The sequence below is a fragment of the Diplotaxodon limnothrissa genome, linkage group LG15 (assembly GCF_057381915.1).
Source record: "Diplotaxodon limnothrissa isolate DT_005_m linkage group LG15, D_limnothrissa_male_GT1.1, whole genome shotgun sequence".
Taxonomy (NCBI): domain Eukaryota; kingdom Metazoa; phylum Chordata; class Actinopteri; order Cichliformes; family Cichlidae; genus Diplotaxodon; species Diplotaxodon limnothrissa.
This window is the reverse complement of record NC_140610.1, coordinates 41,784,905-41,929,083: the sequence shown is the minus strand read 5'-3', so window position 1 is coordinate 41,929,083 and position 144,179 is coordinate 41,784,905. Positions and strand designations below refer to the sequence as shown.

The window sequence follows — 144,179 nt, the reverse complement described above, 5'->3', positions numbered from 1 at the left end:
AACTTATAGTTATCATTTGCATACAAGTCTAAATGTGACCTGCATTGTATTTTTTAGTCTTTGTTAGTAACTCTGGCCTCCGCTTTTTATACTCCAGTCATTTTGGAGCTACAGCAACAAGTAATGGAGTTGTTCAGTGTCTGAGGTTTGTGTTTACTGGTCACTATCGCAGCTTCCTCTACTGCAGATTGTGTTGTTGCTAAAATGCAGATCACTATCTGGGTTTGGCTGAAGAAAAGCACTTCACTTTAGTGGAGTCATTTTCTAATAGAGATGGTTGGCAGCACATCAATCTTGTCATTACTTCTGTCCTACTAATAAAGGGAGGCCAAGTGCATGTTTCAATCTGGTCGTGCACAATGTTAAATGCTTATTTATTATATCTTGTGTGATTTATCCATATATTTGTATTTTTTGTTTTTGAGTTGTTGGTGACTGGTCAGGCTTAGGTTTCTATTCATTCTACAGAACTTCATATTACTGTTTATTTATTTATTGCCCTGAGTTGGATTGGTCTATGGCAGGGGTGGGCAACTCCAGGCCTCGGGGGCCACTGTCCCTGCAGGTTTTAGATGTGTCCTTGATCCAACACAGCTGATTTAAATGGCTAAATTAGCTCCTCAACATGTCCTGCAGTTCTCCAGAGGCCTGGTAATCATGTGATTCAGGTGTGTTGACCCAAGGTGAGATCTAAAACCTGCAGGACACCGGCCCTCGAGGCCTGGAATTGCCCACCCCTGGTCTATGGCATGATTATAAAGTTCAGAGATTTCCCTTTTTTATATATCCTGGATGAGCCCCGGCGTTATAAGCCCTGCTTATTTAGGACATAACGGGGTGATTTTTTTTAGTAAGGTAAAACGTATTAATGGCAACATGTCCCTGTGAGCCAAACATACAGCTAATTGGTGCTTTCCAGATGGAAAGGGAGACCTAAACATTAGGAGTAATTTAGCTTTTAAAGGTCCAAATTCCTTCCAGCAGCAGTGTTTGAGTTTATTAGTTATCCAAGAAAGTAGGATATATCTTTGGCATATATCATAGTGTTTTGGGTTTTTCTGAATGACACTTTTTCTTATGAAGTGTGGGGAATGTAAGCAAATTTTGAGAAACGTAGACTTATTGAAAAAGTGCGTAAAGGGCTCAAATTATCTGCCAGACAGCCCTCATGTACTTTGACGATGGGGGGTCCTAGGCCCTCACATGGACTCCCAAGCAGGGGGGATAAGTCAGGTGAGAGGACCAAGGACTGGACCATAAAAGGAAGGAAGCAGAAAGCAGCATCTGAAACTGACACAAGGCACGGGATCCAGTACCTTCATCTGAGACGTTTTTAAGTGAAATACTGTCAACCGGCTGTTTGTTAAATTTCCTTTTTCTTACAAAGTGAATGTTTGAAATGTCAGCACCCAAAAAAGGAAGAAGATGCATCCATGTGATTGAAGTGACTTTGCTGCAGACAACCGTCCCCAGTATGTCAGTGTCACCTTGAATATTGTTGCTTTGCGGGGACGTGTTGGTCTAAAATGACAAAAGCAGGTGGTTGAAAGACACGTCTGTCTCTGAACACAGAGAGCAGCTGAGTTTCAGTAATGAAGCCACGACCCTCGGTGCTTCCTGAATGTCACAGAGGGCCTTCAGACTTTATAAATTCAATCCTGCTAATTGTAAGGCGTTTGGCATCCTCCAACATGCACCTTTCACCAAGTGCACCACAAATTTATAAGATAGAAGTAACATTTTTACGTGGCTCAAAAACAAAATAAAATAAAATAAATTAAAAGGTTTATTGCTTCAATTTAGACTTAGAGAAATCTATTTTCTAGTATGTTTTTGCAAATTGCAGCTTTGATCAAACTGCTGAACAAAAGTGTAGTGCATCAGCAGCATGATGAAGCATCATTTCGAACATTTTGAACAATAACATTTCATAATAAAGTGGTTTAACTAACATCGGCACCCTGTTTGTTTGTCTTCTTACACATTGCTCATCTTTACTGGTTCTTTTGACTTTGTTGACCAGTCACACAGAGGTCTCAGCAACTTAGTTCATTCTAATCAATAAGACAGGTGATAAAAACTGCAGAGTGTAAAGAAAAGGATGGATATAACCCTCATGGCATCTCCCATTGGCTTTTTTTTTGCATTATTAATGAATGCTCCGGTGGCATTGTTGCTTTGTGGAGCCATTAGTTTCTTGCCTGGTTACATTGTTAGCATTGTTACAGTAAGACATGCAGACTTTAAGCCTTAATTAAGTGAAAACAGATCAACAGTTAAAGGTGGTTTGGATTAGAAATAAATAAGAGTAAAACAAGTGAATAAAATGGAAGAATCGTATAACTGTCACAGAGGGTCAGGAAAAGAGAGCCGTCATCTACAGAGATGAGGTTTGTTATGTCATCTTGTGTCACTATGCTCCAGTGTCATGTCAACTCATAATATTTTGTTCCTCTGGTAGCTTCTGGAGTCCGGTGCTGACAGCAGCCTGCAGAGAAGGAAAAGGCAGAGCAATGACTTCCTGCAGCCCTACATCGCTGCCAAGCTGGATACGCTCCCTGAGATCTTCACTCTGGGTGACGAAAAGAAATACAGCGGCTTCTACAACAAACCGCTCCCTGGACAGCAGCAGTACCGCTGCTTCGTTTTGGCTGACCTGACGGACCACGAGTCTGTGAGTGACCTCTCTGCATTTATGAACACGTTCAGCAGCAGTGATGCATTTGGAAGTGGTTCAGTGGTTGATCTCAGAGGCCAGGGCTTCAGTGCATACACTGATTTCTTAAAAAAGAGCACCACCCCACCTCAAAACACGGCACAGACTTACAGTACATTGTGAAGATGATGCTACATGTTTGTCCACAAGACTCTTTGGCTTTTTCTTTGCCATCGTAAGGCAATATAGCAAAACTGAGATTAGTGTTGGTAATAAACTGACAATTTGTTAATACATTTTCAACATATCAGCTGGTTCTGTCCATACAGTGTGTGTTCTATAACTCATCCATTTGTGTAGCCTACAGACAGTTTGAGTGCTGTCGTCAGTGGTTAGGGTTAATTAAGGGTAATTCAGGGTAAGGGTTAAGTTTACATTCAAACTTCCTCTTTATATGGAAGTTTCACCTGTGACATAACCAAATTTGACTAAAAATGTCTCCAAGAGTTGAGTTCAAAGATAAAATCCTTTTGTTTCCAAAGCTAGCTTGTTTTGCATGTGGCTAAAGTGCAACACAGTAGTTCTCTTTCACAGGAGGAGCATCCCTAAAGCAGGGATGTTACCCACATGACACAGCAGCAGTAGCTTAATTGTCATCCCTGTATCAGAGCCATGATAAATTGCAATTGGGGTTGCTGTAGCTCAGGCGGTAGATGGTAGAGCAGGTCACCTATCAAATATCCTGGGCAAGACCCCGAGTTGCTCTCCGGTGCATTCGTGGGATTATGAGTGTGTATGTGTGAGCGTTAGACAGAAGGTTCTTAGACAGAAACAACATAGAAAAACAGTGCATGTGTGAATGGGTGAATTCGGGGAGCTGTGTAAAGCGCTTTGAGTGCTCAGAGTAGAAAAACTCTATATAACCCAGTCTGTTTACCATTCCCATTTACCAAGAGATTTGAGGCCAGACTAACAATCTGCAGCAGTGCGAAACCCTCTTTTGGCATTAAAAAGTTACTGTAAGATTTTACTAAAGAGGTGCAGTGTCAGTTTTGTGACTAAAAGGTGTGGAAGTATTTTTGCCTTCGTGCATAAGTATTTGTAGAAGTTTCCCTTTTTTGGGAAAGAAATTTGGAGCGCATTTAAATGATTCCTACAAAACCTATTTAAGTTCATGCACTTTACAGCAAATAACAGAATTTAACCCTGAAAAAAGCAACTCTTATTTTGTTCCCTATGGCTGTGATAGTTGTCTCTAGAGCACTTAAACCCCCGCGAGCCATCATTTTAGGGATTCCTACCTATAAAACCCGGAGAGCAGTCAAATGGTGGAAGTGGAAGCTAAATTGGCTAGTCATTCATATGTATATTAGGCTGTTAAGTAGGAATTCTGGAGGGAGGGGAGTGGGGGTGGGGGAGTGGAGTGTTTCAGTTTGCCATCTTGGGGAGAAATCAACACACATGGGTGTATGTCCTTTGTTGCTGACATTTATTGATAAAAACAGTACAAAAAACCAACCATTTGTACACATATTTACAAATAATTCAACATTGTCAGCAATCACTCACAATCCTGGCACTGCCATGGTATCTGTAGTCTGCATTTACCACATGTGTGTCTGTAGCAGTGAACACATCGCACAGTGGCCTGATTTTTCTTGCATTTGTGTTTGACCTGACACGTGGCTCTTTTTCCAGGGCTCGGTGTGGAGGGTTCTGCCCGAAGCAACTGATCTTTTCTTGCCTTCTTCGCAGCTACATGAGAGTGAGCCAACTCTGTTGCAAGCGCCACCAGGAAGTCCACCCGTCTTTCCTTCGTCCCGGTGCATGCTTGATACAGCACATGTGCATTCAGTGCTGCCATGTCAATCATGTTATAAAACACGGCAACTGGCCAGCGCCGTGTTCCTTTGCGGACAGTGTACTCCCGAACCATCTGGTCCATCACATCCACGCCACACTTTGTTTTGTTGTAAAGGGTGACAGTGTTTGGCTTCCTTTTGGTAGTGTTATCAGTCTGAACCACGCTGTGCATGCTGCTAAGAATATAGACTGTCTTCTTCCGTTTGGCCGCATACGCCGTCAGCGTGGCAGCAGAGGTTGAAAACACCTAAGAAATAAGATAAAGTGTTATTTCCATAGCCCTTTTACACACAATGAAACACATAAACATAGAACCACAAAAGACCTGTAACATACCTGAGTGGTGAATTCATTGCGATCTGTCTGTCTAGTGGATTGAGGAATTTCCCTGCGAATCCTGTTGACTGTGCCGAGGATGGTGGTTTTCCGTCTAAGAAGTTTTTGTGCAAGTGAAAGCGATGTGAAAAAATTGTCCGTGGTAACATTTCTGCCCTTGTCTAGGAATGGTTCCATCAGCCTCATTACTACATTTTCAGAAAGTCTCTCCCCAGTGGGACGACTGGGGTCCTTGCCAAGATATGGGAAGACATTGCAAATGTACTTGGATTTTAGGTCGCAAGCCACCCAAAACTTGATCCCAAACTTGTCAGGTTTACTTGCAATATACTGCAGGAAACAGCACCGAGTCTTTGATGGGAAAAGCTGTTCATCAACGGTGATATGTAGACCAGGGTTGTAGCACGTGATGCAGTTGGTGACAAATGATCCCCACACACTGGAAATTGCAGCGAACTTATCAGTCTTTGCTCGATCACAGCGGGTGGACTTGTCATCAAAGCGTAGGTGTTGCATGATGTTTTGGAAGCGGTTTCGTGCCATAGTTCCAATTATCTGTGGGTTTCCCAGGTTTGCTGACCAGCAGTCATTTACAGATGGAACCCTGTAAACCCCCCGCAAGATCACAATTGCAATAAATGCCATTAGTTCAGGGAGGTCCATGAACCAATGAACATGCTCCGTTTGCTGTGCATGTTGAATAGTCCATTCTTGAATGCTACGAAGCATGTCAAGAGTGACGAAACACAGGAAGCTCTGAAGGCGACTCAAGATACTTCTCCTGGCCTTAGCCGTTGGCTCTCCATCTGCAGCGTACGCTTCTATTGGGGTGAAAGGGAGACAGGTCCCCACCTGTTCTTCACGCCACACTGTGCCATCTTTCGCTGTCTCAGTCCCCAAACAAGCTCTCTTTTTCGGTGGAGAAGCAGTCTCCTCATCTGCAGTGTGAACAAATTCAAATTGTGAGCAAAATGGGAAGGTCAAACAAAATCACAAATGCATGCATAGATACTAATTATAATTCCAGTATCTCCTCCTCTGTATCAGAATAATGTCTGAAATATCTTACTTCAGACTTCAGACAAGGAACACGGCGCTGGCCAGTTGCCGTGTTTTATAACATGATTGACATGGCAGCACTGAATGCACATGTGCTGTATCAAGCATGCACCGGGACGAAGGAAAGACGGGTGGACTTCCTGGTGGCGCTTGCAACAGAGTTGGCTCACTCTCATGTAGCTGCGAAGAAGGCAAGAAAAGATCAGTTGCTTCGGGCAGAACCCTCCACACCGAGCCCTGGAAAAAGAGCCACGTGTCAGGTCAAACACAAATGCAAGAACAATCATGCCACTGTGCGATGTGTTCACTGCAAAAGATACACATGTGGTAAATGCAGACTACAGGTACCATGGCAGTGCCAGGATTGTGAGTGATTGCTGACAATGTTGAATTATTTGTAAATATGTGTACAAATGGTTGGTTTTTTGTACTGTTTTTATCAATAAATGTCAGCAACAAAGGACCTACACCCATGTGTGTTGATTTCTCCCCAAGATGGCAAACTGAAACACTCCACTCCCCCACCCCCACTCCCCTCCCTCCAGAATTCCTACTTAACAGCCTAATATACATATGAATGACTAGCCAATTTAGCTTCCACTTCCACCATTTGACTGCTCTCCGGGTTTTATAGGTAGAAAGGTAGAAGCCTGGGGATGCTAGTGCTAGAAGTGTTCAATTATTAGGAATTAGAAGAGGAGGGGTTATCAAAATGAGTGCAGCGTTAGCACAGCTGGATGGCTCAAAGCTATGAAGGCACTCCCTAACCTTGGGCTGCCCTGTGCTAGTGGCTTTACAGTGCTGCTTGCAGTGTTTCCAGTTTTTAGTTACATTTCTACACAGATCAGTCTTGTGTCTCTTGCTTGTGTTTTCACAGCCTCGTGCACACAATGAGCAGATTTTGTTTAACTTCTCTCTGGTATCAGATCTGTTACAAGCTGAATGAAAATGCAGAAATGTGTCAAATTCAGACCTGACAGCTGTTAGATTCATATTTGAATCCTACAATCTGTAAATTTTGACTTTAAAAAATGCACGCAGTCTCACACTTGCATAGCCTGCAGAGATAAAGAGCATGCATTTAATGACAAAGTAATAGCAACATCAAAGCCTGGGTCACGATGTGACATCCTCTTCTACATATATAAAGTCAGTACTGACAAACAGATTCATAACATCGATTCATTTGTAATAAAGCTGCGATCCTGTGCTCTAACTGAGCTGTCAGAATTATCCAGAGAATGAACGTCTCGAGCTACAAGACTGTGCATCGTCCACGGCAAATTCTAACAGAAGAGTTTGTCTTCCAGGCAAAAACACATTGATCTGAATTTCCAAAGAGAAGCACAAACATGAAACTCACATCCTGATTGCTTCTGCCTGCATATGTACAGTGCTCTTGGTAGACTGCTGGTCATCATTAAAACAAATTATTTATCTTTATAAATTAGCAGATCGCCAACAGAACCTCCCACTTCCGTCGACTGTGACGCTAGTTTGCCCTGGTTAGTAAATCTGCCCATCGATGTCGAATTTTCAGATCTCCATAATGGAATAAACACTGTGGCTACCTGACCAGACCCGTCCTTCTTAGAACAGGGGGATTGTCTGGAAGGTGAATGCGCTCATGTGACCAGGCACAATTCACAAACTCAGCAACTAACACTTGCATCAAAAACAATACAAACATTGAAATACAAGAGAGAAACTATGACAAAGATGCACCAAAAGTCAGCAAATCATTCATCAGCAAAGTTATTTGTGCAGATTTTGTATTGTACATCTTTATGAAAGTTGTATATTCACAGACAAGAGTCAGGAAATAGAAACAGTAACAAGGACCAATGTTTGATATCATGCAATAGCCTTGCAATGAACGCAACCTGTGGGACACTTGTTACTGTGGACCTTGCAGCTGCTTCCTGTGGTGGTGTTGTACTGGATTGCAATACGCGCTTTCCCCCCACACTGCTGTGTTTGAGTGCACATGATCAATAGTCAGAATAAAATGTGGAAGAAAACAAATGGATTCCCCTGAGTTTGACCATCTTGCCAACAAAGTGCCCATTATGTTTTATGTTATGTAATCCTTCTGCACTAATGTACCATCTGAACACACAATACAGCTGCTGCTACCACGTGAGGGAGAAGCAAAGTCAACTATTAGAGTGGAATAAGCTGTAAGTTACAGCCTGCCTTGTATGCAGCAGTGCTGTGTCAAGAAAGGTTCACTGAGACCAAGGCTGTGCTTGACACCTCTTGCCCTTTAATAAATCATAAATCTGCAGCAGGGGCAAGGGAACAGCAGAGGCAACGTGGGTGGTTTTTTAATATGCTGCTCTATTGCTGTTTTGTCTGCATTTGTGGCCTTTAAAGTTGTCAGATGAATAGTTCTCATAAAACTGTGGAAAAACTTCATTTATGGGTCACATTGTGGTACATACAGCTGCAGTGCATGTTCCATACTTCTTTGTAATGCTGAATGAATAGAGCAGAGTTGGTTGTGAATGGCATTATTGCTTTCTATCTGTGGAATACAAGAGTAGCCCTTCAAGCAGCGCTGCACACATGCCAAGCACGTCACAGTGATGCTAATCATGTCCTTGACTCCTGCATGCATCTGCAGGTATATCTTCCAAGCAGTTAGGCCGTGATCCCCACCGTCACTCACATGCACCTTGCTTCCAAGAGCATTAAACCTTCAGACTGCTTCTCTAATTTCAACTGCTCTTGTTCTTGTTCGCCCTCGTGGCATCTTCATTTAAATGTGTTGCGATCTATGGAGAGGGAGGAGGTTGGTCCAGAATAGAACACTTCTAAAGGCTTCTGGCTTTAAACAGTCTTATGAACTATTCACACAAACACGGTGATGCACCAGATCAGTAAAGATTCACTTGGAGTAAGGTGTAGGGGGAGATTAAGGTTCAAATCTTTTTATGGAAAGGCTTGTGAAGAAGAACAAGAATGCATGTACGGGGTCCGATCAGAAGGGTCTGACAAATCAAAAGCTTCACCTGATTTAGATTTGGCTGGTCTCACATTCAACTTCATCTTGTTCCAGCTGACTTTTGCTTGCTGTGCAAGTTTGAGGTCCATGGTGGAGAACGCAGAGTGGACGTGGTTACAACAGCAACTTCCATGAGCTGAAAATAGCAGCTGAAGGATGAAGGATGACTGAATACATTAAAATAGATTCTCTCAAACAGGTTGTGATTTTTAGGTCCTGCTGTCTGAACTATTTTAATCATTCCTCATATGAGGCTTACATTGAAGTAAAGCATTTTCTGAAAATGTGCTTGTACTACGCTGAGCCCAAACCATGAGCGTGTTATGGAGAGCTGCTGGATGTTAACAGGATAAACCTGCATTCAGAGTCTCCTTGTATGGGTGAACCCAAGTCAGGCTTTCATCCCTAACCACTTTCACCTACTGCTGAGCAGACTGCAGATCCTTCACACGGTGTTAATATTTGCCTCAGCTCTTGTCTCGCCCCGCCCAGTGAAGACAGCAGGCCCACTGTGGGTCCTGCTCAGGGAGAGTTACTGGCTTTTTCTTAAATGATCCAAGGTCTTGGCCCCACTATGTAAAGTGCTCAATGTGACATATGTTATGATTTGGGGCTCTATGAATAAAACTGAAATGAATTGAGCATTTAAATGTCATTCAAATATCAGTGGCTGAAAGAAGTGTGAGATTAAAAAAGGGGGCAGATGGAGAAATGAAAGCAAGCTTGTTTCAGGTTATCAATGAAGGAAATTCAGCACATTGGTCGGATTTATCTGCACTGCAAAACAAAGTCAGTCAGTGAGTGAAGAGCGGCCTGAAAACCTTCCAGGTAGCAATCTGCAGATTTGGCCAACAGTTGTAGAAAATCGTCTTCTTTGAACATGTTTGATTTACAGTATTGACAAAAGGATCATTTTATATGGACAAAATTCTAGGTGTGATGGGACATTTCATGCCCTTTACAACAACCCTACCCCAGATGTGATTGGGTAAGAGGCACACCGTGGGCAGGTCACCAGTCTATCACAGGGCTAACTCACAGAGCCAAACAATCCTTTGCACTCACACTTATGAGTAATTTAGAATCACAAAGTAATCTAACTCTAATAACTGAATGACCTTTAACTGTGGGAGGAAACCAGAGTACCCACTGCAAACTAGCCAGACTGTGGGTTTGAACCTGGGCCCTTCATGCTGTGAGGTAACAGTGCGAACCACTGCACCACCACGCTGTCGGTACAGACTTCACAAAAGGAGGAAAGCTACGATTTCAAGGCTTGATGCAGAATTTTTCTGCACGTTTTTGTCCTTGACAGGTTAAACACAATAAATAGCGCTAGCATGCACGGGGTGTGTAGTGTCTGCCTCCAGTGATTTTCCTGTGGTGTAAAATCTCGTGTGGTCTTGTGAATTTCATGAGTCCAGCAACTAACCACTCCTACTAGATTGTATCAGGTCATCTCAACAAGAACAAATGAAGTTGTTAAATTTCATACAGATCCTACATGATTCAATTACGTTCACCACAGAAACAAAATACAAGTTAGACTTTTGTAAATGTAACAACCATCCAATTTCCTTTTTTGTAGTGTGCACGTTTGGGATCTCTGTCTCGCCTCAAGTTACATAAAATTCAGCTTTGTAGTTGTTGTACGATCCTGCTGGCAGAAAAAGACTGAAACTGCAGTTTCCCCACCTTTAGGCACAAAGATGAAACGCTGACCTTTCCATCTAAGTGGGTAAGACAGCAAATTAATACAGCAGAGCTTCGGTGGCCTCGGCGGATGTTTTTAGTGCTGTTTGTATGATCCTGACACTCGGTGGAGAGGTGGAGAACAGACGTTAGGTCGGAGGACTGCGGTTTTTTAAGAGGAGCATCCGTGTGGATTTAAAAAATGTTCAGAACTTTGAGATAAAAAGAAATAGTTTGATAAAAACTAAAATGTTGATACATATTTAAGCAAATCGCCACACATGCAGGGACTCTCTGTATGCATAATTGGGCATCTTATTCCTGTCATCCCTTAGTTCCTGGAACTTTATCAGAGAGACTTAGCAATTCATTGTTCTGTACATGCCATTGTCCTCCGACATTTAGATGCCATTCAGACATTTTAAATAAATGATTAAATGGAGCATTTCTCATCACTCCCACTTTGCTGCGCCTCCGCTCATTACAGCTTTTGTAATGAGGGAAGTGCGTCGTCTTGGACAATACTTTTCCACAGTGTTGAGAACAGAGCTGCAGGGTCCAGATTCAATAAATGACACGTTGCTGAATGTGATTCCAGCCTGTACAAAAATAGAAACCTAATCACATTCATTGAAAAAAAGGGGACATAAGCTTAGCTTTTATTTCTGCCGCAAAGCTGCTGGAGGGGTGGAGGCGACAAGAGAAGAGTGGGAAGGAAAAGAAAGGCGAGGGGGCTGGAGAGTGAAGGAAAAGGGCACTGTGGCTTTCTGTGGCCCCCACTGCTGGTAAACAAGCCGGGACGTGTGAAATTGGATAAAAGAAAAAGGCCATATAAACAGTGTGATCACTTAGAGTGGAGGGGTGGAGGGTGGGTGGAGGGTGGGTCGGCTAGGAGAGCACGGCGGCTTCCTGTGGATGCAGAGCCCTGTGGGAGCGACAGAGAGGTGAGCAGAGGAGTTAGAGGGAGCTTAATGGGAGGATAAGACCAAGAAAGGAAAGAAATGCTGCAGCCACTGGAGAGAGGGCCTTACAGATGCCGGGATGTGTTTCTAATGTGGGAGGAGGAGAGTTGCTGAACTTTGAGGGGAAAAGAGGAATAGGTACTGGATATCTTCCAGCTTGTACGCATAGATGAGCCGAGAGGAGACGACTCCGGCTGAGGGAGAAATATCCAGTGTTTCAGAAAATAACCGAGCTGTCAAAATACATTGCAGTCAGACATTGTTTCATACTTTGTAATCAGTCACTTCTTGCGGAAGGATTACGGACGGTGGAAACAATTTTGTTGAGCAAAATGTTCATCCCCCTGCACCTCTGCTATTATAGACACTTCTCTTCTTTGCGTCTCCTCGCTCCAGTTTGCAGATGTAGCAGCAGCATATTTTTCACCCCTGAAGGATTACTATCTACGAGGTCCCACCGCTGAGATTGATCACTTCAAAACTTCCCCCCTGAGATTATCTAAATATCCTTCAGAATATGCTTCTGCTGCATCTAAAAGCTGTGAAAACTGTCATTTTTCAAAAAGAAAAAAAGTTTTCTGAGCTGTAAGCAGTACTTTGCTAAAAGTGCCACAAAGTACTAAAGAGAGAAGCGAGCGGAAAGCGCTGAGGAGACAGATGAGCTGAGCACGTTATCAAGCGCCACACCTTTTAGCTGCTAATGCTTCAAGGTTTCTTCTATACGCTGCAGAGCTCGGAAAGGTGGCTGCCGTCTTTTTAAAGAAACGCTGAGGTTTGTCGTCAGTTATGAAAATGTGTAAACCAGGAATGGGACCAATATAATAAGACTTCTTCATTAGAATTATCATAAGAGAAAAGCAATGATGAGCTCATGAGTAAGTCAGTCTCTTCATAATCCCCCCTTTAGGCTACAATAATAACAGTGACAATGAAACAAGAGGGAAAACAACTGAACTTTTGTTGTTTTACTGTATTTCTTTATTTCTCATAGAGCAGGAGCAAAAATATGAACAGTGAAGCTTTAACAAATGCAGCTACTACAGTTTCCATCCGCACAGCACAAGCCCACAGTGTGCACTCTCCTAACATTAGTAACCTTCTCGGTCATTAGGGAGTCTTTGACAAGACTCACACCTGCAGCCGCTGCCTCCTCACACTTTTTAAGTGGCATTTCCTGTTGACTTGTTGTGACATTTTTGTCATTGCTTGGCTAAAATATCAACTGCTAAGACTTGTTTCTGAGACTGAAGTTGCAATAGAAAGATTCCCAGTCTCGTGCCACAGCTCTGTCCTGATACAGAGACGCAGACATTTGAAAACTGCAACACTGCAGTGCATTAATATAAACCCGCATGAACCGGGAGGATTGTGTGACAGCGATGGCAGAGCAAGGAGACGTTCTTTTATCACTGTGGTTAATTGAAGTAATAAAACAGTAATAATACTGTTAGAAATGCTATAAAGTCTGTTATAGTATTTCTAACAAACAGCTTATCCAGGTGGCGAGCTCTGAAAAATGACACCAGCGCAGAAGCGCTAAAAGCCGCAGTTCCTCTGGTGGCCACTTGACTGACTACCTCCCATATCAACCTTTACACCAGAAATAAACATGTACAATGCAAGCAAACAAATGGCAAAATAAACATGGATACTGGAGCTTGGGAACTGGTTAATGACAGAAGTGCCTTGAATTAAAGTCAGCTAATTAAAGTCACTGAATCAAATCTCTCTACAGTGTTTGTGCTGCTGTTTTAATGAACACAGACTACGGCCTGCTACAAAGTACAGCCTGCCCGAAAGGTTGTGCTTCAGTGTTTGGGAGTTAAATTTGACTATTTTACCAGTCTGCTATTTAGGACTAGTTAGCTCATATAAGTATCTGTGCAATGCAGCGGTACTGTTTATGAATGCAGCTTGCTAACCAAGGATTAGCTGACAGCTGTCCAAAACGAACATGTTTATGGTGGCTATGTCCATCTTTTATATACAGTTTCAGTTTAACAGAACATCCTTTTAAAGATTTTTATAATTAGCAACGCAGCTTGTGTTTAAATGCAGGATAAATAGTAGCAGTTAGGACATAGCTTCTGTAATGTGCATTATGTAATGAAAGCTGTTTAGCCATCTGCTTATGCTGCTTGTGCTGTTAGCCATGAGGAGCTGTTAATGGTTGGTTTAAGTTTGGTGAAAGCTGCGATTTGAAGATCGCTCAGGTAGAAAGTGAACTAGAAAACCATCAGAATAACTCAGGTTATGTTTCAAATCCATCCTCCTAAAATACACACAGAAGTGAATTATGACCTGGAAAATTAACACTCCCTTTATCATGTAAAAAGATTATTTATATATTTTTCTGCTTTAGAGAATCAAGCTGTGAGTTTGTGCTGCTGCCTTGGCCAAGAGATTTGATCGCAGTGGGACGGAAGCACAGAAAAACTGTTCCTCAAGGCAGAAAATATTAATTATGTATGAGTTTTCATTAAGGCTATATGCAATAACTAACAGGTGACCAGCCAACATAAACATCTTGCGTATGTATTTGATGGGTAAATAAATATATTCCTACCCACAGTTGTCAAGTATAATGGTGTGAAATGGGCATGACATCAGCCAGCGTGCATATATGCATACTAAATGTCTGACATTTGCAGCCTGTACTAGATGCAAAAACAGGGAGACGTTCACAGAACCGACTCCATGGCACCACATTTAAAAATTTGCTTACTGATAAACAGCCTCCTCTCGTAGATTAAAGAAACATTTAATCAGCTCCACTCCCTCCACTACTTAATCCATTTATAACTGTTCCAAGTCTTCATTTCTATCAACACTGCACCAGAAGCTGGAAGAAAGGAAGCGAGAAATGAAACTATCAGGTGCAATGCAAAACCAAAAAAGGAAAATTAAACTTCTTAACACCAGACATCTTTATAAATGACTGCGTGTCACATTCAGCATTGACACTTAGTGTTTGCAGTAAGTTTGCAGTGCATGAGAAACTTTCATTAAACAAGCGACAGCTGCACTGTTATAATAAAAAATCTAAATCCCAGTCGGAGACCCACCTGATTGGTAGATTACTTTTGCTTTGCTACAGTGCTTTAGTTGTTTGGGACGGACGAAACGGCAAAAAGTAGACTTGTCCCAAAAGACACTAACAACACCAAACTATAAACACTGAGGAGATAAGGCATTTGGTTGGCAGCATGTGCTTCTTGGAGAAGGGATATGAAAGCGGTGCATCAGACGAGGAGCAGAGACAGTTCGGCTGTGGGAGGATAAGCCTGGAGCGCGCCTGCTGCCAACTGGTGCACGCTTCTAATGTGGGTGACAATTACTCACACACAGCAACACACGCACAGTCGAAGTCATTACGAAAAACAGTGGGAAAAGGAAATAGAAGAAGTATCACTCACTAAGCTTTCTAACAGTGTGTGTGTGTGTGATTATTATTATTATGCAAATAACAAAGGCACTTATCCAAAGCAAAGCAGAGCAACTTGTACCTTGACTAAAGTCATGCCAATTCAGCCGTGACAAATGAAGGCCTGAGTAAGAGGTTATATTTTAAGGCCTTTTAATTCAAAGAGAGCTTTATTAACACGTCTGAGCAAAAATCAGGTATGTTAACACTTATGACAGGATTAAATTCAGTTTTTCTGCGTGCAGGAAGTTCTCACCAAAAACAAAGACAGAAATCGGATTGTCAAGACTTTTGTTTTCTCCTTAAAAAAGAGGTTTTAAAAAACTGAGAGACAAGTTCATGGTCGCTTCTGTAGAGTGAAAGTCATTACATGTGCATGCTGAAAATATGGGTAGGAAAAACATCTCTACTTTCCATATGACTGCCACTTATTTTTGGTTAGCTTGTTGTTGTGTAACTTCAGATCTTCAGGCCATCAGATTCCCGTGCGTTTCTACATTCATACAAGTTTGGATTAACAAGAATGATTATAATCAGGTTTCTTGCCTTGAAATGAAAGTTTACACTACAAAGAATAAACTTTAGAGTTTGATGTGTTTGCAAGGCCGATCTGTGTCAAAATGATTTATATTTTTTTGCATTTAGCAGCAGGACAAATACAAAAAAAGTCTGTTATAGACAAAGATCATGTATAATTCATGTGTAGCTGTCAGATTGGACACCGCAACCTCGACCATGAATGCTAAAGTGAAAATGAGTGTGGAAAAATGTGCTGAAATTAATGAATCATTAAGGAAACAAAGCTGGTCGAGGGTGGCTTTGTTTTTAACAAGCGGCACACTTCAGTGGGGTTTACGGCTTTTACCCAGCGGAGCTGCAGCCTTGTTGAGCCAGAGCCCGTCAGGCTTACAGGAATATTTATAGTCTCATTCACCAACACAGTGCAACTTACTACACTTGTCTCACAGAACATAAAGTGACAAGCAGAACAGTTACTTAAAGAGAATTACTCCCTGCAAATTGATCCATGTAACCCCTTTTAATGTTTATTCTGTTGCCAATATCGGACTGCCTCCAACTCTGCCGCTTAGAGAAGACCTAAAAGTGTTTTCTTTGATTTCGCTTCATCTGCAATATTTGATTATTTTGTAATGAAGCGATTTTTTTTTTTTTGCACTGCTTTACTCCAGAGGTCATTAGGATGACAAACATCTCTTGGTTTGGTGTTTTTTGGTATTAATTTCTCGAATTTTACATGTCAAAGTCAATTGGAGAAGTACTACTGCTGTGCTGGTGAAATACTTGTTTAATGTGTTTGGTGGCTCTGGAGGAGTTTTTGTTTACTCGAGTGACATTGCTTGAGAAATGATTGGTCTCCACAGAGACTGTAATTACAGAAACACTGCATGAAAACCTGGCCGTCTGGGGGTTTAATGATGTGGGCTTTTACAGAGAGGGGGCTCTAAAATACTGATGCAATCATGGGAAACATTGCTGTTTAACATGGGAGTCATACTGCCATAGACTAATGGCCCATTTCCATTGAAAAAACTGTATACAAAAGATGGATGTAGCTGACATGACATCACTGCCTGGTATTTCTGATTACCATATTTTTCAGACCATAAGGAGCATTAAGTGAAACAAAACAGTCAGATAAGTCAAACTTTACTCAGCTTCTTCTTCTTGCTTCCTTCTCTTCCGTACCATTGATTCATTAATGCTGAATCCTCTCTCAGCGGCTCTATTCCCATGTTGTTGCAGTATATTAATGACTAACCTCGTATTGTGGATGGATTATCTCAGTTGTTCTCCTGACTGAAGTTTGGTCCATTTACAGCATCCTGCCATGCGATTGCTTTTGTCTCTAACCATCAGGAACCTTTACGTTAACTTTTATCGAGTGGAAAAGAGTTAGTGTTCGTCCTCCAGCTTCACTGTGTTTATGCTAACATAGCTGTGTGGCTAGTGATCACGTAGCACATCATTATATATCAGCTAGCCCAACTTCAGTAACCCTACAAACGTCACTGCTGTTTAGTTTTCTGTCTTCATTTATGTTGGAAGTGATAGCAGAGCTGTACGTTTGAATTTATTCACAAATCTCTCAGTCAGAACATGCTATATCATGTTTAGGTGGAAGCTAGCAAGCTAACTTCCTGCTAACTTCTAACTCTGTTAAATGTAATCAGTTCTGTTTTCATGGATGCCTGGATGTTAAACTTCATAGTTACACCTGGTAAAGCAGCAATGCTGATCATTTTATTAAAGATGAAAGAATTTAGACAGTTTTTAACTCCCAGTGATGCTGCAGTGTTCGTTTGAGTTTGGGACCTGAATCGGACGGAGTTTAGGACCCAGGACTCCGCGACACTACGGCAGCCGTAATGCTCCGACAATCCATCAGGCCGTGCGGCTTCGTAGCTTAGCAAAGTTGTACTAAAACATTTTTTGACAGATTTTTGAGCGCCATGTACCACATAAAATTGGTTTGAGAATTCACACATAAGATGCACTGTCGATTTTTGAGAAAATTAAAGGCTTTTAAGTGCGCCTTATAGTGCGGAAAATACAGTAGCTAACACTTGCGATCGCTGTTACCAAGCTTCATCCATACTGTATGGGTCACAAACAAACGAACATGTAGAAGATTCAACTTAGTTATAAAAAAGAATTCATTATGGAGGTTTTGATTAACTGTGAAGACCACAATAATTTTTTGTACCTGACTGGAAAACTGTTTACCTCGACTGTAGGACTGTGCATTTCAACATTAAAGTCTATGTGGATCAGCTCACCGGAGTCAGCCTCAAGTGGCCTTTACAGGAGCTGTTATTTCTGCATTGGCTTTATTTGTCAACCACGAGGTGGACGCTTGTTTATGTAAACCACTGAATCAAATTTAAAGACAACTGCAGCCAATGACACTGTTCCTATGGATGCAAATAGCTTAAATTGAGAAAGCATTAGAACACACACTCTGTCATCTTTTGAAGTTAAAAGTCCTTGAACTCAATAAATTGGTGAAAGCCATTCAAACCTGGCTGCTTTGGAGCACTGGAATCTCAACAAGTGATAAAGTGGGATTTGTCACATTATGCTTGATGTGCTCAGCCAGAATAGGCCTGAACAGTGAGGATACTTTCAGTTTTTAGCCTTTTTTGTTGTATTTTTTTTTTTTAAGCTAAGGTAGGCAACATGTTTTTTGCACCATTAGACGAAAATCCATTAAAAGCTTTCAGCATATTGAAATGCAATTAGTCTGAGAGAGAAGCAGACCGTCGCACCTACTCTGGCCTGTTTTTAAGTAGGTGACAATGATATGAGACTATGGCCAGATGGCATAATCGATGCTTTGTTCAGCGCGAGTCCGGATGGTCGACATCAGTCCATTACACAAATCAAAGCCCTAGATGTAGCTATAAAGAAATATGTATGCTTCAACAGATTTATATGTTTTTCGTTTTTCTTTGTATATGTGCTGGTCTTTCCAAAGATGCGCGACTGCAGAGCTGTGACTTTCTGTCCATCAGCATTTACAAACATTAAAAATATGTGGCGAAAACAGATCTTTTAGATGAACAGACTCTGTCCTAGCAGCGAGACATGAGTTTATATTGTGCCAAAGTGAGAGTCTAGGTCCATGTCCTTTAGTGATGGCAGGGGAGAACTCAGGGCTGGCCTCAGGTCTCCATGCCCCATCTGAAGGTGTAGTGAAGCTGTTGGCATTGTTGGATGTGTCCTCAGAGGATGTTGCCGATGCGTATCCTTGCACTGAGCTTCTTGTGCCCCCCTGGCCTCAGGGTGGGTTTCATGACAACAAGCAGTACGGTCCCACATCAAGCACATCCAACACAGCAGCCTGTCTCTGCCTGTCTCACACCTCACTGTCTGTCCTCCTCTGTCCCCAACCCCATCCCCTCCACCTGCTGCCTTCCAGGAGCTGTTACAGATAACCAGTTGCCTTCACCTGCAGAGACCTGTTATCGTTTAAACCTCATTTACACTCCCACATGGAATCCTGCTTTACAATTGCTTAAAATCTTTAAATTGATGAATTGAATCAAAATGTTTTCACAGTTTAAAATATTTAAATTACATGAAGTTTTTTGGTAATGTGATGGATAGTCCTGTTACAGGTTTCACATTATTCCTCTGATCGATGGGGGACTGTACCACAAAATATTGTAAAGCTTCAACAAAAGCAATAAAAAGGCTTCATGCAGGTTACATGGATGCAATAAATGCAGGATTTTCTTTGGGTTTTTTCAGGAGCTTTTTCAGGAACTCTGTGCACCACGAAGATATTTTAGAGTTTTAACAAGAACCAGCAAGAATAAACAAAACTTATCCAAAAGAGTGCAAAACTGAGTTTCCATTAGCATATTGTTATGTTTGCCACACACTGGGAAACAGATCAGTTCGTATAGTGTTATTTTTTTCCTCAGTGAGACAACAAATGCCTCTTTGTGTTCTAATTATTGATGATTGTGTTTTCTGTTGTTGTTGTTGTTGTTGTTGTTGTTTTTTATTGTGATGGGGTAATCATATTAGTCATAGAAACTGAACTGGAATAGAAATAAACGTCACTGCACACATGGGGAACAAAGGTACCTTCATGCTATGAAGCACAAACCTCTATATCAGCCTACTGCCAATATACAAGACAGAGACATAAACTAGCCAGAATTTCTTTCCATTTAATTTCAACAAATAAGAAAACAGTAAAACGCTCACATCTAAGAATAAAATTAATTTTTATCTAAGTTGTTTTTGTGTTGACCCAGACTGTCTCCTGATATTGTATCGTAAAAACTAGATGAAACCTTTACCTCTAGGGAACTTTTTTTAAAACCACCCTGAGAGCCAGTAATTAGCTCTTAGAATATTCACAAGTTATTTCCATTCAATGGTTTTTACTGTCCCCTTATTTTCTTCCTAAAACATCGCACAACTACCAGCGGGACTGTTTGATAGATGTGTTGCATTGAAAAGGGACGCTGTGGTGTGAATACCTGAAATCCCCAAAAACTTGGCGAGCTGTGTGACAAGAACAAAATGCAATGATTTGCAAACCTCATAAATCCGGATTTTATTCATGGTGAAACACAGAAAACAGGAAGAGGAATGACGTCCCCTTCTTGTCTGATATAGGACTGTAGATGCTCCGGTCCATGATGCTCCAGAAAGGTCTGGACTGCACTTAAGCTAGTTCAACACTGGACTCCTCTAGTATGAAGTCATGCTGTTGTTTTAGGTGTTTGTTTTTTTAGGGATTTTTTCACCGTGTTTACTTCTTCGAAACTCTAAGATGCTCCTTTCATGCCCACTCATGTTACTCACTGTTTACCAGTTAACAAAATATTCCTCCAGCTGTTTCTTTTTAGTACCACTTACTTTTCCAGCCTTTTGTTGCCCGTCTCTCAACTTTTCTCAAAACATGTTTAAAATGAGCAAAAAGATTTCATGAAATAAAATGATGTTTAGACATCTTTGTGAGGACAGAACATTGGGATCAACAGTCACTTGTTGCAGCGGTCCCCAACCTTTTTGGCGCTACGGACCCGTTTATGTCCGACAATATTTTCACAGACAGGCCTTTAAGGTGTCACAGATAAATACAACGAAATAAAACCAGTACCGGTACCAAAAAAAAGAAGATTTATTCAAACGATATAAAACTAATGATAAAAACTGATTAAAACCCCTGAAAACTATAAATTTCACACCCGAGCCTCAACTCTCGCAGCCCGGTACCAAACGACTCACGGACCGGTACCAGTCTGTGGACCAGGGGTTGGGACCGCTGGCTTCAAAATCCCCGTCCTCATGAGTTTGAAGGCATTTTTGAGGCTCAAAATGTGGTTTTAGTGTCAGGATTAGGTTATGGTCAGGTTTTTCACTCGTTTTTGATGGTTAGGGTGAGCAGCTAGGGAAAGCGTTATGCCAATGAGATGTCCTCACTGAGATATGAAAACAAGTGTGTGTGTGAACTGACTGAATCCTTCTCGTTTGCAGCAGAGGACATTTGCAGCCAGCCCTTTCTCTGATCCCTTCACGGTGAAGATCAGTGGGGTTATTCGACAACCACAAGAAGACCCAGAGATGCTGTGGGTGATGGGTCCGGTGCTGGCAGTCATTCTGATTATCATTATAGTCATCGCTATTTTACTCTTCAAAAGGTGAGTATGACACACGCAACAGCGGACACTGCGAGGACACACACTGGTTATTTTTGGAGTGACGCCTCCAACAGATGCAGAAAACATTAATCGTTGATCACATCAGACTCATAAAAATACTGAAAACACTGTTTTTTACAAGCACATTTTAATTTCTGTTAACATTTTCCTTCACAGGGCCTTTACTGCTTTGACTTCAGTGAATATTCAAGTAAAGACAAAGGTTCCTGTTTTGTTAAAATGCTAAATTATTAAATTAATGTAGTGGATCTATCAGTGACTGAATATGATTTTAATCAGTTTTAGTACATACCCTAATTTGCAATAGTAGGAAGGAAGAATGTCTTTTTAAGAGGAAATGATCGCAGCAGAACCAGGCGTAGGAAACAGCAGCTTTATGGAACGTGTCAGGGTAAAACGAGCGCACAGAGATAGCAACAGAACCCAAACTATGGAAGACAAAGGACGAAATGTAATGATATGCAATACAGTAGAAAACTAATACTCAATACATGACCTGATTCAGCCCTAATTTTTCTTTATTATCAAAAAGGAAAATTTTAAGTATGATCTTAAAAGTGAAAAGGGTGTTTGTCTCCTGAACTCAAACTGGATCCACAGGAAGGATATCTGAAGCTCTGTCTCCCATCCTACTTTAAAGGATTCTATGAACCACAAAGAAGCCTGCAGGCTGAGAGGGAAGGGCTTCACTGGGATAATATGAATATGAGGTTTTTAAGATTATATAGCACCAAGTCACAACAACAGTCACCTCAAGGTGCTTAATATTGCAACGTAAAGACCCTATAGTAATACAGAGACTGGTTAGGGTTAGGGTAAGCAGCTAGGGGCCCTCCATGAACAGTGGGAAGGAAAAACTTCCTTTTAACAGGAAGAAACCCCTGATAGGACCAGGCTCAGTGAGGGGCGGGGCCATCTGCTGTGCTGGTTGAAGCTGAGGGGAGGGAGACAGGACAAAAGACACACTGTGGAAGAGAGACAGAGGTTAATAATAACTCATAATTAAATGGTTTATAAACAAATGGTGAGAGAAGGAGAAACGCTCAGTGCATCATGGGAAGCCTGTGGAGGGTGAATTCAGGGTCACTCGATCCAGCTTTAAGCTCTGTCAAAAAGCAAAGTAAATGAAGTAAATTAGTAAGACACCATTTCCTCTCCATCTTGTGAGTAATCTGCTTTAAAGTTGGTATTTGAGAGTGAGACCATGGTGTCACGTCACTGGGCGCTCTGATAGTTCAAGACTTTGAATGTGAGCAGAGGAGAAAAACTAGAAAGATCCATTTTTCTAGTTTTTCCTGAATTCTCTCACTGCAGCATTTTGGTGAAATAACAAAAAATGGAATACACTCACATCTAAATTACTTTTTCTAGTTACCGCTTTGTCATTTCAGTTAGCAGAGCAGTTTGTTCATATATATTTTTATAAACTTTATTTTTAAAAAAAACGTTTACATGTCAAACTATCAGATGTAAAAAAAAAAAAATTACACTTTTATTCCCTGAAACTAAGTAACAGAAGCATCAGGATACAGATGATCCTTTTTTGTCATCTGTTGTGAGAGAAGCAACACTTTTGGTAAACCTTGGAGGCAGTACATGCTCATTGTGTTCCTCCTCATATCATCGAGCTGAGTCCACAGAGAGACCTGAAGCATTTTCTTCAGCACAACAGATGACAAGAAGATTTTATTAGAACCGAGTGCCAGGAAACGGTCAGAGTGGAAGATTTTCTAGAATAGAGACAGACATTTGTCTTGTTTGAGCCGGCCTGAAGGCAAAGGTCCTCCATGGCATATGGGAGGGAGGTGCTGCGAGCTACCTCGCGGCCCTGCTCTTCAAGCCTGACAGTTGGCTCGTGCTTCCTGTTCTTGGGTCAAACATCTGGAGTTACTGACTGGGCTGACGAGGGCCTCTATATGGCTGCTGCGCTGCTCAGAGGCACAATTTGTTTTGTCTTTTTCCTCATTCTTCCTTTTGCTGTAGTCCAACGTCAAACAAAATCCTTTGTTTTTCCAAGATCAATTTTTTTTAGTTAGGTAAAAAATACATACAAATATAAATATTGCCTGAGATTGTGAAGACTTGGTGACATTTTTAACTAATATTGACATATTCAGATATCTTAGAGTTACTAAGACTTTAAGTGCGTCTAATTAAGGGGTATTTTAGATTGTTGGGTGTGTTTTTACTGTAAGCCTCACATGATTCCATTTATTTTGAAAATCATGAAACTTGAATTAGGTCATTAGTCACAAGAAAAGTTTTCAACACAGTTAGCTTATGTATACCAATATCGACTCATGCATGCTAAACTGAAATATAAAGAGGCTGCTTGGTAGTTTCACTTACAAATTTTTTTGAGGGGAAAACTGATGCAAAAGTTGGAATTAATACCAACCATAGAAATGGATAGCCATGGGTTTATGACCCAGAAGTGACCAGAAGGTGCAGTGTTGTTATTAGCTTAGCCAGGAGGCTAGGTTAGCATGCTGCATTCATAAACTATACAGGTCCAATTCACAGCCATCGGCTAATTCATTCCAAATAAAAAAGAAAAAGACAGGATTTGTCTCACCAGCAGCACAAATACTGCAGATAGATGGACTGAGACGAAGCCTAGCAGCTACACCCTGCTGCGTCACCTTCCACCTATCAATAAACGCAGCCAACCCCTCATGTAGACTTTATGCTTTAACAAAATAAAAAACACAAATTCATCCACCACACGGCTGCTATGAAGAGGGGAAGTTTTTTGTAAACATGTTTATTTCTGCTGTAAGCTTCGACACTTTCACTCGGGAGTCTGTGACTCTTGGCTGGCTTTTAGAGCCAGTCTCCAATGACCATTAGAAGAACTTTGGTTTTTGGCCCTTTCAGCACTGTGGGTTGATGTTTAGAGGAGACGGCTGCTTCATCACGTTCCACAGACTGTGAAACCAGCCTTCCATTCAGGTTACAGTAATTTGTTCCAGGTTGCTCTGTGGAGATCATTAGAAATATTAAAAACACTCTCTCTTTGTTCATGAACTACATCAGATTTTATTAGAAAATGAGATCAGGTCAAAGATGAGATGAAGGAGTAGTTTGTGAGGTGAAGCAATGAACTCTGTCAGGTCCTCTGACGACTTGTAAATGAATCCTCTCTGTTTCTTCCTCCTTGTTAACTGTCTGCCTACTTTCTGTGGATGCAGCAAACAAGAAAGGTTAGTGCTCCTGTCTGTTTCCACCCTCCCACCCTCCAACCTCTCCTGCCTGCCCTTGCACATCGTGCATGCTGTGTAAACATGCTTTGTGGGTCAGACGTGTCTACATTTGCTGACAGTGATGATTTGAAGTGACAGATACTTGTTTCTGTTACACGTTCAAATCACAGCCCCACGTCAGTGTCTGTGAGCTGTCTTCTTTTTGTTTGGTTTTCAGGCATATCGGCTTCAATTGACAGCCCCTCTAAGCATGTGTGTCTTCAGTGTCAGCGTGTGAGACTACATTTTAGCATGTTTGTCTCTTTGTGCGTCTGTTTTCTGCTCTTCAGCTCTGTGTCGAGTGTCGAGTTCACAAATCCGGCTGATCTTTCCCTCCAGAATAATTCTCCCTTCATGCTTTATTCACCTCTCAGCCCCTCACACACCTGCAGAAGCAGCCTTCAAAACAAATTGTAGACATGGAAAAATCGAATCCTGATATCACCAAGAGGCAATAACTGACCTCACAATGGCATTTCACTCTCCTGTTTGTGTTACCTGCAAAAATCATGCTGAATACACACCTGTGAATATATGTGTCACGTATGCGTGGGCTGATTGATGATGTATGGGCTCCATTTACTTTCCACAGTCCCTAATTCAAAATGTATAAAATATATATAATATCCGTTTATCAAGAGATGTTTTAAATATAAGGACGTTCTGTTTCAAGGTGAAACACTCAGGTTTGCCTGCACTTCAACCCTAATGTAGTTATTACATTTAAGGAATGCAAATTAACGGTTCATTTAAAGGGGCTATAGCTGTTTGAGCTGAGCAGATGAATTTTAGTGTCATATTTCTGTTTTAAAGGAGTCATTTGCATTTCTCATTGTCTGTGTAGCAGCCGTGCAATGCAGTCTCGTATCGCCACATTTCCAGAGAGGGGGTGTTGAGTTGCCCACTCTTTATTTGCATAAAGTTTGGGTCGAGGCTACTTTATGCAAATCAGGTGTGTCTGAAAATCTTTGAAACAGGCAGCTGATGATCTTAAATCAGTGTTTGAAAAGTAAATGGAGAAAGCTTCTACTGTGCAGTTCAGTAGCATACTGTAAATATTAGGTCATACTTACACGTTTAATATTCCCAAGTACAACAGATACTTCACTAATGATAAAGCCCTGTTAAATAAATACCAACATGAGCCACTAACATTTGAACTGATTTCACTCATTTTGTTTGGAAAACTGTGTCATCAGAGAAGGGTCTGGATGTGACTCATCTGGATGTCTAAGGAGTTTAGAAGTGCTGAGAAATAAAAGATGCCCTTTCAACCAAATTGAGCTATAACAGGATGTATTTTTCTGGCTCGCCACCTTTCGCTTTTTAATCAATTCTTAATGTTCTTTTGATGCTTGGTATGGCGCCTTCAGCGTCGTCTTTGAGCGTCGTCTTTGAGCGTCGTCTTTGAGCGTCGTCTTTGAGCGTCGTCTTTCAGTGGGTTTTAGCTGAAATTCTGTGCAACCCTGGAATCAGGAACCAAGACTGGACACATTGTTACCCATCGACAGATTTTATTCACGTATCCAGTCCAGGGTCAAGTGACTGAGTAAACTTTAGGTTGCTGGTCTGTTTCAGGAATTATATTGTTACTGATTTTAAGTCTGTGTTTATTGTTTAGTAGAAACTTTTCTTGGGCCATAAAATAAAATTTAAAACAAATACATTAAAATTCCTATAAAATTGAAAAGTCAGAGCAAACCAGCTCAATATTGCAAATAGGAGGACACTGCTTGCAGCCAAAGTTTTAGTCCTCAGACATTCTACAACGCTTTTCATCATCTATAAAGTATGCTCAAATTACGTGTAATCCTTATTGTTTTTTGCACAGTAGCTTGTTGCAGATTCTTTTTTCCCAGTATTTTCCAGAAAATAAAGTTTAGAAATTTGCTCATTCGGAGTCATTAATACCCATTTGGCCTGTTGGTACATTATGTAACGTTAAATTGGTTTTGCTTTTTCTCCAGGAAACGAACGTCTCCAGCCAAGGATGAGCACATGGCAGGAGTGAAGGACTCGCTGCTGGCCCACTCGTCAGATCCTGTGGAGATGAGGAGACTCAACTATCAGACACAAGGCATGGACACACAAACACATGCACATGCAAACATTCAGCCCCATAAACAGCCTTTTACTGAGGTCTAAATTTTTACCAGTTGCATCCAGTTTCTGTTTCTAAAGGTGCTGAGAAATTATCACTGAAGGATTGTGTTACTGAATCCATTGACACCCAGAAATATAATGAAGGATCCTGTTTTTGAGGTGACAGGTGACAACTAACTGTCAGATTCAGTTTCTCAAGTATCAGTGTCACCTCAGTCATTTTTGGATGAGACTTACACGGTTTTAAAACTTGTGTTTTAGTGTCTGTGCAAGAACATGAAACAACTGCTTTAGAAAATATCTTCATTCATATTTGGCACTTTGTCTCCATGTTGTTGTTCTTTTCACGTCAGAAGTGATATTTTCATGAGAGGGTGGAGTCCTAAGTTAGCAAGTTTAGCAACGTGATTTTAGAGATTTTTTTTTTTAGTTCAGTTTAATTTCATCAGTTAAGTTTTACTTACATAGAGCCAAATCACAACAACAGTTGTCTTAAGGCGCTTCATATTTTAGGTAAAGACACAATCCCAACAATCAGACGACCCCCTATGAACAAGCCCTTAGCGACTGTGGGAGGGAAAAGTCTCTTTTAACAGGAAGAAACCTCGGGCAGAACCAGGCTCAGGCTGGTTGGGGGTGAAATTTTAAGAATGCCTTGCTCAGACACAGACTGACTGACTTTGCATTCATTCCAGTAATGAATGCAACGTAACAAATAAATCACATTTCTTGGACAGTCAGTTAATCTAACCATTTTGTTTATCACATACTTTAATTAAAAATGTGCCATCACCACACACACTGTCAGGAGGGCCATATATTAGCATGAATTTAAACATCTAGTGCTAATTATTGATGCAAAACTGAAAAACTGACTCCCACTCATGTTTGTCACAGTGATTTCATTCACTGCCTCCTATTCCCTTACTCCGTTACTTTGAAAACGTGGCGTTAAAACAAAGTGTGTGTGAGACATCATACTTCTGCATTTTGTTAACTTCATTATCGTGCTGTTAAAGCCTGGGTGGCATATTGTTTCTGGGGCAGCCGTGTCTCCTAATGCATGTTTTTGGAGGCAGGAAGTCCGTCTATAACTAAACAGTTTTCAGCTGGCTTAGTCTGATGTTTATTTCTGAGAAAAATGTCTGATTTCCATCCATAATTTTCATGTGAAAAAGCATGTAAACACTCTAAGGTTGTGTGCATCGGGACATAATAAAACCAAATCACCTGGTCTGTACCAGGTTCTAAAATTAGATAAGTACTCTGCTGGTCAAAAGTTTCAGAAAACCCCACTTTTTCCTGTTTTTATTGAAAATTATGCCGTTTATTGTCTCATTGCACTTTGAAATGAAAGTATAGTACAAATAAACAATTGGAAGCAAGAAATCTTGGAATCAATTTATAGACTGTGGTGGGGCGTGGTCTGCGATGCCGTGCAGGGAGGGCGGACGCACCTGCTCAGCATCCGTAATCACACCCGCCGAGTTAAAACACAGGGACTCAGGTGTGTGTGGTGTTGTTTCGTGGTGAGAAGTGTAAATAAAATGGCTCTGAATGTTGATCTGTGGTCCCGCCGTGCCTTATTCTCACCACATAGACCAAAATGTATTCTCCGCTTTGACTCATCACAGTCGCCTCCTTTGGCTGATAACAGCTGAACACACTTGTGTCATTCTTTCTACAATAGAAATCAAAGTTGTTCCCATATCTGTTGCAGAGGTTCCCATAAATGTGTGGCACACTGCTTTTATTTTAATCCAGAACACCTGCAGAAATCAGTAACACCACCTTTCGAGGCTTGATCAGCCTCCTGCAGAACAGCTTTAAAGTGTTCACCCGTTTTGTGTTCCCTGAAAAAAGGACTTTTTGTATGATTGTGAAATACACACTATTTTTCATTTTGCTGTAACCTTTTAACCTCTGGCGGTTCATCTCTTACCTTTTGTACCGTTTCATTGGACTTGAACAACTTGAATTGCAGTAAAACTGGAAAAATGGAGGTGTTCAAGCTTTTCACTGGCAGTGTATAACATGTGATGTTTTAAACACATCATTACTAATTCGTCAGAGACAAATGCGGAAGCGCTGTATGAATAAAATACATATTTACAGTGTCCATGGAAAGAGGTGCAAGTGGCAGCCAGGTTCTACTAATTAACTGCACTTGATGAGCAAGTGTATAAAAGCAGAGGTTTTGACAGTTTTCTGGTCTGGAGCATTCAGGTGTGTTGACACAAAATGCAAAGATGACAGAATAAAGACATCAGCAGTGATTTCAGGGAAATCTTGTTGTTGCCCATCAATCTGGAAAGGGATATAAAACCATTTCCAAATGACTTAAAGTCATTCTGCAGTTACAAAGATTATTGTCAAATGGAGAAACATTCAAAATAGTCACCAGTCTTCCCAGTATGTGCAAGTCTCAATTTCACCACAAGGTCAAACTGTGCAATCTGCAAAAAATGCAAATGCTTCATCTTCTGGTCTACAGGACTCGGTAAGCACGTCAAATGTTAAAGTTCAGTTCATTTTTATTTCAAACATATACAGTCACCAACATTTCATAATATTATTCCACGCAGTTGATTGAAAAGGAGTAAGCAGAAGTATATACTTATTTAGCCCCACCCCCTATAGGTTTACATCTTAATCATTTCCTCATCATCTAAATTTGAACAACAAAACTTATACAATGGTTTCAACTTAGAACATAATGTCACAAAAAATTATTTATATGTTTAGATTTACTAATTTGGAAAGTAAACATCACTTTGACTGACAAGTGTGGCCCTTTTTACACCTCTTCTCTTTAAACATGGCAGCATGAGCTGGGACATGGACACCTTGAAGTCATTATGTCAGACATGATCTCTTCTATCTAATTTGAGAGCGTCTGTCCAACAGCTACAGGAAGCCTTGGATGAAAATGGCCCACAGAAGAAAGGGAATAATAACAAGAGCACCAGCAAATCTGTTAGGAGAAAAGAAAATAACCAAGATGTCAAAGCCCAGACCTCAACCTGAATGAAGTATAAAATCTTCAGAAAGCTTTGCCTTGGCTTAGTTTTTGTTGAATAAGAATGATGCTAAATTTGTAAGTTATGGCCTGATGCATGAAACCTTAGATTTTCTTTCCATATGATTGTGCAATCAAAGACTAAATTTACCATGAAAGCAATTAGAGTGAGATATTTCTATTCAGATGTTCAAAAGGGAAATCGAATGTCTTCACATCCAGTGATCGTTGAGCTGTCCATTCACCCTGACCTCCTAGCGAGGACTTTGTCCCAGTAACTTAGTAACCCTTTATTCCCATAAGAATTACTTATAAACAATTAGTTTTTATATTTTTAGTCTGCATGCATACTGTAGCTCTGTTTTTCTGTTTTATCGTCTCTTTGTGTCCTCATTCATTCTCCCATCTGACTGTTTAACTGATTTTTAGCTTTGTTTTTCATCTGTTCTACGCCTCCCAGCATCTTCTCTTATCCTTTTCTCCCACCTGTCTTTCAGTGGGAAGTTTTAAGCATAAAGTATGTCATTGTTTTTTTTGTCCACGTTCTTCTCTCTTGAGATGGGTGGCATTTACCTGTGGTGGCAGCAGCAGGAAGGATTTTGGCAGATGTTGTTTACTCGAGCATAAATTCATCAGCTCACTTGACAACCTCTTCACGCTGGGTGGCCTCGACGTTACTCATAACAAAACAATGGAAAAAATGACAGATGATATCATGATAATGAAGTCAAACTGTGATCTCTTTTTTTTTCAATAAAATGGAAACGCTCCACAACTTTTAGTTGTCAGTTCGGGTGACCGGGGCCATTTTACTTTTGTAGAATTTCCAGGTTCATATCAGGTAACAGAATTAAACTATGAAAATCTTCATTTCCCTCTTTAATATAATGTGTATACAACACATGATAATGTTAAAAAAACAAAAAACAAGTAATGATATAAATTTATTTAAACTTCACACAGCTTTTTCATTTTATTTTCTACTTCCATCATGGACTTCCTTATATCACTCTACAGACAAGGCCATCAGGTGAACTAAATCAATAAAATACAAATGCTGCCACAGAGATAATCTGCAGTTTTTGGGTTGGAGTCCAAACTACTGACTCGTGCTGTATAATCATTGTTTTTTCTCTAGAGGTTTCTCCAGTTTAAATATTTGTCATTTAGTTCCATTTATGTCTGTCTAGCAGGGCAGTAAGCCTCATGTGCACCTTCTAAATGAATTGCAGTGGAATTAATGGACGATTTGATCCAGTATGAGTCACTGGGTGTTGTCCCTCAGTAGTTTTCAATTAGTTAACCAATCAGAAGAACGTAGGGTTTCTGAAACGGGAACAGGGTTTGAAGAGACAGGAGCTAAAGCAGGTTAAAGAACCCAATGCAGACAATGTAGGCAGACTGATTTAACAGAAGGCCACTCAACGAAGCTGACGCAGAGTTTAAAGACAATATAATCCAAACAAGCTCACGAGATCACAGAAGGAAATGCATGAAAGACTGAGGCAAAGATAGAACTATATATACACATGGAGTGATTAAGGGATTGGAGACAGTTGGGACAGAGGTGCAGACGATCAAAACAGTGAGACGGGGAAAGTACAAATAAACACAAAGCAGTACAACAGGAGCTAACTCGGTGGATGACCGCGATACACAAGCTGTGCTGAACAAAGGCAACTGTGAGGAAACTAAACTCAAATAACAGAGAACAGTAACAAAACACTAGCTACAATTCAAACACAACAAGAGATACACAAGGGTGCAAAAAGTTCACAACTTTAAAGAAATAAACAAAAAGTTACAATGAAACCAAACAGGAAACACAGAAACAACTCAAAGCTTCAAAGAATACATAAACAAACATGATACACAAGGGATGATAACGTAGTAACTACTAAACATGAATGAATGCAAAACACAAGGAGACACAAAACTGACTCTGCAGAAGCCACAGATTTAAAAAGTGTTATAATAGTTTTATCAATGAAGGGAAATCATTCACACAGGAATACACTAACACAAAAGACCAACAACGCTTTGTGTGCTTAAAGACTATGTTCGTTAATAAATGCAAGTCTGGTCATGATCTCGAACTCTGAGCATGTTACTACTTCAGCTTGAGCTAATTATTTTTGCCCTGCTTGTGAAACAATCAGGGCTGAAGGCGCACTCAGACACGAGCTGGTACTCACTGCTTCTGCTGTTTTTTAATTTGCTCCCTTCTGAGATAATGGCGGCCAAACTCGTTGTAACTTCCCACCAAGGCTCATTCTGGGACATCTGTGGCAACCGAAGAAAGCGCAGAGCAAAATAAGGAAACACGAGTCTGTATCTGAAAAAGAAAATCTCTTCTTCAGCACCAAACACATCACCATAAAAGTCTTGTTGGAACAACATCAAGTTTTAGTGTTTCTATTAAGCATTCACATATACAGAATTCACATATAGTGACGAGTTAATAAAATTGTTACATGTTACTAATGATTGCCTCTATTTTATGCTACACGCTGCTATTTTGGTTACAGTATGGATGAGATTGGAGTAGATGAGGATGCAGAGGCGCTGGATCAAAGCTCCAAAAACGCTCCAAACTTTCAGTGTTTTTGCTTCTGTTGCAACCTGACGTCTTTGCAACACGTAGCTTAAATGGACACTCTTCAACTGTTAGGCCACGCCCAACGATGTTAGGCCACACCTAATCAATGTGCTCTCATGTAGTTACACATGTTTAGTCTTAATATTTGCACCATTTTGTAATATTTTGGAGTTATTTTATTCAAAACAAGCACTGTTGGAAATGAAAGTTCTCTCAGCAACATAATCTTAATCTTGGTTGGACTGTATAAAGTAGATCTGCTCTCCCATTTACTGCAATCATAAATCAATAACTAAAACAACACCTTTGATCTCATGTCGAGTGTATTTATTGCATATTTCTTGCTTTAGCACAAAATCAAACTTAGACTTTAGTCCAATCAGTCCACAGCACCAAGGTCAGCCTCAATTGTGACAGATTTTCTTATGATGCTGCTTTCAGACCCATACTTCTAAATATGAAGGTTTTTGTTTTGTTGTTCCAGGTATCATTCAGCACATATGACATATATTGTTTAAATTATCACAACGAGCAATTTCAGGTTCAATAAGCATTCATTTTACCCAAATGATTTTGTTCGTAATGTAGCAAAGACTGAAGTTGTGAATTAAGTTTGCAATAATTTTACAACACTGGCAAAAAACAAAAAGACGTTCACTATATTATTACTCGGGTGAGTTACTGAGGTCTTGTGATTGGTTATCGTGCCCAAATCCTTTTAGAAGCAGCCATCTTGGCCAGAGTCTGAGCAGCTGTTCTGAAGCTGCTGTTTAAATGAAAGTGAAAAGACAAAGTTCCTATTGGCACAGGGACAGTAAAACCACTTTAATACAATCATGACTTAAAGCAAATAAGAACAAACCAAAAAAAGCTAAAAGTTGGCTAAACGTTGGCTACTGCTGTGCATAGACAGGTTCCAGGACATAAACATCTCATTCCAGAGCATTAAACAGATACTGTGCTGGTTTATTATGGCTGCAAGTTTTTTTAAATGCATCTTACATATATTGGTACATATGCTTCTGGTTTCAGCTGTTTTTTCCTCTCTGGGACAGTAGTGAGAAAATCACCACTACAATAAATTTCAGGTTGGGTGTGATCAATGACTCTGTTACAGAGTCATTGATCACACCCAACCTAAACCAATGTGTCTGTGAGATGACGATGAACGTGTGTCTAAAAGAATGTCGTTTGCATTAAGATCTCCTTAGCAAATATGTAAAGTATACTTCACTGGGAATGAAGGACCTTCAAACACAGGGGTAAGGGCCTTTAAGTGTCAAGAGTAAGATGATGAGCTTCTTGAGGCTTTAATGCTCCTTGCCTAAAGAAATCCTCATTTTGAAAATGAAAAAAGGGAGACGTTTTATTCTTGGCAGCTGTGGTTAAACACAGATGTAAGAGTGCCAAGAACCAAACATCCAAAGGTGCTAATAACAGCAATGTTGGACCGAGACAGCCCAGTTTAACCCAAAATGGACAGCTGAGTCGGACCACTTCAAATGAAACCAAAGAACAAACAGATACGAAGCACAGTCAGTTTATTGATTACAGTGAAACTGATGTTAAATTCTTTTAAATGTTATTTAGCCATCTGGGAAAGTTGTGTTCAGCGTCTCTTAAGTCTTTGCTGAGTAGGGCAGCTCCTTCCTCACTGTTCCTTGTGTCCTCTTGTCCTAACTGACCCCTGTGCTTTGGTTTTGCCTCATCTTTCCCACACAGGTTCCAGTGTCCTCAGTTGCCCGAATACTCCAAGTTAGTTTTCAATCCTCCTGTGTTTTACTAATGTTTCCTTTCATTCCCGCCTGGTGCCCTTTTCTGTTTTACATAGAAGCCTTTAGAAGTAGAGACCTCCCATTTATCACCATCACCTTCTCTTCTCATGACCTGCCCATGTCAGCTATTTTACACCAAGTGGGTTTCATTAGCGCTAAATGTAGACTGTCTATCTAATTTAATAAAGCAATACATCTACCATTAAGTTAAAATATATACATATATATTTGACCACATCAGTTAAAAATGCTGTATTTTTTGCACCCCAGCCACCTTCCCACTCACCTACTGCTTTATGGGATTTCTTTAACCAATCAGCATGCTAGTTGGTGCTCATCTGCAGCGTGGTTACAGCATGCTGTTGAAGAGCTGCACAGCCAGACATCATCCCTCTGCTCAGCACACAGCACTCTCACTGTCACCTCATATCACTGCGACCAGTTAACACTGAGCCTTCAACATGCATCTGCACTCTGTGTGCGCACACATTTCTGTGCATGTGTGTCTGTGATGGACGGCACTCACCACTCTCGCTGTCTCTGCAGGGATGAGGGAACATCCTCCCATCGCTGTTTGTGACCTGGCCGACCACATTGAGAGACTCAAGGCCAACGATGGTCTGCACTTCTCTCAGGAGTACGAGGTAAATGTTCCTGCTCTTATACACGCCTTTCAAGTAAAGCAATGCACATTTCAGCCACTGTCAGTTATTTCAGATTTTATAAGCTAGTTTTCCGTAGAAAAAGACCTAGATGTGTAATAGGAAAGCCACAATTACTGTGGCGTACAAGAGTGTGAGAATTGATCCTTCGTGGTTCAAAATGGAGAATTAGGTCAGTTGTAAATTGCCAGGTGTATTGCTGCGGACCTGAGTGAATGCAGTGCTGAGTTTTCAGGTTGTTTGTTTTTCTGATGTTTTGGCTAAAAGTTGTTTTCTGTTACCAGAGTTTGCACTGCAGTCATTGCTGCATACTCTCGGCTGTGTGTAGAGGGGTTCACATGAACACAAAGACGTGCTCTTTTTGGCTTTGAACCTAATTTAGCTTAAAAAAATGTTCTAGCTTTTTGAGAAATATATTTTTTCTAACAAAAATAGCTGGATTCAGATGATTTATTTACCTTTTTTTGTTTGCATGTCTGCTTCTTCATACCAGTCTGCTCCTCTGAATAAGCACACTCTAAGCACACACATACTCAGTGAGCGTGTCCTTGCAGTTGTCCTCTTTTTAAAACAGAACAGTTCTTCTTCGCCTTAGTAATTGATTATAAAGTCACTTTAGAATAAGTGCTCACTTACGAATGTTAATCTCGAACTTTCTGGGTTCTAATTTTATGAGCAGCTTCTTCATCCTTCAGCCATCTTTAACTTGTTTTCTCTCGAGCACTTGAATAGTCTCAACCTCTCCTGTGGTGAAAGTCATCGTCTCTTTCCACCTTGATGACAGCCCTGTAGCTTCTCTCTCTTTTGTCTGGTTTGACGCCTCGTACTAACATGCTGCTCCAGCTACACCTGCATAGAACAATATTAGCTCAAAGGAAGCTTTGTGTGGGAGGTGCCAATTATGAGCTTAAAATAAGTCAGTGCTTTTTAAAGACAATAAATAAGTGAATTTCCTTATACTAGTCAACACTATAGATCAGTTGTTTGTTTTTTAAAAACTGAGCTGATATCAGCCTGAATAAAATACAGTGGCATAATATCTTTAGCCCCTCTTGAAGAAGTGAAGAGAAAATAATCTCCTTTGCTGACTCAAAACTTTCTTTTTCTTGATTTTTAGCCATCTTTAAACCTACTGTTTGTTTCACTCAGTCCACGTTTAAACATACATATTTACACAAACGCATCTGTAAAATCAGCATTTTATTTTGTAACTGAAATACCTCACACAGCACATTTTCCAAGAACCATTTTGCCCCCTGAGATGTTTTCATTTGTGTTGGCCGAGCATTACAGAGTTAAAGTTTAGATTAGCCAAAAAAAAGGATGCTGCTAAGTATGCATGACTTCTCTGCTTCCTTTCCAAGAATAATATTCGACTGCTTTTACCTACTGTAAGAGCCAGTGAGGGATTATGGCTTGTTGATGTCCTACAAAGGAAGGTAATTTGCATTTAAAGTGGTGAATTTCCAAGCGGATAAACCAGGACAGATGGGTGCACTGTTTATGCACAGCAGAAGGAAGGGGGCATATAAATTATGAAACAGCAACTGAATCAACTTTTCCACCTTTCCCATTTTTTCTTACCTCTGTGATGCAATGGAGGGAACTTTCTGCAGACAAGTTGTCCTGTTTGCAAAACAAGACGGTTCAGTTCAGATACGAACATTTTGGTTTGAATGATCTGTTAAATGTGATTGTTCAGATGGAGAAAAGGAAATGCACAAAACTGGGTTTAGATGTCTTTGAAAATGAAATTTGATTTCTGATCACAAAAGTGTAAACTGTTAAAAAACAATATCATTGTTATTGTTATGACAGCAAACTGCTATCTACATACTTTCTAGGGTATGTGACAGCTGTATCGCTTCAAGCATCCGAGAGAGACTTTTTTAGACATGTTCTTGTTTAGAAGATCATTAAAATGTCAGGTGGTCTTATCCATAAACCATACTGTGGATGAAACATGGATGCAGAGCACATTTATTAACTTTCTCCAAGACTTAGAATAAGAAATGCAATTATTCATTCAAATTCCATTTTTAAAAAATAAGTAATGAAGACAACAAGTTTAGTGTTTGTATCCACTCGTGATGACATCCTGAGTGTGTGATGTGTAAGATGCTTCTCAGGCATGTGCACTAAAGAGTTCATTAAACTTTGATCAGGACAGAAGTGACAGAAGCATAAGGTCTCACACACACACACTCACACACACTCTCACACACACACACACTCACACACACTCTCACACACTCACACACACACACACTGTCCCCTGTCCTGTTGCAAAGGAGGCCCCCGTCATTAGTCCACAGTGAGAGCAGCAAGGCTTGAAATGAAAAGCTGATAATGGCTGTGTTTAAAATGAGACCTGCCAGAGGATCCCACAGCTTGTTACGTCTGATAAATGGGCCAGTCTGTTTGGGGACTACTGGAGACCACTTCATATAACGCATATGGCCCTGAAACAGTGATTCCCTTCATTAATGATTACATCTGCTATTTTGGCTGTATCAAATGGTTTGCACAAGTAAAACTTATTTTGGGCTGATGCTCAGGACTCCTTACAGGATTTCTAATATGATCATTTCTAACTCAACCTCAACATTTTTATTCGTGGACTCTTCTAGAGTAGTATGAGTCACAGTCGTTGTTAGTTTGTTCACTGCCCAAAACAAGACAGCCCCCCTCCCTCTGAACGAAATGTCTTCTGATTGGTTGTCCCTTAAAAAAAAGAAGTTTTGAAAGGATTACAGGCGGGGCTTCTGTGCTGACAGCTAGAACTGTGTGCCTGGGGTGAATAGACTGCACCCACCCTGATGGGTGCAGTCTATTCATCCAGACAATTTGGGATTCATCCTCAAGGACAATATGCAGACTGAAAAATCCAGGGACTAATAGATGACACGGGAATATCTTTTATAACATCGTGCAGATCAAAGAGTAGAAAACTCATTTCAGTCTGAACCCTGAGCTTCTGGCTTAAAGGCATTAATTATTTTCACATAGATTGACCTCATTATTTGAAACTGGAACCAGTAGAACAGCATGTGACTGAAAGGGAAAGGCAGCCTAACACAGCTCTGTTGAAAGATCTGTTTCATATCTGCTGCCCTCAGCACTGCCATGAAAACTGCCCACGCTGCTGCTCCAGGCCTTTTCCACCTCACAAACACCAGGCGAAACGAATTTCATTTGAGTCCCTTTAAATGTCTCAGTAAAGCATGGCAGTGAACCTGTGTGTACCACAGCCGGGCCTCCCATAGGTGCAACACAGTCAGCATTAAAGCACGTCTGTGTTTTTCTGCTGTGTCAATTATTAAAATGAATTTTTAGGATGGGCAGCTGCTCAGAGTGCATTAGAACTATCTCGGGTCACTTGCACAGAAAACATAACACAGGAGGAGATGTTTTATGCCACTGTCAGTAAATCATCTGGGAACTAATCGTATATTAAAAACTGATGTGTCTGTTGATGATCTTATCTAAAATATTTTTGCTGAACTTCCAGTCAATCACAAGTACTGATGCCTGTACTGCAGTGTGACTGTCACTGCTTCTTTTTTATTTCATTTTCTGGCTTCTGCTGCCTGCACAGCAGGCGGGGTGGTGACAGTGGGGGGGTTTGAAACTTTGTTCAAAGATGAACCAAAAGAAACAAACCAAAACCAACACCAGCTGCCTACTGAGCAGGAATGTGTAACCTCTGCAATGCTGTGTGTGTGCACTCAAGATAATCTACACTTAACTACAGCTGAGGTGTTATTAATGAAGCTGTGTTTACATCAGGGCTGCCACGATTAGTCGACTAGTCACGATTACGTCGACTATCAAAATCGTCCACGACTGATTTAATAGTCGACGCGTCGTTTGAAGCTTTGTAAGATCACAAAAGACGCAGGAATAAGTAGCAGGATTTAAGAGTGTAATAATGGACTGAAACAGAAGATGGCAGCATTGCATGTACAAGGATACCAGCTGCCGTTAAACTCCGAAGAGGAAGCTGTGTCCCAGAATTCATAGCGCAGCCCAGCTTAGTTTCCAACAATGGCGGCAGCTAGTTAGTTTTAATATTACTCTTATTATTCTTTCTGGGTCACAAAATAAACGTTTCACATATTTTCAGGCGAGAATGTAGCTGTGCAAACCTCAAATATCTGCTCAGTTTATCAGGACACCACATATTTTCAAAAGCGCTCCGACGTTTTCGGAGACGTCTGTTACCCACTAGCTCGATAGCTAGCCGGGGGCTAGGTCACTAGCGCGGTGAGAACACCGGACTCCCAGCAAATCGTTTTCAAACCCACCGCCGTCTTTCGCTTCTCAGGTTAAACATGATATATGAGTCACTTAGATAACTTAAAAATGTTATTGTTTGGCTTTTTTTAGTATTTTATTTGTTCCTGAGTAAATCGGTTTGGCTGAGATTAAAGTTATAGTTTTTACACAGCTGAATAAACGTCAAGCAGACAGCTGATTATCAGAAGTGTGAGATGCTCCAGAATTTACTCCGGTGTCCTGTTATATTTTAGATAGCAAGGAGTTTATTAAACTTCACCGAAACAATCTGCAAATTTCATTAAAATGTAATAAACTATCATCTTGTCTTTATTTTTAGTTAGCACAGACCTTAAACACTTAAAGCTGTAAGCTAATGATAGTTATATAAGAGCAGATGCTGCTGGTGCAATAAGCTGTAGTTTTACATTCAATGGATGATGATCTGATTAGTCGACTAATCGCAAAAATAATCGGTGACTAGTCGACTATCAAAATAATAGTTTGTGGCAGCGCTAGTTTACATATGACATCAGTGTATTCAAGCTTTTTTTTAATTTAGTAAAACAGGTTATGGGTTTAGTTTAAAAAAAGCTAAAGTTGAAACACAGAGTAGTAAAAACATCTGATATTACCTCTAATCTGAAAACTAAGAAAAAGAAAACTATGTTGAATGTCTGCAGGAATAAGATATGTTCCTTATACCAGCTGTATAATAAAAACATTACATACAGCAGTGACTAGTCAATCAAAATGTAGCCACGAACTGAAGCTTATCCAGCTGTACCGTCTCTTTTCCTCTAAATGAGACCCTAAATTAGAAAATGAACGTCATGTTATATTTAATAAGACGTGAAACTAGTTAGTGAGATTATAAATGTGTCCGGCAAGTGTTTCCTGAGGTGATGTATCAAATGAGCAGTGGGGTATTTTCACATACAGTAAGGTTTATACTTTAGCCTGCTAGCGTTGCCTCAGACGCTGAGCATTTAGTTGGTCTTTGCTGATGGTCAGCATGGCTGTGTGTTTGTACAATGCACCAACTATGCACACGACCCAGGCAGCATAATTTAGGTGGACTTTAAGAAACTGTAACAGGAATGACTACTAGCGAGTCTCCAGATGTCCGTATCTGTAACAAAGTATAAAGTCTTAAAACATAGTTTTGCAGCTTATTTTTTCAACTTTTTGTGGCCATTGCAATGAATGCAAGTTTAAAACAGTACCAAAAACACAGGCGACATCAACACTCTAACCAAATGCATGCCTGCAGGAGGAGCGTAAAACTCCCGTAGTAATCTTGGCTGTTTTGTCCATATCTCCCATAATGTCTTTGGTCAGTCTAATCACTTTAGATTTGGAATTTGGTTTTGTAAGTGTTACTTGTGGCTAATGTTTGATGGTTTATGTTGCCAATACCAGTTTTCCTGTACATAGATAGTGTTTAAACCTCTACCGAGGTTAGATTGTTTGAAATGTACTCATTCGTAATCATGAATTTATGTGACTTTAACTCTGACTGAATGACATTCATAGTAGTTTCTTTTTCCATTCAGCTGTAAGCCGCACAAAACATCGCTGAGGGCTGCAATTAGCAAACAAGGCGTACTTGGAAAACCCTGGTTGTAGAAGATGTGAACAAAGAACACATTTATGTATGTTTGAACAACAGTGTGAAATAAAATAGATGTAATGTGTGCCTGTGCCGTTTGGGGGGATTTAGTGTATTAAAGGTAAATCAGTTATAAATTGCAGTCCACTAAATCTGCACACACTGAGTGTGAGCTAACCCTGTCACATGCATGTGCTTCACAGAGGCCTGTTCCTCTCTCTGTGTTTACCTGCTTTGTTTTTTTTGTTTGTAGAAGCGCAGATAGTGATTACGCTGTCATCGCAGTAACTGATCTACATGTAGGCGGAGCACATTAGCAGTAATGTGAGTGGTTTGTCAGTGCAGTGTACTGGAAGCCTTACCTAACAGGCTGTTAAATAAGATGTGCTTTCAACCTGTTTCCCCATTGTCATTATTATCAGTTGTAGAGCGCAGCGCTGAGCAGCTATGCAGCCAGTCAGAAAGAGAAAAAGCAGCAGGATATTAGAGCCCTCGCCACCGATTCATTTTTCCCGTGCATCGGTATCTGTGTGTTTATTTACAAGTGTGTGTGTGAGATTTCTTTTTTTCCAGGTGATGGGAGATAAGCAGTTGGCGCATAAAAGATCAATCAAGAATAACAGTATGCAGAATGCCATTTCAGTTAAACCTGTGCCTGTGCTCACAGCCAGCAATCGATAGAGACTGTTAACAGGCAGTAAACCTGCCTGGTTCATATCAGCTCACGAGTGCAGCAGAGGTAAAGGAGGCAGAACGGCTCGCACGCTAATTGAAAGACTGGCAGGTTCCTCAAGTCCGCCTGTCAAAGTCACTGAACCCCAACTAATAGCCAAACCGGGTGATTAGGCAGCAACTTAAAAACAAATAAAGCTGACACTGGTTTCTTCATCAGGTCAAAATGAACTTTGTTCATTTGATTTGTGTTTCCTCCCACATTAAACTGAGGTTCTTTCCTTTGTTGGGCGACTGCATAAACAAAAAGCCGCTCAGTGGAGTCGTTAAAAACAGTGACTTTCTGCAGAGCTTCTTTAAAACAGCACATGTGGCGTGACCTTGCTCTCTAGTGCCCTTCTTATGTGTTGCTGGAAGTATTTGTGCCTTTTTCTTGCACCTGGTTTGACTCAATAAACATCACTTAGTAATCCAATAATTTCCTTTTGACATGATATTTTCTGTTGGCCCAACCATGCATTCAACTACTGTTTCAAATCTATACGTAAATTGTCCAATGAAATTGTTCCGACAAGATGATGTAGCTAAAGGTTGATATCAGGGTAGCAAACATAATGTAGTTACTCACTGACTTCATCCTGCTCAGCTTTGAAATGTCACCTGAAGCAGTGACTCTGCACTACATATTTCAGCAAATTCAATTATGCAGCTTAAGTAGTTGATGAGTCATTCCTGAGCCTCTGATCATTATACTTTTGCATAATTTAGGCTTCAGCAGTAACTTGTTTTGCTGTTCTCCTGTGAGTCTCTGCGTCTCTACCTCTGCTCACAGGTGCTTTTCAGCCGGCTCATATAATACAGCGACCCCCATCTCACTAGAGTTTGACTGCTTTCCTGCCTCTGCCTTACTGTTGGTACCGAGAAATAAAATCGAACACAGGTCCTTATCTCTTCACTTTAAATATGATGCAAGTGGTCCCCATCGTTCAGTCTCATATGAGGAAAAAGACATGTCTAAGGCCATTGTCCTAAACCTCACCTCAGTGCTTTCCTTGATTCACCACACACCGAACCAGTAGGTGGGTGGGTGGGTGGATGGATGAGATTTTAGGAGTGGAATGTGGATTCAGGGGCTTAAAGATCAACCAGGTGATGGAGCTGAAGGAGGGATGATGAATTTATGTCACATATATCGGCCTGCACTCTTCTCTCAAAGAAGAGTAAAGATGCTCTCTCACCCACCTCTCACTCCCAACGCTTGTGTGTCCAGTCTATTGATCCAGGACAGCAGTTCACCTGGGAGCACTCCAACCTGGAGGTCAACAAGCCAAAGAACCGTTATGCAAATGTTATTGCTTACGACCACTCCAGGGTCATCCTCACACCCGTGGACGGTGAGAAACAAGCAGTAGTCGACCTCCATTTTCTGATCTGCTGCCATTTGTTTTTGTTTGCTCATTATGTCCAACTGTGCTTCTTGCTTAAGGAGTTCCAGGTAGTGACTATATAAATGCCAACTACATTGACGGGTACAGGAAACAGAACGCTTACATCGCTACCCAGGGTCCGCTGCCAGAGACGCTAAGTGACTTCTGGAGGATGGTATGGGAGCAGAGGACGTGCACCATCGTTATGATGACTCACCTGGAGGAGAAGTCACGGGTGAGCTCCATTCATTTCAGACAGTTTTTTATGGCCTGAACCTAAACATAAAGCTTTTTCTGGCACTTCCTTCAGGGCTATTTTTTGGGGGTTAAAGAAGTTATATACTCTGGGAGAATCTCCTGCGTGGGGCATCTGAAACCAGAACAACCTGAACAACCTCAAAACCAAGCGACCTAGACAAAACCAGATGAATAGAAGCACAAAAAGTGGGAAAGATGTCAAATTTCAAATCTGGAGTGGTGGATAAGAGACAGACAGTGGCTGAGGTTCAGCAGGCTAGACAGCGAGTAAGGAGAGAGGCTGGTGTTAATGGAAATAAAACGTTGTTTTCTGTCTGTTTTACAGCAGTTCCAATCAAAAACACATAATAAACACTAAACACACCTCTGTCTAACATGCAGGGACGCTCTGCTTGTAGCATCCTGTGCACTTTGGCTGTGTATGTTTGCAGACTTGCAGCTCTAATGCAGACAGAGAACAATAAACAATAACAGAACACTAGCAGCCTAGACCCACTGCAGCACAACTAAGAGAGCATGCAGAGTCATGTGATCCAGTCCTAACTATAAACTTTATCTAAAAAGAAAAGTTTTAAGCCTGATCTTAAATGTAGAGAGGCTGTCTCCCAAATCCAGACTGGGAGCATGTATAATGTAAGTGGACCTGGTCCCAGCACATAACCCTGTGATTCCATGTATAATATATATGTGGTTCGGTACATAATTACAAAAATAAAGTATATGAAGGAGACTCTCAAAAGAAGATCATTTGTAACCTTCATTCATGCTGTTTCTGTGCTGAGATGAATTCTGAATCGGACTCAAACATTTGTCTGCAGCTGATCAGTTCGGTGTTTGTCAGCTACGTTTTCAAAAACGTTTGAAATAAAAGGAAGGTTATAAATTGGTCTGTGGTTAGCTTACACAGCTGAGTCAAGTAAAGGCTTTTATAAAGTAACGGTTTAATTAGCAGCACCTTAAAAGCCCGTGGACTGTAGCCCATTAAGCAATAGATTCATCATATTTAAAATTTAAAAACAATAATTAATGGGGAAGCTTCTTTGAGCGGTCTTCTAGGAATGGGGTCTGAAAGCCACATTGATGGTTTAGAGGAAGAAATCTTTAACGTTATAATATAAGTAAATATCAGGAGTTATTACAGTTGCTGTACTTGACAGCTGTAAATGTTTTTTCACTAATAGCTGCAGTTTTATTTATGAAGAACTTCATGAAGTTTTTGCCAGTTAAAGTTAAAGGAATATGTCCAGTTGAATTTAGAAAACTACAAACTGCACAAAGTTGCCTGACACGTAAGTGACTGTGTGTGAACCAAGGGTGTCAGACTGCTTTAGTCCTCTGGCATCCATCTATTCACTTTCCTAATTATCAAGCTTAGGCTCACATGGACCATATCTCCTGGAGGCTATCCTGGCTGTTCAGGTGAAATACACTCTGGGCAAGCTGATAGTCCCCATCACATGACTAATGCAGAAAGACAGACAAGCATAGACTCTTGCATGTGACCTATTAAGAATCACCAATGAGCCTGACACCATATCTGTGGACTGTGTGAGGAAGCGGGCAGAGCAAATCTGCACAGCAGCACCTTCAGGAACTTTCTTCCTGTGAGGCAGGAGTGCTTATCAGTGCAATGTTCTGCTACTACAAAAAAGTCTTCAACCATCAAGTTTATGTGTACCATACAAACTTCTGACACGAAGCGACCCCCAAAAAGAGCATCAGTTGCAAAAAAACTAAAAATCCCTGGTCAGTTATTTGTGTTGCTCCTTTTCGAGCTCCATCACTTTGAGATTTGGCTTGAAGAAACATATTGTGCTATAGCTGTATGCCTCTTTTCAGTTCAAGGACGTTTCACATCCACAGCTCCGTATCTCTGCTGGTATGTGGATACAACGTGACACACATTGGGCCTCACTTTAAACTCAGTAACGAAGCACTCGGTCTTCCTCCTCTCCTTCAGCATTGATGTTCATTTTTACTTCCATTGCCTGTTAACTATCGTGCTAGCGTGCAGGTGCAGTGGAGGTGAACCTGTCTTTTATGTAGAGCAAAATGTCTTACAAATAAAGTGGTTTTTGGGTTTGATGAAAATTTCAAAGAGGCATTATTGATTTTGACACAATATGTTGTAGTCATACAAAAACGCATCATCCCAGCTGATGGAGGGAGAGAGGTGGTGGCTTGCTGCAACCCATAATTTGAGAATATCAGAGCACAGTTGATATATTTTCTAATATTTTGCTCCATTGCTGTCTGGATGAAATTCATTGATTCTCTCACAATGGAAAATACATTACAAACAGGAGAATATAAGACAGGAGGCTGGAAGAGGATTGTCGATCCTCTGATTTACTGCTCTGAACGTAGCTCACTCGCAGTACTGATGAGCTTGGCTCAGCAGCAGCACGCCGCCTGTGGAATCACATGGCAGGTAGCAGGGTAGAAACGGCGTTCATGTGAGTAATGATGTGAAACCCTCATTCTCACTGTTAATAACTCCACAACCACAGGGCAGAGCTGAGTGCCACAGCACTGTGCCATTACTATTTGTGACAGTGGCCATCAGCCCTCTGCCAGAGCCAATAACAGCCTCTGTGGTTCAACCAGAGGCGCAGCAAATATTAGATGCTCTCTAACCTGAGAGCAGAGGTGACAACCTGTCTGTCCACACTTCCTGCTAATGTGCATGGCCCACATTATCAAATGAACACATCCTGCCATTATTTACAGACTATACAATCAGAGGCTGCCATTAGACACACCAACAAGTTTCTCTTATTAGTTATTACATGCAGCTTCCTTGGCAATAATCATTTGGGGGCCATGTGAAGTAAATCATCCTGCAAGCTTGGGGTTGTGAGGGTCTAAGATTATGATTATGGTCTAATCTTGTGTAATGTAATCACTGAGTCCTTTTCCAAATCCATTTTCATATAGGAATGAATATATCAGGAGAATCAGGTGAGAGCATTGTTGAGTTCTCCATCCTTACATGTAGCATGCATAAGGACTTATTTTACTACTTTCTGTAGAAGCTGTTTCCACACAGGCATCACAGCCCTGAGCTTTTTCGTGATTATCTGATGGAGGAACATTAGAGAATCTAAATATCCATCACACCGGGCTGTTTCCTGATGTGTAGGAAAAAACAAATCTGGCTTTCACCCGACCCAACTCTCCCGATATTGCTGGTAGTTCATGTGATAAAAAAGGTATCCCAATGGCATGTATGTCTGGGCCTAATCTAGACTACTTATGGTACTTTTAGCTTTGATATAGCCCTGGTAAATGTGCTGTGCCCCAAATACCACAAGTTCCACCGTCTACAGTGGAACGTAGTTGAGGAAGCCAAACTTACCCTGAGTCAATACCATTCGTTTAGACCAACGGTGGCCAAAAACACTGCAAATAAGGGCCACATTTCAGGTGTCCAGGTCACAGGCCAGCAATCTCAGAAGAGATGCCCAGACCTCCCTCTCCCCAGCCCCCTCTTTCAGCTCTTCCAGAGGGATACCAAGGTATTACCTGAGACCAGACACCTTTAGAAAGGTGCTTGTTTCAGTCATGTGCATATATGATCCTGTTCTTTCAGTCACTGTCTACAGCTTGAGGCCAAAGGTAAGGTCATCTCCAGCTCTCTCTTTTCACCAGCTGAGTCCAGCACAGCAGTCACATCACTGCAGATACTGCACCAACCAATCTCTCTATCAACACCTACTCCACTTCCAACACCACTGGTTGTAGAGCTAAATAGTCCTTTACGTTGTCTCTGTTTGTAGGTGAAATGTGACCAGTATTGGCCCAGTCGAGGCACGGAGACGTACGGGATGATTCAAGTGACCATGTTGGACACGCTGGAGCTGGCTACGTACAGTGTGAGAACGTTTGCCCTCTATAAGGTAAGACCACCATGTTGCTGTTGATTCATTTAGTTACACAGATCACCAGGAGCAACTCAGGGTTCAGTATCTGGTACAAGGATACTTTGACTTGCAGATCAGGGATCAAACCTCTGACTTTCCAATTAGTAGACGACCAGTTCTGTCTACTGAGCCCACAGCTGCACAAGCGACCTCCCATCCAAACACTAACCAGGACCAACCCAGCTTAGCTTCCAAGCTCAGACAAGACTGGGTGTGCTCAGGGTGGTATGGCTGGAAGCCAGCGTCACATCTTAGTCCACTGGACTGTTTGAAAATTGCTTAAAAGTTAGAATCTTCTGTTGTTGAGATTAAGCTTCGTTAGCATACGGCTTAACTGTAACCTATCTCTAAATTTATGCTATGCAGTTTGGCAACCGCCTGGTGGAGGTTAAATCACATCAGTCACTATTTTTCACTAACAGTAGACCCAGACATATAAAAAATACGTAGAAAAATTAAACACCAATACTAATAAACTAAGTATCTGTATTTTCACCCTGTATATTCAGTTTACTTTCAGCAAACAAAGGAGAGTCATTTTTTATCCGCTTGTTAAGTTTCGCTTCATCAGTCGTTTCCAGATCCTTCATTGTTCAAAAGCAAATAAAAACTGAAGCATAACAAAGAACGAAAACAAGTCCAAATTCTTTCAATTTCAGTAAAATGATCTGAGACTGCTTCATACATCCGAGGAAAAATGGAAACAGGATCATAATTTAATCACTTAACAAACAGATTGCTGAACTCTCGCAATTGCAAATCACAAAATGTCTTTAGCTCATGGACCTAATTCTGCTCACCAGTGTGCAAGTATTATAAACTAGTGTTTCCCACAGAACCTTTTTTCTCTGATAATCCAAAAGCCACATACTTTTTTATAAGGAACTGACAAAGGAGTCATTGGGATGCTAAAGACATGCTACCTTCTGGGTTGGCCTACAAAAAAGGTCATCCCTGCAGCACTCCGTGCTGATTAAGGCTTCCGCAGCTTTAAAAGGATAGAAAATATTCTTTCTTGTCTAGAAAGTACTTAAGAGTCTAAGCCAGGGGTGTCCAAACCTTTTTCACTGAGGGCCACATACATAAAAATATAGGAGGGGCGGGGCCACTTACTAGAAATTAGGTATATAACCTTAACTTTACTGTATTACTCTGTGTGTTAACAAGAAAAATGCAGATAAGAAAGTGGTGCAAAAGCAGGGTAGTGACAGAATTGATGCGCATCATTGATATTTGAAGCATGTGTATCTGCACATGCATGCTTATTAACACACGGGTACTGTGGAATATATTTTTAAAGCGCTCGTGCTCTCGTCCACTCCCTGCAAAAAAATTAGCAGCTGTGCGGCGTCTGAGCATCGGTGCTCTCATCGCTTGCGATGGAGTAAAAATCAAAAGCACAGCTTTATCAGAAAGTTGCAGTTTAATGTTGGCTGACGAGTCTTCAGTGAGTCGCACGACTGGATTTCTGGACACGCTGACGTTGTTGAAGTTCTGCACTTTTTCGGACACATTATTTCGGTGACTTTAACGAGGCCGTGTTTGATGAGGTCTCCATCTGAAAAAGGCTCGCCATGTCTCGCGATGAGTTGGGCGACCTCATAGCTCGCTATTGGAGCCTTTTCCTGGACAATTTGAGCACGAAATAAATACTGCTGCTGACCCTGCAGGAGAGTTACTTTCTGCTCTGGCTCAGCACCAGTGTCGGATGCACAGGCCTGATGTTTGGTTTCATAATGACGTCGTACATTATCCTCTTTCATAACTACCACAGTCTCAGTGCAGATCAAACAGACACGGTTCCCCTTGAGTTCTTTGAAGAAATCTTCACTCTCCCATCGTGTCTGAAATTTTCTGCACTCACTTTCTACTTTTCGCTTCTTTGGTTCTGCCCTGTTTAGTAACTTGGGGGTAAATTTCTTCTGTGATGTCCTTTTTGGTGGAGCAACTGCCTTGATCAACAGTAGCTCCCCCTGGTGTTAAAACTAAGAAGTGCAATACACTCAAGTGCGGCTATTCTATTTATGAAATTACTTGCGGGCCAATTAAAAATGGACCGCGAGCTTGGACACCCCTGGTCTAAGCAGATTGTGGCCTTGGTGCCTGAATTGGGGAAAAAAAATGTGTTGTGCCTGATATTATGTTTGTCACTGATAAAGCTATGAAAACGTCATCATACACCAAGGACACTTTGTGTGCTTCTGAGTGCAGCTCAGAGTGCATTTGTGATGCACAAATAATAAGAAGTTCTTGCATTAATCATTCAGATAATCGAATTTATGCCAGTGAATCTTTTAGCCTCATAATCACATTAGTGTGTTGGGGTCTGTTTTTATGAGTGACAAACTTGAGTAAATGTGTCAACAGAATGGCTCCAGTGAAAAAAGAGAAGTTCGACAGTTCCAGTTTCTGGCTTGGCCGGACCATGGAGTCCCTGAGTATCCGACCCCAACACTGGCCTTTCTACGCAGAATCAAGTCCTGCAATCCTCAAGATGCCGGACCCATGGTGGTTCACTGCAGGTAGACCTTATCTTACATTAACACAAATACTGCAGCATGCTCAAAAACTATTGTTTCAGATCATGTGACATTGCTGGAAACCATCTTCGTGTATGCAACTCTCAAACCAGTAACCAGCCCCCTTTAAGGGACATGCACGCTCTTGCATCTTGCAAGGTTTTCACAGCTACTCTGTGTGATATTGATTTAATATACTTATTTGCTTTGCCTGTTTTCTGTCTCCATCTGTTGATCTGTATTGTTTAGTAATTCATTCATTTATTTATTCAAGTCTTGTGTGAGAACGTTGTAGCTGAAGTCTGATATTATCCTAAATTTCTAATATTTTTTAACTTTGTCTCAGGCTAACATTGATCTTGTTACAAAACCAGCTGAACCTTTTTCTCAGCTACGGCGCAATCATTTTAGAACGAAGATAAAAGTGAGTTTTAAACACTGTTGGTACGTCCGTGCCTGACATTTGCATTTGTGCAATTTATTTCTCTATGAACACAAATGCAAATACACCAAAGTGCTAGAGGTGAATCAGGCAGACAGAGATGCAGCCTGGAGGAAGCTCTCACAGAAGCCTTTTCACCCCAATTTCCAGTGTAAACATTAATCTGCCTTTAGACATGCTTGGACAATAAGTCGCAACCTAGTTTGTTCAAAGCATACTAACACAGCTAACCCATCAAAGAAAATGTGTTGTGCCGAAAGAAAACAGAAATCCTTCAAAGTGTTTTCGTACGCTGCACACAGCACACTCATGTTTACCAACCCAGCTGATCTGGGGAGCTTTAAACCAGACTTATCAAAGGAACAACAGGGGCAAGGATCTGAAAAGCCAGTCCAGTTTTCTGTAGGCAGCGTGCTCCCTCCCTGCTGTCTGAAGGACCTTCACACCACTTCTTCTGTGAAGAAGTGGGATCAGTGATTTCAAAGTGTAGCACTGAAATACTTCAGTATCTAAAGCTCATACTGCATTTAGTCTCCAACCTGTAATAAAGAAAAAGCAAAGCAAACGGAGGAAACTGGAGAAAAACAACTACTGTGCATATTTTACTCTACGCCCTAATGTGGCAGTGTGTTATTCATCATGGTCTCATGTGTTCACATACAACATGGTTTATAATTGAAATCCATTGATCTGTTTACAAGAATGAGTTAAGTTGGTCAAATGAACAGAAATGTATTTGATTCTGTAAATCAGAATACTGTACAGCCTTCCTGTTACAAAAGAATCGCCAACAACGCATTATTTCACTTTACAAAAAATGTCTTTTATTTGTCTTTAAATGGAGGGAACAGAGTCCCTTATGCTGGATGGATGTCACTTCCTGTTTCTGCTGTCATATAGTGCAGGAAAAGGGACCCAAATGCAGGACTCAGAAGCAGGCAGGGGTAAAACAGAAAAACACATTTATTGGGTTCATGCACAGAACCAAAAATAGTAAGTCCACTGGGGAAAGACGAAATACACAAACAAGCCACACAGGGAGGGTAGATAAATGCTAAGACATGGATAAAGGGGGACGGCTTGATTATAGATTTACACATGAGATAATCATGGATAATTGAACACAGGACAGGAGAAGTAAAACTATCAGAAAGACAAAATAAATAAATAGCCAAAAGAAGGACTATTAAATAAACAAACATCACACTACAACATAACATACAGTGAGGAAACACTGAGGGTGATAAGAATGGAATAAACCAAAATCACAAACAAACAAAAGAAGCCAGTCCGTGAGTATCAGAGTCCAAACTATGAATACTAAAGTACAGAAAGACCCAAACACAAAGCTAAGCCTGCAAAGTAAGGACTCAGACACCAGCAAAACACACAGACTCTAACATCTATACTTCTCCACCAGATTTATATGGCACCAAATCAGAACAACGGCTGCCTAAAGGTGCTTCATGTGACAATAATGCAGAGAAAAGCCTGACAAGCAGATGATTCCCTGTGAGCAAGCACTTGGCAACAGTGGGAAGGAGAAACTCCCGTTTCACAGGAAGAAGCCTGCGGCAGGACCGGCGTCAGGGAGGGGCGGGGCCATCTGCTGCATTGGGAGGAAAAAATAATAATATCGTTTATACGCTTTTCTTTGTCCTGGAAATGTTTCCGCTTTTATGCGGCTCTTGGCCAGCAGAACTCTTTCTTCTTCATTAGTCTGCTCTCAGCGAAGGTTCGTTTTAATGTCACGACATGCTGAACGCATGAACGAACTGTTCCCTCGTGATTTCATTCTCCTCTGCCGTCCTTTCAAAGTCAGCTTAAAATTCAAAACGGACACTGCTGAAGGTCGTGTAGAAACAGGAAGTGACATATAGCTGTCGTCAGGGACTCCCATGTGCCGCGGCAGCTTTTGGATGTTTGTTTCCTCCGTTTTTTATCAACATAAAAGGTACAATCTTAAAATGTATGGTTTCATTTTGCACTCTCACCTTATATTAACTGTTCAGGAACTTTCATTATTTTGTATTTAACAGTCAATAAAATTAAAAAATACAGAAACTGCTTTTTTATCATTTTAATAATCAGATACAATAATGTTCTACAAACAAGTTAATAACTACTACACTTTATTATGTTTGTTAATTTTGTTAACTAACAATTTATAATTAAATAACAGTGATTAAAAAAAATACCCATTTATTAACATTAAGGATGGAAACTGTTCTAAGGCGAGCAGGAAATAGATTTTTCTTCTTTTTTCTGCATCTCAAATGACTGGTCTGCTTATACTGTACAAATTTAGACACAAAAAGCAAATATATTTCTTCCTTATGGAACAGATATTACATTTCCATAAAGTCAGAGAACCGTATCTGGCTTTTCCATTTCCAATTCTGCAGCACAAATCCAGAATTCATATATTCCCATAAGGGGATGTTAGATATAAACTGCAGGTATTTTTTATTTATAACACAATAAGTACATGAGAACGTATGCAGAGGTCCTGAGCTGCACTTTAAAACCCACAGTCATCCTGTAACCCTGACATCCTGCAGTGCTCACGGTGCAATCTGTGGGCCTCGTCGTCCACAGCACAACATTGTAGATGGAACCAAATAATGGCAAATAATACAATGATATACTCTGAAAGCTCTTGTCCTGTTTATATGTTCAAAACAATACATTTTTGGATATGGACTGTTCTTCAAATGGCTCACAGCAGTTTGGTCCATTCACTAAAATCAAGGTTGTAGAGTAATCGCTTTACTTCTGCCACACAATAGAATAAAACAAGTTTCCATATCGGACTGCAGTTTGTTAGCTCCATTAACTCACAGTTTTTAAATTTATATCATCATTTATTTACCTTTTTACTGTTAAAATTAAAAATCTCTTTTACAAGAGTGTCCTGGCCAAGCTCAGCAGTGGTATCATAAACGAATTATGAACACGGCAAAAGACAAGAAACAGGTAAAAAGTGCATGATCGTAAAGCTCAAAACTGAGGAAACGTAGCTGATCTGTGTCAGAATAACTAGTTTAGGCAACTTTAACGATCTGCCTCCAGATCAGTTAAAATGGCCTTTTTTATAATTTAATGTGAGCTTTAAGTGCAGGTGCCACGAATAAGTCTTTGAACCAAAGACAATAACCATCTATAATTTCCTTCATGTGTAGGTCAATAAGAAAGACCAAGAACGGCCTTGTAAAAGAAGATTTTACTGATGCTTGTGTCTCCAGAAGGACAAAGCAGCCTATCCAAGCCGAGCAATATTCAATGAGGTGTAGAGACTCTAAGGTCCATCGTGAATCTCTGTGCACCATGACAGACAAATCCAGAACGTGTAAGCGTTGTGAGCAAGCAGGCATATAAACGAAATCACCCTGATCAACCAATGACATAAAAGTGGAATCAATGAGCCCCTTCTTGCCTCCATAATGTTAAAGGCCAGCCTCGTCTCTCAGTGAATCTTTATGGAGGGACGAGGACCCATTTGTAACTGGTTTGGACTGGTATTCATGAGGATTTCGATGCTGTTCCCGGCCCGTGGAAATGCCACAGTGGTCAGGGGAAAGATGTAAAGCGCTCAGGGATCTCTGGTCTGACGCCTGTGTTTCCTCTCTGTGCTCCCATCAGTGCCGGTGTGGGCCGGACGGGCTGCTTTATTGTGATTGACGCCATGTTGGAGAGGATGAAACACGAGAAGTCGGTGGACATATACGGTCATGTGACGTGCATGCGAGCTCAAAGGAACTACATGGTGCAGACAGAGGATCAGTACATATTCGTCCATGAGGCCCTGCTCGAAGCTGCAGTCTGTGGCAACACAGAAGTCCCTGCCCGCAACCTGTACGCCCACATCCAGAAGCTCACCCAGGTGCCCGCTGGAGAGGCGGTGACAGCTATGGAACTGGAGTTTAAGGTGAGCAGATCTGGACTTTACGATTGTACGGCTTTGGGCACTCAGTATATTTAAGGAAGCACTTTAAACACATACAGTAACTGCCTCGACTGTGCTTGGATTCAATGACAGACACTTTAAGTCATGGAAAAAGATGAGAGAGCAGCTGCACCTTTAGTTTCTTACAGGCTTTTCAGGATCATCACTGAGGAGAAGGTGATAGGAGTCCAACCCAAACGCCTTCTGTTGGGATTTTTCACTCTGTTGTGCAAACTCACTGCATTTCTGTCCGCTAGTAAACTAGAGGTCATTCCATAACAATGTACAGTACACACACTGTGTGTTACCATGTTTCAGTGCAAATTAAGAATAAAAGAAATGAGCTTTAAATGACTGCAGTGCTAGTAGTAGTCTCAGAGTCAGATTCACTACATGTAAACACTTTAATGCATCTAGAGAAAAATATTAAACAGGTTTTGGGGATGGGTGGATGGATCATTGACACAACCATGCCATGAGGGTAAAAGCATTTTTTGTTTATTTAAATTGGAGTCCCTTGGAATACGGGGATCTGCAAGACTCATATCCATCCAGCCTACTTTAGGTAGATTTTAAATCATAAAGTCAGAATCAGTTACTACAACATTGCAGTCAGTAAAAGTATAGCTATCATGGCCTGGTTTGTACAGTCTCTCCAAATTCATGTAAATGTAATACTCAAGTGCAAGCAAAGGCAGAAGGAAGATTTTCCTTCTTCTCAGAGGAGACGTTGTTAAAGCTTAACTTCTGAGCTCCTGATGAGGCTGGAGTAGAGGGAGCTGCAGAGGGAGAGCAAGAGCCAGGAAAACCGGGAGATAAGGTCATCCCAGGTTAGATAGTTTTATACGGGATGATCTGCAGCAATCCACTGTCTTCAACTGCTTTAGCAAAAGTGCAGTGGCTTAAGCAGCTTCTGTCCTGCAGCAGGGGGAATGCCCAGCATTCAGTATTATGCTGCTTTTTAATGCAAGCAGGGTGGCTGTAAATCTAAACAGAGCATGATTAGGTTTTGATCCTCAGTTCACTGCACTTGCACTTGCAGTGCAGAGGTCTCAAGTTGGTGCCTGTCAGTAAAGAAACACCTCCTCCCCACCGAAACTGAAAAGAAAAATTTGAGAATGAAATCATTCACGCAGCTAGGTTTGCATCCAAACATCTTATTTCTCTGGTTTGATCTGCATTGTCACAGGCCTGTCGGCTCACACTAAATGTTTCAGGATTTGTTTTGACTTTTCAGCATCTTCAGGATGAGCTTCAACACACAACAGTATCCGACATTCATTTGAAGTCAGAGAAAAAAAGGATCGTCTCAAAGTGCATCATTCTCGTGCATCAGTACGAACGTTAGCTCCTCGTGCCCTTTAACAACCTTGCTCACGCGCCACACTGGATTAGCACTATAAAGACCAGAGGCAGATGATAGACAGTGGATGCTGCCGTGTAGCTGCAATCACCTGTCCTTTCTTCTGTCTCTGCAGAAACTGGCCAACTCTAAAGCACATACCTCAAGATTCATCAGTGCCAACCTGCCGTGCAACAAATTCAAGAACCGCCTGGTGAACATCATGCCTTTCGAGTCTACTCGCGTCTGCCTGCAGCCGATCAGAGGGGTGGAGGGCTCTGACTACATCAATGCCAGCTTCATCGACGGGTACAGGTGAGCCCACAGAAATCACTTCACAGAAATGAGTAGTGCGGCGCATTTCTGCTCAGCTGCTGCACCTCTAATGAGCCGGGGGTTGGACCTTCTCTGTGGCAGCTGACAGCATTAAATTACAGGCTGACATGGAGTCCGGTGTTTCACCGCCTCACATCCCTTTGTTGTGTCAGTTGTCAAAACAAATTGGTTTTCTTGACAGGCCTGTTCATTCTCCCACTTTTTCCACCTCTTGTGAATGGATAGGCTGTTTGAGATCAGTGACATGTCAGAGAAATGAACTGATTATACCAACAGGTCCACGACGCGACTGCCGTCTGTGTCCATGTTCTGTCTTTGGACATGAAGAAATCTTGAGGGTTTTCTACCTTTATAGAAGGGAAATGAACTGAGGAGACACTCAGCTTAATGCCTGTGTGATCATAGCTCAGTATGAAGGCCAGAAATCTGATCAGTCCTTTTCTTATTTCTATCAACATTTATGTGCAAAAACATAATGAAAACAGTTTAGGTTAAGTTTATTTTATTGTCTTCTTGGATCAAGGAAACACTGACATTGCAATAAAACATAGTAAAGTAGAGACATGCATGAATTTGAGATTCAAAGTAACGCTGATTTGAAGAACATGCAGTCTATATGCTTCATATTACTTATTCCTGTAGTCTGCATTTGGAGCTCTACGATGTAGCACGATGCCCAAAAGATCATGTGACAACACGAGTCATGATCGTCTCCACAGCTTTAGCCAGAACTCGTATGATCGCATGATGATATGGTTCAGGATATACAAAGTTGGTCACTTGAGCTTTGGGCTAAAATTCAACTCACAAACTTTCATGTTGTTGCTCAGATTTTATTCTGAAAGTTATGACGGCGAGTGATGATTCTCAGTCTGCTAACATTGTCTTCTGTTTACAGTAAGCTTACAGCTGCGAGATGCATCACTGAGCACTATCACAGTCCGTCACCTCCCCTTACTTCAGGTGTAGAAAGCATGTTTAGACAGTGCTGTTTATTTATAAGCACAGATGAATATTAAATTCTTTGAAATGGCCAGCAGGTCGTCGGCTGCAAAAAACAACTTGTGTTTGTATAGATTTCAGCTGGAAAATGACTCCAAAGTTATTGATGAGTGCCCTCAATGCACGGCCTTGGTAAACAGTTACCAAACTGAATACAACATGATGTTTATTTTCTAACATCTCTTCCCCAATCTTTGTCCAGAAACACGATAAACAGAGTGACTCTGACATTAGCCTAGCAGCATAAAGTGTCCCTCAGACTCTTAGTCACATTCAGCCCAACACGTCACAATGTGATTTCATAAACAGTACACATGTCTCTCACAACATTAGCACCGATATTGTCACACATCACGTTAATCACGGGCTCTTTTATGAAAAGACTTATTGAAAGTTTTCTAGCGCACTTTCACAGAAAGCAGTGGCTAATGAGTCAGGACTTCCCATTTTACATGCAGGGTGGGTGTATGTTGTTTTTGGCTCCCAGCACCTAATGAAGTCCCCTGAGTACCCCCCACCAAAGGGAGGCAACGGAAAGAGGCAGGGCTGTCGTGTAATTCCTCTCTAATTCCTGTGTCGGTAATTAAGAGCGGAGTGAGATTCGGGAGCTCCATCCCTCACTGAGCTCAGCCTTTAAAGAGCGAAGCATGGATTAGGATAGATTAAGGTGAGGGGAATGCACATGATTATGATGATTAGTGGACATGCCCGGTGACGTCTTTGTGTATCACCATTCGTTATTCTCCTACTTACTGCGCTGCGAGATACAAAGGCAGCGAGTGCTTACACCACAATGTTATTAACTCTGCATGAGTCAAAAGTTACAACAGTGAAATCTGCTTCCTGCTTAATTAACTTTTGATAGAACTCTGTTGTGGTTCTCACTATTAACTGTGAAATGCTTTAATTTGTCTAATATTAATGGAAAATCTATTCTATTAACTTTTCTGGGTTATTGATTTGGCTTTCGTTTCTGTCAGCGAGTATGCCTGAAACTCTTGCTTCATGTAGAATTTTAACTGGTTCATATTTTTTCATAATTTCAAAAAGATAAACCTTCACATATGCTATACTGATTACATACAAACTGAGGTATTTCAAAGGCTTTTAATGATTATAGCTTGTAGCTCAAGAAATTCAAAAGTCTAGTATCTCAAATTATTGAAATATTTCGGCTGCTTTTCAAATAATATGAACCACATATCTGTCAGTCTAGTTCAGCAGACACAATCACAGGGAAGTGTGCTGACTTGAAAGTTGTCCAGGTGATGATCATCAACACCCTCTGCAAGGAAAGGAAGCCACAGAAGGTCATTGCTCAAAAGGCTGTTTGCAGCGAGTATATTCATGAAAAGATCATTAAACCCAAGCGACAGATGACCACCGATTTTTGTGGATTGTCGAGAATTTGGGAGCACTTCATAAGTAGTAGAGTGAGGAACATTAAAAGCTGTCACACACAAGTGTCTTGAAGAAAAGTGCTACACCATCACAGTCCTGAATCAGAGGCTGCATTACTGAAACTGCATTACTGCTTTTCTTTGGTGATTTGGGATGCCACGTCATCTGCTGGTGCTTTTTGCTTCACTGTGTTTTATCACGTCCAGAGTGAACACAGCTTGTACCAGGGTATTTAGAGCACTTCATGTTTCCATCTTCTGACAAGTTTTATGGAAATGGAAATTTCTTTTGTCCAGCAGGAGCCGACACCTGCCCACAGCGCCAAAATCACTACCAAATGCTTCGCTGACCAAATTATTACTGTGCTTGATTAGCCCGTCATTTGTTTGTGGTGTGAGGAAGATGAGAAATACTCAACCTTAGAAAAGAAACAAAAACAGAGAAGCTGAAGGCAGATAGCCAAACAACCTGGTAATAATAATACCTCAGCAGTGCTGCAAGCTGATGGCCCCATCACACAGCACAGGGATGCGATAATTCATGGTTAATGGTGTATTAAATAAGGACTATATTCTGCTGCACCCTTTCTGCTCTTGGCTCTGTATGATGGCACGATCTGATATGGTCGTGTTGGTGTTGTTCCCAGATCAACATAGTAAATGTTGTTCCAGGACCAATCAGAATGTTGTGACGTCATACTTTTGCGACTTCGGGAAAAAATGCCGTAAAACAAAAAACTGTACTTAAGCTGCAAGAAACCGCCTCTGTCCGCCGATCAACGGACCCTGACCCTTTAATAAATGCTAAGCAGAACTGATATTGTCCTTGCAACACTGGAACTTCATAAATGCACGAATGGCTTGGCGCGCCAAAGAATAACGTCAGAACAATGTGATTGGTCACTTGCAATGTTGATCCTGGATCAACACCAACACGACGATATCAGATCATCCCTGTAACACGACATATTATACATATGTTTAGATCAATATAGTCACAAAAGCTGCACCACATGTTGTTAAAGCCTTAGTCAGCCATTTAGATACAAGCTGCCTTAAAGGGGGGCTAAGCCAAGATAACAATAACAATGTAAATAAGGATTATTTTGAACTGCAAATCATGCAAAGCCACTCTACTCCAAGAATAGAAATGTGGAGCTTTCAGGCTTCCAACTTGCAAATGATTGCACACTGTTTTTATTTACATTTTAAGCAGCATCCAAAGTTTTGTATTCAATCCCAGGAGGCTTAAGTGACATCAGCTTAACATGAACATCCAGAGAGTTCTTAGAGACGGGCTGATACACGTTGGCTTTTGATTTTCTGCTGGCAGTAGAAAAAAAGGCAGAATAACTCCAGCCTTGTCTCTAAAACAAAGCTCTGAATATTAGCATATATGCTAATATTCAGAGCTTTGTTTTAGAGGGTTAGGGTTAGGGCTACTACAGTTTAGTAACATTTGGTTCAAACTGTTCTCGGTGCTCATCAACAATCTGGCTTTAACCAGCTGCTGCTGGTTAAATGCTTCAGTCAGTCAGCAGCGCTCAGCAGGTAAAGTGACAGCATCAAAATAAGCAGCGTTCGTTCCTATTTGTTTTGGTTGTTGTATTATGGAGTATTGAAATATTAGCTCCACTGCTTGTGAGAGGAGGACAAACATGTAGCCAAAAACAACAAAGCCTCCAACCACCAGTGTCACACAAGAGCACTGATATATACAGATAACAGAAACACACCCAGGCATGCAAGTCTGTGGGAATTACCTAGGCCCACTGTTATATGCGTCAACACTGCCCCCTGGTGGTGTCCAGCTGCAGAGGATCGCCTGGAGCCGGCGGAGCAGCTGGGGTGGCATCTGTCATTTTAACAGAGCTGTTAAAAAGGCTATGTGTTCAAGCAAAACTATTTAAAAATCAGCGCACACATTAGCAAGCAGCTGACTCATCAAATTTTCTTTAAAGGGGTATGTGAAATTAAATATTTAACACCTGAGAGGTTCGTTCAACACTTGTGGGATGTCATTGCCCAGAACTCTTGTCCGGATGTGGTGAAGCCGCAGCTAAATTAACTCTTTTATTTTTGCAGTGTCACGAATTGTGAAAAACCATGACTGTAATTCATAATGAGCATTTTAGGCAGATGTACTTGATCCATTGCACATTTTAATGGAGCAAGTTCTTGTTTTCTAAGGTATTATTTATCAGCTTACGTGTCTCAGAACCAGCCAGGCAAAGTCGGTCATCACCCGAAATACCCGGACCCCCAAGTTCCTAAAACCAAATCACAGATCTCTTTGGGAGCACTGAGTCGATCATTAACTGACATGAAAAAGCAGGTAAAATTAGTTCGGGGCAGCTGGTGATTATCTGGCTAAGCAAATCATACACGGTTTACTTTACTGAATCACAATCAGGTAAGAAGATGAGAATAAAGATATTTCTTTGCTTTCATTGGACTGTACATGTACGAACTCACTCGCAGCCTTGACAGATCAAACTAAACCTTTTCGATTTCTGTCCATTTCATGATAATATGAGTGGGCAACAGTGAGATTATTTAACTGCTGTCACTTTGCTTTACAGAAAGAAACCCAAAGTGATTTTCTGAAGCAGAGCTGAAGTGGAAGAAAACTGAAGCCAAATAGCAGCAGAGCTGCTGCAGCCCAGAGGAGTAAACACAGGCTCTGTGTCTCTGTTTCCATTTGCAGGCAGCAGAAAGCCTACATGGCCACCCAGGGCCCGTTAGCCGAGACCACAGAGGACTTCTGGAGAATGCTGTGGGAGCACAACTCCACCATCGTAGTGATGCTCACTAAACTCCGAGAGATGGGACGGGTAATACAAAACAGCTTCACCTTCTTTTATGTCACGTTGCACTGAAAACAATGCAAGATCTGAATCGTTTCTATACATCAAGCAGAAATCTGGAATGAAAGTGATGATAAAGGCTCCACAGGGAAAAGGAGGGCAGAGCATACACACATGTATATTTTTAACATGAGTAAAAATGCTTTCTTTTTTTTAAGGAGCATGAAATGTTTCTACATTTTGCCAAATCTGGTTTTAATAAAACTCGTATACACTGAATTTACTGTTAATACAAAGTAGAATGACACTTCAAAGAGTATAATGATCTGTACGTAACACATAAGGCTCTGCTTGAAACATCTGGCTGTGGGATTTTGTACGATAAATATTTTTCAACTACTGGTAAAGACAAAGTTTGTCAAGGATTTAAAGTCTTTGACAAAAAGTTCAATATACTCCTAAATACCATCCAGTAATGGGTTTCTAAAGATGGTTGGATCAGTGCGTATAAAAGTGGAATATACAATTTGAATATGCAGAAAATATAGTGCTTTACTTAAATGAAGAAAGACGTGTTTTTATTCAGTAAAATTTAAGTTAATTTAATTTTTTTATTTTTGTCATTGTAACTTCTTGTTTTGTCTGTTTTTGCTTTTTAGTTAGGTATGAATCTATTATTTGATCATCACACCTCTCAGGTCCATTAAATATGCAGTCTTATAATAAACAGTAAAACAAAAGGCTGTTATGTGCAGTGATTTTATATGTCAACATGGATTTGCTCTGGCTGCTCATGGAGGTGGGTTGCAAAGCGGCTGGCAGCTTAAATAGTTCTGGGCTGAGCTGATATGGACGAGCTGTGAGATCAGCTGAGCTGACGGGCATGTAGCTGAGCTCGACGTTACAGCCTGCCTCATGTCATGCAGGATTTCTCCAGCTCTGTGTATGTTACAACATCGATGCATAGAGTTCATTGTCATATACTTTTAAATGTTACAAGAAACAGCCGTGTTGATGATTCATAAGGACATGCAGATACTCACATTTTGCTATAATTCAGCAATGACCTGCTTTCAACTGAATGCTCCTGTTCCACCACATCAGCCTTTGTCCAGTCTCTGTGTTATCAAAGTCCTCGAAGAAGCTGGTGCTGAAGTGTCACACTGCTTTTATTTCCTTTATCAGCAGACACTGGAGTTGTTTGCTGTGCTGTGAGTAAAAAGCGTGGTGGTCAAAAGCAGCCTGACAGCAACAGAAACCACTGCCCATTTCACACTAATCTGAGGCCTAATCGTTGCATTTTGGTCTCAGTGTTAAAACTCCAAGTCAGTTATGCATTTCGCGATCATCTTCTCTCCATCTTTCAGGAAAAGTGCCATCAGTACTGGCCTGCTGAGCGCTCTGCACGTTACCAGTACTTTGTTGTGGACCCGATGGCCGAGTACAACATGCCTCAGTACATCCTCCGAGAGTTCAAAGTCACTGATGCCCGGGTAGGTTCTCTTTTAGCAGCAGCAGGAATGTGACTGCAGATCACTCGTACACTCTTTCCAGCTGGTGGGGGAGGCAGGGATCGTTCTGTGTGAGCCATTTATCCTTTTTTCTTTCCATTTTCCTGCATATTAACCAGGATGGTCAATCGAGGACCATCAGGCAGTTTCAGTTCACGGATTGGCCAGAGCAAGGAGTGCCAAAAACCGGGGAGGGATTCATTGACTTCATTGGCCAAGTGCATAAAACTAAAGAGCAATTCGGACAAGATGGACCCATCACTGTTCACTGCAGGTAACTAAGAGCGTGTGTATGTTTGACCGTGTATAATCGGTTTGGTTGTCAAAATCTGACACGAGAAGCTTTAAGTGATACATTTCAGTATAATAATGTTAATGTATGTTTACCAGTGCTGGTGTTGGGAGGACTGGTGTGTTTATTACTCTGAGCATCGTTCTGGAAAGGATGAGGTATGAAGGAGTGGTCGACCTCTTCCAGACCGTCAAGACTCTCCGAACTCAGAGACCGGCTATGGTGCAGACAGAGGTATCAGTGTGATGCAGGGGCGTTCATCACAAGGGCACAGTCATAAACAGCACATAAAAGAATATAACACATCTTTTTGATTCTCCCCAAACAATAACATATCTTGGCTGTATCTCTAGCTACAAATTCAAAAAGCAACACAACATTGTGGCTTCATTAGTATCTGTGCAGACACAATCCACGTCTCTATGGCTCCTCCTGCCAGAGCAATAAACAAACATGTTGATCGACATCACGAAGTGCACAGAACTACACAGAACTGTCAGCTGTGCCACAATGCACAGCTGACAATGCACAGCGCAGATGTTTACTGGTTTATCTGTTGAATGGGTCTGTTAGGGAAGGGCGGGACAACCGCCGAGTTTACAGAGTTCTCCCATAGATTTCTGTTCCGCTTTAGTTCCACACCTCCACCTTATAATGTCTCTGATGTAGCCTTCAGATATGAAAAGTGACTTTGCCTTAAACCTGCATTATATCTCATGACCAGCAGGGGGCAGTCCACTGAACGCAAAAGCAACCCAGTAAAACTTTGTCAATGAGTTTAAGGTTTCAGTTTGTGAATACATTATGATGTTTAAATTGCTCCATTTAGAGTGAAACAGAGCTCAACAGTAAGAATCCCATCCACATTCTGATTAGGAGCCATAATATTGCATCCATCCAAAGTAAACTTGGATTGTGAAACAATGGCAGGTGCTCCTGTAAAAGGTCTGTGATCTCTGATTTGTGGAGGTCACAGTTACTGTGGAACTGTTTAAAACCACAAACGTCACATCGCTTAGTGAGTATGAAACTTAAGTCACCACGACTGTACCATGTTGAAAACAAGATTATCGATTGTATAATCTATCTATCAATGAATTGGTTTGATCCAAATCAGATCTTTTTATGATCACGATTCACCTCACCGCTGGTTGGCTTGGTTCATATAAGTGTTGTGTAGCGGGATAATTAACAGGGTATTTGGGGCAATTTTTTAAAACAACAGAAGGTCAGCCGGAAGCTTCAGAACAGGATTTATGTTTGTGACATATTTACATTATAAACTGCTGCTGCACTGCAGCGGCAAACCTGAAGTTCCTAATGAAAATAAATCCACTTTACTGTACAACTTTGTCTCTGCTATAATCCTCCTTACGTGCTGATCAAAACTTATTCTGTGTCTCTAGGATCAGTACCAGCTGTGCTACCGGGCTGCTCTGGAGTACCTGGGAAGCTTTGATCACTATGCAACATAACCCTGCCCAGAAAGAAGCCCTCAGAGGAGATCTGTGTCTCTTCTGAGCCACATCCACTCTGCTCCATTGGCCCCTGCAGGCTGATGAGGAGGCTCTGAAGAGGACTGATGAGGAGATGACCACAGCAGGAATCAGGAGAGATTAATGGAAAGAGGAGAGGCGATGTGATGACCTCCCCCTCCTGGACTGGTGCCATGATTCTGCCACAGACCCCACACAAAAACCTCCCAAAAAACAACCCTGAAAGACTCGTACTGTACTCATGCCTCATTCTGATCCCTGCGACTCCCCAATTTCTGCCTCCTCAAAATAGCAAAAACTATTTTTCTGCTACTTTCATTTATATCCATCATGACTATGTTGTTAGCCATTATTAGAGTTTATTTTGTGATCACTTACATTGGTTACTATATGTCTTAATGGGTCTTTTCTTAATTTGCTTCTCTTATTTTTCTTAATTTTTAATAGAGGACATGTATTTTCAACATGATCCAAGTCATTAATACTGGACGCCGTATATTCACAGCTGCTAATGATTTTTTTATTTTATACCACAGATATGATATTCTAATGTTTATCGTTATTCGGTTGGTCTTATTTAGAGGGAAACTTGGAGAATGATGATCTCTACTAGACAGATCAACTGAGCAAATAAGGTTTGTGACCTGCAGTATGAAATACATCACAGCTATAAATGTGCAAAGACTCATCACATCTGAAGAACTGCAAGCATGTACAGAGTTTTTTGTCATTAAATAATGTTCTCAGAGTCTTCAGAGATCTGGAGGCTTTCAGCAAAAGAATAATGAAGCAGTTGGAAAAGTTGTGGACTCAGGTAGACTAACACAGATGGCCTGTTCATGAGTGTTTTTGTGAAATAAGTGTGACGTCAAATGCAGAGCTCGTGCTCCACACGTAAAAAATGAAATTCTGACACCTGGAGAGAAAAAAAGAATAAAACCCCAACATCAGAAGATCCTCTGTGAGCAACATTAGTAACAGTGAGGACAAAAAACTACCTTTTAACAGGAAGAGACCTCTCACAGAGCCAGGCTCAGAAAGGAGCAGCCATACACAACTGTCCATTGGAGGAATGAGGGGAAATAGAAGCGAAAAAAGGGATCGTGAAAATGAACAACAGACAATATTCTGGGATGAATTTTAATCAGATTGGTTTTGTTGCTTCTCCTTGAAGGATTAACTTCACTCTTTATTTCTGTTATTGTCAGCAAATGCCATAAAAACCCAACAGCACAAGTTACACACTGCAGTGTAGGGAAACACAGTCAGGACCTCTGGTAGACTTTCTTTGCTTAGCTGTGATCAGCTCAAATGTGCTGCTGCTGCGACGCCAGTACTCGCTGCTCTTTGTGGATTTACACAACTGAGTTCAAAACGATATCAGGTGATGTTACATGAACCCAGATACTACAAAGCTGGCATAAAGGTGAAATTCAGTGAGTGAATCACCTTAAATTTCATTTGATTTCTGCTATCTCTGATATAAACCAGCACAGACTGTGGCCACTGCAGCTTCTCTGCACAGTCAACATCATGCATTACTGTGAACATCACCACAATGCTGCAAACTAACCTGTTTCACCTTGCACTAAACTGCCTGGTATTTTTATGCAATGTTCAAATAACACAAAGTTAGTAGACTTCAATTTGCTTTAAAGGATGTTTTAAATTTAGGGAGAAAAAATGTCACATAAGCATTGATCTGATATCTGGAAATTTTAAAATGGCTTAAAAAATGACATGTAAGCAGTGGTGATGGCGCCATGTTGCTCAAAAGACAACAGGAAGAGTGTTTCTGCACAGCAACAGAAATCAGCATAGTTAAAAATTACTATTAACAAGAGACTTGTGTTTGAGACTTATTGGAGTTTGTTTTGACATTTAAGTTGAAGTTTAGGCTAAAATAGACTTTTATAATAATCAGTACACGTTACCAAGTTCAGCTTTCTAGCCTGCTACTTTTTCACATGACCACAAGAAACTAGAACACACTCTCTGGCCTGATGTGGCTCTGTGGGATTGTTGAAGAGGCAAACTTAAAATGCCAAGAGCCTTACAGAGGCTCAACTGAGGGGCAAGCAGCGTGATACGTCTGGGGCTACAAATGTGCCACATGTTTTATGACTGGCAGATCCTGTGTGGACCAGACATGGATAAAAGTCATGAGATGGGCTTAACATTAAAACGAGTGTTGTGTGGGCCAGATATGACCCAAATGTCCAACAACAGCTGGCATCTTGTCCAAATAAGGTGGACCTGTGGCTGAATTTAGGGAGGCAGACTCAGCCTGAGGTACATCACCCAAGCCTAAATGCAGCTCATAGAAAATTTCCTGTGGGCCAAACATTTATTGGTGTCTGGATATGAGATAAATAAGGATTTTTTTTATTGTAAATCATTTAATGCTCCTGTATTGGACTACAAACTTTTAAAAAACTGCAACAACAACAACAGGGAAATGCTTCTAGAAATAAGCTAAATAGGCCCTCCGTTAACATTAGGGGTTACTAATGTGAAAAAGCTCTGCTGTGACATGCAGCCTGGTTTCTGACGCTCATACTCATTTCACAAAGATTCTCCACATTGTGTTTGTACAAAAACAGCCCAGTTGTTGTAAAGCACACTGAATATGGACTCAACATCCTACAGTACAAGACAGTCATATCTCACATATTCACTCATCTTTGCATCTGCATACATGATTTTACATTGACAGGATGCATTTAAACGGGATCGCCACCACAGATAACTCACCTCTTTTATCACTGTGTAGCAGGCTCAGAGAACAACATCATTGTTCATTGATGCATCTCTGCGTTTTTCATTGAAAGATACAGTGAGGTGGCTTTTGAATGATGCAGCCCACTTAAAGGATTCATTTCTCATAGTTGTGCTGTAGGGGTCCTAACTGTTGTATAAACGATCTGTTTTCTATTAAAAGCAGAGAAAAAATGTCTTCAAAATCTTGATGTTAATAAAGTTGAAATGTTGGGTTTTTCATATAAAAGCAGTGACTTCTTTCAATTTTTATAAAAATGTGACGTGAGGTGACACCCGGTGGACCAAGGGGAAACAAATATGCTGTGCTTTGCTGTCCTCGTGTGACTGTTTGGTGTTGTTTATTTTAAAAAATATAGAAGTAAACCTTCATTAAAGTAAATTTAGGGGATTTTCTTTATGAAAATGACATTTCTGCAAATTTCCTGTAGTCTAAATTTTACCCAATAAGAACTTTATTTTGCACAGCATCAAAAGCATCAAAAGTAAAAGTACTGGAGGTGTATAAAAGGAAATCCTACAGTCACTTAGTAATAATGACTGAAAAGAAGCGTTTCTCCAGTGGAACTTTTTATCTTCTCTGCATTGTTACATTAGAATGTCTGGAGTAAAAAGACAGCAAAACAGTACAAATTTATCATAAATGCAGTGCTTTCTGGGCACCCGTGTACTGAGATATCGCACCCTGACTTCCTTCTTTTAACAAGGCTGTTTGGTTTGGCAGTCTTCCTACACAGTAGCCCATTCCACAGCTGCAGACTTCCTCCTTCATGCTGAAGAAAAGCAATCTCTGGATGACTGCTCTGAATAACACTGGATGGCTGCAATGGCTGTTACTTCCGATTTCACCCTTCCAATAGCGTCATCCATCCTGGTCCCTTTGTAGATCCAGCTTACTTAGCAGGGCCATTAGAGTATCACCCAATGGGAGTCTGGAATAGCAGAGAGTGATGCACCAAGTTGATCAGGACCTCATCAGGACCTCCTGATGAGGTGGTGAATTTAGCACCACATGGAATTTATCAACCACAGCCCATTTTACTCAAGATGATCATTTCTTTCAGAGTTCCAGAACCTCTCTGGGTATTCTTGATAGAGTTGGATGGGTGACGAAACTTTTCTCCCACTGAAAACGCTACATCCAAATGAACAGAATCAAACTTTGGGGATTTACTTAGCTGGATGATTGAGCATGCATCAAGATACAGTTTACATGCAGTATATAGGACTTCAGGTCAGCAAAGGCCAGGACGTAGGCCACGTGTGATGTCCAAAAGGCTCTGATTTCTTAAAATAGATGGTCCTATGTGCTGGAGTTTGCTTTCCTCGGTGTGCTGGAAGACAGCATTTTGTCAGAACTGTCAAGACTCGCACAAAAACTGAGTAACTGATAATAAAGCACTGATAATTCAGAAGGAACAGCCATATACAGAAACCCAAGAAGGATTATAGGGTCTTAAGATCAGTAGGCTGGAGCCACTAAGTTATTGCTTCTATTTTTCTTGGCTGGTGGCAGACACAATGTAGCAAATGTGCTTGGATACAGTTTTACAAACTTGGAACTTGTCAGTGGACACCTTCAAATCATATTCCTGAAAATCTGAATCAGAAAACTTTATTAATCCATCCATCCATTCGCTTCTGCTTATCCTTTTCAGGGTCACGGGGGGCGCTGGAGCCTATCCCAGCTGTCATAGGGCGAGAGGCGGGGTACACCCTGGACAGGTCGCCAGTCTGTCGCAGGGCCAACACACAGGGACAAACAACCATTCGCACTCACATTCACACCTAGTGGCAATTTGGATTATCCAATTAACCTATCCCCACAAGCTGCATGTCTTTGGACGGTGGGAGGAAGCCGGAGTACCCGGAGGGAACCCACGCAAACTCCACACAGAAAGACCCCGGCCTGATGGTGGAATTGAACTCAGGACCTTCTTGCTGTGCGGCAACAGTGCTAACCACCGTGCCACCGTGCTGCCAACTTTATTAATACCTATGGAAATTATGTGGTTACAGTTGCTTCAAGGCAATAACAGTAAGAGACTGAACAAATTTCAAAGTTAACAAAATATAAGAAATAGCTCTAATATATACAAATAACTCAATTATAAATATACAGAATATCACAGAAGTGAAATATTTACGATTGATATTTTACATTAACCTGTAAAGCTTTGCTATTTGTTATTTTACTGTGGAGGATGTGCAAAAGGGTGCAGCTATTACACTGTGTACTGTGCATTAGATAGAGGAGTTGGAGATGGATATGGCCACAGGCAGGAATGATTTCCTATGTCGTTCAGTGGTGCATTTGTGTAATCTCAGTCTCTCACTAAACGTGTGTACTCCGAGGTATTTATAGTCCTCGACGATGTCCACATCGACCCCCTGGATTGAAACAGAGGTCACAGGTTTCCTGGTCCTGAAGTCTACAGTCAATTCTTTGATCTTTATCACATTGAGCTGTAAGTGATTCTCCTCACACGTGCCAAAGGAGTCAACCACAGCCTGGTACACTGTCTCATCAAGCTCACTGATGCATCCAACCACTGAGTCTAAGGCATCATGGGTTCTTGTACTTATTTAGAATGGTCTGTAATCAATATACATCCTGATTATGCAATTTTTCCCCCTTGCTACAGCAATTGGGGATGCATATAGACTGTGCAACTCCTTGATTACTCCAGCAGCAAGTACTTTTTGTCGGTGGAACCACCTGTCGTCTATAACTGTTGGCACAAGGCACCTTGATCAGGACGATGTAAAAGCTCAAAGCTCATTTACTTACTAATGCTAGTTGTATTTCCACACAAAACACAGATTGTAACTGATCTCAGTGGAAGCCTACCCAGTGGCTTCTTGCCTCACAATCTGGTTCTCATCAGTTTACCATCAAAGGCCAAAGGTTTATCCACAATAAAAATGTGAAAAAATGAACATAAAAAAAGCTGCTGGCCTCTCACAACCGTGACATTAAAATAAAACATCAGAATCTCTTCAACTTACTTTTAATATCTCAGAATGGGAAACAGGTGTTTCATCAGCTGAGCTGTCCGTAATCAGAACAGCAGGAGGCGTGGTCTGGAAACACAGGGCGTTGTGATTAGCTGGGAGACTATGGTAGCCCCGCCTTCATATGCGCTGTGTAAACAAACACACACTGGGCATGCGTCACTGTAATAATGGAGGACTGTCTTTTCTAGCCGGACTGATGTTGTCCGTATTGCAACTCTGTTACCTGTGATCGGAGAGCAAACAACTCCCCTTCATTTCAGCGTGTGTAAGTTAAAGTTTGTCACTTGTGAAGCGGCTCACTTTGAGGGGAGCAGAAATAACTGTTAAGTTTGCGCATGAGAAACTAACGGTGAGCAACAAGCCATGTTTGCTAGTTGGTTAGCAGCTGTCAGATCTCCGAGTCCGCAGCACTTCTGCTATTAACTTCTACCAGTTTTGACGGTAGGATCTGCGCTGTCCGTAAATGTTGGCTACTTAGTGGTTACTTTTGAACAGTAGGGTGTTTTTGATTTTTGTTGACTTAACTTTTAATTCTCGGGTCGCAGAACAAGCTATGCTGCAGATAGCATTTTAGCTAGCGGACTAGCTAAATATTTTTCCGAGGAGATGCGCTGTAAGTGGGCTACCACGTGTGAGTGACGTTCTGCTGAGCCAATCACATGCCGAAGATAAGACTGAGTCGGGACTGTGTCCAATCACAGAGGATCTCCGAGTCTTCCAGTAAAGTCCGTTAAGACAGAGTGCAGCGTTGCCTTTAGCTAAAAGTTGAGTATGTGTGTAATCGGAAATCGATTTTTGTGATACACATTGTTCAGTTAAACTAATTACTTCGGGAGTTTACGTTATTATTCTGTTAAAGAATAAACTAATCAAATATAGTTTATTGTGTGTTATTACTAAAGGTGGAGGCTTGGTTAAAGTTTTTTTTGAATTCACAAACCTGAAACGAGGCTGTAGATGGTGTTTGGGATCCGTGTGTTTATGTTCTGGTCCCAGTCTGGGTGGATGTTTTGCTGGGAGTGCTTTTGACTGAGGAGAGGTTTTCAGTTTTCATGAAGTTAGGAAAATGTTCACAAGCAGACAATAATGTAAAATCACAGAAGTTATTGCTGCGATGCTTGGTATAGTTCAACTTGGTGATATGTCCGAAACTGTGTTTGTTGATATAATTAATTATCACGAGAAGTCTCAAATAAGCATTTATTTCTAGTTTAAATGCTTCAAAGTGCGAATTGTTACTGGGTGTGGTTGTGGTGCCTTTGTTGAAACTGTAGTGCCCAGCACTGCTATGAGGTTGTGGTTTATTACATCCTGTGTAGAGATTTTAATTTGAATTATGATTATGGCTTTTAACAGTTATGAAAACAAGCTAATCAGGATAAGATTACTCTTTTTTTTTTTCATATTCATTTGAAGATTTTGTTTTGTCTTTGTAGTAAAATGAGACCAGATACAGCCTCAGGTCAACGCAATATTTTCAGAAGTAAAAGTTGCAGAAAGGATCTGTAGCATCATTAATGTTTGTGTGTGTTTATATAAAGCATTTTGGTTGGTTGTTAGCTTCAGCTCTACTTAGTTCTGTGTGTGGAGACCAAGCATCTCTCCTGAGGTGTGTGAGTCTGCTGCTGTCTGGGCCTTTTTTAGGCCTTGTCTGCACCCAGAGAGATCCCACTGTGGAAGCTGTGGGCCAGCAGGTATTGACAGTTGCTCTTGCGAAATGGCCTTTGTGGTCAAAACACCCACTAGTCGGGCAACAATCAGTCCCTGTGAGCTTGACTTTTTTATGTATTTATGTAGTTTTTTTATTGACTTTTCTTTAAAGTTAAAGGGTATCATCTATAAACAAAGAAAAAATTTTAAAGGCCATAAAAACTGGATATTTGACAAATTAATGACTTATCACAGTAAATAATTGACCAAAATCATTGTTTTTGCTGTAATTGAGCAGCCTTGTTCCTGTGTGCTGATTTCAGAAGGTTTTAGGTTTTATCATAGATAACATTAGTCTTTGTAATGTAAAAGTGAAACTGGCTCCAAAGTTACACAGAGTATTTTTTTTTTGTTTGTTTTTCAAGTTTGTATTAAAAAATTGATGTTCTGGTTTTATCACCTGGCAGTGTGTTTAAGATGATCAGTTAAGTCTGTTAAATGGCACAGAGGGGTTCAGACGTGGTCACAGACTTAAAAGAGGAACTGTGAACCTGTGGGGATGGTGGATATCTGGTGAATGTCACTGATTGTGGTGTTTGTGATCACTGCGGCAGATCAGTTAGAATATATGAGAGAAGATGCTTGAATGGTTTCCTGTACTTAACTGACAGGCTGTGCAGATTTTCACTTTGTGTGTATATGAATGTAGAGCACATGATTAAAAAAAATGCATAGCAACTAACGTTAATAAAGAGCAACATCAGCTAAAGGCAAGTCACAACAAAGAAACTGAGTTACTCCCAGGATGCTCCCACAGATGCTCCATTGATGCTAAGCGTGCTGCATTGTCTGAATGTATGCTTAACTGTCAGGCAAACAGACATAATCGTGTTTATGTTTTCCAGAGTTGAGGTCACAATAACACTCCCAAGATGACCACAGACACGCCAGCCCAAAGTGTGGGCTGCAGGGTGATGACATTCACCCCCTCCAAAGAGGAGTTCAAGGACTTTGGACGTTACATTGCCTTTATGGAGTCACAAGGAGCGCACAGAGCTGGGATGGCAAAAGTAAGTTGCTTCTGTCTTTTTGTCACTTTTTGTTTAGCAGAGCAGAGAAATGCTGCGAATGTCTTTGTACCACAGCTGTTAAAGACTTTTGAACCAAAGCACAAAGTCAGAAGCCAGTCGTTTCCTGTTCATTAGTGTTTAGAGGATCACATCTGAAAGTTTGCTCTTAGTGTGAAAACATGAACCTAACAGGAAGTTAGGTTAACTGGTCGTGTTCAATGTTGACATATTCAGAGTTTTATCATCCTTTTAGTTACTTTAAATAGTTTCTTATAACATTTGTGTTGCCATATAAATGTTCTGAAGAGGCAGATGTAAGAGGAGTCTGAGACTCCTGTGCTATTGTTTAAAGCTAATGTGCCTGTAAAGTCACTCATTAAAATAACATAACTTGTGCACTGATTCATAGCCGTACTTCCTGTGTCATCTTTACATACACACAATGGTATCTGTCTACACAATTTCCATCAATTGTTAAAATATGTTAAAAAAAAAGAAAAAAAGACTTAAGACAGGAAGATAAATGTATTTTAAATAATAATAATATCAATGATAATATGTAAAAGGGGTGAGAAATTCAGTGTGATACTAATTCCAGAAATTCACTATTTTCCTTCTGCTGTTGCCCTGAGTTTCTCTCATCTGTGCTCCTTGCAGGTTATTCCTCCTAAAGGCTGGAAACCCAGAAAGACTTATGATGATATCGATGACCTGGTGATTCCCGCTCCCATCCAGCAGGTGGTTACCGGCCAGTCAGGACTATTCACACAGTACAACATCCAAAAGAAGCCCATGACTGTCCATGATTTCCGCAAGACCTCCAACATGGACAAGTCAGTTTACTCAATGAAAGTTTGCATGAATGGGTTTCAGCGACTGTGACCTCTGCTCAGTCTTCTCTGAATATCTCTCTCTGTAGATTCTGCAGCCCACGATACGTGGATTTTGACGAGCTGGAGAGGAAGTTTTGGAAGAACCTGACCTTTAACCCTCCACTTTACGGTGCTGATGTCAGTGGAACGCTATACGATCCAGTGAGTGGTGATAGGCTGCATACATGGAACTTAAATATATTAAATTCTGTTTGTGGTAGACAGGTGGGGTTGTTAAAAAATGTAGTTTACACATTCCTCCTGTGCCAGTGTTATTACCTGAGTATTTGTGATAAATCGTTGAGCGATAGAATCAGCTGGCTCTCAGAGAACCTCTCTTCCGGCGCCTATCTTCAAGTTCAGTGTCTTGACTGCCGTCTCTGTTCTGCAGCCTCGGTGAGCTCAGAGCAAATGAAGCAGCTCTACCTGTTGCAGATTCGGACTAGTCTGGCACTCCAAGATCAGAAAGATTACCGTTCCCAGCTGGGGTCCAACGAATTGTAATCTCTCATGGAAAGAGAGAATCTGTGGAGGAACGTGTGGATAGAATTGAGGCAAACTGATGGGAAAATACAACCACATATTATACACTGGAGCTAGCTTGTTACTAGCTGCACTACTAAATTGATAAACTGGGATGCGGTTGTTCTCATAGATTAAAAAAAGAGACTTTTATGTTCACAAACTCACATCTTTCTTCATTCCTTAGTTTTCCTGATCAGTTAAAGGTAAATCAGTTTCACACATACGGTTAGTCGTCCTGACTTGCAGCCTGTGTGAATCCTTCCTCTGCAGGATGTGACTGAATGGAACATTGGTCGTCTCAACACTATCCTGGACATTGTGGAGAATGAGAGTGGCATCAAGATCAAGGGTGTCAACACGCCCTACCTGTACTTTGGGATGTGGAAGAGCGCCTTTGCGTGGCACACAGAAGACATGGATCTATATAGCATCAACTACCTGCACTTTGGAGAGCCAAAGTCCTGGTAGGGTCACTGACAAACCTCACCTTTGTTTGAACGAGTGAATATTAACACATATCTAGTTTTTGTATTTAGCAGAAGTCTGTTTGCCAAAGCAGCCAGTTTACAAAACAGTTTAGAAAAATCCTTTAAAAATGTCTTTGTTTGTTTATTTACTGTTGAAAACATTCAGTTATTGTTTCTGTTCATGTAGTTATTACTTAAAGTGAAGCAGGGATCTCATCCACCGATTGGAGCATTTTTGACTCTGGTGTAAACGTCACAATCACCTTTTTCAGTATTTCTGTACGTTTGTTACTTCTTAGGTACGTCGTCCCACCAGAGCAAGGGAAACGTCTGGAAAGGCTCGCCAAGGGTAGGTGACAGAACCCTTATTGTTGTCTTTAAGCTGCTTGATCACAGAGTCGATGCCTGAAGTGACTTCAGCTTATTATGTGTAGATGTATGAATCCAATCCAATTTTATTTATAAAGCACTTTAAAATACCCAGCACAGGAACAAAGTGCTGTACAGAAAATAAGTTAAAACAATAGAATAACAGAAAACAGCAAAATAAATAAATAAAACATATAAAACATAAAATTAAAACAAAAACAAGATAAAACGGCATCGAATCACCTAAAAACAACTGAAATAAAAATAAAAACCAACATCTCACGTGGTGTCAAAGGTCAGGGTAAAGAGGCGGGTTTTCAAGAGTGACTTAAAAACAGGTAAAGAAGTGGCCTGTCTGAGCTCTAAAGGAAGCTCGTTCCACAGTTTGGAGCTGCTACAGCAAAAGCACGATCTCCTCTAAGTTTACGCCCAGTCCTGGGTACATGCAGGAGCAGCTGATCAGCTGACCTGAGAGAGCGGGTGGGTGTATAAGGCTGTAGCAGCTCAGAGAGATAAGATGGAGCTAGGCCATGGAGAGCTTTTAAAAGTAAATAAAAGAATTTTAAAATGAATCCTAAAAGAAATGGCAGCCAGTGAAGTGAAGCTAAACCAGGGGAAATGTGCTCAAACTTTCAAGTGCCAGTTAAAAGACGAGCTGCGGCATTTTGAGTAATATATGATGCGCTGACCCCAACATGAAGTGCATTACAGTAATGCAGCCGAGTGCTAACAAAGGCGTGGATCGCTGTCTCAAAGTGCTGCCGCGAAAGAATTGGCTTTATTTTTGCAGCTGCCTGAGGTGAAAGAAGCTCGATTTTACCACTGCCGTATGAAAGGGGAAGTCCAGTGTACACTCAGAAAGCACCCCAGAGACTGTAACGGCAGTGATGTTTACATATCCCACATAACTGTTTTACACTAAACCATTTAAATAAAAAGAGCCAACGAGGCCCAACTGCACCGCTGCTGATGAGATCCTGTTTCCAGGTTTCTTTCCAGGTAACGTCCAGGGCTGTGAAGCCTTCCTGCGCCACAAGATGACTTTAATTTCACCATTCATCCTGAAAAAATATGGCATACCATTTGAAAAGGTAATCTTTTATTTAATTTGCGTTGTCTTACATGCAACACTAAATGGTGATGAACAGATAAGCAGAAAAAATAAAATAAAACATTCATCTTATACTGATCTGTGTTGTTCTCGACTCAGGTCACTCAGGAGGCCGGGCAGTTCATCGTGACGTTCCCGTTTGGTTATCACGCTGGTTTCAACCACGGCTTCAACTGCGCCGAGTCAACTAATTTTGCCACTCAACGATGGATCGATTACGGCAAACAAGCAACGCTGGTACATAACGACGTTTGAACGGCACTGAGTATAACTCCACAGCTGGTTTATTTATAGTGAAGTGAATTCTTATCAACTTCGTAGTGTGTTAAGAGTGTTTTCCTCTCAGTGTTCATGCCGGCAGGACATGGTGAAGATCTCCATGGACGTATTTGTACGCAAGTTTCAACCTGAACGTTACAAGCTGTGGAAGGCAGGGAAAGACAACGCTCCCATCGACCACTCCAAGCCCACGCCGGAGGCCGCCGAGTTTCTGAAAGAAGACAAAAAGATCGGACCTTCAAAGGAGAGTCCTGCTGAGGTGCCATCCGAGGAGCCCAACACTGCTGTCCAGGAGGACAAAAGGTCTGATTTATAGTCACTACTAACCCACTGCTCCTATATTCACGGAGTTTTCTGATACGGATGTGAACCGGTCGTAATAAATCATTGTTAAATGCTCAAAATCTTTACCCAAACTATTTATATGGCATATAAACCAATTTTAAGTACAATAACAATAATCAGCTAAAGCTAATTAGTTGAATTAAAACATGCATCCACCATAAAGATGAAAATTTGAGTCACTGCAGATTTGCAGATGTTCTCAGCTTAAAGATTGCAGTGATTCAGACTGTTTCCAGTACAGAGGTGGTTCTGTCTCCACTCAGAGGAGCAGCACTGACACAAATCTCTTTAGGCTCTGCCAGAAGTGATTGAGCATAGGCTGTGACAGATTATGTGATTTGCTCTCACATGTCAGCCTCACTCGGAGTCAGCTAGGGGTGGGGGAAAAAATCGATACTGTGTAGTATCGTGATATTTTGTTTGCTAATAATGTATCGATACAGGGACAGCAGAAATCGATATTTTGTTACAAACAACTTTTTCTCTGAAGTCAACATGCTCTGCAGTCAGAGCATGTTGACTTCAGAGCACGTTGATCCTTTTTCTGAGCAAGAATCCTGACACTGTCAAATGTGTTTAACTTTTTTTTTGGCAGCAATAAACATGACAGTTTACTTATTTTAATTTAAGACATGTTTTATTTTAATTAAGTTTAAAACTTTTTTATTTAATGTAAAGTTTTATTTTTTTAAATTTACTTTCAAATTCTTCAGTTGCTGAAGGGGCTGCATAGTTTTCATAAATTGCATAGTTCAGAATAGCTGTAATTGTACCAGATGGTTGCATTCAGTTAAGTTGGACTTGACTGTAATACAAACCGTTCAGTTTGTCAACAATAAAACTGACTGAGATGAGAGAAAGACTGAGTGTGAGACTTTGATATTAGATAAAATGAATATTGATAAAGTTTACCTTTATGTACAGAATTTAAATATCGCAAAATATTTTTAAAAAATCGCAATAATATCGTATCGTGCGTTAAGTATTGTGATAATATCGTTTCGCGAGTTGTATGGTGATTCCCACCTCTAATGTCAGCCTCACTCGGAGTTGTTAGTTTGTTCGCGGCAGTCTTTGAGAAACACGGTTTAGTTTTGAGTCCTGTCCAACATGTCTTCGATTTGCTCTCCCAAGTATCAGTCCAGAGCCTCACACTGGGACTAAACGTCAGCTTGAAGCTGTCAAAGCCTCTGAAGATGTCAAACCTGAGCTGCCAGTGGCGGAGGTGGAGCCAAAGGAGGCGGAGGTGGAGCCAAAGGAGGTGGAGGTGGAGCCAAAGAAGGCCAAGCTGTCACGTAAGGAGTCTCCAACTAAAGTGACCAGCAAGGCAGAAAAAGGTACCTCAGACTTCAGACCACTGTTCCCTCACACAAACTCCCTGAGCCGACACTTGGACCACTGTGAGCAACAGCAGACGTGAGCACTGTGGTCACGCCAGCATCCAAGTTACATGGTTATTAAAATAATCAAATTACAGCGTTTATGTTAGACTATTTTTAACTGCTTCAGCCCACTTACAATTAAAATTTTAAAGACCTCTTGTTTATGACCTGTGCAGCATGTTAACACTATTGGAAGTAAAAATAACTTGAATATGTGAAATAAAGTGAAGATTATAAAAAGACTCTGTGGCACACTGAACCCATGTCCTGTAAAAGTTTGGGGGCAAAGTGCTAGTCTGTGTATCTCAATGAATCTCTTTCAGACACAGTGAAAGTCAAGGAGGTGAAGAAGGAGAAAGGGACCAAACCCCAGCCTAAAGCTCAGTCCAAAGCCAATGCCAAGAAAACTTCAAACAGACGAAGTCCGCTGAAAAAAGAGAAGAACTGCGTGGTGGCTATGGAGGTCTTTCCTCCCGAGTCCACTGAGAACCAGGTGGTTTCTCTGGGCGCTGAGGAGACCGCTGGAAGCGAGGAGCCTCCACTGGACAACAGCTGCAGCAAAGTGTTTCAGAGGACGCTGAGTCCCGCAGACGTCCTGCACGTCCACAGCTATGCCAAAGGAGACTACGGCGACGGAGAAGTGCTGTACAGAGAGGAGAAGACGAGTGAGGATAGCGACCATGAAACCGAGGAGGACAACAGTCATGTTGGCAAAGCAGTGAGTGGACATGTATTTAACATTGTAAGTTACCCACTGCTGTAGTTTTTGCACTTTTCTGGCCTTGTCATTCCAAGATGTGTGATCTTTGTACTGTTCTAAACATTTTCTCCAGTCTTTGGTTCGTGTGTTTGTCCAAATGCATACATGCAGCCATCAACACTCTTTGCTACTTTCCACGACTTTGAACATTGAATAACTGCATTACTTTAACTATACCATCGCTAACTAAGAATTCTGGTGCAGCCCAGTCTCGTCATCTAGTGGTGTGTAAGCCTTTTTTACTTTCATGCTCAGATATTATTAATATAAAAACACCCTAAAATGATGAAGGCGCAGGCCTCTGGAGAATGATGCATATATGGTGCAAACATGATCAACTGCAAACTAGCTGTGTGGCCTTTTGAAAATGCTGTTTCTCTCCAGCAGGTGGCAAAAGCGATGGCAGGACTTCGAGACTTTGAGACTGACCTTGGGCAGCTTCCAGGACACCATCCACTCATAAAAGACGGCATGAGTGATGAAGGTGTGTCTGAACACTTTAAGGTCCCATTATCTGCATGTAGTTTATATTTGAGAGGTAATTAAGCCACCTTTGACTTCAAAGCCAATAACAGAATTAGATTAGTGAAACTAAACAAACCAGGCCTCTGTCATTCCTAATGCTGTTTTAGCTAAATGTGTTGTCTTTGCTTTTTGTGCCTCAGAGACTCCAGAAGAGCCGCCCCCAGTGGAGGCAGGGGGTGTGGAGGGTGAGGGCTGGGCCAAGCCTCTGGCTCACCTGTGGCAAAGCAGGCCACCCAACCTGAAGAAAGAGAGGGAGTACAACCAGCGAATAGGCTCCAAGCCTCCATACTGCTCCATCTGTTTGCTCTTCCACACGTACCACCAGGTAATTCGCAGCAGAGCAGACCTGCTCCTCACCAGTCCACCGAGACAAAACCAGATATGGTACAGGCCCCCGCAGCATCTGAACATGCAAGTAATATAGTGTTCTTTGGTGAGATGAGCCAAGCCAGGTGAGGTTTGCTAAAAGGGATTTTTATCAGAACAGTTGCATCATGGGAAGTTTACACTGTTTTAATTAGTCCAGACTGTATCTTCTGATACATCACAGTACAGAGTAAATCCAGCCTCACGGCAACTTCATTTACCAAACTGCATCTACATGAATTCAATGAATGTACTTGGTAGTGTCGGGCCATATGTAAAGATTTCCCACCGACACCTGTCAGTCCAATAATCGACGATGGGCGATACATTCGCGCACGCGCAGACTTTTTGATGGGCAATGTAATCATGCACGGACTGATTTGCCCGTTTACAACACAGAAGTTCAAACATGGACGAACTAATTTCCCCCCCAAAATTAGGGCTGTCGTTGATATGTTCGTCCAGTCCAACTCTCGTACTTGGCATTGATCCTCTTTATGGCTGTTCGTGCAAACTTGAACAGACTCCAGATTTTCCATTTTAAACAAAAGTCCGTCATCTGTGAAATCTTCAAACGTTCCATTCATAGACTGAATGTCGTGTCATATCATCTATATTTACCTTTTTCCTCAACTATTTTCCCTTCTTTCATCCTACAAACATCTCATCTTCAGTACTGGTTTCCAGTCTGCTAATATTAGCGCTGTACCTTAATGTGTGACTGTTTTGCTTCTTAGATGTTTGATTGATCATAATCAGGTTTGAATATGGAGCGACTCCAAAAATAGTATTTTTGACAGCTAATCAGGGCGCGTAAGATTACGGAGCATTTAAACCTCTGCGGCTGAAGATGAAAGCAATAAATTGTGTGTTTCGAGAGACAAACAGCAACTCTTAACAGAGTCCACATGTGTTTGTTGTGACTGCTGTCAGACTGAGTGTGCGAACAGCATCGACACGCACGTGGTGGTGGCCGGGGAGCGGATGCGAACCAAACCTCTGATTCCTGAGATGTGTTTCACCACCACCACAGAGGACGACGCTGAGTGTGAAGAGCAACCGGTCACTCCTCGTCTGGAAGAAGATGGAACCAGTCTCCTCATCAGTTGCTCACAGTGCAGCGTGAGAGTTCATGCATGTCAGTACACGCATGTGCGCCTGCACACACACGCACTCTTCAAGTAGGAGTGTTAGTTTATATCTAACTTAGCCTTGTTTGACATATGAGTGTTTTCATCAGAGGCTTTTCCTGCTTTAAAACGAGTCTTTAAGTGTGACCACTATACGCACAAATGATGTTTCAGCGAGAAGAAGAATTTTTGTTTCAAAATAGTTTATCGAAATGACCAGAGAACAACGAGGAATTAAATTCAAAGAACAAAATAGAATATGAAGTCTTTTACGCTCCTGAGTAATCATTTCATTACGAGTTTGAACCGATGCAAAGGCCAAACAAAACAGAGGACATTTCATACACAGCATTTATCATATCATCAGTTATTAATCATGTTATAAAAATGGAATCATTAAAGCTTTTCATAGTTCTTCAGTGTTTCACTGACGTCTCAAAGTTTGCATTTCTATCTTCCAGCCTGTTACGGTGTCGATCCAGCCAGTGTGAACAAGGAGTGGAAGTGTGCACGCTGCAAGGCCAACGCCATGACTGAGGTCAGCCAATAATTGTGGCTGTTTTTACTCTTTATCGAGCCGTGCAAGTTAGCATGAATCCAGTTGGTAGTCAAGGGATTTGTTTCCTAACGGCTTCTAAAAGTGGAACTGTCCATCCTGCTTCTTCACAAGTCCCACATTCCAAATCATGAAAAGATATTTTACACAATCACTATTTGCACCATTAACGTGTAACATGAATTACATTAATTAACGTGTAGTGTTTTTTTTAAGGGTGTTGAATTATATTAATTTAGTAGATGTGATGGTTTTACAGTTACCTGTTTTCTACACCAGAGAGAAGAAAAACGTCACTTTTTACAACTTGTAGGCAGATCATTTGATACCGTTGGAGTTACAAGCAAAAGATTACTTGCCTAAAACAATCAGATACATTAAATGCTACATCAGTTTATAATTAGCTTGCATCTTGATAATGTACTGATATGCACCACTGCATGAAACACATTATTATAAATAGAGACTCGAAGGAGAGACTGCTTTGAGTCCATTAGATTTATACTCTAACACTTTGGTAGTGCAGGGTTACTGAATGAAGAAAGGATTAGGCTACTAATTACTATTTATGAATACAACACACACACACACACACACACAAATAAAGCAGTTATCTCCCCCCTGACCCGTCATCCTGGCTCCCCGTTGCCGTCCCGTCCCCAGGCAGGGACGATATATAGACAGAGGGAGATGGAGTATTTGTTATTTATTCATCAGGATTGAAATATTTCTGCCTACATGTGTGGTTGTCATGTTTGATCATGTGATTAAACACTGAATTAACGGCCTCGTTCATCACAGTTTAGAAAATAAATTCAGTGTTTCAAAAATTCATCACGGAGAGGAAGAAGTGTGTGTGCAGTCGTTTTCAGGTTTGCACCTTTTCTTGAGCTCTGCTGTGACAGAACCTGAAACTGCTGCAGGCTGACTTCATCACAACTGTGTGAACTTAATGTGACTTGACTGTAACAGATGTTCATTAATATGTAAAAGACGAATACTTAAGCTGTAATGTGACAGTGAGGAACTTGAACAGATCCATTGGGTCCCTAATTTTACCTCCCACGTGTTTGAATAAACTTTTAGATCAGACACATTGTGTTTGATATCTCCAACCACATCATAGACATTGATTTATTAAATCCATATTTAGATGTTAGCTACCAGATGTTCTGTATTTTCATCATTTTGATCATCTCGCTCTTTTTTGTAGAATTGCTGCCTGTGTTCATTGAGGGGCGGAGCTTTGCAGAAAGCCAACAATAACAAGTAAGTCATTTAAGATACATTAGTGAGTGAGCACATCTGATCATGTGGTGCATCTCGAGATTAAATTCTGTTCTTAGAAACAGAAATCCTCTTGTTTTATTTTCCTCTCTTTCTGTCAGAGAAAATGCAGCAGGTAGCTTTTACCAGCCACATGAGATCTCTGTCTCCGCAAGAAGTTGAATATAATTCAGGGCCTGGCCAAGAAGCCAGGTGGTAGGAAATCATGAAATTGGAAGGATAAGAGCGTGCATGTTAGCAGGAACTGAAAGATAAATTCAAGGGGATTATTCTTGAGTAAATCAGGTGGGGATTTTGTCAGTCTGTGAGACGGTTATTTTAAAAAAGAAAACATTAAAATGTTAAAATGAGTTGCTATCTTGGTGCCTGGAGGCCCTTATTACATCTAGACGGCCTGCAAGTAAAGTGTAAGTGGGGAAACGTGGGTGTGATTCAGTAATGGACTTGACTTCATTGTTTTGTGTGATGATGCGCACAAAATTGACTCCCCTGCCATCTGATTCATTTTGCTGTATCTTTGCTTGGATAATTAGAACCATAAAAACAGATGAAGAAAACAAACAACATCAAACTGATGCTGCCTGTGGTCGGGTGTGACCTCTTTGTGGGGGTGTGTTTGTGTGTTGCAGGTGGGTACACGTGCTGTGTGCGGTTGCTGTGCTGGAGGCACGCTTTGTCAACATCACAGAAAGAAGTCCTGTGGACTTGAGTGGGATCCCACTGCAGAGATTCAAACTGGTAAGTTCACATTTTTATGAAGAAGGAAATTCGAGTCTGAAAGCTGCTAATTAGAGTGAAAGTGCGGCCTCCAAACAAACAACGTGAACAAAACAAAGATACCAGCAAGTACAAATAATGTCACGAACAGAGAGAGAAGCTGAAATCTTAGGACGTTTAACACTTCCTCTACACAGATGACAGCAGTTTATCATTAGTTATATCTCTTTAGAAGAAACACTGTTGTTCTGAAGAGATGACACTAAAAAGTGTGACACGGGTTTCTTTATGTAGTCGTCTGCTACAGATTGTGATTAGAAGCATTTCAGGACCCAGTACAGACTTTAAGCTGGCGAGGTGTGATTGCGGATGACGCTCAGGTGCGTCTGGACTCTGGCCCAGCGACAGGGAGGTGTCAGTTCAGGTGGTCGCCCGCGTATCCATCGGCGCTGGTGACGAGGTGGGTCCGGAGGTGGCGGTGCGGCAGGTGTGGCCGTGAGCCGAGGCTCCCAGACGGGTTGGCGGGCGGCCGGTGGGCAGGCCTCTGGTGGAGGTGAGGCCGGTCTGGCCAGCATGCCGACTTCAGGCTTAGCAGGACCCTCGCACGCCCCGACCTCCATCTCCGGCGGGTGAGGTCCCTCGTGCGCCTCGTCCTCTGGCCCCAGCTGGGTAGGTGGTGGGGGTGGAGGTTGCTCGGCTACCCTCCTTCGGGGAGAAGAAACCGGGTCGGGCCACTGCCGGGCACCAGCCGCTCCTACCCGAGGAGTGGGTACAGGTGCAAAGACAGGTTGGCTGGTCTGACTCTAGGGGCCGGCGCGGGTGCACTCCCACACAGTCGAGGGTCGCGGGTGTGGGTGGCGTCGGCCAGGACCCAGTCTAAGCTGCAGTTCTTCCCATTGTTGCCACCTGCTCCCTCCACGTGGTCCCCATTTGGGCCAGCTCCTCTCCTGGCTGGCCCAGTACTGGGTCGGGCGTGCCCCCATCCTGGGTTTTGGCACCCCTGGAAACGACCCACAGCAGACCTGCCCACACATTCATGCTTTTCAGCATTTACTTTTATTTGCACGGTTGCTGTGACACACAGATGGCTGCAGCTTTGCAGCCACACACACCAACAACATTGACAACAGACAGGACCCAGTACAGACTTTAAGCTGGCCAGGTGTGATTGCAGATGCCGCTCAGGTGCGTCCGCCTCCCCTGCAGCAGCACTGCAGACCACGCCCCTCCACAGTCATGATGCAGCTAGATACAGTACAGTTGTTCGAGATAGCAGAAAAACAGCTGTGTTACGGTTAAACTCTAAAGAGGTTAAAATATCTTAGATTTCCTGACAGTGTAGCTCCTAACATGATGGCACATAAGATGAATTCTGTATGTTGGTAGTAGTGCTTTCATGTCACCTGCTCAGCGTCACTTTGTTATCAACCAATTTACTGATTTTAGGATATTATGTGAACCAAGATACTAGGGGGGACTAATTTTATGGCGTACTTGCAGACAGTTCCTGCTGTTAAATACCAAGTACAAGGGAGCTTCTAGTGACACGACAGTGTCCCTGATGTGGCCGTAACTGTTCATATGTTTGAAATGGAAATGTGTGAAAGAAGAGGGAAGATCTTGGAGATGAGTTACCAGGTACATTTAATACTTGGTATGAGGGCAGTTTGTTCCTTGAAGTTTTGTTAATAAAAAATAATTTCATAGACTAAAACGAATTTTCTTTCACTTCAAACAGAAATGTTACTACTGTAAGAAGCGGATGAAGAAGGCGTCCGGCTGTTGCGTGCAGTGCTCTCACGGGCGCTGCCCCACCGCCTATCACCCCACCTGTGCGCAGGCCGCCGGGGTGCTGATGCAGCCAGATGAATGGCCGTTTGTGGTACACGTTACCTGCTGTCGACACAAAGGTCCCGCTCAGATTGAGGTAAAAAACAAACAAACGTTATTTTATACCCCAAACTTCCCCAAATATCAGATTTATGAAGCCGTTTGCAGTCGCACGCATAAAAATACTTTTTTCCCTTTGACAGCGCAATAAGGCAGCCATGCACGAGCTGACCGTGGGACAGAAGGTCATATGCAAGCACAAGAATGGGCGCTACTACCAGTGTGACGTGGTGCAGCTGTCCAAAGAGACGTTCTACGAGGTCAACTTTGACGATGGTTCTTTTAGCGATAACCTTTTCCCCGAGGACATCGTGGTACGTTCCACTACCTTCTACGTCTTTTCATTTTGTAAAGAACACAAAGTGGTTAAACATACTCTCAGGGAGTGGTCTCTTTAATAAAGGAGACCACACAGAATTTAAATAAACTTAATGTGAGGAAATGTCGATCAGCTGTCTCCAATAAGCTGCCTGCTGGTGTGGAGAGGCTGAACCGCCCTCTTCACAACCTGACTCGCTGCAGCGATGGCGTCCCATTACTGTACCGCGCTCAGAGCCAGTGAGCCGTTAGCACGTTCACAGGTGTTTGTAAAGGCTGGTTTCATGTGGCAAAGGGACCCAGTGTCCATATATTGTGTATCCTTGTAAACAAGCCTAGATGTCGACTTTGTACAGCAGTTAGTTGGCAGTAACATCCCAGCGTCAAAACAGTGAGTCGCAGAGATTAGCTAACAGTTTTAGCTTAAAACCGGCAAAGCTGAAACTGTTTAAAGGAAGTTAACGTAAAAAAACCTTAAATTCAGAAATGTTGCCAGTGTAATACAGTGGTGTGGTCATGATGAAGATGATGAAGACGCTGGGCAGCCTCCTGGTTAGCCTGTGAAACAACAACCACTCGTTGTGAGACTGTGAAGCTGGTATGAGCCATGAATATGAAGCAAACTGTGCTGGATGTCAAAGGCGATGCTCGTGTGTTTGCTTTCTTTTAGCAGACATTTGTTCAGACGTGTAAATGCACGTCGACACCCTGAGTTATCCACAGCGTGTGTGTCACTGCAGTAGACGGCAGCGGTTTAACCCTGCACTATATTTGGGATATTTTCACAGCTTGTCCCTGCAGGCAGACAGTTCATCCACCTGTGCTCGCCTTAAAGCCACCACACACCTTTGACAGTCATGTTACACAGCAGTTCCTGATTATAAGCCTCTGGAGTAATCCAAACATCATCTAGTGCTTCACACTTGACCCGAGCATCAGAACAGCTGACACTGCCATATTTCATGTCAGGTTGCATCAGATATTTATCCTCCTTTCACGTTTCTTTGAACTTGGTTTGTTTTTTGCCTGTTAGAACCGAGACTGCGCTCAGCTTGGACCACCGCCGCAGGGTGAGGTGGTTCAGGTGAGATGGACGGACGGCCTGGTGTACGGGGCCAAGTTTGTGGCAGCTCACGTCATTCAAATGTACCTGGTAAGATTTTTTTTGTCTTCTTTCTCCAGTTTTTAATCATGTAAAGAAAAAACTCTTCAGTGTGTAACAGCAGAGACGGGAACGCAGGCGGGAACCATTTCTGACTTCCAGTAAGGAAGGATGCGTTCGCTGGCGAGCACATCTCCTTCATGCCTCGTATTTCTGATTGGGGAATATTTTCAGAGTAGGTTGGACGCGTAGTAAGAAATCAAAATGCTTTACAGCTTCACATAAAACGAGTCACCTGCTCGGCTTTAAAGGCAGTCGTCTTCTGGCTGTTCCTGGAAACTTCTAGTAAATCAGCAGCAGATTGCAAAGACGTTGTTCAACAAGCTGAATGTTGTTATCTGTTTGTGTCCTGACTCAATGTTTCTGGACTGCAGGTGGAATTTGAGGACGGATCACAACTAACAGCCAAGAGAGATGATGTCTACAGTCTGGATGAAGAACTCCCCAAGAGAGTTAAAACCAGACTGGTACGTTCTCCCGTCTGTCCCATTCAGTGTTCCTTTCAGTTTACTTGGAAGTTCATCAAAATGAAGAAGCACTTTCAGTGACGGTACCATCTCTTTACAGTCGAAAGCATCGGACATGAGGTTCGACGGGATCTTCGAGGAGAAGGAAATCATTCAGGAGTCAAAGAGACAGAGAGTAATCAACTCCCGTTACAGGGGGGACTACATCGAGCCTGTGATCTACAGAGCCATCATGGAGTAACGGCCACTTCCTGTCTGCCCACCCACTCACCAGCAGCACTGACAGACTGAACTGTGCTCACTGTACCTTAACTTAGCAGCTAGCCGCAGAGAGAGTGTAGCTCCAGATGACTTCCTTCAGGACCCGCTTTGGACTGTTCTCTTTTTTCCTCTCCTGTCTGTAAGTCGAGGAAACTGCAGTATTGTTTCATTCAGTTTTTTCCACACAAGTCCACAGACGGGCTGAATCCACGCCCGGCAGCACGCATCAGAAGGAAGCAATACAACAAAAAGCATTACATCAGTCAAGTAGCATTTTGACACAAAGATGTCAATTTAAAAAAATGAGGTTTTGAATCTGCTCTAAACATTTCAGTCTCCTTAGTGTTGATCTAAGCTTAAAGCAAACTCAGCTTTATTTCATTTTGTCCTTTACCATTAGTGCCTGTGATACACTGAGCCCGGCAAGTAACAGGTCAGCAACTTTTTATACGCTCGGATTTACAGTTTCTGACTGTCTGAGTTCGTTAGAACGACCAGCATTGTCCAAAATGTTCACTCTTAAATTTCACTTGATGATTTATTACCCTACACTCGACTGTTGTAGCACAGGAACAAACACGCCTGACTGCACATCCTGTGTTTGCCACTGGTCCAGTTCTCTTCTCTACAGTAGAGAAAAACCAAAACACTCAACTGTTCCAACAGTTGGACTTACTGAAGGAAGGCGTGTGGAAGGGGCTGGTGCTATATGTGCACGCCAAGATTTCCTTCACAGAAATATTTCCCCAGTTACTGGTTCTTAAATATGTGGTAGCGTCACTGAAGCCAGGGCCACAGCAGTAAGGCAGGCAGCTTCTGAGGGGGGAGGCTGAGCACTTCCTGCTCACACTGAGAACGAGCATCACAGACATACTTCTCGTCTTAAAGGTCATTTATGGAGATGTTTAACATTAAGTGCAGAAATCTTCCATTTTTGCTGACAGCAGCAGCTTCTTTGAGGGTTTTTGTGTTTAGAGTTGAAACTATTGCAAAACGATTGTATTTTCAGAATCAGCTGACGGCTCACACCTGCTGTTAGCTGCAGCAGTGGAAACGCAGAGACATCAAACATCTTAACGTTTACAGTTAATTATTTAAGGAGTCTGATCGAAGAGCTGAATTAACTTTATTCTTCTTCTACCAGTTACTCAAAAGATCAGTTGGTTAACTGATTGAGCTTTTAAAAACTTTACCCCTGAAACTTGCCGGGTTTCAAACTTTGAGGAGGTTAGACTGAAATACTGCCATGCTAATCTAATTGAACACAACTTGCTTGCACGCAGCAGCGCCACAGTGTTACAGAATGAACGGCACCCCCTACTTCACTAAAAGTGGATCAACTTCATAAGAATGTGCAAATTTGCCACAAACCATCAGACTTCCAGCTTGTGAGGCTCATGTACTACCACAGATTGTGGTCAGAGGAAACCATTTGTTTCCTTAAATAGCGTTTCAAAGATGCAGGAGTGACGTTGAAGAGTCGGGACAGTTCCCAACCTTAGAAGGTTCTTCAAGCTGTCCTGATGGTATTTTTAAAGGTTTAGAGAAACTGTTGATCTGTGACGTCTGTGACAGAAGCCTGAACCGAGGCAAATGTTCACTTTAACAAGCAGGTGATCAGACCTCGCTGACCGCCAGATTTCTTACTCGGGGCTACATTGTTGCATAATGTAATTCATCACTCGTTAACAAGCTAAACTAGCCAATCGGTTGATCTTCTTCCATTTGGCATCCACAGATGTAAATGATTTGCAGAGTTGGAGAATTAAATTTCCCAATGATGACATTTGGAAAAATCCCCAACCCCCCCCACCCCCCTTTAACCCAATAGAAACAGGAGTCTATTAAGCCACAGTGCAGGTTACACAGTTACTCTCACTGGCAAACCTTCCAGCACATCTGGACTGGTGTTCAGTCCAACGACACTCTGATCACCTCTTTGTCAGGTGATCTTGTTACAAGGAGATTATTTTAAACTGCAACCTCAGTGTTTATCTGTAGTGCAGCTGGAACGCCCGAGTTTCTGTACCGAGACTTAATCAGTACTTAAAGTACCAACAAAAACTTTGCCTTAAATCTGTCAATAACCTGTATTTCTACTCTGATCAGACGACTCCTAATCTGATGGGTTTTAGACACATAGTGAGCATTTTTATGGCGTTTCGAGTTCAGTAACAGCAGTAAACTAAATGTTTTCCACTACAAGTACTTGGGGACAAATAAACAACATATCAGTGAAGTCTGTTGATTCTCCAAAGAGCCTCTTCCTGTGGGTCGACTTTGGTTTCATTGGACTGCAGCTGGTAGTCCTCGTTCAGCTCTAACATCCTCAGTGAGCTTGATGTAGTGGCACATGAACCAGTACACCTTCTACTGGTTCTGGTGTCCCTTCAGCTTGCAGTAGGTCGTCAGCAGCTGCAGTCCAACAGCAAAGCTGGAGTCTGTCAGCAGGGTGACATCCTCTGTGGAGGAGCAGCGCACTGATATTTAGTACAACAAGGACCCTGTGAAGGCGTCAGGAAGGGAAAACAAGATGAACCGTAGCAGCTGAACTTCTTATAAGGGCGAGAGGACTGTCCCAGTACAGGTGGCAAGAAAATAAATTCAATGCTTAAATTTGTCAATAAATATACTTGAGCAACACGACCACGTAAAGTTTGTATGTGGAAAAGACTAATAAGTGTAATATTTCAGAGTTCAGAGGATTTTACTTTGATGCTGTTTGAAAGAATCTCCCTGTAACTTTTCCCAGCATTCCCGGCTGCAGGATACAGAAACTGATGACCTATTTCTCTTTGGGAGCGGTGCCATCTAACTCACTGAAATTGCCTCCTTGTCATTAACTGCATTCCTTCACATTTAGCAGAACTGAAATTCGCTTTTTCATGTTTTTACCTGCCTATTTATTAAAGGTGCTTTGAGAAAGCAGCCTCTGCGTTAATAAGAGTCTGCAGTGACCCTGCAGCCGTCGAGGTTGCCGATGTATGTTCTATTTTTTCTACACTATAGAGATGAATTTTAAAGAGTCCATTTGGATTTTTAATGCGCTTTGTTTCCTCTCTCTCCTACTGAAAACTGTGCTTTGCACTTTTATTTAAATTTGCGAGGACATTTGAACAGCTGTGTGCTAAATTTGTTAATGTTTAAGAATGTTAATTGTACATTTATAAGATGTCTTATGGATTGTGTGCTCCCCTCCTCCTCCCGGCCGAGCCTCGGGCGTCACAGAGTTCGTCTCCATCAGGCCGGTGCAGAATGAATTTGTTTTATTCAGAAACTATCAAAAGAGTTTTACGAGAGCGAGTGGGGACGGGATTTTCTTTCAATTCTATTTTGTTGTTGTTTTGTAAAAGCTGTTCTGTGTAAATGTCATTTTAAGATGTTACCTGTCGACACAGGAGAGACCGGTCCACTCTCGTCGTCTCCTCTTGAAGGAAAATATGAAAATACTTCCAGATTATCATCGAAACATTTTGTAAAAAGTCATGTGTTCGTTTCAGTAAAGAAATCTGCTTAAGCACCAGTTGTCTGTCTTGATCTTATCCATATAATTGAGGTAAGCCGTTTCCTGTTTCATTACTAAATGACTTCCCCTTCACTCTTGCTGCTGTCCTTCTGTCACAAATCGCTTCCAATACTCGTCTCTGAGTTTGCAGATGTAACTGTCTTTGTGCTGAACGTCCAATGACCCAACAACTTTCACTTAAGTTCAGACTCAAATTTTAAAGCCTGAAGGTCCTCGGGCAGGTTCCTGTCCTGTGATGTAAGGACGTTTATGTTAATATCAGAGCCTGGTTATTATAGTTAAATAAAAACTACTATTACTACTAAAAGTAACTAAAATAAAGTATTTTTGTTGAGGAGTACTTGTGGTGAGGGCTAGTTCTTTTAGGTTCAGCAGCTAACAAGATGGTGTATCGGTCAGGATACAGGAAGGAGGACAACAGGCTTCCACTTTGCTGGATTGTCACCGCCAGCTGTTTTATTGCCACCTAGATGCTCAGTGTTGCCAGCAGTCTGTAGTAACAAACAAGTTGCCATGAGTATATAAATATATACAGCAACAGCTTCACTAAGATACATATAAAGGATTAAATGAAATAAACCAACATCCATCTGAATATACACATAACAGGACATATATAATTTGAACTACGCCAATCTTACATCTCTTGCTCCAAACACAGAAAAGGACACAATTAAACACAGTGAGAATGTCATACATAGCCGAAGCATCCACTCTAACTGTAAACAAAGGTCTTTGGCGCCATCGTGTGGCCGAATAAAATTACTACATAATGGCGGCGGCCGGCGGCACATGCTTCGAGTCACGAGATGAAAAAATGCGGTGCTACAATGCGGTAGAATGTAACTAAAGCCGCGGCCAACATCAGAATCGGAAAATGAACATATTTAAGGAAACTTACTTCCAGTCATGAACTTAACACTCGGAGCATCACGTGAAGGATGGCAACCAGGAACACAGCTTACGAGGTAACAGAACTAACACTGAAAAAATCTCCCCTTCTCGAGTAGCATCGCGATACCCCCAACTTCTGCCTACGTCATTTCCTACGACTCCACCCCACACAATATTGCAGAACATAGACATAAAATCCCAGAGCCTTTTATACAATTTTGAATATTGTAGCATAGTATAATACCTGCACTGGTTTTCCTTATTTTGCCTCTGATATATGCCCTCCTTACAGTAATCATCACAGAGACTGAAACGAATAAAAACTGAAGTAAAACTAAACAGTTTCAAATAAAATCCACTCTAGAAATTAACTGAAACTAAAAAAAAGTCAAATAAAATTACTAATTAGAAAATAAATTTACCTCAGAGGTGTAAGAGTGCAAAAACATGCTGGCATGTCATATTCTACCAACATATGTTTAAAGGTGCTCAGTGTGAGTGAGATTGCAGCTCATCAGATTTGGCTTTTTGAGATTTGAAGCGAATTCATTGCGTTAGAAGGGCACTTTCATGTAATACCAACTTCAGCCACAAGAGGGTGCAACTGCTCAATGTTGCGTCCAGTCAGTCTGAGTCCATGCGCGGCTCCACCTCTGTGCAAATACCGCGCATGAGGGGAAAAATACTGTAACCGAGGACAAAGGTACCGAATAAAAGGGGCAAAGAAATAAACTGATAATTTGTTACATTAATTAAACATAGTTTCCCCAGTTATTTCCAGACGGCACTTACAACACATCCTGCTGATATCCCCGCTGCACATGAGACGGCAAACAATCCAGGTCTCAGCACAGCTGGGAATCAGCGCTATGTGTTGATGTTAAAGGAAGTGGCACAAACAAAAAGAGAGGTTAGTCCTCACACGGCTCACTCTCAAGCATTAACCGCCTTTAAGGCTGCACGGACCAAAACAAAATTACAAATCAATGAAAAGAACGACAAAAGGACAGATGAGGCAGCACAACAACAGCTGAAAAACAACATTATGGTAAATGGCCTGCATTTATATAGCGCTTTACTCAGTCCCTAAGGACCCCAAAGCGCTTTACACTACATTCAGTCATTCACCCATTCACACACACATTCACACACTGGTGATGGCAGCTACATTGTAGCCACAGCTGCCCTGGGGCGCACTGACAGAGGCGAGGCTGCCGGACACTGGCGCCACCGGGCCCTCTGACCACCACCAGTAGGCAAACTTGCCTACTGGTTAGTATCTTGCCCAAGGATATTTGGCATGCAGCCAGGAGGCAGCCTGGGATCGAACCACCGACCTTCTGGTTAGTGACTGACCTGCTCTGCCACCTGAGCTACAGCCACCCCCAATGTTACCAAATGTTAAAATGTTACCAAATAAAATATCCGTTTTATTAAACCATTCAAAAATCACAGAACTAAAACAAACAAATATACCAACGATCGGTTTCCCTGCGCGCAGTCGATCAATTCCTCCATTAAAACTCGTGGTCACACTAAAAAAGTCCAACAACACGCATTAAAAATCGGCACCTACAACAATAAGTGATCCAAACGAAATGGCAAAAGTCTCTTACCGAACAATACACCCACTCGCACCAGAGAGCGTTAATCGCCTCTGGATTTTTCCACAGAAGAGCGCCGACCTCACCCCACGCACCCACTCTGCCAATCACCAGCGAACTGCCAGGTGACACTTACAATACATACTAGTGGGTTTTGTTGTTGTTGCTGTTTTTAAATATATTATTATTTCTGATATATAATTACTCACTTACAACCTCAGACGCGCACTGCGTTCACTCAGAGAAAAGCTTCTTCGGACTCACACTGTGGTGTGTTTGGACTGTGACACATCTGTCGCCTCTGCAGAGTGAATCTGAACTCAGTTTCATAACACTTATTGGCAACCAGCCTATTTTAAGCCAACGCTTCTTTTATTTTTTAACTTTCTGGAAAAGCCTAAAAGATGTATATATTTTACAGATTTTATTTATTTACAGGTTTGTGTCAAATTTATTTTTTTGACCTTTTTATTGGTGCCGTTTTGCACAGTTGTTTAGGTTTGTTTGTGTCATTCTTACAGGTATGTGCGTTTGTGTTGTGGGCTTTGGGTTAAAACTGGCCAAATTTTATCCACCACTGCCCAGCTGATAGCTCACTCTTCTTCCCCTTTGACCATCGTGGTAATAAAACAAATGCTTAATTCATTTTTAGTGTCCATAACTACTGTCTTTAACGTCTGTTTCACCTGATCATCAATGGTAGTTCTTTTCTACTCTCTTTGGCCACAACATGGCGCTGTTACACATCAAATTTGATTCAGTCCTGATCAAACATTAAAGACCACTTGAAAAATGGCAACAAAAACATTAATAAATAGATCAGATTTTGCATGGTTGGATCTTAACAAGGTTCCAAGTAGAGCTTAAACACGCAACAAGAAGAAATGAGAGTGAGACAAAACATTTTTGAGCATGACATCATGACCAGCAGCTTTACAGCTGTGGCTCCAGCAAACATCAGCTGATACTAGAAATTAATATTAAATCAATTCTAACAACAGCTGATCAAGCTTAAAGGTGCTGCTGTTGTTTAGCGCGACATCCGCTGGTTTCCTCTTTCTGGCGCAAAGTGAGCGATAAACAAACAAGAGAGCCGATCAGCTGATCATTGATCAGTTTCATGATTGAAGTAGAAACAGGAGAGGATGAGAGGAGAGGAGGCAGCTGCAGCGCAAAGACAGAATAACTGCAGCTTTGTGTCTTTTTCTATTCCAGCTGAAGTCCGGGACAAACTGCTCCTTTTGAGCTCAATGCGAAACTTCAAAGTTCGACCTCATCGGCTGTAATCTATCCAGCCCAGAGTCGATCATGACCAATTAGCCAATCCACCACCTTTCATTGTTTATGCCGTTACAAAAAAGACCCCAAAACAAACAAACAACAAAACATCGGCCCATAAAAACGAAAAAGCACCAGTCCAGCTATATATGCAGCGGGTGGATGTAACTGACTGATGCACAGAATGGAGCCCAGGTGGTGTGAATGATGAGACCAGACACAGAAAATCTGTCAAAGAAAACCAAAAATATATTGAACAAATTGGGAAAAAGCGGAAGTGGAACAAAACAAATACAAAACACAACATGGATAAATACATGTACCACAATTAATTTCACTGCTTGCAATCGCTGTGCAAAAGACTTTTAAATGCCTGTTCATTTCCTTTTGAAGGTCAGTTTTCAGGAGTTCCTCTTTAGGGCTCAGTTTCACGACGGGAAAAAAATACGTCCGTAATCCAAAGACAGGATGAAGGGGGGGGGGGGGGGTGAATATGAAGAAGCACAACAACAAACACATCTGACCTGCAGGGACAGAAAATGTCCATTTCGATTTGAATTCAGTTTAATATACAATGATTCCACACTTCTATAGCGTGAATCTGATCATTGCATTGTCACATTTCATAACAGTACAATATTTCATCCATAGCTTCATCTGTACACTTCAAACAAATACGGAAACTGCACGACGGAAGGCAGTTAAATAACAGACAGCGCAGCCGAACTCAAGGCATCTTTGCCGCGGCGGGCACGCAGCGAATCAGGAGAGGGACCTCGCGCCAGCTGATGTGGGTCATGTGACAGTGTGTAGGCGCTGTGGGTTACTTACGACTAATCAATTTCATAACCAGTTTCATGTGATTGGTAATATTAGACTAAGAGAAGCCAGATAAAGAAACGATATGCTCAAAGTCCTGAATCAGTTTCTGAAGCTGTTCCTGTGGCTCAGTAAATTTCCGCCTCTGAAACGAGATGACTTCATTTATACGAGTTATCAGCAAACAGTAGATGTCATCATTATGATGAACGGGATTCCTGTTTATTTCACACAGTTGCATTTGATACGTTTTATTTCACTCAATTAAATATCACAGACCAGAAGTAACACAGATTAATTTATGTGAACTGAAACCAGAAAAAGCATCATAAAAATAAACTTTCTTCCATAAAGGAAGAAGTTGAGATTTATAATGGAAGTAACAAAGGACAAAACAAAAACCACGTCAACATCATCACAGACAATTAGAGAGATTCAAACAGCTGATTTTATTTAACCTCCACATCAACTCTACAAACTTTAATGAAAATAAACACCATAAAAAATAAAAGCACATTGTTTGCAATAGTCCTCATTAAGCGTTTTAATCTACGATGGTCATTAATCACTAATGTTTGTGGATAGTTAAGGATGTAACTCGTGCAGGTTTTTAATCACGAGTCTCACTGCCGTGTGTCTGTGGCTCAGCCTAACTTTGTCACCTCCCTGACTGCAGACATCTCCTCACCTGTCTGTCTGAACACCTCGCAGCCTCCGGCGCAGGCAGGGGTGTCCAACTCCAGGCCTCGAGTGCCGGTGTCCTGCAGGTTTTAGATCTCACTCTGGGTCAACACACCTGAATCAAACGATTAGTTCATTACCAGGCCTCTGAAGAAATTCAAGGTCATTTGGTAATTTAAATCAGCTGTAGTGGATCAAGGACACATCTGAAGCCTGCAGGACACCGGAACTCGAGGCCTGGAGTTGGGCACCCCTGGGCGCAGGTAGAGACGTTTAACGGAAAGCGAAGCGGCCGTTTGATGGCGTCAAACATCAGATAGACGAGTCTAACAGCTCGTGAGTGAACTGCTCAGCTGGAACCACACGACACCTGCAACGCTTCCGGCTGCACACGAGTCATAAATACAAATTATAAGATAATTAAGTAAAAGGCGATTGATAGAAGTTTAACAACCACCAATAAGAAGGACCTCAGCCATCCCAACAACAGACTGTTCTCTCTGCTGAGGTCAGGAAAGCGATTCCGCTCCCTGAAGACCAACACAGAGAGACTGAGGAGGAGCTTCTTCCCGCAGGCGATACGGTCTCTCAATCACACCACCACACAGTACTGACCCACACATATGGTTCTTACACACACACTGGACTTTCTGGACTTTGGTTTTGCACAACACTGGTCACTATATTCTTCATTTCCAGTTAATACTTGTACAGCTGCTGTTATTGTGTATATATTTATTTATATTTCTTCATACATTCTTATATAGTTCTATATTGTGTATTTTGTTGTACAGTTATTTTATTTTCAACTTTAATTTATATATTTTATCTTTATCTTATTCTTCCCAGTTAAATTTACCCTTCATTCTAATTTGTGTTGTACAGTTATTTCATTTTTAACCTTAATTTATATTTTATTCCTTCCTAGTTAAAGTTACCCTTTTTAATTTTTCATATTTATTTCCTATCTTATTCATAGCCTTTTCCTTTTTTGTTCTCTTTAGGTCACGAGCAGTTGTCCAAGCATTTCACTACATATCGTACTGTGTATGACTGTGTACGTGACAAATAAAATTTGAATTTGAATTTGAATTTAATTCCCATTGCGCAGTCTAGCCACGTACAGAAACTGATCGATCAATAAATCAATAATGAAAACAGTTACATTTTTACTTTTATAGGCTGATGCTACTGAAGACGTTATATTCCTGTTTGTAACTGACCTTGGACAACATGGCTCAGTGTGAGCATTTAGCACGTTTTCCTCCTTTGTCTCTGATTTTTAAGTTGTCCTGCTTGGCAAAGATTAAAACAAAATCCCAGTTTACCAGCATTTCATTAAGTCTTCTTAATATTATTAAATCGTGCCGTTTCCCTCTTACTGACGTGTCCTATAATAGCTGTAAACGTATTTTGGTGCAGAAATGTGAACAGATAGAACTTCCGAGGAGTGTATAAATAAAATAAAAATTCCCCTTAAAATTTCGGCTCACCTGAGAGGCGCATCAAAGCTACTCAACAATAAGTCTGAGACTTTCAGTTTTTTTAACCCCGCAAACAAAAGCGAGAAACCCCCAGAGCTGCCAAGAAAAGACAGTTTAAACAGAAACAGTCATATGGCGATGAATCATATGTGGCATGTTTGGTTTTACTTCAATACGTAGGCTACTTCAGTTAGTGTTTCAGTCACTGAGAAGTTTTAGCACAGGACCAGCCTTGATGGTCTGTGCGTACTGGGTCCGGCTGGCAGCGGTGGCGCCGAAGGCTGTGGAGTCGTGACGGAGGAAAACACGACTCCTACAGAGGGGGGGAGGGGGGAGGCGGACCAAGGACCCTGCAGGTCCCTGGAGAGCTGCTTCCTGGGACCCTGGGTTTAATGACTTTAATGGGACTGTCTTTATCAAAGGGGGCTCCGAGGAAACGACGCGCCGGGACACGGGGAGGTGGGGGTGGGAGGGTCCGTGGATATAAAAAGAGGCGACCGACACTGACTCTCCACAGAGCCGAGGGAAGGTCAACGGAGCCCGAACTGCCAACTGAACCCCGATTAGCCACCAGTCTCCTTCACTTCTGCTGCTTCTGTTCGCAAGAGACATGCTGCACGAAGATGTCCAGGACCTCCACACCTTCCGCAGGTGAGACCGGCGTTTATTAATGAACTGTAAACGGCTTAAAACAACCATTTTTGTTACTGTAAAGATTAATAGATGTTGGAGTTTACAACAGTCAATGTGTTTGCACTAAAAAGCTGCTTGTTTTACATAAGCCGCAGTTATTACCTGTTATTGGCTTTTTGATCTGCGGTATTTACACAGTTTTACAAGACAGGGAGAACGCCATTATAACGATTATGGTGCATTTGTTTCAGCATGTTGCTGGCATCTGCATTCTATTGAAACCATTTTTAAAATAAAATATGAGTTTCCATAATTCATCACCAAGGAGGATTTTTCTGCTCCTCACCAACGTGTCTGTGTGTCTGTGTGCAGTGATCCAGATCCACGCATCGCCCTGAAGCTCAGAGCGGCTCCGTGTGAGAGGAACCTCACTGAGGGTGAGTTCACTGCATCACCAGATATGGAGACACGCATGTTAGTGTGCTCTTCTATAGAGCTGACAAAAGACATCTTAGCAGCATTAAGCTTTACTTAATTCAGCATTTAAGAAAAATAATATCACATTCAAAAGGTCCACTTATCAGTTATAAGTGGTTATCAATACTAGCAGCTGTTTTCAACCGTAAATTATAAATAAATCAGACAAGTATCCTATAAGATGAAAGAGGGCTGTTTTAATTTGTAAAAAGCTTCGCAGTTTTCCTTTCTATTAAAGATAAAACCTTGACGATGATGCTGCATAAAAAGATGTTTTACAGACAGAGTGAGATTGTGTTTCTTCTTCACGTGGTTCTGTTTAAGGTGTCGTGTTCTCTCCACTGTTCAGTGGTTTCAGTTGTGAATCCTTGTCCTTGTGTTTTTGAAGATTCTCTCTTCTTTGCTTCCCGTCTTTCCTCTGTTTGTCTCACTGTTTCTCCCTCTCCAATTCATGCAGCTTTCAGTTTTTTTCCACTTCCCTTCTTCGTTCTTTTCTGACTTCACCTGTATTTTGTAATCCTTGTCTTCATGTTGTGTGTTTAGTGTGAGTCAGTCTTTGTCAGGTGTTCGTCTCTGTTTCCTTCACTTCTGTCTCTTTTATTTATTTGGTTCTTTTATTAGATTTTTCCTACTAGAACAAAACAGTTGTTTTTTTGTCACTGCACATGCTTGTGCTGTCACCAGTTGAGGGTCACTCAGCTACTTTGTACCCAACCTTACATCCTTAGATGTGGTTCTCCAGCTGATCCTTCTTTGCTCTCCCCTCAGGTACCCGTCCCAGAGTGGTACGTCGGATTTTCACCAACAGTCGAGAACGATGGCGCCAGCAGAACGTGAATGGTGCATTCGCAGAGCTGCGACGTCTCATACCCACCCACCCCCCAGACAGGAAGCTCAGCAAGAACGAGATCCTACGCCTCGCCCTCAGGTACATCAGCTTTCTGGACCATCTACTGACTGAGCAAGACCTCAGCGGGGCCCCACAGAGCCAGGCTGTGAGGCTGGAGGAGGACAGACTGCAGGGGACACCATCACCTAACTCCACCTGCGAGAGTTCATCAGAGGGAGACTCTGATGGGCTGATGGGGGAGCAGAGGCAGCTCCAGTACCAGCAGGTACAGCTGAGCAGGTCGAGCAGAGATCAGCTGAGACTGTTTCATCACTCCAGATGTGAAGGCCCCTGCAGTCTGGGGTCAGACTGATGCTCCTGTGCTCCAGTTCTGCTGTTTGTCGTCAGTCAGCTGATTCAGGCTCAAACACAAAGATGTAAACAGGGAACACTAACAAGACAGAAACCTTCGTCGTTTACAAGCTTTTTGTCAGACAATGCCTCTGCATTATTTCTGACTGGTTTTAGAAAATCACAAAAATGATACACGACACTTCATGCAGCAGACAGATGAATTATTGATCTTCATGAATAAATGATTACAGGTCAGACGTACTGGCATTGGGAACATCTGTTCATATTGTAAATGTTTTGGGTTAAACTGATGATATTCTTCCTCAGTGAGGTGAACAGAGTGAAAGGGAAATGTGGATTTTAAAGGCCATTTAATACATGATTGAGATGTTAGTGTAGCTAAATAAAAGCACAGAGTGATGGCTGGTAGCTTTAAAAGCACACATGGAATTATCCATAAATATGAATTATTCTGCATTTAGTAATTCACTAATGAAAAAAGTTCATGTGATATTCACATGTATCAGTGTTATTAGACGTGTGCTTTCCATGTTGTTTGTGTGTTTTATGTTTGATATTCAGGGTGATGTTCTGCCATGAAGCAGAAGAACCAGTAACCAGATTCAGGTTCTTTCATGAGGAACCTTTGGTGATTTTAATGTTAATAAAAATGTCTTTTTGTCTACTGATGAAATCTGTGATGATGCGCAGGTGTGATGCTCATATCTGAATACAGAGAAATAAAAATACAGAGAAACTGATGCTTTTCCTCTTCATTAATGACAACCTGCTGATTCACTTGTGCAAGACTATCATAAATTCTTCATTTATTTTTTTCTAAATTTGCACCTGATGATTGAGTGAAGAGCTGCAATAAACTGATATCATCACATACTCATATAGTCTTTGTCCAAGAAGTCCTCGGCATACTTCAGTCTGACTTAAGGGTGTCTCTTTTGCAGAAGTGGAGGTCTGGGGTCTTTAGACACATTGCTCACTAGTTTTCTTTCCAGAGTCTTTGAAATTTTCTCTTCCTGCTTCTGCCACACTTGCTCTGTACTGTGAGGGCCGATGTGAGCTCCTTGACGATGCCTCTAACAGAAATGCTGTGATAACTTGGTATATCCATCTGCTGCTTTGTGACCATCAACAATTCTGTTTTTCAAATCTAAACTGATTACTGTTGGGTTTTTTCTGCATGATGTTTTCTCAAGAGGCAGCAGTGGTTAGCATTGTTGCTTCACAGCAAGAAGGTGGTAAGTTCAATTCCACTGTATGGCCGGGGCCTTTCTCTGTGGAGTTTGCATCTTCTCTCTGGGTACTAGTGATGGGTCAGTCGTGAACGAAATGGCTCTTAGAGCCGGGTCTTTGACTTGAACGACGCGAGCCGGCTCCTTATCGCGAGCCGTGGGGTTTTTTCTCTCTCTCTCTCTCTCTCTCTCGCACTTTTTTCCGCTTCACTCCGCACGCGAGCCTTGTGCTTTACGCTGGGCAGAGGGGGGAGGGGCGGTAGTTACACTCAGTAGCACAGGAACAGAGCGGGAGGGAGAGAAAGAGAGGCAGGGACAACAACGTCACATTAGAAAGGTATAGTAATCATCCACAACTATATTCAGTTGCAGATGATAAAGGATTCAGAAAGTTTATTCATGCAGGCCCATATGAGAGAAAATGTGCATCTTCTTTTTGTTTTCATATTTTAATTTATATTTAATTGTGTTGTGGTTTGCAGTGTTTTGTGTTGTTTCACTTTAAATTTGTAAAAGGAAAAAGCTGAAAATTTAAATAGTTAAAAGTTAAAAGGTGTAAATGTGAATAGTTGTTTTTTGTATTATATGATTTATTTATTACATTTTATGTGGAGTGAATAAATAAAAGTATATTTACGGTGGCCCCTAGAGACAAAGCACATACAAACTTCAAATCACGTACAACACACAACAGAAGTGCTCCAGGATGCTAGGGGGCAGTGTTGAGCTTTTGTTATCTTGTGGCTACACAAGCCAGCAAGTACCAACGACCGGATTTGGTGTGTGGTAGTAACAGGTAAATGAACTTTTTTTTTTTTTTTTAATTATTTGACTATATATGAATGCTTGTGTATAAATACACAAACAATACACACATGCTTTCATGATTTCAATTGTGTAATTTAGGTGATCCTGTTTTGGAAGTTCAGTTCATGCTAGAAATGTGTTTTGGAGTTTGTACGTGTTTTGTCTCTAGGGGCCACCGCATATATTTATGTATAAACATATATAAATAAAACCACTTTTTTTTACATTAGTAATTCCTTTTGTGCATAATTTTATATTATTGTTAATAATAAATTAATTAAAGCAACAAAACAACCTGAAGAGCCGGTTCGGAGCCAAAAGAGCCAGTTCTCTAAAAAGAGCTGGAAATCCCATCACTACTGGGCACTCTGGCTTCCCCACAGTCCAAAGACATGCAGTGAGTGGGGTTAGGCTAACTGGTAATTCTAAATTGCCAGTAGGTGGAATGTGAATGGTTGTCTGTCTGTGTGTGTTAGCTCTGCAACAGACTGGCTAAGACAGCTGGGATAGGCTCCAGACCCCCACGACCCCGAAACGGAGACGAGAATGGATGGACGGGTTTTCCTATTGTGCATAAACTGGAAGTTAACTCTCAGTTTTCACATGATTTTACAACCTTTGATCTTTATAAAGTTTGCACATCATTGCACAGCAGAGGTTTGTGCTCTGGATATAGCTCGATAAACAGGTTTTAGGGGATCGTAATATCTAACATGGTCATTTTGTTCTGACATAATTCTGTTATTGTGTGTAAATATAAATGATTCATTCTTTCTAAGGAAAATAAATATGTTTTGAAATACTGTTTTGAAAGTAACAGTGCATAAGTAAACATTCTTGTTGTTATATTGTAACATGTGATGTTTTTTTCTTTTAAAAAAATTATTTAAATTAAGTTCAATGTCAAATTTTGTTGCAGCATTATTAGTGCTCTAACACAGCAAAGCACCTGAACTCACTGTGGAGGTGTGTGTGTGCGTCTGTGTGTGTGTGTGTGTGTGTGTGTGTGTGTGTGTGTGTGTGTGTGTGTGTGTGTGCGTCTGTGTGTTGGGGAGCAGGGGGGTTGGGGTGATGGGGCGGAGTAGACTGTCACTGTGCCACTGTAACAAGGCCATGATGAGTTGAGGAGATGACTGATAAACATCTCACCCAATTGGACGGCCCTGGGGGAGATGGCAATAACAACAGGACAACTCAGAGGAGCAGAGGGGCGTGTTTCAATTAGAGAGCTCTGTGTGTGTGTGTGTGTGTGTGTGTGTGTGTGTGTGTGTGTGTGTGTGTGTGTGTGTGTGTGTCTGTCTGTGACAGAGAGATATCGGCTCATCCTCAGTTCCCACCACTGTTTCTCTGTTTGGCTTCCTCCTGAATATCCAGTGGGGTTAAGGTCAGGTGGCTGTGGAGGAAAGTCCACTGAAAACCAGCTCCCCCTTTCAAAGCTCCGAGGTGGGTTTGAGGCTCATTAATCTGCTTCAGGATGAATCATTCTCCAAAAATACGCAAACCGGAGGATACAGCATAGCTCTAAAGGATGGATTCCTCCATCACCTCATTTAGATTTAAAGTGGAGTCACAGCAGAGAATGATTAAAAATTCTCTTGCATCATCTGCACTCTGTCCACTTCAGTTTGCCTCAGCTTCATTTCACTCTTGGTGCATTAGTTTGGGCCAATGTGACAACCTTACTGTGGCTCCAAAAGAAGAGCCAAATCATGACCTGTCCATCACCCCACTTGGCAGGTGGATTGAGGTGTTTGTGCTGGTTTGCTTTTCACCAAACTTGGTCCTCTGCACTTTGGCCTCATCTTTGCAAAGGACATTATTCCAGAAGTCTTGTGGTTTGTTCAGACACAGTTTTGAGTCTGAGATGCATCCGTTTTCTGCAGTTTCTCTGAGCATTGCAGGCCAGCAAAGTGTCAACATCTGGTTTTATACATGTGTTCACACTTGCTGATGATCCTTCAATCGAGTACATTTGAGTAAGCAGTTAGTGAGCACTGCGTGTCAGCCAGTTGGGTCTTGGTTTTTTAATCTCTCAGCTAACACAACTTGATGTATTGGACTTCTGATGATGTCACCTTTATCCTCCGGATCCTGCTTTGGATCCATGAAGTGTTTTTGGGCTCCATGCTCCGCCCTCTTAGAAACCTTTGATCCAGCTCGATCTGGCTCTGAAACTGCCCCTTGATGCTCAGAACAATAATCTTACATCTGTCTATTTAGTTGGCTGTTCTGATGTCATGTTTCCCACTATCACAGTGTCTGCTGGAAACTGGAGGTGCAGCCATATTTCTAACAGGTGAACAATAACTGCAGGTTGATTTAGCTAAAATTAGTGACGGTCTTCAGCAGATTTATTGACACCTGATCAGATAAACTGTGTGAAAACAGAGAGACTAAGGTGGGAACCGAGGATAAGCCAGCATCTCACAAACACACACACATATACTCAGCTTTCTCTAATTGAAACACGCCCCTCTGCTCCTCTGGGACCTGTTGAGTTGTACTGTTGTTATTGTGGTCTCTCTGGGGACCGTCTGATAGGCTGAGACGTTTATCAGTCTTCAGCACCACGCCCACTCATCATTAGCTTGTTACAGTGGCAGTTCAGCAGTCACCCTGCTATCAGTGACCCCGACAGACCGTGAGGTGGGAAAAATCGCCACTTCCTGTTTTATTACCTCAGAATTAGCCTGTTTTCAGTGAGTTTAGTAACAAAGCAGCAACAGGTGGAAGAACAGGGAGAGAAAATTCTTTCAGTTATGGTGACAAAAAAATTATTTCCACATGAGGATTTGTGGGTGATTTCTTTTCAATTTGTTTATTGATTGAATATAACAGAAAAGCAAATTAGTTTTTATTAAGATACCAAAATAAAGTTATTTATTTACAACAATTTATTTACTTCCATTTGTGCAACATCTCTAAAGTTAGAAATATCCTGTCTCAGACTGACGCTGAAAAACTAGTTCATGCATTTATTACTTCCAGGCTGGACGACTGTAATTCATTATTATCAGGAAGTCCTAAAACTCCCTGAAAAGCCTTCAGCTGATCCAAAATGCTGCAGCAAGAGTGCTGACAGGGACTAGAAAGAGAGAGCAGATTTCTCCTGTTTTGGCTTCCTGTTAAATCCAGAATTCAAAATGCTGCTCCTCACATACAAGGTCTTAAATAATCAGGCCCCATCTTATCTTAATGACCTTGTAGTACCATATCACCCTATTAGAGCACTTCGCTCTCGCTCTGCAGGCCTACTTGTTGTTCCTAGAGTATTTAAAAGTAGAATGGGAGGCAGAGCCTTCAGTTTTCAGGCCCCTCTTCTGTGGAACCAGCTTCCAGTTTGGATTCAGGAGACAGACACTATCTCTACTTTCAAGATTAGGCTTCAAACTTTCCTTTTTGCTAAAGCATATAGTTAGGGCTGGACCAGGTGACCCTGAATCCTCCCTTAGTTATGCTGCAATAGATGTAGGCTGCCGGGGGATTCCCATGATGCATTGAGTTTTTCCTTTCCAGTCACCTTTCTCACTCACTATGTATTAACAGACCTCTCTGCATTGAATCATATCTGTTATTAACCTCTGTCTCTCTTCCACAGCATGTCTTTATCCTGTCTTCGTTCTCTCACCCCAACCAATCACAGCAGATGGCCCCGCCCCTCCCTGAGCCTGGTTCTGCTGGAGGTTTCTTCCTGTTAAAAGGGAGTTTTTCCTTCCCACTGTCGCCAAATTGCTGCTCATAGGGGTCATATGATTGATGGGTTTTTCTCTGTATCTATGAAGCGCCTTGAGGCAACTTTTGTTGTGATTTGGCGCTATATAAATAAAATTGAATTGAATTGTTTGTGTTTTCTAATTTTATGACAGGTGACCCTGTGTGTGTGTGTGTGTGTGTGTGTGTGTGTACACATACATAAAATGAAGTATTTCTCACACTTTGCTTAACGTTGTTTCGATTGTTTCCTTATTTGAATACCTTTTGCAAAGATTGTTTTGGATGTTCATTCATAATATTTGTCCCGCGTTATCATTCAAATCTGATCTTTTTCTGATGTTCAGTTTTCTGTTTCAGGCTGTGCTAATATGATCCCTATACGACAGGTGCTTTGCTATTAACGTTGCCTTTAGCTTAATGTTTGAAACAGTAACACTGGCGACATCTTGTGGTGAACGCCTGCTACTACAGCTTCATTTTGAAGCTCAAGCCCTCTAAGTAATGATTAAATTATTTAAAAAAACAAACAAGCAGTTACACAGACTCAGCCACTGCTTTGAGATCCTCATCCATCCCTGTTTCTAATTTAGGACCTAAGAGCTACTTGGTAAAAATAATAACTTATTTATTTTTTACATATTCCAGAAGTATTTTGCTTGGCAAAAGTATTTTCCAATATTTTATATTTATGGTTACAACATTTTTACATATTTTACTAAAACTTCATGTACTCTTTACTTCATGTATTTTCACTTCTGCAGCGCTTTTACAAAATTATTTTTTCCAATACTGTAAGCACATTTTTTTTAACTACAGATATTTTAATTTTATATCATATCATGTCACCTGACACGACATGATAAAAAATAAAGTAGCCAATAAAGACTCATGTTCAAAAACAAAAACAGATGATAAGACTTTTTTATATTCAAAAATCAGATTTTAATGTTTTGTTAAGAAGTGTGAATCTTGTCCACAGAGAAAAAAATGTCATCAGGAATCAGAGTTATACAAAAGCTTCACATTCACCCTTTTAGTCTCAACACAGCCGATGTGAAACACTGTTTCAGGGCAGGCTGACCGTCTGTCAGGACAACAAATCCTGATCAATTGCAGCATTTCACACCACCATTGCTGCTGCCTGCCATCAGTCTGCAGTAGTATAAAGCATGTAGTCAGAGCAGAAAAGCTCAGAGTGGAAAAACACACCAAATAAACTCTTAGAAAAACACTCTGAAATAATATTAAGAGGAGTAACGAACAGAAAAGGAACATTTGGCCTCATGAGGATCCACTGATCCGTCATGTCTGCATTTCATCCGACACCACATTTAAAAGAACAAAAATTTGATTATTCTGCTCATCTTCCTTGAGCAGCTGAGATTTGGCATTTTTCTTCAGTGACTATTTGGTCAGTTTGTTTGTTATTTCCACTTGTCTCAGCAAGTCGTTGGTCACTTCTCCCACCCTCTCTCAATCTGTAATCAATACGGGCTGATCCGTCAGAGGACAAAGACCAGGACTCATCTGAACAGAGACAAAGATAACACCAATCAGACTGACTGTAAATCAAAGTCAGCAAAGTTCAGACTTTGGAACAATTCCAGTCAGCGTCTCTGGATTATTTAAATAATCAAACTATTCAAAATAATCAAATGTATTTATTTATTGTTTTGACAACTTTGTGTTTTCATGATTCTATGTTTTTTACTTTTGCTGATGAACATCAGATAAAAAATAAAAATAAACTTTTACTGGTATTAGCCTTAAAATCAGGTTCTGGTTCTATTTCAGCGTTACTGCTGTTGCCTGTTAACCTCTGACCTGCGGAGGCTGCGAGATTCGTACAGCGTGTCGTCCTCGTCGCTGTCCACCGCATCCATCTCCACAGCATCGTCCTCATTGGACAGTAGACCATACTTCTTTCTGTGGGTGGGCTTCTTCAGCCTGACGACATCATCACAAAACAGACATTTACTATTAACTCGACGCCACTGTGCTCCAAACAGGTAGTTGTAATGTACAGCACTTAAAAAAAAACACGGGTGAATTATGATATTTATGAACTGAATGTGAAATGTTAGGAGAATGACATTCTTAATGTAAAGGCACTTAAACTCAGAACAAGGCCAAGTGATGGCCAAAACAAATTGAGACACTGGTAGACCAGGATTAGTGTTAAGTGTTACCTCCTGAACCACACAGTGAGTCCAGCAACTTCACACAAACGCATGACTGACACTCTGCACAGGTGTGTCACATCGCTAATATGAGACAGAGCTTAAAACGACTGAATTTACAATGACGTTTGGTGTGACATCACTCAGGTGGGAACCAAACCTGTGATTTCATATGAACACCACAGCTTTAAATGATGGGAGAGACCAAAGGCCAGCAGCCTGTCACTAAACCTTCAGGTTGATGAAGTTCAGACTGAGGTTACACAATGTGTCCAACTGGCTCTGACTCACTGACAAACTAATGGCGGGACTGAAGAGTGGCCACTAAAAGGCTTGCTCTAGTGTAAGTTTAGAAATTGCCAATCCTCATATGTGGACAAACATTAAGCCCCACTATTCACAGTTTTAAAGTTTCTCCGCTTCTCAAGTTGAGGACACGTTGTAAATGTGTCTCACGTGACTTCCTAAAACTGCAGGAGCCTCCGTTTGGCTTCTGTAAATATTTGTAATTATTGTGACAGTTGGCCCTCGATTCTGACTGCATAGTCTCCGTCTGTAAGGAGCAGGTTTGCTGACTTCAAATTAAAAACGTACTTCTCACCAAAGACTACGTCGGATGAAACGAGAGGCCAAGTTCCACCTCCTGTTATCAGAAACGGTTACACTGAGAGAAGTGATAGGAGTTTGGAGTGTATGCCGAACTAAAAATGGTTACTAAAACATAATGCAGGACTTATATATAGTCATTTACAACACATAAAAACAGCTTATACAAAGTTTTAAGTTGTTAGATTTATGGAGGGAATTCGGCTTTATGTATGTTACTCTATTCTTACTTTTGGATTTCTCTAATAACTTGTCAGATACAGTAATATACACAACCGTGTACCCCGAGAATGCAATCTATGTCAAAAAGCTAACAATAAACGTGCAGCACCTTATAATCAGCAGACTCCATTCATAAATCCAGTTTTTTAAACTTTCTTCGCTTCTCAAAAGTTACTGAAGTACTGTAAAGTGATTTTTTGAAGCTGGAAAATGTGCTCTTCAATTCGGCTTTCACCTGATCCGTAAATATTTCTAATTATTTTGGACATTTTAGGCCGAAATTGTGACTGCGTAGCGACTGTAAGAAGCAATGATTTTTGATCTTGAATTAAATTGTAGTTCTCACCGCACGGCTCGGATGAGGAAGTAGAGGACGCCGATTATAGTGATGCCAACGAGGACGTAGAGGGCCCTCTGGATCATCGAGCTGTCCACGTTGAAGGTATTAAGCGGACCCTTGCTGGTGCCGTTTATGGCGTTAACCCTGCTGGAGTTCGTCGCGGCGGTTCTACGAGTTTCGGTGCTGTTCTTCACCTCCTCCGCCACGGACAAGAGAACCCAGCATACCGATACAAGAACCGCTGAGAGACTTCGATAAAAAGTCATTTTATATTTGAAAACTCTCAAAACAAAAAATAAGAAAGGAAGCTTAACGACTTTCGAAGCGGTTCGGAAGCAGAGTCCCAGATACACGTAGCGTTAGCTAAACTCTACCGCCACACTGTTGACAATCCCAACAAGGAAGTTTACGTCCAGCAAGGGTCGACGTCACAACAAAGATGGAGTCGCAGTCGTAGGGCCGCACGTTACCGCTCACCGACCAATCATTGCAAACCAATCCGCAGAAGGAGGCGCGGGGTTTACGCAGCACTGTACCACAAAATACACCATGAACCCAACACTTTAAAAATTATACAAATATAAAAATGGACGCTGAAGTTTTTTTGTGTTTTAGATTGTAATTTATTTTATTTTTAAGCATTTATACTTCATCTAAGCTTATTTGTTATACGTTATGTTTAATAGGCTGCTGTAACAAGTTCTAGGATAAATAATGTAACCTATATCTTACCCTATCTCACAAACCTACAAAGGGACTCAAAAAGAACCAGTATAACACAAATTGATCACTGATGAGTATAAAGACACGCAGACACACAACAAGGATACAAAACCAGCTGTTGTCACTGTTCTCACACTGTTGTCTGAGTCACTGAATGTAATTCAGAGATTTGTATTAAAAACTTGCTGGTTCATGCGAACTTTTATACTGTTTACAGTGTAGTTTTTATTTGTTTAATCAAATGTGACAATGATAGAAACACACACACGCACACACGCACAGAGGGTAAACGGTCTGTATTTGTATAGCGCTTGTCCCTATGGACCCCAAAGTGTAGATTCAGCCATTCACACACTGCTGATGGCAGCTACATTGTAGCCACAGCTGCCCTGGCTGCCGGACACTGGCGACACCGGGCCCTCTGACCACCACCAGTCAACGGGTGAAGCTTCTTGCCCAAGGACACAACGACCGAGGCTGAAAATAATTAAGACCACCTGATGTATTTTAAATAGTTTGGTATTTCTTTTGTATATTCTATTTACTTTACTGGAATTTTTTTAGTTTACTGTGGACTTCTGTACAATCAGGAGAGGCGCCATCTGGTGGATATTAGACGGACTGCAGGTTTAAAGCATTTCTCACTGGCTTCTCTTTTCAGATAATGATGTATTTAGTGTTGTGCACTCATCCTTTCATGTTCACAAATATCTTTATGGAGTCCCGGAATTCAGTTTGATAATATTTTTAATGTCTCTTTAATTTTTGCACCCTCTGGAGTGCTCAAATAAAAGTCCTGCAGCTTGTTTAAGTTAGGAAGCTGTTGCCGCAAGGTTACCACAGTATGATGTCTTTGAAATATAGAGGTTATCTTAGAAACAATAATAATCCTTAGCACAACACTATATCAAACTGCAAATAAAGCTGTGGAGTGCGTCTCCTGTTTGTTCGTTAAAACCTGACCAGAAACTGATGAGATGCAAAGAAGGAAGCACCTCAGTGTGTCAGCGCTGTGCTTCTGCGGCGCTGGGCACGTGTGAAAGAGTGGTTTGATTCGCGCAGAATCAAAGTCTCCACATGTCACGCTAATGTACATTTATGTATTTAGGTTATTTCTGTATTTAGGCTGCTGACAGAACTTCGGTGACTGAGAGGATGGTGGTCCAATAGGAGTGCGACTCGGCTCCTCCGCGGGGCTGTGATTGGTCTGCGGGGTGGCGGTGGGGCGGGGCTGTGAGATTACAGCAGCATCTCTCTCCCTCCGCAGATCCATCAGACATCTGGAGCAGCCCTACCCGGGAATCAGACCCCTGAGCATCGAACGCTGACACCCTCCACCTACTCACCCCGGTGTTCGCAGTCTGTTTCCCGACACGTACCCGCTCTTCGGTGTTGCTGTGGTGGTTCTGTGGGCTGCATCTCCGGAGGGAGGCTGCTGCGCTCCGGAGAGACGGACGGTCCGTTTCTGCCAGTGAAAACACGGAGGTACTAAGCCTAAACCCGGGAGGATGGTGATGGACTGAGCTGATCCGACGTCTGAGAGGTTTTTAGGGCCCGATGGAAGCTGCGACACATCTGGACCTGGAGCGTCTGGATCCCGGCTCCAGCTTCAGTCTGGATTAAAGAGCCGTGCTCATCACCGGGGGTTCGGTGTATTTGTTTTCTTCTTTTAGTTTTTGCCCTTTCCTCACAGATAAACGGTCCTGATTGAGAGTTTGAAGGAGCAGGCGGATCCCCCTCCTCCTCCTCCCCCTGCTGGTCTGGATTAAAGCCCATCAGGATCATGAATCATCCCCCCTCCGTGACTCTAATCTGGGTTTTACCGAGCTGGATTTAAATCTGAGATCTGATCGGGATTACTCTGTTCCTGGTTCTGATCGGGTCACATCTGGCCCGGTCTGAACCGGTCCCGGAACTGGTGTGATCTTTGACTCGGTCCCGGTCTTCTTGGTGCTGGTTTGGGGGAGGTCTGCTATCATCATGCCGACGTCCCGGCCTGGTTCGGAGCCGGTGGAGTTCTGGGTGGACGGATCAAGGCGGGACGGGACTGTGGAGGAATTCTACACCCTGAGCTCGGAGCTGGGCAGGTCTGGACCACATTATGGGGGGGCAGGGGAAAACCGATGAGTTCATATGGACACTTCATTGGGCCAAAGTTGCCTGCATGAGGGGTCCATGTGATCCTTCAGGATTAACTTTGGCCACACTTTATAATCCATCCCGTGGATTACAGAGTTACTCATTTGAATGAGGTACCGGTTAAATACTGGTTCCTGTTGGAATTTAACGGGAAACACCGAAGCAGGAAAACGAAGCTTGAGCTTTGGTGTCAAAATGTTGTCAGCAATCTTTGTCTTCTTGTGTAATCACAGAGTGAAAATGTGTTTTATGCGCAGCATCTTGCTGTCTGCACATTCACGTTGTGTAACCAATATAAGATTTCAGACTGCGCCACTTTAAGCAGATTTAAGTGAAGGTTGTTAAAAATATTGATAACAGTAAAACACAGCTGCATCACGTGCTTGGTGCACGCGTATAATCTATCTATCTGGTGTATGTATCTATACATATTTGTAATGATTTTCAAAATGAGGTATATTTTTTATCAAAGAGGTTTTGCATTTTTAAGACTAGTATTTGATTTGGTTATTTAGCTTTTAGCTCTATCTAGGTGGTAAATTGGAATATTGTACTGGCATCTATCCAATTTCATACTTACTTTTTGATGATAGGGGAATTATTTCCATTTGCCGATACAAGTTTTTTTGAACAATTTACAATACAGTTTGTCAAACATTTTATTAATATATTTGAACACTTTACAGATTTTTATTAATAAATCATATTAATATCTTCCAGGTTTTCAAGTCAGTATTGATGTGGATATTTTGAAACATAAAAAATGACAACATAGAAATAAATACATTCAAATGTCTTGCATTGATCAATAAGTACTTCGGTTGCTTAAAGTACATTTAGCTTACACGTCTCTACTTTGACTGCAGCAGTTTTAATCCTGTACATTTATACTGCTGTGCTTTTGCTCCAGATGCTCTGACGCTTCAGTGTCTGCCAGTCTGGGTGGCTCATGTTTAAAAACCATAAAAAGTCAGAGCAAACATGGAATTTGAGCTAAAAGACAACAAAGATGAGTCGTGAAAGAGACCTGCAGACTGTTTGGAGCTCGGGCAGTTTGTTCGTTGTTTGAATGTTTACAGCGTGCGGTGGACTGTGTGTATTTACACACTGTGTTTGTTGTTATCTCAGCAAACACCAACACCCACAACACTGACAGCAGATCTGCAGAAAATGATGAAAATGATGTCAGCAGTGAAATCAAACGTGTGAGCATGCCGCCACCAGTTCTATTACCAGGTGTCCTGTTGCCATGGAGACCAGCCAGGACTGTGTGTGAGAGAGAGAGAGAGAGAGAGAGAGAGAGAGAGAGTCTGTGGTTGCTTCTCAGATGGATCTGTTTCCTCCATCTGTCCCGGCAGAATACCAGATCCCTAACCACACACACACACATACACACAGAGTTGTGGTTGTGATCCCATGTCTTAATTGGACTTACCCTTAAGTAATCTTACTCTAATCCTAACTGAAACCCAACTCTGTTCCAACTTGATTTTTTTTGTATACGTCCACCAGCTGTTAAACCTTATCTAAACCTTTTTAATTTGAGTAACAGATAAGTTGAGTTTCATACTGCCAGATTCTATTGCAGAATCTGCTGGGGCATTATTGGATGGATGAACCCGTTGTGCATGTTTCAAACACAAGGACTTCCTCTTGTAGGACCAAAAGTACCTACAGATTCGAGGCCTCTATGTTAATTGGTTTAAAAAATACTATTTTGAGAGAAATGTGTGAGATGTGTAAAATGTGGAGCTGCCACAGCTGCTGTAGTTCTATAAAAAGCCTCGTGTAGATGAGGTCGTGAAATTGTACTTCAAAATTAAGGAAATTATTTTGAAAAGAGAAATTATTTCTCTTTTAGCACAAGAACAGTGTGGTGGGGGTTGTAAAGAAAGAAAACCCCACACAAACCTGGAAGAGTTGAAATGGCTGGCAGTGGACAGCTGTGAGAATATTGATGGTTACACCCTTGTGCAATAAAGAGGATGTATGCAGTATAACAAGACACAACGATCAATTTGTTTCACTAACTCATCCACACGAGGCATTTTGTAGAGGGAACAGGAGCCATGGCAGATGTTTGGCTTTACATGACAACTGTAATCTCCGCATTTCAAATTAATCTTGAAATTTTGACTTTAATATAAAAATGGACATTCATTTTTTTTTTCTTAATGTGGCCCTAATTCTCCGTCGTATAGTCTAGTGCAGGGGTGTCCAACTCCAGGCCTCGAGGGCCGGTGTCCTGCAGGTTTTAGATGTGTCCTTGATCCAACACAGCTGATTCAAATGGCTAAATTACTTCCTCAGCATGTCTTGAACTTCTCCAGAGGCCTGTTAATGAGCTCATCATGTGATTCAGGTGTGTTGACCCAGGGTGAGATCTAAAACCTGCAGGACACCGGCCCTCGAGGCCTGGAGTTGCCTACCTCGGTCTAGTGGAACATGTCTGAATGCCCTTCAGTGGAACAAACACTAGTTTCTTGGGTTTTTTTCACTGCACCAACATTTAAGTACCAGCAGGAACCAGTAAAAAGTCTAAATGTTGTGTCATTCATACAGTAGAATAATTATCAGTGTTTCCTGAAAATGAAACTAAATTTTAGTACTTAGTTCAAGTGCCTGTTTGGCTCCAATTAAAGAATCTCAGTTCCTCCTTTTCAGTAGCTCAGACTGGTTTCCATGTTGTACACACAGGTCTTTGCAGTGTTCAGGTTTAACTGTTTTGTGTTTCCTTCCAGAGGAGCGACTTCTATTGTGTATCGCTGTGAGGAGAAACAGACCCAGAAGCCCTACGCTGTCAAAGTCCTCAAGAAAACGGTCAGTGAACCAGCATGATGGAGACTTTAGCAGTCCAACAATATATAACATGTGCACAGATGAGTCGAAACATTATTAGCAAGAAATGATGAAGAAAATAACGTAGACTGTCCAGTTAGAACAGTGCAAGTCAAAGTCTAGGAGCCAAAGTGTTGGTTTGCCAAACTGTGTTTGATGGGGTTCTTCTGATTCTTGGTGGCTACCAATCCAACGTCCCGGACGGATCTGCTGCTAATATCTTTGTGATATACAGGAAACCTTCAAAAATCTGTAGGGTAACACTGTTTCAGCAGAAGACATTTGTTATATTTTGACTTATAAGGGTAAATCCGTCCATTCTGATAATGTTTCTTCTGTTGCAGATTGACAAGAAAATTGTTCGCACTGAAATCGGCGTTCTGCTGCGTCTTTCTCACCCAAACATTGTAAGTATATGCGATATATGTTATTGGGGTTTTCTCTCTATAACTGTAGGGTCTTTACCCTACATTATAGAGCACTTTGAGTGGTTTGGCACTATCTAAATGAAACTAAACTGAATGGAAAAGAGGGTTGAGTGCCTAAACTAGGTTTTGTGCCGAGCTGTAACGATGCTTGTTTAAGGGAGTCTGTGGGAATTGGGTTGTTCTTGGACCCAGCCTTGGTTCCATTTGGCTGCAAACAGGTAAACGTTTTTCTGAAATGCATTTTCAAAACCATCAGAAACTTAAACGTGGACCTGCATTTGTAAAGAATTATTTGATGGGTGGAAATGGAAGTCTTAGCCCAGAGATCCACTAGACCCCAAATGATCTATCAGATGACAGCCAATAAGCTCCCAGACTGTGAGCGGTCTAGTTCAAGTCAGGTCACTCGTAGAATATTTATATGTATTACTTAATCAAAACTTTCCTCCAGCTTTTAATGTCGTTGGATAAAAGCGTTGTAGAGTTGTGAACTTTCAAATCAAATTCAAATTCAAATTTTATTTGTCACATACAGTCATACACGGTACGATATGCAGTGAAATGCTTACACAACTGCTCGTGACCTAAAGAAAAAAAGAAAAGGCTATGAATAAGAAATAAATATGAAAATTAAAAAGGGTAAATTTAACTGGGAAGGAATAAGATAAAATATAAAAATTAAAGTTGAAAATAAAATAACTGTACAACAAAATACACAATACACAAATACACAGTATAGAAATATATAAGAATGTATGAAGAAAAAAAATAAATTTTTATATATATATATATATATATATATATATATATATATATATATATATATATATATATATATATTCAGTGGCAGATATCCAAGAAAGGGTCTCCAGTATGAAGAGTTGGACAGCACCAGGGCCCGACATGGTTCACGCCTACTGGCTAAAGAAGCTGACTGCACTCCACGAGCGTCTGGCAGCACAAATGAACCAGCTGCTAGTTAACGAGAGACACCCGGAATGGCTAACCGAAGGTCGGACGGTCCTGATCCCCAAGAAGGGACCGGTCCCCTCCAACTACCGACCAATAACCTGCCTCAGTACTACATGGAAGCTCCTGTCAGGCATCATATCGACTAAGATGAACAGGCACATGGGTCAATACATGAGTGGGACACAGAAAGGAATTGGCAAGAATACCAGAGGTGCAAAACACCAGCTACTGGTAGACAGAACAATCAGCCGAGACTGCAAGACCAGACTGACCAACCTGTGCACTGCCTGGATTGATTACAAGAAGGCCTATGACTCAATGCCCCACAGCTGGATACTGGAATGCCTAGAATTGTACAAGATCAATGGGACCCTAAGAGCCTTCATCAGGAACTCAATGGGGATGTGGCGTACAACACTAGAGGCCAACTCCAAGCCCATAACACAAGTCACCATCAAGTGCGGGATCTACCAAGGAGATGCTCTGTCCCCACTGCTGTTCTGCATAGGCCTGAACCCCCTCAGTGAGATCATTAACAAGACTGGCTACGGATACCGACTACGGAACGGAGCAGTTGTCAGCCACCTCCTGTACATGGATGACATCAAGCTGTATGCCAAGAGTGAACGAGACATCGATTCACTGATCCACACTACCAGGCTATACAGCAATGACATTGGAATGTCGTTCGGACTGGAGAAGTGTAGTCGGATGGTAACAAAGAGAGGGAAGGTAGTCAGAACTGAGGGGATTGAACTACCAGAAGGCAACATTGCAGACATAGAGGACAGTTACAAGTACCTGGGGATCCCGCAGGCAAATGGGAACCATGAAGAGGCCGCTAGAAAGGCTGCAACCACCAAGTACCTGCAGAGGGTCAGGCAAGTCCTGAGGAGTCAGCTGAATGGTAAGAACAAGATCCGGGCCATCAACACGTACGCCCTGCCCGTGATCAGGTACCCTGCTGGGGTAATAGGCTGGCCAAAGGAGGAGATAGAAGCCACTGACATAAAGACAAGAAAGCTCCTTACCATGCATGGAGGGTTTCACCCCAAGTCCAGCACCCTGAGGCTGTACGCTAAGCGGAAGGAAGGGGGCCGGGGACTGGTGAGTGTCAGCACCACAGTCCAGGATGAGACAACGAACATCCAAGAATACATTGGGAAGATGGCCCCAACTGACCGAGTGCTCAGTGAATACCTCAGGCAGCAGAAACCCAAGAAAGAGGAGGAAGACGAGGAACCATCATGGAAGGACAGGCCCCTGCACGGTATGTACCACCGGCAGATAGAGGAGGTGGCTGATATCCAGAAATCCTACCAGTGGCTGGACAAAGCTGGACTGAAAGACAGCACAGAGGCACTAATCATGGCAGCACAAGAACAAGCTCTGAGTACAAGATCCATAGAGGCTGGGGTCTATCACACCAGGCAAGACCCCAGGTGCAGGCTGTGTAAAGATGCCCCAGAGACAATCCAGCACATAACAGCAGGGTGCAAGATGCTAGCAGGCAAGGCATACATGGAACGCCATAACCAAGTGGCCGGCATAGTGTACAGGAACATCTGTGCCGAGTATAACCTGGAAGTCCCAAGGTCAAAGTGGGAGATGCCCCCAAGGGTGGTGGAGAATGACCGAGCTAAGATCCTGTGGGACTTCCAGATACAGACGGACAAAATGGTGGTGGCTAACCAACCGGACATAGTGGTGGTAGACAAACAGAAGAAGACGGCCGTAGTGATCGATGTAGCGGTTCCGAATGACAGCAATATCAGGAAGAAGGAACACGAGAAGCTGGAGAAATACCAAGGGCTCAGAGAAGAGCTCGAGAGGATGTGGAGGGTGAAGGTAATGGTGGTCCCCGTGGTAATCGGAGCACTAGGTGCGGTGACTCCCAAGCTAGGCGAGTGGCTCCAGCAGATCCCGGGAATAACATCGGAGATCTCTGTCCAGAAGAGCGCAGTCCTGGGAACAGCTAAGATACTGCGCAGGACCCTCAAGCTCCCAGGCCTCTGGTAGAGGACCCGAGCTTGAAGGATAAACCGCCCGCAGGGGCGTGCTGGGTGTTTTTTTTTTTTTTTTTTATATATATATATATATATATATAAAAAATGTCCAGTGTCCACATTTGTGTCTTGTGCAGTGCAAATATGCTTAAAGTGATTTAGTGATGAAGTGATTCGATTAGATGACCACACATCTAATCGAATTAGTGTAAACAAAGTCCAGAATGTCCAGCGGACAACTTTGAGGAATTATTCTTGGTCCATTCATGTGAGTCACAAATAGTTGAAATAAGTGCAAAATATGAAAATATGGAAGAAAACACCAAAACAGACACTTCGGGTTCTGCCAGGACATGAATTAATGACTTAATTTATAATATGCAGAATAAATCAGTTCATTTTTATTGTTCATGTTCACCTGGTCTGGTGTGACTGAATAATCTCTCTTATAAGTCGACTCTAAAATTTTCCCCATAAATCTCTCTTTTCTTTGTATCACTGATTTTAAACACGACCCTTTAATGTGAGCTAAAACACTTGTTTATGAGCTTGTAAGAATTTAGATTCAACTTTATTTCAGTCTGAGCATGGCCCAGAGTTCATCTACCAAGTATGCAAGCTATAGCATGTATTCTAATATTTTATTTAAGACAAGACTGACGCATCAGTTCTGTTTTTCTTTTCTTAGTACTATTTTAAAAGCAGGTCGATAAACTGCACCACATCAAAGTACGTGATGTGTGTGCTTTTTTTATTGTACTTTAAGTATTGAACTGTCTATTGTCTGTTTCATGTTTGTTTGTTTATTTGTTGAATCTGGGACAATGATGACTGGAAACATGAAAAAAATCTCGTTACTATGTTCCTGCTTGGAAAGTTCAAAAATACTTCAAAGTGTTTGCTCTTCTCAAGCATGTTTTAAGTGATATTGAGTGTTTATGTACCAGAGGCAGAATCAGTTGGTTTTGCCTTCACTATTAGTGCAGTTTCAGTTAGTGCCTGTTGTTTACCTGGTGGTTAGGCTTTGGCACTAAAAGCTACTTAGGCTTTAAAGGCTGGGTTTAGGCTCTGAAGGATCCTTGAAAAGGTTTACAGGCCTAGGCTGGGATTAAGTTGTATTAATTAACATCTAATCCACCCTGAAATGAATTATTGGATGGAGGGATGGATGAATAGGAACAACTTGGTTAAGATTAGGTTCTATAAAGTGCTTAGTTAGGTTAGGTTTAGGTTTTACGCTGATAGATAATTAGTAGGTTCAGACACTTAAAATCCTGAAAGGGTTTAGGAAAAGATTGTGCTTATATCGTTCACATTAGAGTTGGGAATGACACAACCAAACCCAGGATGCTATTCTATACGACATCTTCATGTGTCACTGAGGAACACCAATGGCTTTGACAAAACTGGACATTTTTGCACTCTTACAGTGAATTATTCAATTACCAGTAATTTGAGCAAATAACAACAGTCCCACAGAAGTTCTATTTTTATATGGACATTGTTATTTACATATATGACTCTCAGTACTCGCTCATGCATTTTTAATATATTTCTGGCTTCTTGTGCTTTCCTGTGGCTCAGATCCAGCTGAAGGAGATCTTTGAGACAGACACAGACATTGCTCTGGTGCTGGAGTTGGTGACTGGAGGAGAGCTCTTTGACCGGTACGTACACACTCACATTAGCTGCTTTAGCTGTCCTACTGACATTGCTGTAGTTTTTGTGTTTAATTGAAAGTATCACTGGTTGGCTTAGTTTGAGAAATCTTTGATTACAAGTTGGGCTGTAGTCTGCAGTTCAGTTACAGTAGCTGTTGTGCAGTTGTAATGGCAGTAGTTGCTGTGCTGCATTTGTTACATTAGTTTCAGTGGTGTGTGTAGGTATATGCATTGCTGTATCATCAGTGGTTGCACATGCTGCATCAGTTGTGTTGGTTGGTCAGTTGCAGGTGTTGATCGAGATGGTGAATAGTGGAGTTTGGCTCGATCCATTTTGTTGTTATGTTTAGTTACAGATGTTGAGTTGGTGTGTTTAGATTTGCTGCAGCAGCTGTTGTGATTGGTGGAGTAGCGAAAGTTGCAATCGTCTATTTTTGGTATATGGTTTTGTTCAGGGTTGGCAGTGTGGCTGTAGTGGCAGAGGCTGGTTTTGCTGCAAAAGTTGTGATGTTTGGTTGCTATAGTTAAGAGCACAATTCCTGCTAATGAACCAATCACTTAACTTGGCAGTTTTCCTGTAGTTGCAGTGGTTGCCATGGTTAGATGTTGCTGTACTTTGGGGGTTTTAGGAGTTGCTGTGTCCGGTTACAGACGTTTCTGTAACTGAAGTTCTATGTTTGGGCACAGAGGCCCCTGTGTTAAGTTACTCATGCTGTTATTAAAGAACTTGTCATGTTTACTGGAGGTGTTACTGAAGTTTCCGTGTCAGCGATTGGTCATTTACATAAATTAACATGTTTAGTTGAAGCAGGTGTTGCTGTGTTTCGGTGGCGTTGTTGGTGTAATGTGATGTGGTTGTTTTGACTGCACAAGTTGCCATTTTTACAGGCTACAACAGCTACAGCTACAGCGGTTTGCTCATTTTGTCCTGAGACTTCCAAACTGAGATGCAAAAGTCAAAGAGAATGAAAGAACTAACAGCTTGTTCCAACATCTCTGTTGGAAAACCGAACCAGACAAACACGTACATTAGTAAAGTGTAACCAATCAGAGAACAGATAAAGAGATGCTGCTCTTGATTTTCATGTCATTTTATCTTTGACTGTATTTTTGTTTCCAGGATTGTGGAACGTGGTTACTACAGTGAGAGAGATGCCGCTCATGTCATCAAGCAGATTCTGGAGGCTGTGGCGGTAAGATGCTGTATTCAGTGTCTGGTTTGACTTTGACAACGTTTTATTAAATTGTAATAAAAAATTGAATTATTGTGGAAACAAAGGCCTCTACAGGCTACGAGCAATGAGAGGAACTACAGAAATCCTGAGAGGAATTACAAAAACAGACTCTTTGCCTATAAATAACCCTTACAGGCCCAAATGCTGCTGTTATTAATTTAAAACCAAAGCTTTAGCTGCTGTTTGGTTTAGTTGCTGTACTTCCCATGTTTAATCCCTGGTGCTGCCTTTGTTACAGTAGTTGATGTACTTGCAGGAGAGGCTTATTTTTTGACCTGTGTTTGGTTACATGTGTTGCTTAAATTGGTTGGCTTAGTTCAGGGCTGCCCAATCCCGGTCCTCGAGAGCTACTATCCTGCAGCTTTTAGATGCATCCCTACTCCAACACAGCTGAATCACATGGTTTGATTACCTCTTCAGCATGCCATCGTGTTTGGCAAAGGCCTGATAACAAGCCATTCATTTGATTCGGGTGTGTGGGAACAAGGATGCATCTAAAAGCTGCAGGACGGTAGCTCTCGAGGACCGAGATTGGGCACCCCTGGCTTAGTTGGAGTGGATTCCTTGTGTAGCTGTAGGTCTTGCTGCCACTGCAGTAGCTGGTTTCATGGTTGTTGTTTGGTTGCAGTAGCTTCCGTGCTGCAGGTGCTGCTGATACTACAGTAATTGGTTTAGTTGCACAGTAGTGATGCTTAATCACATTTTCAGTAGTCGCAGGTTTATTTAGAGTAGCTGCTGACAGTTGGCATTGAGGCTCAATTTGATCTATTTGGCTGGTGTTGCTATACTTTATACTTCGTAACTGCTTGGTGTGGTTGCAGCAGTTGCTATGTTTAGTTGCAGTTTCCTCCGTTGACGCGTAGTTGTTTGGCTGCATTATTTTGCAGTAGTTGCCATATTTATTTCCAGCTTCTGTCATTCCACTAGTTTGTTTGTTTGATGTGGTTGCTATGTTTAGTTACAGTGTCGCATCAATTGCCATGTTTGGTTGCAGGTGCTTCTTTTGATGTAGTCGTTAATTCAGTTGCAGTAGTTTCCACGTTTAGCTTCTTTTGACATGCAGTAATTGCTGTTATTTTAAGGCTTAAAATGGAAGAAGGTCTGGGAACCTGAGCTCTGTCTGGGTTTTCTGCTTCTGATCAATCAGCTGCAGCGTCTCTGCTGTCTGTGGATCATTTACCTCCATCCACCCCTCTGCTCATTAGATTACTGCTCGCCCCCACCAGCTCTGCTCAGTCTGTGCAGCCTCACACCAAACCTCAGCTTTAAACAGTCTGTTTATAGATCTGAAAGGTTTCATGGAGAGCAGGTCGTCAAATCCGTAGAGGCAATGTATGTAAAATTAAATCAACACTGTCAAAGGTGTTGGGCTTTTATCCTCATCTGATGGAGCTAATTTACCGTTTTTTTGGTCACAGGCTGACTAGAAACGTATTAAGCTGATATTTATCTGAAAGAACTAGATGTGACATTTCATTAGCACAGAAACATTATACGGCTCTAACAGGAGTCTGCTATCTTGCCATTCAGAAGAGGATTTTTTTCCTCGTGTAGGCGTGAGCCCTCCTCCAACTGATGAATCACAATCTTCCTGTTTCTCAACAGATTTGATCAAATGTTGAAGTGGCAAAGAAATCATATTTAAAGGTCAGCGTGCTATGCTTAATACAAAACCAAGAAGCATTCACTGACATGCTTATACAACACTGTACTGAACACAGACACACAGAATGAGCTGATTAAAGAAGCGAGTGAATCATAATAACATGTCATTATCGCCAGCATGAGACATCCCAATCTTTTGATGATCGTCTGAAGCTTTTTGTTGCAGCTGCGGTTCTTTCTGTAAGCATAATGCAAAACACACTCAGGCTGAGAGGCGTGTCTGCCTGTCAAGGCAAACTCAGGGGACCCAACACAGGTGTTGATGTGTTTATACTGTTGATATATAAACATACTGTTGAGATAATTTTAAACACCCAGCACGCCCCTACGGGCGGTTTATCCTTCAAGCTCGGGTCCTCTACCAGAGGCCTGGGAGCTTGAGGGTCCTGCGCAGTATCTTAGCTGTTCCCAGGACTGCGCTCTTCTGGACAGAGATCTCCGATGTTGTTCCCGGGATCTGCTGGAGCCACTCGCCTAGCTTGGGAGTCACCGCACCTAGTGCTCCGATTACCACGGGGACCACCGTTACCTTCACCCTCCACATCCTCTCGAGCTCTTCTCTGAGCCCTTGGTATTCCTCCAGCTTCTCGTGTTCCTTCTTCCTGATATTGCTGTCATTCGGAACCGCTACATCGATCACTACGGCCGTCTTCTTCTGTTTGTCTACCACCACTATGTCCGGTTGGTTAGCCACCACCATTTTGTCCGTCTGTATCTGGAAGTCCCACAGGATCTTAGCTCGGTCATTCTCCACCACCCTTGGGGGCATCTCCCATTTTGACCTCGGGACTTCCAGGTTATACTCGGCACAGATGTTCCTGTACACTATGCCGGCCACTTGGTTATGGCGTTCCATGTATGCCTTGCCTGCTAGCATCTTGCACCCTGCTGTTATGTGCTGGATTGTCTCTGGGGCATCTTTACACAGCCTGCACATGGGGTCTTGCCTGGTGTGATAGACCCCAGCCTCTATGGATCTTGTACTCAGAGCTTGTTCTTGTGCCGCCATGATTAGTGCCTCTGTGCTGTCTTTCAGTCCAGCTTTGTCCAGCCACTGGTAGGATTTCTGGATATCAGCCACCTCCTCTATCTGCCGGTGGTACATACCGTGCAGGGGCCTGTCCTTCCATGATGGTTCCTCGTTTCCCTCCTCTTTCTTGGGTTTCTGCTGCCTGAGGTATTCACTGAGCACTCGGTCAGTTGGGGCCATCTTCCCAATGTATTCTTGGATGTTCGTTGTCTCATCCTGGACTGTGGTGCTGACACTCACCAGTCCCCGGCCCCCTTCCTTCCGCTTAGCGTACAGCCTCAGGGTGCTGGACTTGGGGTGAAACCCTCCATGCATGGTAAGGAGCTTTCTTGTCTTTATGTCAGTGGCTTCTATCTCCTCCTTTTTTCGTCCCTTGCCTTCTTGTTCCAGTAGCCCACTAGACATACATACATATATATATATATACATACATATACATATATATATATATATACATACATATACATATATATATATATATACATATATATATATATATATATATATATATATATATATATATACACACATATATATATATATATATATAAACACCCAGCACGCCCCTGCGGGCGGTTTATCCTTCAAGCTCGGGTCCTCTACCAGAGGCCTGGGAGCTTGAGGGTCCTGCGCAGTATCTTAGCTGTTCCCAGGACTGCGCTCTTCTGGACAGAGATCTCCGATGTTATTCCCGGGATCTGCTGGAGCCACTCGCCTAGCTTGGGAGTCACCGCACCTAGTGCTCCGATTACCACGGATTACATACATATATATATATATATATATATATATATATATATATATATATATATATATATATATATATATATATATATATATATATATATATATATATATATATATATAGGGGGTGCGACGATACACAAAATTCACGGTTCGGTTCGGTTCGATACTTTGGTGTCACGGTTCGATATTTTTTCGATACAAAAAAATGTTCATGCCTTTTTAATTTGTCATTTATTAAAATTATAAATATATATTTTAACTCAAAAGTACAGTTTTTAAATTTAACCCTAACCCTTGTGCGTGTTTTTTATTTTGACAGCGAATGCGCACCTGCGGACCACTTATGTGCAGCCCCGGTTATTTAGCTCGTCATATTGCAGCCACAGAAATTATTTTGTCCATGAAACCATAAAGCTGCACTTTCTTTTTGCCTTATAGTCTGATTTGTCATAACTTCTCCGTTTTGTGGTAAGCTTTTCTTTGGCTGTCACTTCTTCACCCTGACCTGTCTTATTTGGCTCAGCAGAACTAAAATATATATCCTGCTGCTTTTACACACACACTCACATAAGCTCAGCGATTCTCTGCGCGATCAACCTCTCACATGTTTAAGCTGCGGGAGATTTCACTTGTCATGTTTGCATAGTAAGCTAACGATTAATAAGACGATGTCAGAGGAATTGGTGCACAAATTATCATCACTCACAGATCAGTGCTGTCGCTCTCTATACACAGTTTGCACGATTGCAAAGTGAAAACAAAAAACAAGCGCAAATTCAAACGCGACTTCAATATGTCACATATTGACAGTGGCTCACCGATGCCAATGACATAATTACCCAGCTACATTTCTGAAAGAATGCAAAAGCATTGACATATATTTTTCCTTCCTACAATAGCCTGACGGGCAGGGAAGAGATAGATTTTGGTAGCCCGACTGAAAAAATCGCTAGCCCCAGGACGTCGGGCTAGCGATATTGCAAGCCCTGTATCTGATTGAGGAATCACTCATCTTTGGAAAAGAGAGTTTATTACAGAGAAATGGCTCTTTCCAAAATAAAATCTATACTATCCGCTTCTTCTGGGCTATATTCTCAGCAGCATATTAAACATATAAGGAGAATCATGTGCTAACAGCTGTCTAAATGACTCGGCTAAAGTTAGTAGCATGCTTGCTTGTTTTTGTCTGCTTCCACTTGTCTTTGCACTAGGATGATGTCGGAGTAAATGTGCAGTCATATTCGTTGTGTTCCCACTAGTGCTTTCAGGTTAATCTCGTTGAAATGACCTTAACGCCACAACACGGCAAATCTCCGTTAACGAGCTACCGCCGATCGCCCCGTGCATGGGGCTAGACGGCCAACACGTTAACGAGCTAACTGCGCTAACACACTAGTTCCCACCCATGTAATTGAGCATTGCATGGCACATCCAACATACGGTTTTACTTTAGTCCATGACGCGCTTACCTTCAGGGTCATACGTCACATGAAAACCAAAATAATTCCAAACGCCAGATCTGAATGAGGGTGGGGGAGGGTGGGGGAGGTGCCCTGCGCTCTTCCTTCTGACTATGCTGTCTGTGCTGAGCGCTCAGTGGATCTGCGCTCGACAGTGCAGCCTAGGCGGAGTAGTCGAACGCAGATTCACTGAGCGCTCAACACAGACAGCATCGTCAGAAGGAAAGTTGATAAAATAAATTACAAATGTTGTATTGTTCGATACATATGCGTACCGAACCGAAAGCACTGTATCGAACGGTTCAATATCGATACGAATATCGTTGCACCCCTAATATATATATATATATATATATATATATATATATATATATATATATATATAAAAACACCCAGCACGCCCCTGCGGGCGGTTTATCCTTCAAGCTCGGGTCCTCTACCAGAGGCCTGGGAGCTTGAGGGTCCTGCGCAGTATCTTAGCTGTTCCCAGGACTGCGCTCTTCTGGACAGAGATCTCCGATGTTATTCCCGGGATCTGCTGGAGCCACTCGCCTAGCTTGGGAGTCACCGCACCTAGTGCTCCGATTACCACGGGGACCACCGTTACCTTCACCCTCCACATCCTCTCGAGCTCTTCTCTGAGCCCTTGGTATTCCTCCAGCTTCTCGTGTTCCTTCTTCCTGATATTGCTGTCATTCGGAACCGCTACATCGATCACTACGGCCGTCTTCTTCTGTTTGTCTACCACCACTATGTCCGGTTGGTTAGCCACCACCATTTTGTCCGTCTGTATCTGGAAGTCCCACAGGATCTTAGCTCGGTCATTCTCCACCACCCTTGGGGGCATCTCCCATTTTGACCTCGGGACTTCCAGGTTATACTCGGCACAGATGTTCCTGTACACTATGCCGGCCACTTGGTTATGGCGTTCCATGTATGCCTTGCCTGCTAGCATCTTGCACCCTGCTGTTATGTGCTGGATTTTCTCTGGGGCATCTTTACACAGCCTGCACCTGGGGTCTTGCCTGGTGTGATAGACCCCAGCCTCTATGGATCTTGTGCTCAGAGCTTGTTCTTGTGCTGCCATGATTAGTGCCTCTGTGCTGTCTTTCAGTCCAGCTTTGTCCAGCCACTGGTAGGATTTCTGGATATCAGCCACCTCCTCTATCTGCCGGTGGTACATACCGTGCAGGGGCCTGTCCTTCCATGATGGTTCCTCGTTTCCCTCCTCTTTCTTGGGTTTCTGCTGCCTGAGGTATTCACTGAGCACTCGGTCAGTTGGGGCCATCTTCCCAATGTATTCTTGGATGTTCCTTGTCTCATCCTGGACTGTGGTGCTGACACTCACCAGTCCCCGGCCCCCTTCCTTCCGCTTAGCGTACAGCCTCAGGGTGCTGGACTTGGGGTGAAACCCTCCATGCATGGTAAGGAGCTTTCTTGTCTTTATGTCAGTGGCTTCTATCTCCTCCTTTGGCCAGCCTATTACCCCAGCAGGGTACCTGATCACGGGCAGGGCGTACGTGTTGATGGCCCGGATCTTGTTCTTACCATTCAGCTGACTCCTCAGGACTTGCCTGACCCTCTGCAGGTACTTGGTGGTTGCAGCCTTTCTAGCGGCCTCTTCATGGTTCCCATTTGCCTGCGGGATCCCCAGGTACTTGTAACTGTCCTCTATGTCTGCAATGTTGCCTTCTGGTAGTTCAATCCCCTCAGTTCTGACTACCTTCCCTCTCTTTGATACCATCCGACTACACTTCTCCAGTCCGAACGACATTCCAATGTCATTGCTGTATAGCCTGGTAGTGTGGATCAGTGAATCGATGTCTCGTTCACTCTTGGCATACAGCTTGATGTCATCCATGTACAGGAGGTGGCTGACAACTGCTCCGTTCCGTAGTCGGTATCCGTAGCCAGTCTTGTTAATGATCTCACTGAGGGGGTTCAGGATGAGGGACCTATGGATGGAGATATATATATATATATATATATAGTTTCTGAGCATGGCTCAGTTGGAGGTATTGCTGTAGTTGCAAAGGTTGAATGAGTTGTGGTAACGACCATGTTTAGCTGTGGGAGGAGGTTGTTTGTTTGTTGGTTTAGCTGCAGAAGTTGTTGCTATATTTGCAAGGTTTTAATTCATTTTGATATTAACCATGTTTACTTGCAGGTGTTGCTGCTTTGGCAGGATTTGCGATTTTTGGTACCAGGCTTACTGCTGTAGCAATAGATTAGATTTAGCTGCAAGTGTTTTGGGTTGCTTGGTTACATAGCTGGCTAATTTAAAGTCACATACGTTGCTGTAGTTACCAGGTTTGTTTTAGTGCCAGTAATTGACATGTCTAGTAGGAGGTACGGCATGAGTTGCAGTGGTTGGCATAGTTACAGTAATTTATATATATAGCAAGTGACATTATTAATTGCATAAATTACCCTGTTTAGTTGCAGGAGTTGCTGTAGCCGTGGTTGATTTAGTTGCAGGTGTTGCTGGTATCAGTGTTGTTGCACATGGCAGCAGCGTGCAGTGGCTGCAGGTCTCTTATGTAACAGCTGCTTCCATCCTGCTGCTGAACAGATTAAAACCAGAGAGGATTAACGCACGCACACACTCGCACACACTGACCACAGCTGACCTACATCTACAAGAGAAACATACGCCCCTTTATGTGTGTGTGTGTGTGTGTGGGGGGGGGGGGGGGGGGGGGGGGGGGGGGGCAGGATTACAGTACTGTTGTATTTGTTGTATGTGATGTGAGTGGCATTAATCTGTAGCACAGAAACATCCCGCAGCCCCTGAACACAGCAACAGCTTTAACAGCAGATTCTCAGCATCTGAGTAAAGACCCTACAAGGTTGTGTTTGAAGTTAGAAACAAAATATAAAAAGAAATCCATATTTAATTTCATTTATATAGTGCCAAATCACAACAACATTTACCCTGAGATGCTTTGCTTTATATTGCAGGGTAAAGACCCTATAATGATACAGAGGTAATCCCAACAATCAAAGATCGCCCTATGAACAAGCACTGTGTGTCACTGTGGAAAGAAAAACAAGAGCGCGTCTGTGGAAACAAGAAAAACACCCTTTCAGCTAGATTGCTTGTCTTTATTTGTAAATAACATACAAAAAAAACCTGGTCCTTTAGAATAATCAACAGTACACCGTTTTGTTATTTACCAGATAATTGCACTAAAATGCTGTAAAAGGCACCATCACCACAAGAATAGTCAAGAGATGAGGCCATGGCCCTGTGATGCAAACTACGCCTTGATAAAGTTTTGATATTGGGCTCTATTCCAGTTCTAAGGCTAGAAACGTGTTTATTTTTGCTGCAAAGTTGGGGATTTTAAATTGGGAGTCCATGGGGACTGACTCGCTTTTGGACCAGCCTCAAGCTTCAAGTGGCCATTAGAGTAAATGCACTTAAGCTCTGGCTTCATTTTTCAGTCCAGGAAGTTTCCGCTTGATGAGGCAACAACTGGATCATCTTTCCCACGTTTTTCATGCTTTTCTTCTCTGTGCTTTAGTATTTACATGAGAACGGTGTTGTGCATCGTGACCTTAAACCAGAGAACCTGCTGTACGCCGACCTGTCTCTGGATGCTCCGCTGAAGATAGGTAACAAACTCTCTACATACCCTCCACATCTGAATACAACAGAATGAAATGACAAGTTTATCATGTTCCAACACAAGTTGTGGAAAATATTTTTCTGTTATTATCGACCACGCTGTCTGTTATCATCAGTGGTGAAACAGTGCAGTTTGGAAATGCCGAGTATGACTGTGATGAGACATCGATGATCTAAAACACATGAAAGTAAAACAAAACTCGTTTCCTGGCTCATAACAACAGGAAATTATTGCTTTGTTTACTTCAATTTTAAACATTTGCAAATAACATGTCAGTAACTGCCCTAAAGACTGTTTTCAAATCTGCTCCTATCATCTCAATTATGTCAGCTCCTATTGTGCTTATACTGTATGTAAAATAAAAATCAGCATTCTTAAAATAACCACAAACCGCGGTCGTCTTGTGGCCCTGAAAATATGCATGAACACTGGAGTTTGCTGTGAGAGCCCAAACATTTGCATACAGATTTAGCATCAGTCTTAAATTGAGGTTTTGCATACAGCTCAACCTTCAGTGTCTTTGGCTGCATTTGAGGCATTAAACTTGTGACTGCATCATATTTCGAGCTTGTTTAGTCCGAGAGGTAAAAACTCACAGAAACATATTGTTGGCTCAGAATTTGGTTCATTTTTGGAGGAGCTCCTGCGTCCAGATGGCCAGCGAGCCCTCGGCTAACAGATACAGATGGAAGCCTCCGTTCCTTTCGAGTGAAACTCTTCTCCACCAACACCTTCCTTTAGTTCAGAGACTTGCCTGCAGAAAAACACATTTTCCTCCACCTCCACTGCTTCACCCCCTCATTTCTCTTAATATAGAAACAGGAAACTGAACAAAACAAATGCATTACAAGGTTTTTATCTCGCTTCAGTCTGAATGAAAGAAAATATTCTCTTCTTTTACAGCTGACTTTGGTCTTTCAAAAATCGTAGATGACCAGGTGACCATGAAGACAGTCTGCGGTACTCCGGGGTATTGCGGTGAGTACAAAAATTGGTGTAGCGTAGCTATGAATACCACATTCACTTAAGCTCACTGTATTCTTATCTATATGGCCTCCAATCACACAACATTAGTCATCTCAAAGTCCTTTGTACTGTAGGTTGAAAGCCTACAGCACAAAATAGTCAAACGATCCGATATAAACAGCACTTGGCAATCAGAGAGAGAAAAATTTGCCTTTTAATAGGAAGAAACTTCCAGCAGAAAAAGGCTCAGGGTGGGGCTGCCATCTGCTGCGACCAGCCCGGGCTCAGAGCAAACAGTCGATGGCAAAAATAAGACTCAGCTCACAGAAACAACAAACAGGACAACACAAACTACTGCAAAGAAGCATAAACGAGTGAATGAGAGAAGAGTGATGGAGAAGTGCTACGAGTGTCATGTGAAAATTCTCAATTTTCACTGTGATCCTTCTAATCGGCTGAAGGCTGAAGGACAACCAGATAATGAGAAGTTACAACGTTAAAATTATTTTTCAGCATTGCTCTGAGCAGGATGCTTCTATTTTTGACAATGTTGTCAGTTAATTAGTACATCCTCAAAAACGACTGCAGTGTTGCTCACGGTAGTACTGGACATGTAACACCATCCAGAGAGGATTTCTGTTTAAACACCAGATTTTTAGGACCAAACACAGAATGACTGGATGGTGTCTCTCCCACAGCAGCACATCGTGTTTGAGGAAGACTCAAACACTCCAGCATAGTGTGGGACCTTTAATCTCAGTGATACGACATGGCACAGCAGCAGGACTTGGTGGTGTAGTAACAGCCAATGAGCAGCACTTTGAGGTGTGGGGAAAGTTAAAGTGGTGACGATATGGCAGCTGACGCTCTGGATGGTGTCTGTAGATGTTGCTGTAGTAGGTGTAGTATCAGTAGTAGATGTGTTTATTCACCTGCGTTGCAGTGATATATGCGAGTGGGCAGTAAGGCGTTCCCTGTGGCGTGTTCTCTGTGGGATTTCAAAAACTCTCTGTTAGAGCTTCTGTCAGCCATCTGCTGTCTAACAGACTCCTCTGCTTGCAGCTCCAGAGATCCTGCGGGGAAATGCCTACGGCCCTGAGGTGGACATGTGGTCGGTGGGCGTGATCCTCTACATCCTGTGAGTCCATTAACACCTTGCTGCCAGTCCAAGCGTACACTCACACATAAATACTAAAATATTCATCGCTGACTCACTCTCATCAGTATATAAGTTTTATGGCCCATCTGATTCATGACAGCCATTTAACACAATGACATAATGTGAAAGTCTGCATCCTGTTTATCTGCTTTCCTCAGACAGCAATTAAGCTTTTAATGCTGCCTTCAAATGGATCTGAGACCGACACACTGCTGTGGTTTCTCATCTAGAAGGGATGTGGCAAAATAAGCGTCCTTTCCTAGACTCTTTCCTTTGGTTTGTTTCCCCAGACTCTGTGGGTTTGAGCCCTTCTTCGACCCAAGAGGGGATCAGTACATGTATAGTCGCATCCTCAACTGTGACTATGAGTTTGTTTCTCCGTGGTGGGACGAGGTCTCCCTCAATGCTAAGGATCTGGTGAGTTACACCAATGATTTGACATTATTATTTATGTTAAATGTGAAGAAGTGCAGGACCTCACACTTTATTTTAAAGCTCTCAGACATGTTTTAAACTCTCGCTGCCCAGGACAGCGTAGTAGAAACTTAAACTGACCTGAAAGACTTTATACTGGGCATTGACTGGGATTGGTGACATCACTGGGACTTCACACTTTATATTAACTTGTCTGGAATCACTTTGGACTTGGATGTATATTTGTGATGCTGTTTTTGGACGGCTTGGTACGTGTTGGATCTTTGGTTGGTGTCGACTAACACGACTAAAGCTTATGCTAAACTAAAACTAGACTTGACTTGAGTGGAGACTTGTTTGAAATGATATTGAGATTTATGGAATGACTTGACACACTAAATTGTCTTGGCCTTTACCTCTGGATGACTAAAGATCCATTTCTTGGTGTGATTTGAATTCAGAATGAAGTGAATGACTTGATAATTCACATGAGCCTGATTCTACATCTTGAATCTTAACATTTATTCATAGATTGGACTTGGACTTGTTTGAAGGCCTCGGTTTGTCCTGTCTGATTTGTCCGCAGGTCAGTAAGCTGATTGTCCTCGACCCTCACAAGCGCCTCAGTGTCCGGGAGGCCCTGCAGCACCCCTGGGTGCTGGGCAAAGCTGCCCGGTTCTCTCATATGGATACTACCCAGAGGAAACTACAGGAGTTCAACGCTCGACGCAAACTTAAGGCTGGTCCTTTGTCATAGTTTCATTTCACAGTGATTGGTTTTGTGGGCATCAAAGGTCATAGAAGACTTTTCTGTCATTTTAAGATTTGAGTTGACATTTTGGGAGATAAACTAGGGAATGACTCTTGTACATAAAGCCCAAAATGAAATCTGCTCAGAGCATCTGCACCTGTATACTATGTGGCCTAAACTTTTATATACACACACATAGACTACTTAAACTGCAGGTGAAACTTCACCGGGGCTCCAGATTCCACCCACCAAGAGTTGGCTTTCAGATGATTCAAACTTCATGAATGAGGTCAGTAAAGATCTTAGTAAAGCTGGCTCTGGTGAGCCTGGGTGCAGCATAAAAATGTAAATTCAACAATCACAGGATTTACATTCGAGCGGGCAGTTGGTAACAAAATCATATTTTTTCTACATGGCATTTTGAATTTATTGAAATTACAGGACAGGGTAATAGAGAAACATATTTAACAGGGAAGAGGAAGCTGAAAGCAAATATCAACTCAACATAGTTGACAAATCTGCTTTAAAGACTTTTAAAAGATCCTGAATGCTCACTCACTGTTCTGTGTGCTGACAGGCGGCCATGAAAGCTGTCGTGGCCACAAGTCGGATGCATGAAGGTTCGCGGCGTCGCACAGACAGCTGTGACATTCCAGGTTCAGGGGCTTCCAGGCAGAGCAGCATGCAGCAGGACCCGCCTCCTGAGTCTGCATGCTCCACCCAAAAAGACAAAGAGGCTCCACCTCCTGACCAGCAGTTGCCACAGGAAGTTGAATCGAAGTCTGCTGACCCAAACGCCCTCAGCCCCTCTCCTCCACACAGCCCCAAACTACCCAGCTCTGATGTCACACCCGCAGGGCCCATCCCCACCAGACCGCCACTGCGCGCTGATGGGCTGCGACAAGTATCTGTAATCCCTAAAAGCATGCTGGTCCAACCCCGGCCGCCGCAGAAAAGCTGCTCTGTCATAGAGCCAACCCCCAGAGTTGGGGCCACACCCACACTGGGCTCACCCCCGAGTCCCAACAACCTCAGCAATGGCTTCACATCTGGGGCGGAGCCTACCAGTAAGACCACCCACTGCCAGTGATCACATGGCAAAATTAAAAAAATTCTCGACTCTGCTTCAGTTTCACACAGAAGTAAAAAACGTTCAGCTTTCAGCAGCTAAATGAACTTATTTGGACCAAATTACAGTAAACCCAAAATCTGCAGCTCACATTTAACCCGCATCACCACACGTCTGGGATCTCGTTGGCTTACATGCTAACAGATACGGATTCATGGAGGGGTCGCTGGACATTTCTGAAGATGGGCAGGTGTTTTATCTTCTGTTTTTTAGTATAAAAGTATAAAGGCCTTCGATTATTTAGGAGAAGTAAAAATAATTTCCCCCATCAGCACTCGTTTATGTGAGGGTTGACTAAAAACACAAGAAATGTAATAAATGTGAATTGTCTGTTAAGCACTTCAATCTCAGCAGCACTGTCGAGCTTGTTTGCTCATTTTCACTGAGACAGTGGACGTGTTAAGCTAAGTCAGTGACAAATAACCAGCATGCTGGGGAGCAGTTATCAAGGCCGTGCACATTTGGACTGGAGGGTGTGTTAGCATTTAGCTCACCCACTACAGCACTTCATCAAGTAGCTCTGAATTATTCAGCACATCAGCAAGACTCAATATATTTTTGCAAAGACTCAACATATTTGGAAAAAATTCGAATAATAAAATAACTCGTAAGAGCTACAATTTATTTGTCTTACCACAGAAATGAACCAGTGACGTGTGTGTTTACAACCAAAATGAAGCACTCGATCAGTGACACTGGACGATGGCGTCTGTTATCACACCTTCTTACTTACAAAAAGGGAGCTATTATTTTTTAAGTTCTTATTTTTTGTTATTTTCTGTAATATGTTACAGTTTGAGCTGTTAATATTAAACATGGCTAACATTTCAAATAAAAAGGTGAACGTATGTAAAAGTTATCCATATATGCAAAAAACTCAGAACTCAAAACTGTTTTCTGCTGTTTTTTGTATTTCTTTTTAAATGTATTATTTTTTAATGTTCAAAATCTTTATGTTTTCATCTGCTACAGGCAGTATATGCTTACCTAGTGTCAGGCTTACAGAAGTTAGCAGATTTGAAGAAAGTGTTTTTTGGGTGGGGGTGTGGGGGACGGATGAATAGCTCATTTCTGACAGGATGAATTGAGGAGTATTTTTAACTCTGCTAACTCTGCACTTACTATCTCAGTTGTAGAGATTTGGGGAAACTTCAGAAATAGGCCACTGTGGCGTTCAAAGTAAACTTTAATGGAGCACACATTAGAAAAGTAAAAACTAACACCCAGAAAGTTTCTGGATTACTGCAACTAAATGCAGTTATTGACTGAGCAGTTTATTAATACAGAGTTTTTAATAACCCAGATTCACCTACAAAATCTGCATCTAACATCAAAGAGGTTAATCGCCGGAGAAATAAACGACAGGTTTTCTTCAGGGAGGAAAAAAGTGCTTCATTTTTGCTGCAAACATTTATTTTGGTCTTTGCAGACTCCCACATTAAAGGGACATTACAACATTTTGCACCAAACACTTTTGCTAAATTTGACTATGACTCACATGTCCTACAGTTAGCTTAGCATAGCATAATACTGGCAATAAAGAAGCAGCTAGCTTTAAGTCCACTTTCCACCACCTTCAGACTTAACAGCCCAGATCTCGTAAACAGACTTGGACTGCTATCATGTGGGCTTGATGAATGTATCCGGTACCTGAGGAATTAGGATCAAATTTTGACTCTGTTTCTTTTCTTTAGCGTTTCTGTGGTAACATTTGGGTGAGATCTGGCAAAGAGCTGACTGTTTGTGGGCCTAGATTGTGATTGTGCCTGCTGTGATTTAGATTTGCACCACAGCTTGGGTTTAACAAAATCAAGTTCAAGTCCAACATTCAGATAATGTATGGATTCCCTAACTGAGTGGCACCGCAGGCCGACCTTTACTGCAGCTAAACATTTAACAATCTAATTGAAAAGAAAAAGGAATTCGTTCAATTTCCACAAAGAGGCAATAATCAATTATTTCTATCCTATCCCAGGTTTAATGTTCATGCTTTCTGTCTGTTGGCAGGTGTAGGTGGAATTTCCTCCATACTTAACACAAAAACATGAAACTGAAATCCATGCTGATCTTTTCCTTTAAGTCCTGCTCTGGGACAAACTGAGACTTGAGTATTATGTTTGGGCTTCTTCTTCTCCTGACGCAGAAAGCGGACTTTTCCTGTGATGCTCAGGACAGAGACTGATTGTATTTTATTAAACGTACACAATGACTTGGCGCTCACCTGCATGAACGGATGCTCTTTATTCATGGACAAGGAGAGAGAGCGCAGCTTCATTTCTCGGCTTTTTCTTCTTCTTCTGCATCCCTTTTTTTAGCATGCGCGCTCAGACGCTTCAGACTTTCATGTTGCTGTAAAACTCTGAGTTTTTTAATCCTTTTTACTATTTACCGCCGACACCCGCTGCCGTGATTACGCAGCTGTATGAGTAAATAGAGTTCCTCCAGTGTGTAGCGTTCAGGTAAGTAACTCGTGTTTGTGATCTTCTCGTAAAACGTTGTGTTGTTTACACTTTATCAGCAGTGACGATGCGATCTTATTTGCACTGTACATACTGTAGTTTGGTTTTAGACAAGTTATTACTAACAATTTTACTGCTCGACTCGCTAAGAAACATGTTCAGTGTTTAAGCTCCCAAATATACCAAATTTGACCTTCGTGGAAAATAAACCCCTTTCATCCGATCTAAAACCACACGTTCTACCTCTTTTTGTACAGGGGCTTCCAAAATGAAATGAAAAGATGCAGATCTGGAAAGAAAATGAGATGAGACAAGAAAGATCCAATTTACATTTACACTTAAAGTTATGGTGGCCAAGACAGAACCAACAGAAAGTCTGAGAAAACACAAGCAAGCACTTTAAGCCAGCCAACAGTGTATGCTACCTAGCAGGAAACATTATACTGTTTGCTGGTTCCACAGTAGTTAATCGCTGTGAGGTTTTGGAGATGTTAGAGGAGTTTGTAAGAACACTACATTGGCTACCGAGCGGTTTCTCAAACATTTTGTTTGATGTGTCCAATGTCCACTCACGACACCACAGCTCATTAGTCAACAAGTCCTGAATTTATCACGAGCCAGTGCAGGAAATTCCTCTTAACTGACCGCACATATGCTCACACAGAGCAATTCATTTGTTTGCTTAATCACTGAGTGAGGCTGGTCAGGAGGCTCGCGATGAACTGGCTGCTTCAGATGTTGTTTATCAGCATCTGATAGCAAGGCCACGATCTCCGAAAAATCATGGAGAGCCTTGCCAAGATGTCCAAGCCGGGATGCCTCTTACTTCATTGTTTTCTGCATTCGTTCCTTGTCTCACTGCAGGCAAGCAGTTTTCTTGTACTGCATATGAAGAATGGACACGACGTTGGTTTTTTGAATAGATGAGAGGGTGGATAGCTCATGTATCAGCTGACACTAGCAAGCTTGGTTCGTAAGCTGCATCCATTAGCGTAAGGTGAATGATGCAGTATTCTCTCACTGTGCTTCTGAAAGTGAAAGAAGGATGCTTAACTGCATCTGAATGACATCATCTACAGTTGAATCCGCCTCCAGTTGTTTCTCAGCAGAGAGCTCAGTCCACAGTGAACCGCTTCACATAAAACCAGTCCAGTCTCTACTTTATCGAGACGTTTTCACTTTGCAAACAGCAAACCTGCATCACAGCATCATGTCTGGAAGATAACTAAAGCTAATATCTCACAGCTTTGATTCTCAGCGGTTAAATCACCCACACAGACGCCCTGCTGATTTTAGGATCAAATCTTTTATTTTAAAAGAAGCTAATTATGTCTGCAGCACACCAGGCTGGATGAACGTCATTATATATCAAATTTGTAAATAATATTAATATGTTGAAGCAATGCATATATCTGGTATGTGATTTAGCTATCTTTTGATTCTTTTGACTCAATTCTTTTCAGAACTGAGTTAAAAGAATCTCATTTTAAAGCACTTTAAGAAGAAACGTGAAGAGATGCAGTAAAGTCTCATTAAGCAGTAAACTGTGGTGTTTACAGCTGCCTAAAGGTCTCTGCTTTGTGTTCTGTCTCAGCCACCATACAAAATCCTAGATTATGAAGAGGAGCACATTTGTTCCTGATGGGCTTTTCTTTTTTAAAGAGGAACCACAGCTGTAACCAACACTGCTCCCACAATTGATGAAAACTGATGAATGGATGGACATGCTGATCACAAGCTTACCATCTCATAAATTCAACAGTCTGTCTAATCGCTGTCCCATATTTTATTTAGATAAAAAATATATTTGCATTTATGCATCAAATCATTCTCTTCAATTCAGACCACTCACCCGGGTTTTCACATGGTTACATGGGAAGTAATGAATCATTAAAAAGGAAATATCAAACCTGCAGTTTCAGACTGTCAGTCACAAAACATATATTTTGGATTTGAATTTCAGTTTGTGATTTGGTTCCTCTTTAAACCATTCAGTTAAAGCACGAGTTTTCCGTTGGACAGATGTGTCACAGCTGGATGCCACGTTTACCTGAGCACAGGTGTTTAAAGCTTCTTGCCAGACGGAACACACTGGATAACTAGCAGTCACGGTGAACGCATGTAACTGTATATTTGATTTATATCTATACGCTTCTGTAAGAACATGAACATTTTGCTTCTATTTATCTAGCCTGTTAGAGATTTGCAGGGTGGGGTTGAAGTGGGTGGGGCTACAACTGTAAATGGTATTTGTTTTGTGTTTGAGTATAATTGTACCTTTTTTTAAAGATTCTGACAGCTGACATATAAAGTGACAGTGTAACAGTCTGAGCTGTTACACGTGTATCTTTGCATGTATTATTTAACTTCCTTTGATCACATCAGATTGAAGAAGCAAACAGGGAGTTTGAATCCTGCAGGACTCTGTAACAGCTGCTCAGCTGATCTGAGGTCTGTTTGAATGAACTTTTGCTGCAGGATGTTTCAGGCAGGGTTTTGCATCACATGTACAGTAAAGGATATGAATCACTCATTGCTTCTGGTCTTCTTTCCACACCTTTGCTGTCAGCCAAAGACGTTTGGAGGACAGACGGATGCAGTGTTGACGGTATTCTGGTATTTTCTGGTATTTCTTTTGGTGACAAATGAGTGTGCTCATCATACACACGTTTTGTTCGTCATACTCTTTCTACTTTTAAATAAAATAGAGAATTCTAGTGTGAAAATGCTATCATGGCGTCTAAATTCAAGTGTCGCTTTCAATATAATCGGACAGAAAATAGAATTCCTTGGAAAGATATAGAATCAGAAAGAGGAAAGAGGAGGCTGGAATGGGTTAAGTTCAGGATATTACACAGAGTCAGTGCAACCTGATTGTAAATCAATTATGTAAAAAAATAAAAAATAACATATAAATATAAAACAAATATAAATGCTATGTACTTATATGGTTTATTTTTGACTTCTGTTGCCATGATGACAGATCTTTCTTCAAAATAAGATTTCTAATCTCAATGAGATTTTTACCTGGATAAATAAAAGACTAATAATAAAATGTAATTTGTGTTAACCCACTGAGCATTATCTGTTGGTTAGAGAAAAATCTACAGAAATGCAAACATGCCTTTGAGTATATCCACGTTTATACTCTGTCAGTGAACTTTCCTGACCAGGTTCTGTTGTTTGACCTGACCTGTGTGTTGACCAGTTAGCTCACGGGCTTCGGGGTGAAAGGTCAAAGGTTTCGTTTCGAGAGTTTCTGTTCACTTTTCTTCATATTTATAGAAAGATAATATAAAACAATTCTTGCATTCACATTTCCAACAATGATTAGGACAAAATGCATCAGAGAGCACGGTGACGTTTTCAACATCACAGAATCGATTGCTTTGATTTTTTGTTACAACTTTTTAGTACAGACTACATGTGAAGTCATCCAGTGTTAAAATGTACAGTTTCCCATGCTAGGGGCACACTGAGGACTTGGTAAGCAACCAGAGAATGCAAGTGGAAGTCGTGCCCTTTCTCCTTTGAACCATGAAAACCACAGGGAGAGAGGTGGGGTACAACCTGGACAGGTTAACACAGACAACCATTCACACTCACCCCCATGAGCAATTTAGAGCCAATTAACCTACCCTCACTAATTGCATGGGACCACACAGACACGGGGGAACACGCAAACTCCACACATAAAAGTTCTGGCTACACAGTGGAATCAAACTTGAGACCTTCTTGCTGTGATGCAGCAACCACTGTTCCATCATGCTGCGGCTAAATAACACACTAAATATGACTATGAAACATGAAATATGTGCTTCAGGTTACCGTGTGTCTTTCTGTATAAAAGCCTGGATTTGTTACCGATTAACCCATCCATCCATCCAGTCACTGCCGCGCATCCTTTTCAGGGTCACGGGGGGCGCTGGAGCCTATCCCAGCTGTCATAGGGCAAGGGGCGGGGTGCACACTGGACAGGTCGCCAGTCTGTCGCAGGGACACAGAGACAGACAACCATTCGCACTCACATTCACAGCTATGGGCAATTTAGATTTTTCAGTGAACCTTTCCCCACAAAGTGGATGTCTTTGGACGGTGGGAGGAAGCCGGAGTACCCGGAGGGAACCCACGCAAACACGGGGAGAACATGCAAACTCCACACAGAAAGACCCCGGCCTGATGGTGGAATTGAACCCAGGCAACAGTGCTAACCACTGTGCCACTGTGCTGCCCATTAATTAAATTCAAACAGAAGATATCAGCCTGACCATCATGTCCAGTAAGAATACCAGTTTAAGGTTTCTTTGGATTCATTTAATTATTTGCTGTGATTTCCTCTCTACACCTTCATAGCAGAGAATCTGAGAAACAGCAATTGTAATAATACAATTTTACCATCAGTTTTATTGTTTCATGAATTATTCCTCATAATTATGTTTGTTTGTTTTACCTTATATAAACGTTCCCATCAGAAAAATACTGAGTTTAAGTAATATGAGCTCAAATCGTGATCAAGGACGCCTAAATGTCATTCCAGGAATTGAACCTGTGGCCTCCAAGCCATTACTCAGCCTCTGAGCAGAGTTTCTGTCTGTACATTTTCCCTCCTTGCGTTGTTCCACACCAGTATGAAGATGTGAGCCTCCAGTCTGCCGTTGACACCTCCCTCACTGAGGTGGCGCTGTAGCCCCGCTTTGACTTCTTCCATGGCCGCTCAGGGCGTACTGATGTCAGCACCATATCATTCAGGCCCCACAGGATGTGCTGCTGAGGAGAGGTTAGTCCAGTCAGAAGGCAGACCAGGAGGGGAGCAGATCGTGGATGCTGAGAGAGCCGCACGGACGACAACAACTGAATAGACGGCGTGTTGGAGGAACCTGGAAACAAAGAACATTGTAGTATTTTTTTCCATGTTAACAGAAGAAAATGGCAGAACTGTATGGATGGGTTTAATACTTTAGATGAATTTCCAAACTTCCATTATTAGGTAAAATGCACTGAAACAACAACACAAACATCAGATCCCAGACAGGCGCCTTTGTACTGCTTACTGTGATTTCTACAGTGCCATGAAAAAGTATCTGCCCCCTTCCTGAGTTTTAATGGGGTTTTCTTTTTTGCATAGTTACATGTGTCAGACCCTCAAACTTCCCTTATTAGATAAAGAAGGGGAAGTGGTAGCTACTCAACTGAAAAAGTTCAACAATGTTGTCTCAGGGATTAATGTTAAAACATCTTTTAAGGTCAAAGCTGCATAAATTTTAAGATTATCCAAGTCAAAGCAAAATAGTTTTAAAATGATTATTTCCATCTATGAAGGGTGGAAAAAGCGGATGATCTGATATCCGAGTGTCGGTGTTGTTCCCACATCATCATAATAAATGTTGTTCCAGGTTCAACATTGCAAGTGACCAATCACATTGTTGTGATGTCCCCCTTTTGTGCCTTTGAAAAATACCGCCTTAAAAAAAGTCAATTTCACTTGCGAGAAGAGAAACCGCTTCTGTCCGCCGATCCAGGAACTTGAATTCTTTGCATTTCAGGATACTTTCCTTTCATAAACAATAAGCATTATACATATTGTCCTTACAGAGGCGCTTTCTCTTCTCGCAAGTGAAGTAGATTTTTTTAAGGCGTTTGTTCAGCAGAAGGTGAGTGGTCACTTGCAATGTTGAACCTGGAACAAAATTATTTATGATGACGAGGGAACAACACCAACACGAGGATATCAGATCGTCCGGAAAAAGCTCTCCTGGACCGCTGTAAATGGGGGGGTTTCCAGTCTCATCTCAAATTTTCCAATAAAAACATCAACACCTGTAAGACTTTTGGGAAAGTGTTCAGTGGACTCTCGAGACAAAAGTCGAACTTTTGGGAAGGTTTGTATTCTGTTATATCTGGGGTAAAACTACCACAGCATTTCATAAAAAGAAAATCCTATGAAGACTCAAACGCGGGGGTGATGTCTCGGGGCTGCTTTGTGATGGTCTTGGGCTTTTTTGCTGCCTCAGGGCAATTTTCTTTCCTGGACATACCCGTAAGTTCTGCTCTCTACCAGAAATTCCTGAAGGAGAATCTCTGGTCATCAGTTTGTGAACTGAAGCTCACGCAGACTTGGGTTATGCAGCCGGATCCAAAACTCACCGCAAAGTCCAACCCCTGAATCTGTGGCTCCAAAGAGAACCAAAATGAAGTTTTGAAGTGGCCAAAATCTGGACGTAAATCAGACTGAGATGTTTTGAAGTGACCTTAAACAGGCTGTGCATGCTGGAAAACCTCAATTGTGGCTGAATTAAAGTATTTCTACAAGTAAGAGTGAGCAAAATCCTTCACAACACCTTGAACGATGGCACAAGCAGTTATTAAGTTTAGGGGGAAATTTCTTTTCACACGGTGGCAGGTAGGTTTGGATAACTCTTTCCCCTTATTCAATGAAATCATCATCTAAAAACTGCATTTTATATTTGCTCTGGTTATCTTTGTCTTCTATTAAAAGTTGTTTGATGATCTGAAATATTTAACAAGCCATTCGTGGCATTGTATTCTTAGTTTTTCAGTTCTAAAGTCCAGAGAGGCCTGGACTCAACATAGGGGAGACCGGGGATAGTTGTAACGTGGGTCAGTTGTAACACTTCCAATTTCTCCAATCAGGGCTAAGTTTCAAATGATGTGACTCATCCTGTGCATGCCCAACTCAGTTCTGCTATCACATGTGAAAAATCAGCACATTTTGTCAAACACAGACAATTTAACACGAAAAAAAGTAATTTGTATGCCAAAAAGTACGTTTTTCTACTTTATTTCAATTTCTAATAGCATTATCTGCTTTGCAGTTAAACTCATCAGACCTGAATTATGTTATTTGTATGTCTATGGGGATATATTCTGTGTAGGTCTTTAGTGCTAATGTTTTAGCCGTTGGCTGTAATGTTAGCTAGTTCATGGCTATAGGAGTCTGGGTCAGTTGTAACAGCTACAGTCTGGGTTAGTTGTAACAATAATGCAGATGTTACAACTTACCACACTATTACTTTAACTTATATTAAACAAGTTGGGGCAACGACATCAGCAGAGAGAGCTTCACTGGTCGCATTTGTATATGTGGTTAATGCCATTGGCAACACAATTCCTCCACTGTTTGTGTTCCCACACATACATTATGCAGACCACTGTGTCAGAGATGGACCAGTAGGAAGTACTGGTAGTGGAAATAAATCAGGATGGGTGCAAGAAACAGATTTCCTCATCTTTCTGAAGCACTTTGCAAACCACACCAAGGTAAGCCATGATAAAAAGTAATGGAATTGCGATGCTGGTGAACAACTACATTTTTTCAGCTTCATTGTTATGTTCAAAATTGGTGCAAGAGTTGTAGGTTATAATGCCCACTGAGCCAATGAGGCCAAACTCAAGGAAGACCAACCAAAATTAATGAAATATTCAGTTGCAGAAAATTTTATAATTTGTCTTTTTTGGGGGGTTGGAATATGTTCAAAAGCTAGATTTCTGCATTCTGTCACACACACACACACACACACACACACACACACACACACACACACACACACACACACACACACACACACACACACAGCTACATAAATGGCTCTAAGTGCATTCATGTGTTGAATAAACAAAGATTACATGTTAATATTTTGTTAGTACCCTTATTTCATTGTGTTACATTTCACCCCAGGATATGTTACAACTAACCCAGACTATGGGGTTAATTGTAACATTTCACTCTTTGTGTTTGAGGCCATACCATGCAATGGGTAATTGTGCTGCAGAGAAAATAGCTGCACTATTTAATAGCAGACTTTGCATTACATTTTGAATCCACTACCTTAAAAGAGCTTCAATTTACAGACAGAAATGTCAAAAATGTTACAACTAT

At 41.7% G+C, this 144,179-nt stretch overlaps 5 protein-coding genes across 5 annotated transcripts in view; 4 read left to right on the top strand and 1 right to left on the bottom strand.

Moving 5' to 3' along the window:
* The window catches only part of ptprfa (protein tyrosine phosphatase receptor type Fa), a 270,063-nt gene extending 205,924 nt beyond the window's left edge, over window positions 1–64,139 (top strand). The window contains exons 18-32 of the mRNA XM_085373280.1: window positions 2,462–2,674; window positions 21,021–21,181; window positions 26,412–26,521; window positions 34,487–34,584; window positions 42,435–42,558; window positions 42,651–42,826; window positions 46,629–46,748; window positions 49,140–49,294; window positions 53,376–53,661; window positions 55,158–55,336; window positions 60,467–60,593; window positions 61,934–62,059; window positions 62,197–62,351; window positions 62,468–62,603; window positions 63,776–64,139. Of these exons, the coding sequence (XP_085229406.1) occupies window positions 2,462–2,674; window positions 21,021–21,181; window positions 26,412–26,521; window positions 34,487–34,584; window positions 42,435–42,558; window positions 42,651–42,826; window positions 46,629–46,748; window positions 49,140–49,294; window positions 53,376–53,661; window positions 55,158–55,336; window positions 60,467–60,593; window positions 61,934–62,059; window positions 62,197–62,351; window positions 62,468–62,603; window positions 63,776–63,844 (2,235 nt within the window). The 3' untranslated portion in view covers window positions 63,845–64,139. The remainder of the gene's footprint in view (window positions 1–2,461; window positions 2,675–21,020; window positions 21,182–26,411; window positions 26,522–34,486; window positions 34,585–42,434; window positions 42,559–42,650; window positions 42,827–46,628; window positions 46,749–49,139; window positions 49,295–53,375; window positions 53,662–55,157; window positions 55,337–60,466; window positions 60,594–61,933; window positions 62,060–62,196; window positions 62,352–62,467; window positions 62,604–63,775) is intronic.
* Window positions 64,140–69,821: 5,682 nt separating this feature from the next.
* Window positions 69,822–90,688, top strand: LOC146618056 (lysine-specific demethylase 4A-like). The gene is made up of 22 exons (XM_085373344.1): window positions 69,822–69,926; window positions 72,217–72,381; window positions 73,039–73,214; window positions 73,301–73,415; window positions 74,049–74,242; window positions 74,545–74,594; window positions 75,602–75,705; window positions 75,825–75,962; window positions 76,072–76,307; window positions 77,484–77,686; window positions 78,055–78,449; window positions 78,879–78,975; window positions 79,157–79,341; window positions 80,316–80,520; window positions 80,974–81,050; window positions 82,282–82,337; window positions 82,985–83,093; window positions 84,811–84,999; window positions 85,106–85,276; window positions 86,314–86,433; window positions 86,817–86,909; window positions 87,010–90,688. The coding sequence occupies exons 2-22, from the start codon at window positions 72,244–72,246 to the stop codon at window positions 87,148–87,150; spliced, it is 3,192 nt and encodes a 1,063-aa protein (XP_085229470.1). The 5' UTR covers window positions 69,822–69,926; window positions 72,217–72,243; the 3' UTR covers window positions 87,151–90,688.
* Window positions 90,689–98,066: 7,378 nt separating this feature from the next.
* Window positions 98,067–99,768, top strand: LOC146618055 (T-cell acute lymphocytic leukemia protein 1 homolog). Its single transcript, XM_085373300.1, has 3 exons — window positions 98,067–98,107; window positions 98,462–98,526; window positions 99,335–99,768. The coding sequence occupies exons 1-3, from the start codon at window positions 98,067–98,069 to the stop codon at window positions 99,766–99,768; spliced, it is 540 nt and encodes a 179-aa protein (XP_085229426.1).
* A 6,705-nt stretch (window positions 99,769–106,473) lies between these two features.
* Window positions 106,474–109,254, bottom strand: fam174c (family with sequence similarity 174 member C). The gene is made up of 3 exons (XM_085371924.1): window positions 108,875–109,254; window positions 107,345–107,467; window positions 106,474–107,047 (listed from the first exon to the last, which is right to left on the bottom strand). Exons 1-3 carry the CDS (start codon window positions 109,132–109,134, stop codon window positions 107,044–107,046), a joined length of 387 nt encoding a protein of 128 aa, XP_085228050.1. The 5' UTR covers window positions 109,135–109,254; the 3' UTR covers window positions 106,474–107,043.
* Window positions 109,255–110,885: 1,631 nt separating this feature from the next.
* On the top strand, window positions 110,886–134,552 carry LOC146618053 (calcium/calmodulin-dependent protein kinase type IV-like). The gene is made up of 11 exons (XM_085371925.1): window positions 110,886–111,678; window positions 114,472–114,550; window positions 114,913–114,975; window positions 119,559–119,641; window positions 120,756–120,828; window positions 129,300–129,390; window positions 130,308–130,382; window positions 131,433–131,508; window positions 131,820–131,946; window positions 132,530–132,682; window positions 133,272–134,552. Exons 1-11 carry the CDS (start codon window positions 111,572–111,574, stop codon window positions 133,782–133,784), a joined length of 1,440 nt encoding a protein of 479 aa, XP_085228051.1. The 5' UTR covers window positions 110,886–111,571; the 3' UTR covers window positions 133,785–134,552.
* Window positions 134,553–144,179: the final 9,627 nt, after the last annotated feature.

Excerpts from the sequence above, each read along its gene's own strand:
- LOC146618056 (XM_085373344.1), top strand. The coding sequence starts at position 72,244 with ATGACCACAGACACGCCAGCCCAAAGTGTGGGCTGCAGGGTGATGACA. Across the intron at positions 73,416-74,048 it reads GTGGAACGCTATACGATCCA|GATGTGACTGAATGGAACAT; the intron begins GTGAGTGGTGAT and ends CTTCCTCTGCAG. Across the intron at positions 79,342-80,315 it reads TCTTCCACACGTACCACCAG|ACTGAGTGTGCGAACAGCAT; the intron begins GTAATTCGCAGC and ends GACTGCTGTCAG.
- LOC146618055 (XM_085373300.1), top strand. The coding sequence starts at position 98,067 with ATGCTGCACGAAGATGTCCAGGACCTCCACACCTTCCGCAG. Across the intron at positions 98,108-98,461 it reads GACCTCCACACCTTCCGCAG|TGATCCAGATCCACGCATCG; the intron begins GTGAGACCGGCG and ends GTCTGTGTGCAG. Across the intron at positions 98,527-99,334 it reads TGAGAGGAACCTCACTGAGG|GTACCCGTCCCAGAGTGGTA; the intron begins GTGAGTTCACTG and ends CTCTCCCCTCAG.
- fam174c (XM_085371924.1), bottom strand. The coding sequence starts at position 109,134 with ATGACTTTTTATCGAAGTCTCTCAGCGGTTCTTGTATCGGTATGCTGG. Across the intron at positions 107,468-108,874 it reads TTCCTCATCCGAGCCGTGCG|GCTGAAGAAGCCCACCCACA; the intron begins GTGAGAACTACA and ends TGATGTCGTCAG.
- LOC146618053 (XM_085371925.1), top strand. The coding sequence starts at position 111,572 with ATGCCGACGTCCCGGCCTGGTTCGGAGCCGGTGGAGTTCTGGGTGGAC. Across the intron at positions 114,551-114,912 it reads TCAAAGTCCTCAAGAAAACG|ATTGACAAGAAAATTGTTCG; the intron begins GTCAGTGAACCA and ends CTTCTGTTGCAG. Across the intron at positions 131,947-132,529 it reads CCCTCAATGCTAAGGATCTG|GTCAGTAAGCTGATTGTCCT; the intron begins GTGAGTTACACC and ends ATTTGTCCGCAG.